The 117,468-nt window shown below is 38.1% G+C and overlaps 3 protein-coding genes and 1 long non-coding RNA gene across 4 annotated transcripts; 1 reads left to right on the plus strand and 3 right to left on the minus strand.

The window, feature by feature from the left end:
- Nucleotides 1–6,555: 6,555 nt before the first annotated feature.
- On the minus strand, nucleotides 6,556–23,434 carry LOC140246907 (uncharacterized). The gene is made up of 6 exons (XM_072326230.1): nucleotides 23,317–23,434; nucleotides 11,026–11,202; nucleotides 9,142–9,423; nucleotides 8,074–8,361; nucleotides 7,511–7,651; nucleotides 6,556–6,787 (listed from the first exon to the last, which is right to left on the minus strand). Exons 1-5 carry the CDS (start codon nucleotides 23,432–23,434, stop codon nucleotides 7,515–7,517), a joined length of 1,002 nt encoding a protein of 333 aa, XP_072182331.1. The 3' UTR covers nucleotides 6,556–6,787; nucleotides 7,511–7,514.
- Nucleotide 23,435: 1 nt separating this feature from the next.
- Nucleotides 23,436–25,115, minus strand: LOC140226614 (uncharacterized). The gene is made up of 3 exons (XR_011900990.1): nucleotides 25,076–25,115; nucleotides 23,918–24,092; nucleotides 23,436–23,631 (listed from the first exon to the last, which is right to left on the minus strand). It is a non-coding gene; the product is annotated as an uncharacterized lncRNA (long non-coding RNA).
- A 15,514-nt stretch (nucleotides 25,116–40,629) lies between these two features.
- Nucleotides 40,630–66,638, plus strand: LOC140246908 (epithelial sodium channel subunit gamma-like). The gene is made up of 7 exons (XM_072326231.1): nucleotides 40,630–40,654; nucleotides 54,112–54,468; nucleotides 55,362–55,761; nucleotides 59,826–59,926; nucleotides 64,335–64,498; nucleotides 65,624–65,822; nucleotides 66,562–66,638. The coding sequence occupies exons 1-7, from the start codon at nucleotides 40,630–40,632 to the stop codon at nucleotides 66,636–66,638; spliced, it is 1,323 nt and encodes a 440-aa protein (XP_072182332.1).
- A 7,612-nt stretch (nucleotides 66,639–74,250) lies between these two features.
- Nucleotides 74,251–102,288, minus strand: LOC140246909 (scavenger receptor cysteine-rich domain-containing protein DMBT1-like). Its single transcript, XM_072326232.1, has 24 exons — nucleotides 102,282–102,288; nucleotides 101,072–101,286; nucleotides 98,943–99,066; nucleotides 97,919–98,284; nucleotides 96,209–96,280; nucleotides 94,645–94,762; nucleotides 93,193–93,383; nucleotides 92,236–92,391; nucleotides 90,785–90,976; nucleotides 89,988–90,214; nucleotides 89,545–89,665; nucleotides 87,428–87,628; nucleotides 86,626–86,838; nucleotides 85,922–86,037; nucleotides 84,461–84,635; nucleotides 83,422–83,628; nucleotides 82,714–82,911; nucleotides 81,536–81,691; nucleotides 80,822–80,963; nucleotides 79,673–79,859; nucleotides 78,112–78,506; nucleotides 76,636–76,732; nucleotides 75,272–75,488; nucleotides 74,251–74,581 (listed from the first exon to the last, which is right to left on the minus strand). Exons 1-24 carry the CDS (start codon nucleotides 102,286–102,288, stop codon nucleotides 74,400–74,402), a joined length of 4,275 nt encoding a protein of 1,424 aa, XP_072182333.1. The 3' UTR covers nucleotides 74,251–74,399.
- Between the last annotated feature and the right edge of the window lie 15,180 nt (nucleotides 102,289–117,468).

The following is a 117,468-nucleotide window of genomic DNA, read 5'->3' on the forward strand; positions in this document are numbered from 1 at the left end:
TTTGCGGGCATGGCTGGAGGTCTTTCCCCATGATCGTTTTCTCGTGGTCGATGGTTACGAACTGGAAACAAACCCTCTGCCCGTCCTTCAAGAGGTCGAATCCTTTCTCGGACTGCCGAGGTATTTCGACGAGTCGAAAATATACTTTAATAAAACCAAAGGCTTCTATTGCAAGCATCACGATGGTGAAGATGTCTGCATGCGTGAAGGTAAAGGGCGCCCTCATCCCTTCGTAGCTGAAGATGTTGAGCGAAAATTGAAGGACTTCTATCACCCACACAATCTCGTCTTTGAACGAATGGTTGGGAAAAATTTTACTTGGGCATAGAAAACAAAATGAAGCAAACACTAAACGTCTTTATGGTAGTCAAAATTAAGACCCTTCTTGATCTATAGTGAAAAATCCATGGGTACTTTGCACTCCCGTTACAACAACACGGTTACAGTGAATTGTGTTAATATAAAGAAGTAAGAGTTCAGGCCCCCAAAATCATCGCCATTTAGTATATGGCACAAATTTTTCGTCAGTATGCTATCTTTTCAAAGTGCCATTGACAAAGAAAAACAAAAGAAATATGCTCCGTTATGACAAAATGCGGGTCGCTTAAAAAAAAAAAAGTAGCGGAAGAAACGAAGAGTTTGTTTGCAAAAACCGATTATAAGTCCGTTTTTGAAGATTTTGAAGTACGGTCTCTGTCATAAAGTACAAAATGATACATTTTAAATGATATATTGGTCACTACATAATAAAGGTACATTTTTGAAGTTATGGTCAAAAGAAGCAAAAATTTTATGAACATTACCAGAGCGTCTGCATGGGCAGACGCTTCAAATCACTCTGCGTGGATTGCGTAATAGTTATACTGTAATTGTTATGTTATAACGAATAACGAAAGAGAAATGCTGGTCCCGAGGATTTCGCTATAACGGGAGTGTACTGTGCCTTCATTACAGAGTGATTCACCGAAGTAACCACTGTTACATTGGACTTTGTGGTGACTGACGAACTGAGGCAGAGTCGACAGCCAATCACACTCCGGTATTTCAACTCGATGTTGCTGTTTTTATGTCTGCATTGTGTGTTGTATTTTTTATCCGTTCCTTGATATCAACAGCTCGTCGATATTATAGCGTTTGATAAAACATCAATCTTGAGCTTAACACATTGTAATCATTGACAGCGACAATCTATGATAATATACGTATTGCGTAAAAGCCGCCTACTCAATCATAGTCAATTATGGCTAATAAAAAAAAAAAAAAAAAAAACTCTTACTGAAAAGATGGTATCAGACTATAGTACTCGCTTGCAGTGTCTGCATTTTATTTCAACATAGGTCAGTATACAAATAATGCATGTTTATGAGTGCAATGGACAAAATATTTGATGAGGTGAAAGATGAAATGATCCATTCAACGAGGCGCAGCCTCGTTGAATGGATCAAAAATTTCATCTTTCACCGAGTGAAATATTCTGTCCATTGCACGAATGAAAAACATTTATTATTTGTTTTATATAACGCCTAGAAGAGATCCTTGTCCTTTCATGTTTTATCAATAATTTAGAAACAAGAGAGAATCTGAGATGGCGAGAATGCTCAGTGGGCGCTTTATACGCTATGTAGCGCGCTGTCGCATGTACATACACTGCAAAACGCATGCAAGCGTACGCGTAGTATGCCGGGCTCTCAGCAGGGAGGTGGAAGAGATTTCCACCTCCCTGCTCTCAGTGAGCGTGCAATGGAGCAAATCGTATGGATCCAAAATTGCACGGTAAATGGAACCACAAGTGCACGGATGATGACGTCATATTGAAATGGGCCGAATAATCAATGTCAAACAACCAATCAAATTACAAGGATCTCTACAGGCGTTAATGTGAAATAAGTTGGATTAAAAGGATCGTATAGTTTCGGTTGAGATCTAACTTCAGGTTTCCAACATTGTGTGTTTGTGTGTGTGTGTGTGTGTGTGTGTGTGTGTGTGTGTGTTTGTGTGTGTGTGTGTGTGTGAGGTAATGAGAAACCTCTTATGAAGTATGAAAGAGCACATAATTCCAGAGGGATTCAACGTTTATTTGATGAAAATTGATTTTTAAATGGCCTTTGTTTTAGTTCTTTTTGATGTCTCAACCATTTAAGAACCAATTTTTATCTAGTAAGCTTTGAGTTCGTCTTAGAATGGTATGCTCTACCTATTAAGTGGATTTCTTGTTATCTCGCAAAAAGTTAAAAGCCCCATCCTCATCTCCACCAATACTATGCCATCCCTTCAAATAACTTAAATTTGATGGATAATGTGGGTCCACCAAGAATTATAAATTGATCTATAGTGGCATGACATGTATTTGACACGTCATCGCAAAACTCGCGGATATTCTGTCGTTAGTATTATCGCATTTTCAGACTTGAAGCTTTTTAATGTACAAGTATTTAACTCATTCTATATTCAATGCATGTTATATGATTACATCCCCCACCCCCCCCCCTCAAAAAAAAAATGAAATAAAAACAAAAAGTACCACAAAATTCATGTTGCTTAACTGGGCCCTAGATTAAATCTGCGTCGGAAAATCGGCTAGGACGTTACAGCGCATGGTTTATAAATTCGTAAATTTAGAATATTAATACACCATCTGCTTTTGATTTTAAACACACTGGCTGAAGTAGATATTCTTGTCTTGGAATATAAGTCAAGTATTTAACGGGAACGTAATGATAATGGTTAATGGTTAACGCATAATGTACAATGATTATGTAAACAAAGACAGAATAAATTGGTTTCTTGAATGGTAAGGTTTAACTTTTGATTTCAGACAAGAGGTAATAAGAGAAAAGAATTCAAAGAGTCCTCGATAGAGCAATGTGGAGAATTATGTAAACAAAGACAGAATAAATTGGTTTCTTGAATGGTAAGGTTTAACTTTTGATTTCAGACAAGAGGGCCATCCATTTCACGTAGATCTTTGTGAACACAAACTACTCTATGGGAGACTATCCGCGCAATATCTAACCCATGTTTTATTATAGTACTGTATACGCATGTGTATAAATGATATACCAACTTCATAATCCGTTTGTGAATACGTCTTGGATACGTGAATGAATCCGTCTTCACACTCTCATAATAATGTATGCATCAATGATACCTACATAGCTACGCACACTGATGATAGATGATACATACATACAACGTTGTACAGTACGTACACTCTAACATAAATTTGATAAAAGCATACATCCATACATACATTTGTACATAGGGGCCTATACGCGCATTGGTTCGTCATGTACGTACAGACTTACATGAATCTCATTGGTAAGAATATACAGTGTACAATACATACAAACATACATCCATACACAGCTACGCACACTTATAAATGGTACATACACACGTAAAGTCTTACATGAATTTCATGAGAAAGGAGTTGCAATCATACATCCATTCATCCATGTATGCATCTAGCTTGATCTCTTTATTCCCCTCTCAAACCATTCATTCATTCTCTGTCGTCAAATTAAACAAAGTTCTGAACACCATCAATACACTCACATCCTAAGACCTGCAACAGTTTGCCTTACACATGAATAGTATTAGCATCCGTCTCTTACTTCACAATTATACACGAAATTACACGGTTTTCACCTACACATGTGCACACAATCATACATACTTACATAATATACACGCATACATACATACAAACACAAGCGTCTCGATGTCACGTCCGTCACTCGCCTATCTTCGTTTTCTGCCTTCAAACCATTGCTCTATTCTTTTAGTTTAAAAGTTAAATTACAGGCGCCTTTGTCGATATCCTTCCCTATACACTTGAATAAACTGTTTATAAATCGTGTAAAATTCGTCACCGTGATTTCTATTCTGCCCTTCTCTTCTCTCTGTCGGACAAATTGAGAATTTAAACAACTTTAATACACACTTCAAATAGAGAAACGAGACAAGTTTGATAGAAATGTGATTGTTCAATCTTCAAAAGAAGTCTTTACTGCGTAAAATGCGTTTACAATGACAATCCTATATACTACCGCATTAAGGCTTAAAGGGTGTGTACAGTTCTGGTCGAGGTGAAGATTTAGCTTTTAACGTTTTGTGAGATATTCAGAAACCACTCTATGAGATGTCAAAGAACATGCAGTTCTAAGGGGTATCAAAAGTTTATTTGATGAAAATCGGTTTTGAAATGGCTGAGATATCCAAAAACAAGGTGAAACAAAGAGATACTAATAAAGTTGGGGCATGTCGCCTTTTATTATTAGCACTTTTTTGGATATCTCAGCCATTTGAAAACCAATTTTCATCAAAGAAACATTGAATCCTCCTTAAAATTACATGCTCTTTCATATTTCATAAGAGGCTTTTCATTATCTCACTTAGGAATGTTCAAAACATGAATCCCTACCTCAACCAGTACTGTACAGTCCCTTTAATTGTAATCATGCAATCCTTTCATCACTCAAGTCTAAACTGATCATGCTTTGATCCAATAAATTGGAAAAAGAAGCAAAGTAATGCCGGGTTTTGAAACCAGTAAACCATACTTGTGAGGGTTTCAAGTAATTGTCCTTATGTCGGGGACTAAACGTCTCTTCCTTCAACTGTCTTTCAGCACTAAGAACAAGGTATGACAACAACAACAACAACAAAAATAGGAAGATGCAAGATCCAATACTCAGAAACATAACTTCTTCTTCTTTTTTTTTTTTTTTTACCTATATCAGTTCATATACAGTCGACATCACTTACGTTATTACAAATATGAGAAATATTTTGGTTTTCTGTTCATCATCAATTCTGTTCATCATCATCAACCTTACTGCTCTTAAATCTCGCATGTTGATGTGAAAGTGTGATTTTTTTTTTCTCCGTGCGGGAACCCAAACTTGAGTTACGATTAATTTGAAAAAAAAATAAATAAAAGAGACCAGTAAATTTATTTTGATTACAGATCACGCCCATTTTAACCCTTACTGTACTGGGCTATTTGGCTCCATGAAAATGCTGGGGGGGGGGGGGGTGCCTGGGAGGCCCCCCCCCCCCCCCCATTGATCTCGGAAACGCAATGGCCGATGAACTTGCATGATGAACTTGAAATTTTCATGCTGATAGATCTTCGCGTGCTGAATCTGATGGTGTAATTTATTTTAATCAATTATGCAATTTTTGGCATAATTAGCTAATTAATTATTCATAATGCATATTTTATGCATTTGGGGGATATTTTCATAATTTCAGCCTAAACAGGTACAAAATTACATGAAAACTGTGTAATAATGAAGAATAATGTTTCCCAAATGTGATATAAATCAATTCTTATCTATTTTTATAATTACAGCAGATTTGCATAAACTATTAATATGCAAATTTAATACTTATGAATTTTTGCATACTTTTGAAATGTATGACGTATTAAAATGAAACTGGAAGTAAAATTATCCTTTTACAGGACCCATGGGCACTACCATACTTTTCAACTGTATTCTAATGTCCCTGATATTGTAAACTTGAAGTTTAATTCATGCAAATTTATGTAAATTGATGATTTTTAAAATAGAAATTAGCTTATAAAATATGTGATTTTGCGTGTAAAATATAAGAAAAATCAATAAATACAAAAAGTATAGAAATGTGAGAAAAATTTAAAAGTTATTTGCCATAATTGAAATTAACTTTACAGAATCATGTTTTTTGTCTCAAAAAGTGAAAATATCACTGTAATTCTTTTGTTTTTCCAATGTTTTGATTTCTTTTGTTTTTACTGTTTACATTTGTTATGTATTTTATTGTTTTCTAAGAGTGCCCAGTAAATCATGTTGAAGGATAAGAGTTATTTGAATCATCTATGTGGATAAAAACTCAATTTCCCCCTCAGAGAGAGAGAAAAAAAAACGAGAAAAAAAAAACAACTTTTTGTTATGTTTTGTATTGTTTTTATTTCTTATGTTTTCTATTGTTTGATATTCCTTATGTATATCATTGTTTCTAAACTTTGCCCAATTTATTTCAGAACAATATAGAAGCATGAACCAAGTGGAAAACCAATTCCTAAGCAAAATTTATAAAGTAATGCAAGCCATGGTCTATTGACAGTATGTAACTGTACACAAATATATGCAGCAATTAGCCGTTTTAATGACATGCGCATACTAATTGGCCCCTAGGTAGGTCCGATATGGACAATCGAGTGGTACCAAAATGTGCGCAAGACTTCAGGGGAAAAAGTCATGAAGCGAGAATCCGAAATTCCCAGCGGTCGCGATGCAATCGCCAAAAGTATGGAGGGGGGGGGGGGGGGCTCCCAGCCCCCCCCCCCCCAGTGCAGTTAGGGTTTAATAAACAAAGTATACCATTATGTAATTCAGGGGCGGATCCAGGAATTTCGTAAAGAGGGGACGTGTTTACAAAAATAAAGGGGGGGGGCGCACGCACCCCTCCCCCCATTTTTTTTCTTTTTATTTCTTTTGTTTCAACAAAAAATAAAGGGGGGGGGGGGCGTGCGCCGGTTGTGGTCCTTCCTAGATCCGCCCCTGTAATTGTAGGACACAATAGTCAAATTCGCTGCATAAGTTCCACCTCTTTGTACATTATGGCTATACGTATTCCGTCCGTTTTAGTGTTTAAATAGTGTAGGATCGATCTTGACTGAAATATGGATCTAAGACTTTATGAACTACACTCCTGTCACATCCGTCAGTGGGGAATTTCCTTTGTCGAATGAAATGGCAAACATGAATATGAGACCACGACTCCAGTTTATGCTCTCCATCTATAAGAAAAATACACAAGATAAGGACAGAAACAATTTGAAGGTTAGGACATTAAACGGACACATCTGAATATAGGAAAATGCCTCTATCATTAAAGCGTTCAGATATACAGGTAAAGCCTCAAGAGGCTATACAAATTAGGTTTTTATGTTTGCATGTGATCATTACTACATCAGCAAACCGCACAAAACGCTTTGAAAAATCGCATTGAAATAGAAAGCTCAGTTATTCTTGGTTATTGTTACAAGGGAATCGTTTCCAAGGCCGTTGTCTCAAAATAGTGTTGCTACTCTACACTTTGATAGAAACCGGTCACGGAGGACGAGTACAAGATGGAGACGTATTTCTCTCATTCACGCGTCGAGTCAGTATTGAATAAAGCTTTCAAATTATAAAACCTGCCGCCCTTAGCTCTCCTTTGCTATTACTTCCATCCATCTTAAGAGTGGCAATAGGGAAACTTCAACAAAGCTAAATATCAAAGATCCGAAGGAGAGGAAGAGGAAGATGCCAACGAGAAATAAGAATGAACTGAATAGGCAAGAAAAGAGTGGGAAGAAGAAGATATAGGCAAAGAGGTAAAAGAGTAAAAAATATTTTGAAGCACTTCAAGGGGGTGTAGGAGGCAGGATAGAAAAAGAGAAAGAAAAAGTACCGGTAAGGAAAAAGAAATGAGAGGAAGAAAATGTAGTAGAAAAGGAAGAAAAGGAAGTCTATAGTACCTCTTCAGAGGATGATAATTTTTCTCCTTTTCATCACCACGATTACATAGGTCATCACCGACATGAACAACGCTGCGAAGAGCAAGGCGTACGTGGTCGACGACTTCTGAAGAGCTCCGCGATGTAGACAAGCAATGGGACCTGTATGGCCAAACCAAAATAATGACCGTAATGTTTTGACAGAGCACAATTAATGGGATAATCGAAGGTAAACGGACAAGGCCCAGACCATTTTGCACACACGTCTTTTCTTACACTTTATCTACGTCGTACATTGTCATTTCAAGAACATATAACCATATTCAAAACAAGAGTGAAAAATGACACAAAGTCTCGAAAGTAAATTGAATTAGTTTGATTAAATTCTTGAGGTATAAATTTGAATATGATAGGAATATTGAAGAAATATATCATCTAGCATGTAGGGATGAAGGTGAGAGTTAAATATTAGACAAAATTGAAGCTATCATCCACATTATGTAGTGTTTCACATTACACATTTTTACGCTTGCTCTATCAAAGTCCAGAGGCGAATGAAATCATTACATCAAAAGTAGATTAACCTCTCTCCAAGCAATACTCGAGACTGGTGTAGGTCCAACCAATCCCGTTCGTCCCCGAGCACGTGACATTGATGCACTTGTTGTGTGGGCGTGGTCTGAAGAGAGCCGAGGCGTTGCTGGACGAGGAGAGCGTGGTGTTGTCGACTGCGATGGTGTAATAGTGAACGTGTGGGGCGGGCTGGTCCTCGGGACTAATGTGACACGTGATAACGAGAATGACCTGGTTTCCTTCTCCATTGATCTCCTGGGTCTCGATGGAGAGGATGTCACTCGCTGGAGGCGCGTGACCTAAGAATTACAAAAACACACACATATACATAATCTGTTTGTTTTGTTATTGATTTTTTTTTATACTGTGTTTTTATTTGTCAGGTACTTCGCATTCTCCCCAAATCATGAACATCCTTGATGAACAAAATCAAGGGGTCAAAGGTGAACAAAGTCCATTGAACGGTTGAAAGAGAATCCTCATTGTATTCCCTTAACGGGTCAGACACTGACGAGTTTGGTTGACGATGCTCATCGAATTATTATGTTTACAAAATTTGCATTGTTTGTCCAAAAACATGTAATTAACACCTTAACACTCCCGGGAAACATTTGAATCTTAAAATTTAAACCTTCCTAGTATAAAAATCAAGTACAACAACCTACTCGACAACCATGGCCCTTGTGTTCACGTGAACAAATTTGCTACTATCAATTGAAAACAGACTAGTTCGGGGTATGAAGAAAGATATTAATATAAGAATATTATAGTGATAAGACCCATAAGCCTACTTGCCTGGATTTCTTTAATCATAGTCATTAGCACTTGCATGAATGGACACAAGTAATGTACAGACTATATAATACTTGTGGATCAACGTGCAATTACCAGCAATAAAGCTAGTACTAACGAGTTTGGTATATTGTCAATGCTTACATAAAAAAAAAAAATGGCTTCATGTCAATTGTATTTGGAGAGAAAAACGTATAATATGAAGTGAAATTGATTTTTCCTTGTACTAATCACAAAAGCTTTGGGATTTAAAAATTACGATATCATGGAACGTTTTATTATCTTACCGTTGCTTCTTGGACAGTAAATCTTTGTAGCGTTCGTCCTTCCGATGTCGTTGATACCGGTGCAGGAGATTTCAACGCATTCACTCGGAATGGACTCAAGGATCAAGGAAGGGGAGCTCGAAGCTGACTCGATGACGTCATTCACTGCAATCTCGTATATTCCCACTGGTGGAAATGGTTGGTCACGTGGGTCGACGTCACATGTGATCCTGAGGCCATTAATTTCTTGTCCGTCCTCGTTGTCAACGATCTTGATCAAGATGATATTGTCTGCTGGACGGTCTGTCGAGACGACGAGAGTTAGAGGTTCACGGATGATAAAACTCATAAAACTCATCCTCATATATATATATATATATATATATATATATATATATATACGTTTTCATTCAACGATGTTGATAGAATTCAGTACATTGCATAATCAAAAAGTATGATCCAATGTTATCTGCTTTTTAAAGTTAATCCCGAAATTATCCATTAAATTGTCATCGGCAAGTATTGATATAGCTTTTAAAGCATGTACATATGTACGTAAAATATGCTCATTATAGGGTGCGTTTATCAACTCCTTTTCTCGGCAAAAACAGGTTTTCCAAACAGCTTTCAAGGAATTTTTACGAGCTGATAAACGCAAAGCTGTTTTGAAAGCCCTTTCGGAAAGCCTTTTCGAAAGGGTGCGTTTATCAACTCTCCTTTTCTCGGCAGAAACAGGTTTTCCAAACAGCTTTCAAGGAAATATTACGAGCTGATAAACGCAAAGTTGTTTTGAAAGCCCTTTCGGAAATCCTTTTCGAAAGGGTGCGTTTATCAACTCTCCTTTTCTCGGCAGAAACAGGTTTTCCAAACAACTTTCAAGGAATTTTTACGAGTTGATAAACGCAAAGCTGTTTTGAAAGCCCTTTCGGAAAGCCTTTTCGAAAGCCGCAAATTTGTGGCTTTCCAAACAGGTTTCCTAAACAGGTTTTCAGAAACCTGTTTGTAAAAGCCTTTTGAAGTTGATAAACGCAAAGGTGTTTTGAAACGGCTTTGTAGTATTGTACTGCAGTTACGAACGATGCGCGCCTTATGTGACCTCTTCTCCTCGGGTCGAATTGCGCAATGCAGCTCTGCAGTGACAGGCCAGTTATCGTGTTCGCGAAGAGAGTTGATAAACGCAACTATTTTGGAAGCCGTTTCTAAAGGGCTTTGGAAAGGGCTTTGGAAAGGGCTTTGGAAAGAGCTTTTGAAACTGGAGCTGCCTCACAGATAGGAAGACAATTGATTCATGTGGCATTGCATCATGACTCGTCACTCTCAAAGGAAACAATGTCTTTATGATGGTACATGTAATTGCTTTTCGCCGTCCCTTCTTAGAAAGCAAGCGTCACATTAATAGTACAGGGCTTTGGAACGGGCTTTGGAAAGGGCTATGGAAAGGGCTTTTGAAAGCCGTTTAAACAGGGGAAAGTTCATAAACACAGCCATAGACACGAACAATCATTTCCCAAAAATCGACAAAGCTTCCATGCATGTTGCCTAACGAACAGGTAATATAATTTTGGCGCCTCGTGTGTCCTGCACTAAATTGCAGCAAGTTCGTTCTGAACACCAACAATCTTTAATTTTACATCATAAAAATAACCATAGGTATTTTTTTTTTTGGGGGGGGGGGGGGGGAGGGCTTGCTACTTAACATTTCTGGGATCAAGGACATTCTTAATAATTGCATCATATGCATATTATTATCTTGTCAGGAAAGTTATGTAATGTCATAATCATCGCATGCCTGGCAACCTGCATAGCTTTCAACAATACTCCGAAAGAACCGAACAAACATGATATCATTTGGATTTGCGCGCAGATCCTAGTAGATCAGATATTGAATTAAATTAAATTACTTACGCTGAACTTCCAAGGTTCGGGACCGTTCACTGCCGATGAGATGACACTGAAGTATGCCCCCATTGTCAGCTGCGGTCGGAGCGAACGTCAGTTCGCTACGAACGTTGTAATATGTAAAACGATTGATACGGTAGGCGAGACCAGAACTAGCAGACTCGTTGACAGCATTATCGCTTCCTTCTAATACATGAGGAACAGAGTGGGAAAGAAACCAACAAACCGAAAAGAATTTTGATAACATTGGAAGATTCACTTTGTATTTGTACATAGATAATCGTCAGAAGATTTGTCAATGCCTATTATCGAGCTTTCGATTAAGGACGAAAGAGAAAGAGGAAGGGAAGCATGGCGTGAAATCATTTTCCGCATTTGCAAAACCATACATTTCTCAATCCTGTTGATTTTTAGGACGGTTTTCGGTGGAAATAGCTTCCGGTCGGAATAATAGAACAGCGCAGCTACCCGCCACACGTTTAGGTTTACAGCAAGTGCGCGTGTATGACAGCTACGCATTCATATTATGTTCGCATTGATTCTCGCCGGATAGTTTAGTTGGTTGTTTTATTGTTCTTTTAGTGATGAACAAATTTTACAATGACACATGCTTCAAGCAAAACAGGTCGAATTTCTGAGGTTCATGCCGTTGAGAAAGCATCACCACGTACGTCGTGAAAGAACAAGTTGTCTTAACAAACTCGTATGAGCCAGGGTAGCTTGGTTTCAAAATGTTATGTACTGGTAGTCGTATTCTGAAAACATTCTTGGTAAGATTTTCTCCCTATTCTAAAATCAGGAATTTTTCAAAAAAAAAAGTACACCGTATTCTGAAAATCTGTCTTACTTTCTTCCTAACCTTTTTTCATAACTTTTATTTCCTATCAAATTTGCCTACAGATATAGGAAGAAATGGGAAAATATTCTAATGAGTATGATATCTAGGAAGAAAATAATTTCTGACCTTGGAGGAAATTGTTATATTCTAGAATGCACTTAATTGGAAATGATTTAAGAAAAGCTATTAGGAGAGCCTTTACCCTGTCCTAAATTCCGTTAATATACTAATTAAAGGAACAGCGAATAGATAAAGGCAAAACATCATGCCAGACCTTTGATTTCGCCGAATAACAAGTTAACGTATTATTCAGTTTTGCTCTCTGGTTATTTCAAATATAAAAACTATTAACTACGTTCATATGAATAAATTGTACAGGTGAATCATCGTTTAAAAGTGTTCCTGTTTATTATTCAATTCATTTTGGTTATTCATTCATTTTTTGTTCAAATGTTCTGGTCATATGATTGTTTGCCACGAAAGTTTTTTCTTTTTCTTTTTCTACTGACAAAACAAATACATGTAGTTACGTATTCGGTTGTGTAGACCGGCAGGTCCCATTCCGTGAATTTGTGTTTAAAATGGTGTTAATGTGTTGGCCAACATGTTTTATGGGCTTTGTTTTTTTTTTTTTTTTATAATTATTCTCAGGCTGCTCAAAATGCATGAACTGAGCTTTGATAAATGCAAGGCAAACAACTCTTTGCTAATGTGTTCTCTAAATCTTAAATGTACAGATCCTTCTTTTTTTATATACATTACTTGATAGCTATACATGAATGTATTTCCTTTAACGGCGCTAGTCGTTAAAAGGGGTTTACACTCGCTCACTGACTTGTTTTCTGCCTTTGAGTGCGTTCGGCGCTAGTCGGAGCCTGAGAGCAGGCGGCATACGCAAAGAGCGTCGCCGAAAACATGAACGAGTGATCTCCTTTGATGGTTCCCGATGGCGCAACCGCATTAGTACGCTTAGCAGTGTGCGTGGGAAAGCTGAACATTTAGCGTGGGAAAGTTTAGCAGTTAATGTGAGAAGGGATCATTCTGTGCGTGGATTTCACGGAGAGAGCATCAATTTTGGGCCCTCGCTTAAATTATTGTATGTGAGCTATTCATTCGGATACAAAATCGTCAACTCTTGCTACGATCAGAGGCAGTGGAATTTCCAAGATGCCAAAACATTCGCAGCGGAAAGCTTCACGGGCTGCAGCATCGGCCAGCGCTCCTCCGGTACCGACAAGAGAAAGGAGGATTGCTCGAAATGCTCCCGCACCCAGTACACGCCGGGAAGGAACGACTACTCCCCCTCCAGTGTCCTCGCGATCCGCGGGGTCGGCGGCCCGAAGCCCAGCAGACGAACATAATACCAGCCGGGGCCCCGGCGCAAGTTCCGCTGTTGGGCAGCTGGACTACAGGGTGCAGACGGAGGACCGTGCTACGGGGCAGGCGGCCGGGAGAGCTCATGTGACGGCCCAGCCTGAGCAGGACATGGGTGGCGCGGTCGGCGATAACGGTGAGTACCCAAGTAATGAAGGGCTTCTAAGTGCCTTGGCCTACGGTGACCGTACATAAGGTTAATGAAATGCCTGTGGTCGAGGACGATGAACAGGGTCAGTCGTCAGACACTGGATTCCCGAAGCCTCCCCTGATGTCGACACCTAGGGAAGAGCTAGGTTCAACGGTTCCCATATCGACCAAAGAAAAGATATGGAAGGGCGAGTTTGTACATTTGGGTTGTTTATTCAAGAATGCCCCGATTCAAAGTGATCAAACCCCTATACTCAGGTGCTGCACTAACTGCGACCAGCCCCAACGTGCAGCGTTGGGGCTGCGCCGTTTTTCGCATTCAGATCGAGGAGTTTTGTACAAAACGGTGCCGTTTCGGCGCTATATTTTCTTAATTTTTCAACAAAAACTACTAGGATTACTTACATGGGTCGATTAAACCTAAATGATTCATTTCGGTGACTGATGCATTTCATTGCTTATGATGCAGAAAATCTTACAAGGCGAATATCTTCAGCTCACTGATGCTCACTAAAACTCACAACCACTTGCACATGCGCACAGCATGCATGCAGTGCAGTGCATTGACAGCTGTATTGCTGGCTACATGTTGCATATCTGATTTCACCTTATATGCACCGTGCGATGGTGCATCATTCCTATCCTTGAGCGTCCGTAACGTTGACGTCATTGTTCACGCATGCGTACATGCGTACTAATGGATATAGCAGCAAGTCTTTCCACGTTGCACTAGGGCAGGCCGCTTATTACTCCTAAGATGTGGAAAATTTTGCAGTTTCTAGATAAATGGTTGAGAAGAACCAAATCGAAAATGTAATGCATATTTCATTTTTTATTGTCACTGTGTTTATGATAGAAATTTAGCCGTGCTTTATTTGTGAAGTCGCCGTGAATGTGGCAATGGAGTTATTCGTGATTTTTGCTCCCGCTCAGCTGCGAGGTAGCCGCCAGGACCGCGCCTTGCGGCGCGGTCTCCGGGGCTAGTGCTGCACTACAACTACAGCCGCAGCGCAAAGTCCCACGAATTACCACCATAGAGCAGTGAACTAGTGCCTTCACTGTATTCGCGCGCATCAGTGTATACCGAGAGACACGGTTCCCGGGCGAGAGAGTTGTTCAAGTATATGGGCGTCGTTAGATCTGCTGCCCGTTTTCCCGGCTATGGCTGGCGCACTAGAGTCGCGTTTCACCTCCCACTCATTCCGAATATGTACTGCCACGGCGGCGGCAGTAGCGGGTTTTGACTCGCAGGTAATCCAGCAGATGGGGCGCTGGGTGACAAATACACATAAACGTTGCATTCGTATAAATTTGGTAGGGGCAGAATAGTCCCTTACGTCATGTTGGGGACAGTTATGTTCGTAGCTTCATGTTGGTATAGTTACCAAAATAGTGGATATGTTTTTGTTATGTTGGTATATACTGTGGTATGCTGAGGAATGAGGGTCTTGCTCGCTATAACATTCAGTTTGAGCACATAAACTTTTGTAAATTAACATGTTAGATTATAGAGCAGTTCAAGTATGATTAACCCAGTTTAGCAGGGTTAACCCAGCTTAGAAATTGTGAATTATGTCGAAAAGTATGGACAATTTTACTATATACAAAGGCTTGGGCACATAGAGCAAATATTTGGTTGAGCTAGACGCTGCCGGGTGATAGTTTTCTTTGTTTTGCAGGCAGGCGAGGCCGGCGTACGATCCTGGCAGTTGGGGACTCGTAGCGTACTGGGCCGGGAGATTCGCAAGTCGAGAGGGAGTCCAAGCAATGAGGCAGCGGGCTCCAGTCCAATGGAGAGGATATAGGGGGCTTCGACTCGGCCAGGTTCATAGCAGGCTGGAATCGATTCTTTCGTCTCAGCACTTCTGCAACTTGTCACACGTCATCATCCACGCGGGTACAAACGACAATGGGTTTTTTCCGAAGAAAGCACGGATGGAGCTGGTCTCAGAGACAATGTTTAAAATAAATTGCAGCAACTTCTTCCAGAAGCAATAATTGTTTAGTCGGAAATCCTGCCAAGGAGGAAATACGCCCGTTTTGCGGATTCCCACCAGAATCGGGCTGATCGTTGCTGATCGTTTTGAGTTCGATAACTCCAATGTTTGGTAGTAAATGTTTTGTAATGTTTTCTGGGGCTAGAGATAGTCATAAAATGCCTTTACTATGGAGGTAAACTAGCTCTTGTTCCGATGTGTGCTTTCTAGATTAACGTTGTGTATAGCAAAACAACAACAAAATATGTGTAACGTGGATATTTATTGCGTCCCCCCTTTTACCCCTGTACCGCTCTCCTGCGCATTGGCGGCGGGCTGTGCCCGTATGGCGGAAATTGTTCATTTCTGGGCCTCTGCGCAGATGTAGTTTATACAGTACATGAAATGTTTTCCACTTGTTATGTCAAACTCGTAGGGAAGGGTGTATTTCGGAATGTTTGTTTTATTAACAATTGTTATTGTGGCCATTTATGCATCAAGAGGCACCGTGAGGAAAGCCGGCGGGTCACGGACGCGCCCGCCTGTGACTAGTGCCGAGCACTTTTCTGATGCAGGGGGCTTTTGTATATGGGTCTGTACGCGCTTGTGGGTTCCGAGTTGAGTGGGCTCGCCTGTCAATCAGAGAAGTCCATTGTAGTTATACTCGATGGGGATACTTCTCGGATTACCATGCAGGGAGTCCTCCGACAAGGGCCTAAGAGGCAAGGCGGGATCCGGGGTGCTTGTCTGTAGGTGGCCCGTACGCAGAGAGCACTGCCATGTATATATGTTGTTGTATTCCACGGTGCAGATGCTCGTCATGAGATGAATACAAATTTGCGGAGAGAAAACCCGGGTCCTTCCAGAGTTAGACATAGCAGTGGCGTGTTTGAAAGCATTTACTACTTGGATAATATTTCTGTTTGTCGGTGTAAAATTACCGAATCCTGAAACCGGAAAGTATAATTGTGTATAACAAGCATTGGTATGATCATGTTTTTACTTTCTCGTCTATAAAGTGTACAACCCTATCATGTTATCATGAGTAACTATGTTATGTAATGTGGTAAGCACTTTTTGTTTTGGTAAACTTGTACTCTCCAATAAATCCACGAACATGCATACTCCACGCCACTCTCGGTTTGTATTTATGTCGGAAGTGCAGTGAGTGTAAGCCTAAACTAAGTATTGATGTGTGTACATATTCTCTGAAAGAATTATCCGCGTAGGTTCAATAGCGTTCGCTTGTTACTGTTCATACGCACAGCAAACAGGCGTAGATGGTAGCGCTGGCCGCCACGCTGCCCTCGGGCGCCGGCCCGCTGGTCGATCGTGTAGCTAACTGGATGTATCCAACCGGCGCGTCAGCTGCCGGTGTCACAGGCGATCCGTTCCGGCCGGTCGATAAGTTCCGCCGGAACTTATCGGCGGCCTTTGGCCAGTATATAAGATCCCCCAGATCCAATCGGCGGGATTTTTGCCTCACCGCCGATAAGATCCCCCCACCGCCGATTCGATCCGGGTCTCTACCGTACAACGTATACAAAGTGGTCATGGGGAAACACCCCTTCAGTAAAATGTACTCTTCCAGTCTCCCTCTACCGCCAATGAACTTCTCCAAACCTCTCTGACCAGCCAACCGAACAAAGTTGCCAATTTGAAACCCGGACTACAAAGCGATTCCTTTTTTCCCCCTCCCTTATCTCTTTCGTCGTCATGGTGGCCATGGCACAGTCACCGGTCACAGAACTCTGCTCTGTAGAGTTCTGCACGATGTGACGTTGATCATGCCAACCTCTCTCTAATTTGAATCATTTTGAACAGAATAACCGAATGGGTTACTGTAATTGGGATGTTCGGCATGCTTCATGTTAACTACTAACTACTAAGTACTTCGATTGGAAATGGAAAAAAAAAACCGGATGTCATTGGAAAGAGGAGATATATGGCTTTATGATGTTGCTACTTACTTTGGAGTAAAGTAAACGCCATCTTCACAAATTCGAAATTAAATCTTGTTGCTTTTTTATACTCACTGTAGCTACACATATCTCAGTAATTTAAAGCTAATTTGTGTAAAACGAACTCTGAATTCCTAAAAGAATTGAATGCTGTTTAGTATTACAGGTTTCTCATTATTTGTTTGTTCTGAACACCATCTTATAGTCAATCTACACCATCCGTTCAATCTTGAATGTCTTCCCTTTTCATGAAAGGGACTGCGGCCCCCGAAAAAAAATGTATATATCTTTATAATATATTATATATCTGTTAAAAGGGGATGGCTAGCAACTGATCATTGGGAATCAGTGGGAATGCTGGGGGATGATTGTTTCAATCCTTGAGGGATTCATTTAAGGGTACATTTTTTTTTTTTTTCTGTGAAAATATTTGCTTCATAATGGTCTCATATTCAAGTAATGTGCAGTTTAATGTTTTCGGGTTAGCATGCCTGTACAGTGACGGGGAATTAAACAACACATTACTGGAATATGAGGCCGTTCTGAAGCAAATAATTTTCATACATATATAGATATATTAATGTACTCTTTAATGAATCCCACTAGAATTGGAACAATCATCTCCGAGCATTCCCACTGATTCCCATTGATCAATTACTAGCCCTCCCCTTGAAAGAAATTAGAGTGCATGCAAAATATGGGGTATCATAAACTCACGTTAATTTTCTGACTTCTAGTGATACCCTAACTTGAATATCCAAACAGGGCACCTATGTCCGAAATCTGGTGTTCAAAAATAAAGTTACATTTTCTCTTCGAAAGCATTAAGTTTCATTTATATATGTACATACATTTTTAATGGAAATCCATATTACATGCACATGTAAAAGGTGTGAATAATAGCCAATAGTGGCGATGGGATAGACAGAAATTGAAAGAGATAAGAAAATGAAAAACAGCTATAATAAACAACATGTAGCATAAATTGACAGGAAAGAGACAGAAATATGGCTTAATGTACCCCAAAATGGAATCTTTATAAATAAAAAATGAAAAGGGTAAAAGAGGAAGGATAACAGAGAGAGAAAAAAAAAACCCATAGAATCAAAATAAAAAAAATAAAGAAGAGATTGAGAGTGCGAAGGAGAAAAATAAGGAGAAAAGAAAACAAAGAAAAGTGTATTTATATCTCAACTTATAATAGCTTTAAATCAACATCTTAAAATAAAGAAATTTTATTCCATAAATTGTTTCATTATGGCATACGGGAGAAGGCATTGGAGTGGTTAAGGAGAACCCAAAAACAATAATTCTCTGAACGAGAATAACTCAAGTTTCAATTTATTAAATGTGGCGTCCCTCAGGGTAATATGAATTAGGTCCTTTGCTTTTTATAGTTTATATAAATGACTTCTGCAAATCATCCGACATATTCTCATTTATGCATTTTGATGATGATTCAAATGTTTTCTTTTCTCATCAAAACCCAGTTACTCTCGTATTATAGACTCTGATTTGAAAAAAAGTAACTCTGTGGATAAGATCTTCATAAAACCTTCAGAAAATTAAGTATGCACTTTTTAGTAAATCCTTATGAATATTAAGCACATAAATTATTTTCATGATACTCGATTAGATCGTATGTATCCAATGTAAAATTTCTTGGTATCAGAGTAGATGAAAAACTTTCGTGGAGGCCTCATGTTATTAAAATAAGTAAAATGATTATGCGTAATATTGGTATCGTATTCCAACGTCTTCTTTGTTAACATTGTATTTTCTTAGATAAAATTACCTTATCTCAAATACGAAATTTTAGCATGGGGCTGCGCCCATCAAATTTTATCACATAGATTATTGTTATTGCAAAAAAGTAGGCCCTACTTCGTATTATCTGTGGGGTTTCGCCACTCGGATTCATTGTTCATCAAAAATATAAGATTAAAAAAATTAAAGATTTGTTCCTTTTTCAACTGGGTCAATAACTTATTCATGTTCATCTACAACACAAATGTTCTCCCCAATAGTTTTAATTCGATGTTTCCACGAAATCAGTGGTTTCATGATCATCCTACTAGGCGGTCTGAGTTTCATCTACCCCTTTTGAGAACCTTTAGTTCAGAATACATTTATATACACCGGCTCTAAATTTTGAAATCCTTAAGTTCTGAAAACAACAAATCTCCATCATTATAAGCGTAAAGATTCATCATCAGTAAAACCCTAACGCAATGAAACAAATCACATTATAAAGTAATGAAATTAGGCATTTCATTTCCATAATTTTTCCACAGCTGCATGCAGTCACCAGTTGCTGTCCGAAATACATCCTCAATCATCAGGCAATAAGTGAGCAAACTGAGGCTGGATAGAACACTGATGGTTCTTTTCTACAATTCCTTTATCCAATCTATTGTCATGTATAAACGATTTGCTTTTATGGCAAGCTTACACAAAAGGACAAGGCTATAGAATCGATAGACCGCGAAAGTGGCAAAATATCATTGGGTTGGAATTGCCAGTGGCACAGGATTTACACGTGGAAAGAATAATGGTCAAGGTAAACAAGATAATGACCGATTTAACACACCGTCTGTACGGTTACTATTGCCTGAACAGATCAGGTATCAGACTCTGTCCTCCTCGCACAAAGCGTACCCGTTTTAGAAGTGCTTTTGTCCAGGATTCCATTCACACGTATAATGCCAGAGTAATTAGATAAGTTGCTATGATTAGTTTTTGGTGTATTTATTATAATCATTATTATCATATAATTATACTCCCGCATATCCAAAGAGTATAAGAAGGTATATATGCATTGTGTGTGGTTGGTCGGGCGGTCGGGCAGTTCGTCGCAAAGTTTACGTCGCGAACTTTTCTACAGCTCTGAATTAATTCTGATGAAATCTGGGGTATGTGGTGATATTGAGTGATTATCTTTATAAGTTGAAGTAATTGAGTTCAAATTTGGTGATGATGAAAGTGAGGTGTAGATTTGTAGGATATAATTATGTTTCTCGTGTGTATTTGATAGAGAAAGCATTGTTCTGGTAATTTCATTTTTTTTTTTTTATTCCCACAGTATTTAAGTTATGTAATTCTAAATTTGGAATATGTAATGATTTACAGGACGGGTGTACATGCAAGACACATTTGGTGTCATTTTGATAAGGCGCTGCCGTGGTAATTATTGTTGTTATTATTATCATTATTATAAACATATATATATATATATGTATATATATATATATATATATATATATTGGATTTTTTTTTTGGAGTGAATTATACAATATATTGGGATATGTAGGTGATATAATTGTTTGGTGTATAATGATGATGTATGAAAGGATATTATCAAATAAATCTATATGAGTGGAATAATTATATGAAAGTGATATACAGCTGTATATTAATAGTTTTTGTATACATGTAGTAGTAAATGTGGGGTTAACGTATTATGTTATTATGGTGCATACATTACTGTATGTTATAATGTGAGTGAGTTTCATTTTGTACTCCATGTCTGATTGTGGTGTACCTGTGATGTATTGAATGTTAATTTTGTTGCGATATCGAAGAATTTCCAGGGGGGACAATTTAAGTAATCAATCACTAAATCTCCTCTTCCGTTTATCATGTTCAGCGTGCAGGCATTCTCTCCCCTCTCCCTCTCTCTCTCTCTCTCTCTCTCTCTCGCTTTCTCTCCATATTCCTTTAATTCTTTTTTTGCTCTAATCCTTTCATTCGTATATTTCCCTTATTTTAGTCATGTCACGTTGTTGTGTCTCTGTTGTTTGTTTCATTTTGTCTTATTTTTTTGCATTATTCATAATTACGTACTTGTAATTATAATAATTATTTTTGAAGATATTTTAGAGTAGTCTAAAATTTACAAGCAATGCTTTTTAGTGGACCTCTTAGTTCTCATTTTTACCCTGCAAACATAACTTTGTAATTCCAGTATGTGAGCATATCTTTATTAGTTTGTTAGTTACCATTGAATGCTATGCTTTGTAATGTATATTTGCTTATGATTGCATTTTTTTATTTACTTTGTGTTATGTTTTGTTGAAAGAAAAATGAGAATAAAATAAATGAATGAAATGAAATCCGCATGCATAGCTCCATTTTAGTACCCTGCATACACATTAACAATTTGTTTGCAGACTATTAGACCAACATTCTTTTTTGTTTTGAAGTAAAGCTGAACAATAATTTACTTATCAGAACAAAGCCGACCCCCCAAAAAAACCACCATGTTTATCCTTGCTGTACCCTACCAGCAAAACCTCCCTCTCTCTTCCTTCCCACTTCAAGCAGTCTCTTATAAATGCAGGACCCATAACTATAGTATTATCATGCTCTTGTTGAACTGTTCTTTGAAGTTTTGTCCATAAATAAAGGCTAATCGCACACTGTCTGTGCAACGGCTCCAAATTATCGACTCGTACGTATTTGTGCATGCTATTTAGCTAATACATTGTAGGCCCTGCAGTAATTCATTTCTTCGCGCCACCTGTACGAGGCTATAGTATGTTTCATTTAAAGGGAAATTATCAGAACGTAAAAATAGGTTTGTCTTTAACATCATTTAAGACAAATGAAGAAATGGCTTTTTAGATTTTTTGGGTTTGGTATAGGCATCCACAATAAACAGATACTATTTTGTTTTTAATGAGACCTACTCGCACAACCCGGATAGGATCGGCGGTTGCGGAACGTTTCTGCGTACTGCCTATTGTGCGGTATATTCGTTCCGCGGAACTAATCGACTGGATTCGGCCAGTATATCGGTTCCCCCGGAACCCGGAACGGATCGACTGTGACACCGGCCACGTACCGTCAATGTACCACACGCGTGTAGCTTATGTATAATACACTGACTATTAAAATTTATTTTTGTAAAAAAAAAAAAAAAAAAAAAAAAAAAAAAAACAACAACAACAACACTCCATAATTTCTGCGATTCTCTTTTAATATTTCTTTCTTTGTAAGTATACATTTTCAAAACTGTATCACGGGTGAATACAAACATGTGTTTTTAACCAGACGTCATAATTTCGTAAGGATGTTATCGCACTGGTTAAATTTGCATAATACCAAACAAAATTTGTAATTTTATTTGCTTTAATATTAGAAAATGCAGTGGGCGGGAATAAGGATGTCCTAATTTTTTCCAGGGAACAATTTCAGAATACCAATTCTGTCTTTCATAGGCACTTCTGAACTGTCTGACTTAGAATTATGGAAAAAAAGAGAAGATTTTCAGAATAGTATAGGTCCTACTATACCCTAGGACTCGTGCCCGACATCGCGCTGGGCCGGGCGATCATTCTTTTACTTGTAAGTAGGACAAGTTGTAGTTTCGTATCGCCTCGTATTGTGATATTTATACATTTACAAACTCGCCCTCAATATTTCACAACCTAAAACAGATTGTCTGAATCTCGTCAAAGTCTGGTAAAAGTTGAATATTTACTGTTAAGACACTTTTACCCATTTCGAAATAACTCGATGGTTTGAATCGGAACTCTGCGCTGCACTCAAACAGTTGGCCGCGGTATGGTAGTGTACACGTACACGGCAGCGTAGTACAGTCATTTCTAAATGAGTCTAAAAGTGAAAAAATTAACAACAAATATTCAACTTTTACCAGATTTTGTAGACTCAGTTGTAGGGACTTTCGTTTCAAATTTGTGTGGCGATGCAAACCACACTACACAATCACTGTGCCTCCCGCTAGATTGTGCATTGATTTAGACGTACAAGCTTGTACATACAACACTGTATGAATTGGCTTAAGATAAAGAGAGAGAGGGAGAGAGAGGGAGAGAGATGAAGAAAGAAGCAAAACTCGATCGAGAGACTTCTTTAATTCAATCTTAAATCATTTTTTTTTTCATCTTAGATTTTTATATTATTATTTTCATTTCTGTAACTTGGCCTGAGTTACTCAGTACATTATGAAATGCGTGAATTAATGAATCAAACTTACGGTCTCCTTCACACCTCACTCCGGCGTCTTGACTGTGAGTACAGCCATACACATTACATTCCCATGGCGTACGAAGGCAATAAACCAGAGAGTTTTCCGTTCCATCACAGTCAGCCATGTAAACCCAGATTGGTCCAGATCCCTGCCCAAAGTGCGCTGACCTATAACTAGCTGAGGCCGATGAGTAGCCGAGATCTCTGCACACCACGTGCGCGTCTCTCATATCCCAGTAAGATTCACACACCGTGCCCCACTGCCCGTTACATGATATCTCAACTCGGCCTTCATTTTGGGTTGATCCACCAACCAGCCTCACTGTAATAACATGAGATAAAAAGATAAATAGATAGATAAATGGTAATGTCAAAATCACATGATTGGCAACCAAAAGGTTGAATTGTAATATGAGTTAAATAAGTCATTGCATGACATGGTTTGATACACACGACTATTTGTAAATAACTACAAATGAACACAACACTCGAAACCAAACAAAACCCTTGACACACACAAAACTTGAATAGGCCCTATATCATTTTACAGCAATCCAATGCAGGCTTAACATATTCATTCATTTGCGAATATCTTCATATTCACACACAATAATCTGAGGTTTGGTGTTCCAAGTGTGTCGTGTGTCTTCAGGTCGATGTTTAGCAGTGACATCTCATAGATCACAAACGACGCCTCTGACACGAACAAACAGAGAGGTCTTCTTGAAAGTACGGCAACACGTCAAAACTCCATGTAGTTAACATTAACATTCTGACACCGTCCTGAAATGAGAATGAATAACGTTAGACATTTAAATTGAAATAACAAAGTGAAATAGTAATCTCTTAATTGTTCTCTTCTCTATAAAACTAACTTTTTACAGACCCAATGTCGTATGAATGATTGTGAGAACTTACCGGTAGGCGGTAGATCTACATTACAATTAAAAGTTTCCTTTACGCCCATGATAAACCCAATAACAATAAATCCTACAAAGGTAATGTTACTGTCTAAAATAATAGTCAAACCACATCCCTTGCAGTAAAGCATGATTTTCGTTTTTGTTTCATTTCGCTTTGATCAAGACACAATGAAATCAACTGAACGTAGTGTTTTGTAACTTGCACATGCTGAGCCTGTAAACAACATAGGGCCTAACGTGTTAGGCCTACTAGAGAACTATTTACGCTATAGATTCTAGTGTACTGGCAACCCCTTACCAAGCAATAATCAACCTTTTAATACACTATCAACAGGGGCTTACTTTACAATCCCCTTATTAGATTTACACGTTTATTTTCTCACGCCTACACCCTCATGATCACGACAGCATTTCAATGAACCTTATACCTTCAATCCCAATAGTTTACACGTTCACTAAACCTCATTATTTTTTCCAAACCTGCCATCAACTTTGGTCTACATTATCCCACCGAAGTTCTTTCGCCCAAGCGTCTTGCAGCCGACATACATACACTACGCGCACAAAACTATGCAACATACGGTACACTGCGCGACGTGTCACTGTGGATGAAATACTACACTAGGCCTAGTGGAAATGCAACTACAATCCCACTATAGGACCCTAGCTGCAGCAGGAGCCGGCAACTGACAGCTAAAATCATATCCTAAAAATAAGCATTGCTTAGCATCATCGCCCTCAAACATTATACAATGAACATACACTGGTAATAATAATCTTAATTGCCATTATAATACCCCGAAATACAGCTTTAAATATCACTTTACAATAGGCTCGACTCACCATCCTGCTAGGATCTGGGCTTAGCTAGCAGCAGCTTCTCTGGCTAGTCTAGCTTCTCATCATCAATGATCATCGTACACTCCATAGATAGATGGCCAACTCTCGGTCGAAAAGTGAAACGCTGGGAGGAGTGCGCCAACTAGCGTTCAGCGGGGATATACTTCAGCGGGTGAAGTTTTCAGGCCATGTACTATGCAGGTGCCTGTATGAGCATGCACTTTCGCGATATGTTTGTATGAGACCAAAGACAGGCTATTGAAGAAAAATTTCTCCAGAAAATTCTTTCTTTATTTAATAAAGAAAGAATTTTCTGGAGATCTAGAGAATCATGAATAAATATAGGAATTGGTGCAGTGCATTAAAGGACAAGTTCACCTTCATAAACATAAGGATTGAGAGAATGTAGCAATATTAGTAGAACACATCATTGAAAGTTTGAGGAAAATCAGGCAATCCGTTCAAAAGTTATGAATTTTTGAAGTTTTTGTGCAGTACCCGCTGGATGAGAAGACTACTGCTGTGTATGAATAACTTAGATGTCACATGCGTACAACAATATAAGGAAAATATAAAAAGAATTTCACAAAATTCCATCTTTTGAAAAAAAGTACACATTACCCTGACTCCTTACCGACACATGTTATAGGTAATATTATTCCCCCTGCCTTTAGAAAGAGACAAGTCAAGTGCTCTTTTATTATGCGAAAAAAGTGAAAATATGTTGAATTTCTTTTACATTTTCTTTATACTGTTGTACGCATAATTATGACTCACAAGCTGTCGTAGTCTCCTCATCCAGCGGTTCCAACACAAAAATTTAAAAAATTCATAACTTTTGCATCGATTGTCCAATTTTCCTCAAACTTTCACTGATGTGTTCTACTAATATTGTTGCATTTTCTCAATCCTTATGTTTATGAAGGTGAACTTGTCCTTTAATCTGCACCAATAGCTACACCAAACCATCAACCATTCATCATTATTTCGATTTACAAGTTTCCAAGTTGGGTTGTATGTATATAGGTTCCTATATAGTAGCACCGACGTAGCCAGGTTAGGGGGAGGGTATTGGAGGAGGATGTTCCCCCCCCCCCCCTAACACACACACACACACACACACACACACACACACACAGAGTGAGAACTTTTTTACACTTTGATGTTGTAAACGGTGCAATTTGATGCATTTTTGCGTGTTTTATCAATTCAAGACGGTCCCACTGGTTTAAGAAGGTAGCAGTATTTTGATATAGATTAGGCCTATTATTGAACAATTTGCCCCCAAAATGTTATCATAAATAAATTTCTTGTATTTAGATGAATATCACGTTCAACCAAAAAAAAAAAAAGAAAAAAAAAGAATGAAAACGAGGGTGTAAGAGAGGGCAACGGCGTAAATCCGTCCTGAGGAGTGGGGGGGATGGTCACCATCACCACGATTACAAGCCCATCGGACCGGCGCAGCCTTGGGGAGGGGGGGGGGGGGGGGGGGGGGGAGAAGCTTGGTGCCCCCCCCCACCCCCCCCCCTCACACTTTATACAGGGATCGGATGTCCCACTCTTTTGCATGAAATATAATGTGGAGGAAAGTGGCAGCAAAAATATGAAGACAAAGTTCTTGTTGCCTTTTTTTTTTTTTTTTTGCTTATCAGATGACTTTCGGCGGAAAATCAGACCTTAAGAGTATGAAAACATTTTTTTTTTTAATATATGTGAGAGGGAGCGGAACGACCGAACGGAGGGAGGGTGTGTATGGGGAGTGGTAGCCTTCTCCCACACGAGGAAGATTTTGCATTTTCAGCCCTGAAATTCAGCGATCTGGTGCACACTTTTGGTACAAAATGTGTTTTCTTTTCTAAAAAAAAAAACAATAAGAAAATGAAATATTCATAATTTATTATTGAATGACTAAATCGTGGTATTTCAGCTCTTGCTCCGCATGTGCGACATCACTATGAAGGCCTTCTAAATAGTGGGGCCTATAATTCACCGGCGTAGACAGGATTTGATCTAAGGAGAGGCGGTTATGTGAGGGAGCGAAGCAAACGAGGGGGGGGGGGGGGGAGGTATGGTAGGGGGGTTTCCCCCTCCCGCGGTGAAATCTTTTTGCATTGAAAATTTTGACATTTTACAGTCCCAAAACTGCCGTTTGTAGCTATATTCTTCGCTTTGGAAATTAAGGGAGGGGCACACCGGGCGCAACTGCTGTCAATCACTAGCAGCAACATCAGGAGAATGGCATAGCGATTAAATGCGAGCGAGCTTGAAAATTTTGACATTTTACAGTCTAAAAACTGCCGTTTGAAGCTATACTTTTTCGATTTGGAAATTAAGGGGGACCGCACCGGGCGCAACTGCTGTCAATCACTGGCAGCAACATCAGGAGAATGGCATAGCGGTTAAATGCGAGCGAGCGGAGCGAGCGAGCTTCAAAATTTTGACATTTTACAGTCCAAAGACTGCCGTTTGTGGCTGTATTTTTTCGCTTTGGAAATTAAGGGGGGGGGGGCACACCGGGCGCAACTGCCGGCAATTACTGGCAGCAATATCAGGAGAGTGGCATAACGATTAAATGCAAGCGAGCGAAGCGAGTGAGCTTGAAAATGTTGATATTTTACAGTCCCCAAAACTGCCGTTTGTAGCTATACTTTTTCGCTTTGGAAATTAAGGGGGCGCACCGGGCGAAAACTGCTGGCAATTACTGGCAGCAAAATCAGGAGAATGGAATAATGATCAAATGCGAGCGAGCGAAGCGAGCGACTTCAAAATTTTGACATTTTACAGTCCAAAGACTGCCGTTTGTGGCTGTATTTTTTCGCTTTGGAAATTAAGGGGGGCACACCGGGCGCAACTGCCGGCAATTACTGGCAGCAATATCAGGAGAGTGGCATAACGATTAAATGCGAGCGAGCGAAGCGAGTGAGCTTGAAAATGTTGATATTTTACAGTCCCCAAAACTGCCGTTTGTAGCTATACTTTTCCGCTTTGGAAATTAAGGGGGCGCACCGGGCGAAAACTGCTGGCAATTACTGGCAGCAAAATCAGGAGAATGGAATAATGATCAAATGCGAGCGAGAGAAGCGAGCGAGCTTCAAAATTTTGACATTTTGCAGTCCAAAGACTGTCGTTTGTCGCTGTATTTTTTTCGCTTTGGAAATTAAGGGGGGCACACCGGGCGCAACTGCCGGCAATTACTGGCAGCAACATCAGGAGAGTGGCATAACGATTAAATGCGAGCGAGCGACCGGTAAGCGAGTGAGCTTGAAAATGTTGATATTTTACAGTCCCCCAAACTGCCGTTTGTAGCTATACTTTTTCGCTTTGGAAATTAAGAGGGCGCACCGGGCGAAAATTGCTGGCAATTACTGGCAGCAAAATCAGGAGAATGGAATAATGCGTATCCGGGCAATTACCCCGAGAGGGCAATTACCCCCCGGCTAAATACTGGTTAGTGGTAAGTTTAGAGAAACGATTAGGGTTAGGGTTAGGGTTAGGGTTAGGAGTTTGAGTTAGGGATAGGATTAGGTTCAGGATTAGGATTAGGATTAGGGCCAGGGGAAGGGTGCGGGGTAATTGCCCAGGGGGTAATTGCCCTAGACCCGGAATAATGATCAAATGCGAGCGAGCGAAGCGAGCGAGCTTCAAAATTTTGACATTTTACAGTCCAAAGACTGCCGTTTGTCGCTGTATTTTTTTCGCTTTGGAAATTAAGGGGAGCACACCGGGCGCAACTGCCGGCAATTACTGGCAGCAACATCAGGAGAATGGCATAACGATTAAATGCGAGCGAGCGAAGCGAGTGAGCTTGAAAATTTTGATATTTTACAGTCCCAAAAAGTGTCCTTTGTGGCTGTATTTTTTCGCTTTGGAAATGAAGGGGGCGCACCGGGCGAAAATTGCTGGCAATTACTGGCAGCAACATCAGGAGAATGGCATAATGATTAAATGCTAGTGAGCGAAGCGAATGAGCTTAAAATTTTGGACATTTTACAGTCCAAAAAAACTGTCGTTTGTGGCTTTTTTTTCGCTTTGGAAATTAAGGGGGCGCACAGGGCGAAAACTACTGGCAATTACTGGCAGCAGCATCAGGAGAATGGCATAATAATTGAATGCGAGCGAGCGAAGCGACCGAGCTTCAAAATTTTGACATTTTACAGTCCCCAAAACTGCCGTTTGTAGCTATATTTTTCGCTTTGGAAATTAAGGGGGGGGGGGCGCACCGCGCGAAAACTGCTGGCAATTATTGGCAGCAAAATCAATAGAATGGAATAAGGATCAAATGCGAGCGAGCGAGGCGAGGGAGCTTCAAAATTTTGACATTTTACAGTCCAAAGACTGCCGTTTGTCGCTGTATTTTTTTCGCTTTGGAAATTAAGGGGCGGGGGGGGGGACACCGGGCGCAACTGCCGGCACTGGCAGCAACATCAGGAGAATGTTATAATGATTTAATGCGAGCGAGCGAAGCGAGTGAGCTTGAAAATTTTTGATATTTTACAGTCCCCAAAACTGTCCTTTATGGCTGTATATATATATACATGTATATATATATATATATATATATGAATATATTCATATATATATATATATATATTTTTTTTTTTTTTGCTTTGGAAATTAAGGGGGGGGGGGGGGCGCACCGGGCGAAAACTGCTGGCAATTACTTGCAGCAAAATCAATAGAATGGAATAATGATCAAATGCAAGCGAGCGAAGCGAGCGAGCTTCAAAATTTTGACATTTTACAGTCCAAAGACTGCCGTTTGTCGCTGTATTTTTTTTTTTCGCTTTGGAAATTAAGTGGGGGGGGGGGGGGACACACCGGGCGAAAACTGCTGGCAATTACTGGCAGCAACATCAGGAAAATGGCATAATGATTAAATGCGAGCGAGCGAAGCGAGTGAACTTAAAAATTTTGGCATTTTACAGTCCCCAAAACTGTCGTTTGTGGCTGTTTTTTTTTTTCCGCTTTGGAAATTAAGGGGGCGCACCGGGCGCAACTGCTGTCAGTCAGTGGCAGCAACATTAGGAGAACGGCATAGCGGTTAAATGCGAGCGAGCGGAGCGAGCGAGCTTTAAGATTTTTACATTTTACACTCAAAAAACTGCCGTTTGTAGCTATATTTTTCGCTTTTGTTTGTCCCACTTTTATGGGGGAACCATTCCCCCCCCCCTCCATCGACGCCTCTGCTAATAAGGGTGCTTTTGTTAAGTGAAAGATCTGCTACACACCCTTTGATAAATTAGGGAAATATTCGTGAATGTCAAAAGTGTACAAAGTTTATCGAAAGGGATCCTGTATAGCGCAGCTTTTGCATGTTTATGATTGCAATGCAACGATCTGGTGCATAGTTCTGGCGATATTTGGACAATTTTCCATTTAGAAAGTTCGAGATTTGTCCATCTCCGGAATTGCTTGGGGGATAAATGATTTGTCTGCCTAAACACTTCCGTAGGGGTGGGGCAAATGCCCCTTTGCCCCCCCCCCCCACCCATAGATTCGACGCCAATGATCTTCCCTGGGTATGCCCATAGATGTATCCTGACTGAGTCATCCGTCACTGTCGTTTCTCAGGAATGATTCAGGAAATGGAAGGGGTTCACCTTTTATATAGTTTTTTTGTTTGTTTTTTTTTTTTTTTCTTTTCGTACATATTTTGCAGATGGTCCCCAGTTACTCGCGTCATAGCATGTTTACATGTAGGCCTATACTATTTGACGTTGTCAACGTCTGAGCCACACCTTACAGTGCATGTCGATTTTACTTTCTTCGCGAGCGAGCGAAGCGAGCGAGCGCTTGAGAAAATTATACATGTTCCTACAAGATAGAATACTGTTCAGCTCTGTTACCTGTCTGAAGGCCGGCGTACAAACGTCATGCAATACGCCAAAATTGACACAATCACATTTCTGCTTCCTCCATTTTTTTCCTCAAAATTCAGGGGGGATAATTGTACAGGCCATCCCCCCCTCCTCCATTTCAGGGGGGGGGGGGGGGGATATATCCCCCCCATCCCCCCCCCCCCGGGATTTACGCCCATGAGAGAGGGGAATATCTTCTCCAACAGGAGGATTTTACATTTTCAGACCTGAAATTCAGCGATCTGGTGCAAATTATAAACCATTGATGAAATACTTACAATTTTTCCCGAAAAAAATTAATAAATGATGCAAGTAAATAAGGTTTTTTCAAGGAAGTGTTAAAAGCTACATCACGAAATTTGGCTTTTATTCCGCGTGTGCATCATCAATGTGTATGTTAAGATCTAGATGGGGGAGGGTGTGGGAAGGGGTGCCCCCTCCCACATATTCCGACGGAGATTTTGCGTTTTAAGAATTGAAATGAAGTGATCTGGGCACATTTTTTTTTTTGTGTGTGTGTGAAAAATTCGGAAATTGCCATGAAGGGGACCAAGCAATGAGTAGGTGGCAAGATACGTCTCCCATATTCGAGGGAGCTTTTTAATTTGAACTGAAAATCAACGATCTGGCGCACACTATTTTGCTGGAATATCTTGAATTGTCAATCAGAGAAGTGTAGCAAGTAGGCCTTTGTGGAAGGAGACAAAGGAGGAGGATGTGGGAAGGGATAAGCCTTATTCCACCTCCTATCAACACGAGGGAGACTAATTGCAGTTAAACGTTCTGATGCACACATTTTGTCGCATTTGGAAAAATCTCAATGTTCAAAGTGTGGCCATATACAGTGGGGGGGGGGGGGATGATTCATGACAGTCACCATCACATACAATCACGATTACAAGCCCATAACCGGACTGGCGCAATTATAGTTGGGGTGGGGGCTTGGGGAGCTTGGTGGGGAGCTGCCCCCCCCCCCCCCCTTTTTTCAGAAGACAAAGGGATTGAATGTTTGCATCCCCGACATTTTTTTTTTTTTTTTGATGGAACATAAGATGGGAGGGTTATCAGCCGACCTTCGGCCGAAAATTGCACGTCAAAAATATCAACACCTTTTTGTTGCTGTTTCGCTCTTCTTTTGTTTTCATTTTGAAAAACGATTTTGACGCCCTCACTTTTTAAAACATAGCCTCGCCCTGCAAAATGCAAAAATAAAATCAATGAAATAGTAATATGGATTTTAATTTCTTTGTATGTAATAATTTCCTTATACCTCCTGCGTTTCTGAATTTTCTTCATTTAAGTCAATTAAAGTAATCATTCCCAGGGGCATCGTTCAGTTTAATTGATGGGAGTGGACAAAAACATTTTAAAAAATCGGCGCGAGAGAGCGGAGTGACCGAGAGGGCGAAGGGAATGGAAGGGACAAGGGAGTCGATCCGTTTTCACGACTGGGGGAGGGGAACTTAGAGTTCTCTACAAGGGTGTGGGAGAGGGGCCTCCCACGCTAGGAAGATTTTGGATTTTTAGACCTGAAATTCAGCGATCTGATGTACACTTTTGGTGAAATTTTGGATTTTTTCTATGAAAAGGAAGAAAAAGAAATATTCACAGATAATTGAATGACTTAATTGTGGGTATCTCGTAATATCTCGTACCGGCCTACTAATGATACGTGGAAGTTGTCAGGGAAAAGGGGACGATGTGGGAATTAAGGGGCAACCCCCTCCCTAACGGAACGTTTGCATTTTACGATTGACATAGAATGATGCGCACTTTTTTTGAATCATTCGGAAAATAATTGTCAATCCCCAAAGTGCTCACAGAGTCTAAATCAATGCATAACCAACAGCGATCGAGCGGGGGAATGGTAAATCAAACGAGGATTAGGGAACTATATATATTTGATAGAATAACTAAACTATTGAAGACATGGATCTAATGCAAACTTCAATAAAACATTTTGGAATCTGTCAATGTAAATGTGCCAGGAAACGGACCGAATTGAAGCGGGGGAGGATGTGAGAGGGGGATACCCCTCCCACGCGGGAGAGATTTTGCTATTTAGAATTGAAATTTAACGATCTGCTGCACACTTTGAGTGAAAACTATAATCTTAATCAGAGGTTGAAAGGGAGCGGCTTATTATATTCATGCACACATGCTTACAGTGGTAGGGCCCTATACACGCAATTTTTCACCCCCCCGCCTTTCAAATCCCCGGTCCAAATCTTTGGGGGGGGGGGGGGGGGAGTGCAACTTTCTCAATCCCCCCCCCCCTTGGCTATACGCCGGTGCTTAGTAGTCAAATAATTCACTCTACTTGTCAAGTATTCAGTTGAATAAAGAACCTAGGAATGTAAAACTCTAAATTAATATTGTGTATTGCCATAATTTCATTGTGGTTGTTTCAATCAAGAAAATCCAAATAAGCGGAATTCCATTTTATATCTAACCCATCTCTCTGTTCTGTAAATGCAGTGTTGAATAGCAGTCACTGTTGTGCATAATTATATGTAGCCTGAATGATCCGGGAAAGTTGTGAAAGCTCTCTTGAGAACTTTTGATTGAATACAAGTATAAAATTATAGTCATGATGACAAGCTGTGATATTATTAGCTGCTAAAGATCTGTTTATTTTGTTCCTGTATATAAATATTTTTCCTTTAAAGAAAATGGCGAAAAATTAAAGTGAACGTGTAATGTGTCTGAGAAACTTTTGTAACTGAATTCGAAATTTTAACCTACAAGAGGTACCCGTAAAAATATGTTTTAAACCCTTTTTTATCAATTCAAACCTTTATTTTTGATTGCTTAAATTCAAAATGTAATAAGCCTTATAAGAATTGTAGCATGATTTTCAAGCGAGGTTATATAGCCATGCTTACTACAAAAATTAAACATTTCAGCGAACATGTCAAGTTGACGGAAATTCTTGCCATTTTCCTAAGGAGAAAAAATACCCTCATAGTTTTAGAGAAAATATGATATAACAGTGGATTCTTTGACTAGTTTTCACTCCAGAAATGTATATTTTCCTTCACATAAAGAGGTAATAATTTGAAAGTAAGAGCGCTGAAAAGGCCTATAATTCTAAAATTCCTAGGTTTACAGAAGCCTGGCAGACGTCTAGTCTGACCAATAGATGGATTTCAGTGCTTCCGACCCAGGTTCGATTATCCCCGCTCACCGCTAGAGGGCGGCAGCCACTTGCGTCTCATCAGCGACCGCGTAAAATCTGGGGTGGTATTCTGTAAGGATCCTAGGACAGCTCTCGCTCCTAAATACGCGATTGGTATTCTGTAACACCGCGCGTAGGAGGAGAAATAGGATAGTGACGTCAGGGATCCTTATTTCTCTCCCAGCTTAGGATAGGGGCGTAACATGATATGTTAATTAGATATAATTAGATGTTAATGAGATCTTAAGATAAGTGGTATTCTGTAAGCAGAAGTAGGATCAAGTTTAGGAGCAAAAATAAGGATAGCCTCTAGGCAATCTTTCTCTGGCGCTTTATGCCGGGCTATTGCGTATATAGGCCATACTGACGACCTACTGTCTCTTATTTTGTATTTTCATGAACAAGAAAATAAATACATGAATCGTATAACAGAGTTATCTGCTCCTCTCATACTGAGGATTCTAAAGCTGCAGTCTATAATGTTCGAAACAATTGTATTCTTTATCTAGCTGGTATGTGTTTATTTGTTTGTTGTTCGCCATTTTCAATTCAATTCAGACTTCATTTTATTCGGCTCAAAATAAATCAAAAGTATATTATGTACACAATAACAACAAAAGCTATCATTATAATCATTAATATTGTAACAATGATAATCATTATTGATATTATCATTATTATTATCATTTTCATTATTATTGTTATTATTATTATTACAATTATAATAATAATAATAATAATTATTATTATTATTATTTTTAATTATTGTCATTATTGTTGTTATCATTATTATTATGCTCAGCGTCGGCCCGAACGTCATGCGGACGCAGTGCAAGTAGCCTACCTTCGCCGCCCACATTACGTGACCCTCGAAGTCGTTGCTATGAAGATCTAGTAACCAAAGAAAAAGAAACGTACGCAGTGCGCTTCTAGGTCGCGTGTAGAATATGAAAAGTACTAGTAACTCAACGATCCATACGCACACATTATTGTTAAGACGTACGTATAGTGTGTGACGCAACCCGGTGACCTAACAGTCTATGTGCATGGGTTAACTTTTTTTTCTTCAAAATCTAGTGAACATACGTGTTTATACAAGGATATCATGGAGCTATAGTAGCTCCATGTTTATATATTTGTTTAATCTATCAGTAGTCTCCTTTATTTATTCTGTTATCATTGCCCAGCATGTAAGTCTATACTACCATAAAGACAGGGGAGAGCAAGCGGGGTGAATTAAGTGGGACAAAAAATTGTGATTTGATGAATTTTCTCGAATAACTTTCTGATATTTAGAATGGGGCACACAAGTTAAATCGGACCCAAAGACTTTTGATGCTAGCCGCATAACGGGTTGCTACGCTATATTCCTGTAAGTGTCGTATTTGTGTTGTCGTTGTTTGTTTGTTTTTCCTGGGAGAAATGGAACATTGGTTTGGTTTAAGTGGGACAAACAGTAACTATAAGCAAGACATTATTATTACAAGCATATCGATCACAGAATAATGTGAGCGCATGTGTGTGTGTGTGTGTGTGCATCTATTATTATTATTATTATTTCTTATATTTAAGAAAATCTTATATATTTTATAATAACTTTGAATTAAGGGCGAAGTTTGGCATGCAGTGATGATATCCCAGTTTACCCCAACATCCTCCAAAAGTTCAAAGTTTGAGCTAATTTCTGCAAAAACTTTCAATGCAAATTAATAAAACTCGTAAGGTGTACATTTATTATGGTGGGCTAAGTGTGTGCTAAAGCTTTGATAATCGAAATTGTATTCTTAACTGTAAAATTAGACTGACAATACATTTTTAACTCCTCGCACAGTAGAGCTGCGTGAAGCGCACTCTTGAGCAATGTAGATCTTGGGCGCGCATTGCGTAAAATTAGCCAGATGATTGGCTTATAGATTCTGCGTCGGGCGTGTCCTGTCTTTCCTCATTAATATTCATTATTCATGAATGACTGTCCTAGGATAGGCTTAGGACAGGCTTACAGAATACCGATTTTGCCTGTCCTAAGGGTATCCTATTTTCTGTCCTACGCGCGCTCCTAGGATCGAAATAAGGATCGCGCTTACAGAATACCACCCCGGGAGAGCAGAGTTGACCAACTTTATGAGTGTACGATCTTTGCTTCTATACTCTGTGCATGCTTGCTGCTAGCTAGCTGCTGCTGCTACTAGCTAGCTAGCTATAGCGAGCATACTAGCATCCGATGCATGCAGAAGGTGATATAGTACCCCCCCTCCCACATTATCTTACAGACCTTCATACAATCATAATACTACAATGTAGTATAAGTCCCAAGTCCATTACAGTCCATCACATTCGAGGGGGGAAAAAAAGAAGTCACACCAATATTCTTATTTATTTTTCAAATGTACTGTGAATATCATCCATGGTGATACACAACTGTAATACAAATCAAAAAAGTATACAGAATTAAATTCTGCAAATTTTGCATGATTGCTACAAGTTTATCATTACACGTAACAAGTGCATGGTTTTCAAAGATTAATGACCACATTATGGCTTGGGTCGTTCTCAAATTCAGGGTTTCATGATGTTGTTAATAACCGCAATGGGAAGACTTGATAGTTGAAATATTATGGAAAAAAGACAAATACGCCTATACGCTACCAACTTAAAATACATAATACATGCATTACATTAATGGAACATTTATTTTACATAATACATAAATATTACATAATTTATACAAACAAGTCCTATAGAGCATATATAGGCCTATAGGTACGAGTATGATAACATTGACAGGTTCATTTACAAAACATTAAACCAGGTATTTCACTTGCGTTACAAATTTGCACAGGTTAGTGAGTGCAAAGTCCCATAAAACGTATACATGCTTGTGTTAGGGTTTATTCTCTGTTGCACAGACAGATGACGTATACCGCAATAGCTATGTGTAGAAAGTCCTAAAGGCGTTCTTTTCAAACTGAGGTTGTCGATGGGTCAAACGAGAAGTTCCATTATGCAGCCTATGCACACATTTTCCAGTTATGATCATAATGTGACCGTGCATCACAACCCCCCTCGCAAAAAAAAAAAAAAAAAATCGCCGCACCCTGATTTTGCGCGTGGACTAAAAAAAAAAAAAAAAAAAAAAAAAAAAAAAAAAAAAAAAATGAAATGAGTGAACTTATAGTCGACCTCCTTTAATATTTTCTGAGAGAGCAATTCTTCTTTGTAATTACTTTAAAGTTTGAGTTTGTAAAACGAATGTGAAACTGTTTTCAGCAGTTTTTACAGAACACTATTTTTTTTTAGAATGCGCAGTAGAGTATATTATTATAGTAGCTGCGCAATATAAATGCCCTTTATTATTATCATTATTATTATTATTATAGACAGTTATGACTTAGACATGTCGAGACCCTTTTTCATTTCATGAAAACCCTTTACTCACCCTTCACTTTCAACTCTGATAACTTTTGAAAGGATAGTGCTACTGTATCTAAAGTTGTAGTATATGCATCCATGAATAGAATGTGCTTAACCAGTGTGGAAAAAATTTCAGCTTAATCTGATATTTCCTTTATTTTAGTTATCAAAGTTTTAGATCCTGTTTTTTTATCTCATTAATTGCACCTCTTGCAAAATGGTGAGATTAGTAAAGCACTAATAGAACATAAACTTCAAAGATTCTTTTCTCAGTAAAGACTTTTCCAAAGTGTGTACTTTCTGTCCATTATCTAGACATCTAGGTCGGAAAGGAGCAGTTTATACATACATCATAGGCGCCGGAAGTGGGGGGGGGGGGGCAGGAGGGGCGGCCGCCCCCCCCCCCCAATCCAAAAAGTGGGGGGCAAAACGCATTTCCCCCCCCCAAAAAAAAAAAAAAAAAAAAGCTCCCCCCCCCAAAAAAAAAAAAAAAAAACCAAACAAACAAACAAACAAACAAACTTGAATAATGATAAAAATAAATGAATAAACAAAGAAAATGATAATAAATATGTATTTTTTCGAATAAAAGGGAAAAAATATGGCTACAAACGGCAGCTTTTGGACTGTAAAATGTCAAAATTTTCAAGCTCGCTCGCTTCGCTCGTTCGCATCCAGCAGTGAGCCCGGTGCGCCTCCCCCTTAATTTCTAAAGTGAAAAACATAGCTACGACGGCAGTTATTGGACTCTAGAATGTCAAAATTTTCAAGGTCGCTCGCTTCGCTCCCTCGCATTGAATCGTTATGCCATTCTCCTAATGTTGCTGACAGTAATTGCCAGTAGTTGCGCCCGATGCCCCCACCCCTTAATTTCCAAAGCGAAAGATAAATATAGCTACAAACGGGAGTTTTGGGACTGTAAAATGTCAAAATGTTCAGGCTCGCTCGCTTCGCTCGCTCGCACTGAATCGTTATGCCACTCTCCTAATGTTGCTGCCAGTAATTGCCAGCAGTTGCGCCCAATGCCCCCCCCCCCTTAATTTCCAAAGCGAAAGGTATAGTTACAAACAGGAGTTTTTGGACTGTAACATGTCAAAATTTTCAAGTTCGCTCGCTTTGCTCGCTCGCATTGAATCGTTATGCCACTCTCCTAACGTTGCTGCCAGTAATTGCCAGCAGTTGCGCCCGATGCCCCCCCCCCTTAATTTCCAAAGCAAAAGATATAGCTACTAAACGGGAGTTTTGGGACTGTAACATGTCAAAATTTTCAAGCTCGCTCGCTTCGCTCGCTCGCATTGAATCGTTATGCCACTCTTCTAACGTTGCTGCCAGTACTTGAATTGCCAGCAGTTGCGCCCGATGCCCCCCCCCCCCTTAATTTCCAAAGCGAAAGATATAACTACAAACGGGAGTTTTTGAACTGTAAAATGTCAAAATTCTCAAGCTCGCTCGCTTTGCTCGCTCGCATTGAATCGTTATGCCATTCTCCTATAAAATGTTGCTGCCAGTAATTGCCAGCAGTTGCGCCCGATGCGCCGCCCCATTAATTTCCAAAGTGAAAGATATAGCTAAAAACCCCAGTTTTGGGACTGTAGAATGTCAACATTTTCAAGCTTGCTCGCTTCTTGCTCGCATTGAATCGTTATGCCATTCTCCTAATGTTGCTGCCAATAATTGCCAGCAGTTGCGCCCGATGCGCCCCCGAAATTTTATTTCCAAAGCGAAATATATAGCTACAATTAAAACTCCAGTTTTGGAACTGTAGAATATCAAATTGTCAAGCTCGCTCTCTTCGCTCGCTCGCATTTTATTGTTATGCCATTCACCTTATGTTGCTGACAGTATATAATTTGTCGATCGTTTCACACCGTCATTCCATAATCCATGTAAGGAAAACTTACAATGTTCCTCAATGACTTTGTTGTTGAATGTATCACATTCCGTATAATGTAAACGTAGTCCCATTATTGCTCACGCACACACGCACTTGTAAGCATACAGACCGTCTAAAATTACTTTATGGTTCCCCCCCCCCCCATGTTTATAGATGTGTGTGCGTGCGTGTGTGTGTGTGTGTGCACGTATGTGTATATTGTGTAACATGCATGGTCTAATCTTGAGCCCCCTCCAATGTTTGCCCCCCAATCCAAAACTGCTTCCGGCGCGCCTGTACATTAGTTATGCATCATTTTGGAGCTCAGAGTCTGCTCTTTCAGAATCTGCCCTTAACTATAATCCACTTTTGGCGACTTTTTTGCTTGTTTGGATGCATGCATGGGTGACAAAGAATGAGATAATAAAAGATGTAACAGGAAAATCACACAAATATGTCTCCTGTATTTCAAAGCATCATCCAACATGATGAAAATACTTCTAACCAATGATCAAAACATTAAAATAATAAAGTCCCCTCAATGCCCCTATTCATTACTTTCAACAAATTACTGGCCTATACTATGCCAGCAAACTGTGGGTATAATAGAGGTATATAGGTAGAAGACAGTACTTCATCATTGCTAACAACAGAGGAACTTGGTCCTTCATGTGTTAAGTGGTGGGGAAAGGCTCACCGTGATAACGGCTCTCTTTAGGGAGAAGAAAAAAGTAAAAGGAAGCAAGGTAAAGCAAAGTAAAATAAAAGAAAACGTTGACAGGGTAGCAACGCAATCCGTGAACCGAATATCAACATAAAGAGCTTGTTAGCAAAAACCGATAAGTCCATTAAAAAAAAAAAATGAAAATCGATGTATAACTGTGATTTAAGTAATTGCATGTGGGACCGATCTGAATAAAGAAATAATTTTGTAACAAAACGTAATATATCACGAGTTATTTCAGTCTATAATCAGTGTTTGGTTGTAAAAACTGATACATTCCATTCCCGTTTACTAGTAGTTGGAAAAGCCGATAAGTCCACTTTAAGCAATCAGCACGTCGCATCATTGTGTCCGATGATTTCAAGCGAGCTGACATTTTAATTCCAAAAAACTGAAATTTAACGATCTGCAGCATACTCTAAACTGCTGAGGACATTCAGACATGTATAGGTCTAATTATATAAATCGTGATATTTCTGTGTGTGAGTCTTTTCACTGCCTACTAAGTTTATGGCGGTGGAACTAGCAGGGGAAGGTGTGGGATGGAGTTCTTCCTCGTTCACGTGGTTTTTGATTTTTTAGAATTGAAATTCTACGATCTGGTTCACTCTTTTGGTGGAATTTTGAGAAAGTTTTCAATCAAAAGAGTGAGCGAAATATTGAGTGATACGGTCACAGAACGGTTGAGTATTAAAGGGACTGTACAGTACTGGTTGAGGTAGGGATTCATGTTTTGAACATTCCTAAGTGAGATAATGAAAAGCCTCTTATGAAATATGAAAGAGCATGTAATTTTAAGAAGGATTCAACGTTTATTTGATGAAAATTGGTTTTCAAATGGCCGAGATATCCAAAAAAGTGCTAATAATAAAAGGCGACATGCCCCAACTTTATTAGTATCTCTTTGTGTCACCTTGTTTTTGGATATCTCAGCCATTTCAAAACCAATTTTCATCGAATAAACTTTTGATACCCCTTAGAACCGCATGCTCTTTGACATCTCATAGAGTGGTTTCTGAATATCTCACAAAACGTTAAAAGCTAAATCTTCACCTCGACCAGAACTGTACACACCCTTTAAAATCATACAGTGCTGATAAAAGTGCAAGCGCTGACGCGCCCTTCAATGACAAAGGCGCTCTCTTATACTGTAGGTGTATATAGTTCCAAGATTACAAGACAACATATTCACTGTGGACGGGCTGATTTTGCTACAACGCGGTTTCCCATAGACACTTGCCGGAGTATACTCGAGACTACAAATTATAATACAAATTATAATGATAACAATAGCAGTAATTTAAGAGTTACGTATTTACCCTATTTAACAAGTTGTATAATAATAATACGTCTCTTGATAAACATTTAGTCACACCGTCCCATCAGAGGCAGAAGAAAATCTTTTTTTAGGGATCAAAAATGTGGAAAGAAGGTGATTTTGACGAAGATTATGATAATAATAATAAGATAATGATAATAATAATTATAATACTAATAATAGTAATGATGAGAAGGAGAAGAAGAAGAAGAAGAAGAGTGGTAATCATAATAAACGAAAAAAAAAAGAATGCCAGTTACCAATGATAAAAAAAAAATACCCGAAAGGTGGGGGAAGGGGGAATGATTATACGTCATGTCATCCCCAACTTTGTGAGCTGCATGGGGGATGCACACACATCCCCCCCCCCCCCGCCTACGCCCCTGACAAAGTGTGTACCAAGCTTCGTAAACATTTTGCTTGAGAAATAAGGAAATTTTCCGATCCCTAACAATTATTTTCCCGATCTATTGCCGTAATATGCCGTCACCACGGCAACGCAGTTTCTGACACATTAAGAAACGTGATTTGCACAACTTTACCCAAGACCAACAACAAGAACACAAACTAATGTATTCCAAACTTTTCAAGAGCACATACATAATGTCTGGTGCCATTTAAACTAATGAAATATGCAAATTGGCTCATTGTGCTAATTATGATTATATCATTTAAGACACTCGTACCATTTTGATATATATATATATATATATATATAAAGTAGCAAAGCTGCAACAAAGTTCATGCTGTATTCACCAACGGTTTATTTCTTCACCCTATTTTGAAGAAATAGGGTGAAGAAATAAACCGTGAAGAAATAAAGAAATAAACCGTTGGTGAATACAGCATGAACTTTGTTGCAGCTTTGCTACTTATCTTTTTATCTTGCCAACACGTGGACTACCTTATCAACATATATATATATATATATATATATATATATATATATATATATATATATATAAATATATAAGATGTTGTTGAATGGGCACCTTGTCGAAGAAACCTAATGAAAAAAAGTACTTTCTTTTTGTTTTCATGCTTCCTGCATTGAGATTGCCAAGATATATGCCTATTACCTAATTATTGCGCTAATTAGGTGAATATGCTATATCTAAGCGTTTTACTGTAATTGCCCTATAGGTTGCCAAGGTGACAACAAAGTTTGATATTATTTAGTGCCCATCTACAATGTAAGACATGAAGCAAAAAAAAAAAAAAAACACACACACACTGTAATATACAACTTTCCAGGCCAAATACATGGTTTTTGGTGTCATCTATTCATTCAATGCAATTCATTTAATTTGTTCATACTTCTCATTTATGAACATTACTACAGAAATCAAACAAGTTCTTTTACCTTGCGCAATGTGCAGAAAACAAACAATATACATGCAGAGACTCCAACTCTCCCGTTTTCGACGGGAGATCTCCCGCCGAAAAACCATTTTTGCAAAATCTCCCGTTCTCCCGTTTGAGATTTAATTTCTCCCGCCCTGGCTCAATGTCTCCCGTTGGAAAGGATTTCTTACTTATCGCTTTCGTATGTTGCAAAAATCAGCCTTAGATAGCACCAGAGAGCATCTATAACACTAGGAACTTCGCGCTTCGCACACATAAACTTGGAGTCTCCCGTTTGCTAGGGGTTTCAGGCGGGAGAATCTCCAGATCAGAAGGTGCTTCGGGTTGGAGTCTCTGTACATGGTGATAACACAGTAATTACATGTAATGATATAACTGGTCAAAATCGAAATCGAAATGGGGTTGATCAAAGAGAAGTATGACGGGACCTACATGAAAGCTAGCTTGTTTGGCTGTGAGCCCCGAGTAATCAGTGTTTGTGAAAAAGAAACGGAGAACGGATAGAAGATAAGACCAGATGATGTAATGGTGCCAAATAAGAAAAGCGGGGAATGCCTATGTGATAAAGAAGAAGAGGAAGAAGAAGAAGAAGAAGAAGAAGAAGAAGAAAAAGAAGAAGAAGAAAAAAATATATACACTAAAATGTGAATCTAGTGCAATCTACTATTGTACATATTTATGCAAATTAGCTCATTACGCTAATTATGCTATTCTAGACACTTGCAACATTTGGAATTGTAAACAGGTGTTATAGATAGATTCCCAAGGTTGGAAAAAATCATGAAAAGTCGTGTTATATCTGTTTTCAGGCTTCCTGTATCAAAATTAGCAATTATATTGCATGTAATGCTGATGACAGTGATTATGCTAATTATAGGCTAAGAAAAAAAAAATGGCAAAGATTGCGAATGTAGCAACCAAACTAAAATACCCTTCTAGAACACGAATTAATAACCTTTAACAACTTTTCAAGGTCATTTACATGTTCTATGCGTCGTCTATTAGACTACGTTTGCATATGTATTGGGGTCGTTTGTATTTTGGAACACATTCAACTAATATAGTACTTAAACCGCATGTACTCACCCGCATATCCGGGACACGTATTTCCACATTTGTCACCGCAGTCTCTATAGCACAGAGTGGTCGTTGTGCTCTAGAGTTCATTCGTCTCACAGCACATACTGCCTCTGGCTATACAAAGTTAGCAATTGACAGAAAATTTCACACCCTCAGGAAATATTACAACCCGGATAAGATCGATAAAGAATCAACACGGTGCTCTATAGCTTTCACAGATTGCCTACTTTAACCGGTGTTAAAATTCTATACCCTTCCCAACTTGCATCACAGTTGGTAAAAGTTGACATCCGATCTCAAACTCCATTACTTTAACGTTTTGTCATCTGTGTTGAATCTCTTTGTCATTAAGCATGTTTCTACGTGTTAAAACTGTTATTGCCTTCTAAATAGTTTCCATAGAAAATCCATGATATATATATTACACACATTTTTCCTTCTAGTCTAGGATTATGTGAGTGTGTGTCTGTGTGTCGGTGTAGAAATCAAATTTGACGTATAGAGACGATGCGTTTGCACGGGGACAAGAATTCTAATTATAACCCTTACAACCACAAGGCAGAAACCTTATGTCTTTTTTCAAGAGTAATTTCCATTTTATATTCGATCTGGTGTGTCCTTAAAGGCATAGCCAGTTTTCGATAGTTATATGCATTAAGGACATACCTGCCACAGGCTCTTTTGTATCTTAATTTGATTTGACTATTTTTAGCGGTCAGCCTAGTAGTTAGAGGGTCCGTTATGAAAGCCTCCAAGTCTGCCATTTGCCTCTCTTGGAAATATTTACCACCGTGCCTCCAAAATATCAAATTTATGAAGATACTCTGTTGAAGTTTGAAAAAGTGGACTGCAGTTCTGCATTGTGATACTTTGAGGGACAGGCTGCTGAGTTAAGTCAACAAAATAGTGTTCGTAACGATGAAAAAACGGCTGGTTTTTGTGTCCTGACTTGATTGTCGGTGAAAGGTCACATCCGATCGAGCTGCTCATAAGGTAGCGAACTCTTTTTTAGTGTTATATGTGGACAGATTGATGAGGAGTGGACATGAACAATATGTTCATAGATTTAGAGCGGCATTTATATTGTCATATACTTTTAGAAGCATTTTATATATTGATTAGCAACAACTACCGACAACTTTTAAGGAATGAACTATTCTTTAAGAGACGCGTTGTAAGTGTTTATTCAAGAATGAAGAGAAAAAGAGAAAAAGTCTCCTGTGAGTTTTAAAGCTGCAAATTGTTTATCAACATTCTATTATGATATAAGAAACTTCACAAGTTGGCAAACCAAGCTCACTGGGCCATTTCAGACGGCAATTTATTGCCTGGTTTTGACTCGGCAGAATATCTTTTGTTATCTGTTTCTAAGAAAAGACGAAAACGTCTGCTCATTTTAACATCGTTTTGGAGCTATTTCTTGGCACCCAGTATAACTATCATCTTTATAATGGCCCAAAACGATTCGATGACCGTTTCTCACGCACTTTCTTGCAGAGAAGCTAAATGACTGAGGGTATACGTTTATGTGACCTTTCTATTCAGAAAAGGTGCACCAATCATCAATTCGGCTGACTTCGCTGGTGGTGGTGAAGCCTTCTGTGATTTGGATGCCGTTCAAAAACCAGGTCAGAGCAGCCGAGCCGTGGATGCTACTTCCGGAGCACACTGCCGTGACTTCACGGCCAGCCCGGAGAGGCGAGGGTATCTCGAGGTTCATTGTCATTGCAACTGAAAAAAATAGAAATAATAACAGAAACAAGGGGATTCGATTCTGAGATCTGATTATAGCGTAATGGGCACACTTTATACACACGCAAATGTATATGCAGGAAATGACAGATGATGGCTCCAGAGTACTCAAGAATCAGTGCACAACAAAAGTTGTGAAAATATTTTCACGCTCAGTCTTGAATCATTACATCCCCTTTGCATCAAAAGCCCCCACCTGTCTCTTCGTTGTCTATAAAGATTTATATCAGTGTATATCGAAAATGAATGATGTCATCATGTAAAATAATAACACGATTACAACGGTGGTACTCCTTACCACTGTGGTGAATATTCAAGAGAAGAGTCCCGACATGAACCAACACTCGGCTGTTAATCATTTTGATGAGATTCCTGGATAACATGAGAATGATGGATAAAGTAAAAGAAGACAAAATTTAATAGACCTGAAAGCTTCCACCATACCACGGTACATCGTATTGAGAAAAGCATACTTGCAAAGAATATTAGTAAAATTGTGAATAATGTCAATAGCATAACAAAATGTTTTCAGGACACACGACCTCACTGTACTCAACGTTTATAGCATAAGTTACGAAACCAGAGAAAATGAAATTCAACATTCTCAGTGTTGTAAACGTGTTGCTACTCACAATGTCACTATATGAAAATCATCAGAAGAAATTTGTTTCCAGACTTCCGGAGATGCTTGTCTATGTCCTTTGATTGAAAGCTGGTTTCAATCCTAATTTACCATCTGGCCTCCAAACTTCCTTGTTTTTATTGAGTCACGGGTATAGGTAGGTGAATGTTAACTTGACAACTCACGTGATTTCAAAGGGAAATTCTTCCGCGCAACAAAATGAGTTATCTGCATGTATATGTTTTGTCGCTATTCAATCTCACACGATGTCCATAATACACACTATGCTAGATTCCTTTGATTTTATAGAGTTCTGTGTTTAATGCTTCTTCACCTTATACCTCTCCTGAGATATATGTTTTTTTCTCATTTTGTGTTTTGACCACACAAAATGTCAAGTATGAACCATATGCTTTTCGTTCAAAAAATATGGGAACAAAATAACTAAGTTTTCAATTCCGTACATCAAATTTTTTACTGAGAGAGCTTACTTTAATGTGCATTCTGCTAACTTTATATCTCGTTTGTCGTTCGGAGAGTAATAGGCAATTTCAAGTAATATTCGGCAATGGTGGCATAATCACCGTAACTATTTTTAGTATATTTGTGACATAATCAGTCATATCGACTAATTTAGTTCTTATAATTTTTACCAAAATAATTTGAAGGTGTTCAGTGTTAATGACTCGTAGATGACCAAAAATATATTCTTGATACAAGCATTTAATGAATCTGACATGAATTCTATTTGATCAAAGTGCTGAAAAAAGAAGGCTCCCGAGATGAATTCAGCGAACGTGACTTATTTAATACAAGGAGGGAAGTGCAACAGCTGTTTGCATAGACCGCTTTCACCTCTACTATTGTATGGTATAAAGAAAGTTGATATGAGATTTTCAATCAGAAGCAACATTCATTTTTGATTCAGGAAAATAAGATATCACAAAGAAATGGAAAAAGATTGGTGATGAACAAAAAGAAAGTTTTTTTTTTTGCAGGTCGTTATACGAGAATTGATAATTAAACATTACAAGAATGGACGAATTCTCAAAATTCACACATTCATTAAAATACCGTCTCTACATTGACTAAAAGTTTGAAATATGACGTTGCTTTAAATATCAGAACTGGTTTGTGTTGCACCAGTACACTGAAGCTCAGCCCCTGTAACTCGATATTGAAAATCAGGTCATATCGCTCTATATATTCAGATTCTCACTTCCCGTTGCTCTTGTTTTCACTGCCTGGCAGACTATCGCAACTTTGTTGATTTTTGTGATCCTACATGTCCTCAATGAAAATAGTCTCGCTGTACTTCCTCTATAGACATTTCGAGGTACTTTATGAATAGAATGGCACACCCAAGGAATATGTGCGTACATTATGTGCTTTGAATTTCACAGTGAGTCATAGCAATCATACACGCATATACAATACTTTGTATGGTGCGTTTGTCAATACACTCTCACACACACACGCACTGCGCAGAGACTCCAACCCAAGGTACCTTCTGATCTGGAGATTCTCCCGACTGAAACCCCGAGCAAACGGGAGACTCAAAGTTGATGTGTGCGAAGGGCGAAATTCCTAGAGTTCTAGATGCTCTCTGGTGCTATCTAAGGCTTATTTTTTCAACACACGATACAAATATGCAAGAAATCCTTTCCAACGGGAGACAAAGAGCCAGGGCGGGAGAAATTAAATCTCAAACGGGAGAACGGGAGATTTTGCAAAAATGGGTTTTCGGCGGGAGATCTCCCGTCGAAAACGGGAGAGTTGGAGTCTCTGACTGCGCAGTTGGAAGCCTGTAATAATTGCGAGCAGAAACAAAACAATTTTTATTAAGAACTTTCAATTCGTCGTTACAATTTAAATCACAGTTCCAATGCCATGTTAATCAATGTTTTAAGTCAATCTCATTGAAACCTGCCAATAAGACTCTAGAAATTTGTGCTTATAAAATTTTAGGCAAACAAAACTTTCTAGTCTGCATGTGTAGTGACTTGATAACAGTATTTTCTTTAATTTTACTGGTGAAGCTTAAGGTATTCAATATATTATTATCCGAATTGACACCTGAAAATGAAATCGGTAAACATTACGTCCTATATAATCTGAAAGCATTATAAGGCAGCAACAAGGTAGATTTCTTCACAATGTTTACGTGTATTCCCTTTGAAGGCACATTTTAACATTGAAATGTAATTTCTTAATGTTAAAAAAGAATGAAGAGTTTTCGAAAATAATGATTATGTCATTTTGCCGTTATGTGTAAAATTACTTCCATTGACATCGGTCGAGATAATATGCTCATTTAGGCATAAACGAAGCTTTAACCAGGTTTCCACGCGATGTGTTGTACTATCATTATGTAAAACAAGCAAGAAAACATACAAAGAGATTAAACGTTGCCGGAAATGACAGCAGTCTTAACTCTCAACGAAAATATGTTTCTTTGAAGTCACGTTTACTTTGTCCTACTGCATCGACCACTAAACCAATTAATTTACCACATCTACACAATGACTCCACTACGGTTAAAATACTCATAATATTCATCGTCGTTAGTAATATTTTCAATAACACATTATATATATATATATATATATATATATATATATATACGTATACATTGAGTAAGCATGGTAATATTTAAACATATCAGTGATGTTTGGAGGAAATCAGGTAATACTTTCAAAAGGTGTGCGATTTTGAATTTCTGGATAAGAAGACTCCAGCATTTCGTGACGTCACGTATAGAAAAACATTTGGTTTTTGTTTCCTCTTTAACTGAATAATGATGTGAGCTTTTTTTCCAGTTTCATACTGTGATGGTCATCATAAGAGGTAACATAACCAGTAATTTGTCTGCAGCATTATAAATGCTTTATTTCTTTTCCTAATCTAAATTTGAGAAGAATGCGCTAGGGCTCCGAGTATTATTGTCTTTTCTTTTTCTTTTATTTCGTTTGGTTCTAAGTTTGTATCCTTATCTTGGTCTCCACACTCGATTTATACGGGGACCGACGCTTCACAAGCTTGCTTTCAATAAGCTTCCATCGTATGATTTTTCTCTAGCATTTTTATTTAGATTCAAATTTTCATTTTGACCACCACGTTCTGTTTGTAACGTTCTTTTGTGCATGCAAGCTGGATATCTCGAATTGTTCTACTTTGATGTATTAGTATTTTTCACTAAAAAATATGGAAATAACTTGATAAGGAATGAAATGAAATGAAGGGTAGAGGTGTGTATAATGTGTAGGTTCCTCTTACGTAACACTTGAGTAGAGAATAATTTTATTTTCAGGTAATGTTTCTTGAGCAATGTCAGTGATACTATCGAAGAATATCAACTGGAAAATCAGATATCAAGCTTAAAGTGAAAAGGAAGTTGAGTAAGGACAAAAGTAACATTTCAACTGAAAGATATATCGATTGTTCAAGACTGTAACAACATTAGCCTATAAACCCTTCAAAAGTTTATCTCCGTACAGCCTAACCCCACAGGACAATGTACATATATACATGACATCCACAATGTCCCCCCCCCCCCCTCTCTCATTATGTATTATATTTATATATTTAAATCTATGTATCTTCCAGTCTCTTTTGCTGTACATCATAAGTGTTGTGAGTGTGTGATTATTAGGTGATCTGATCGTCGTAGGAATTTTATCTCATTTTTATTTCATCTCAACACAATGATCGCAATATTGAAAGCAACTTCCAACAATAATCTTTAACTGAACTTGCCTGGAACTAAGAAAGACTACCATTCAGTCTATATTCGTTATTCAATTCAATTCAATTCAATTCAATTCAATTCAATTTTCAATTCATTTATTTCCATACTTCTCAATTATGGACATTATAACAGAAATCAAACAAGTTCTTTCACCTTGTAAACAATGTGCAAAACACAAACAATATACTGTACATGGTGATAACACAAGAATTATATGTAATAACTGGTCAAAATCGAAATCGAGATGGGTTTGATCAAAGAAAAGTATGACGGGACCTACATGAAAGCAAGCTTGTTTGGCTGTAAGCCCCGAGTAATCAGTGTTTGTGAAAAAGAAACGGAGAACGGATGATAATAACGGATGATGATAATAATGGATGTATATTTATATTTCTACCACAGAAAATTTCACAGTAGTATTCATTTATTGTTCCGGTTGCTAAATGATATTACAATCAATTCATTATCGCCTAAGAAAATCCTCATTCGCCTAAATTTCCATAAGAATGTGTTGAAAGTCACTATATTGTGAAGGACTTGGCGGAAGTGTACTAGTAATGTTTTGCGTAAATGTTGGACCAAATGCATACCATTTATAATCAACGGCATAGGGCACGGCTGTACCCTATACTGAAATTCCAACGCGATCACGTGATGCAATCTAACCAATCACAAGTCATAGTACTTCACCTAAACATACGTGTGTGTGTGTGTGTGTGTGTGTGTTTATGTGTGTGTGTGTCGACTGGGTGAATGTGATAATATCGGATGAACATAATAATAAGTGAAATGATCCTTTTGAGGAAATTCTGACAAACTATTAAAAGAGCTATGAATTGCAAAATTTTCCCTGCTGCCAACGCTGCATTTTACTACAAGAGATAGTAACGGCATACACAGACAGTGTTATAAAAAAAAAAAAAACCCACAAAGAAGGAGCCACAATCAGCAAAATTGTATTACAGGGGAACTCGATATAACGAACATTGCTGTAACGAGATATCGGTTATAACGAGGAAATGTTCCCGGTCCCAAATTTCCTCCACACAAGTCTATGTAAAATGCTACTCTTATAGCGAAATCGGCTATAACGAAGTAACTGCTATAACGAGATAAATTTTGTGACTTGTCTTTTGTGACAAAGAAAAACAAAGCCAATCAAACCTGCTATAGCTTTACTTCGCCTGTGCTATCATCTTCCGAGATTGTAAAGCTTGATGCGCCGAAAACTGTCTTGTACACACATACCAGTAATCATTTTCTTCAGTGCACTCCAGCTAGCACTGTATGTTGTATGTGTAAGTGTGTGTGTGCACGCAGACTAATACATGCAGAAAATGTGGTGGGACGGCCATATGCATACATGACATCATCATGACGTTTAGCAGGTGTGAGGCAATCTGATGCTGTGATTGGCTTGCTACGTAGGAAATTCCCCATCTTCACACACACGCAGTCATAATGTACATACAGAATGTGTCACATACACACACAGCATTAGACCATATTCAAGCTTTCCATACAACACACACCCATACTATAACCACATACCAATCCACAGACGATCTTGCATGATACAATCGCAAGCTATATAAATTTACAAATTCAAACATCTATAATTAATGAGAAACACATTATTGATATTGGATTTCCTTGGCGAAAAACATCTTCTTACCCATAAAGGTGAGTAATTCCCTCACACACAATATAGAGTTATCAGTATTGACTGAAATATGATGGGTAGTCCCACATGTGCAAATTAATGTCTTTATGTTATGCTTTCTATTATGCCTACTGATATAACGAGATATCGGCTATAACGAGGAAAATGACTCGGTCCCGACCATCTCGTTATATCGAGTTTCCACTGTATTATCTAAAAGACACGTTCCTTCTTACTACTGTACTGATGGTAATGGAAATGTAATATCCCCTGAAAGAGGCATCAAGTTTCTCATCAAGTCCTTTCTATTTTCTCAAAGAAAGAAATATAACACGTTAATTCTTATTATACTTTCTTGATATCGTTTCTATGCATGACGTCACGAAATATTACAGTTTTCTCATCCCGTGATGGCGCCACCACCATAAACATCCATGTTAAATTTTTGAACGGATTGTCCTCACTCATATTGTAACCTTCTTATAATATTGGTGGATACACACACAAACACACACGCACATCTCTTCATCTTTCTGGCTTCTCATCCGAGAAGCTTCGCAAAATACCTCGGATGGTGTTCTGTAATCGCATGGCACACACCCCGCAGATAATATTACGATATTACTTCCCGATTCCCTTTCCATCTACTAAACCTGCAAAAAATCAACACGTGAGTGGTTGTATCACGCAGCTGCATGTATTACGAGTGCATGCGAAGAGAATATCATGCCAGGAATAATAATTATTGAAATAATAGACAAGGAATGCGCAGGTACTTCACACTAAAACTGTAATTGGGTTGTGGACTATTCAGCTGGTTATCATCCCTAATTCGGCATAAGGATTGCCAAATACCACAGGACTTGCTAGGTGGCGGTGGATTCTTGATTTCCATTGAATTACAACCCTAGGAAAGCTTAGAGTTTGGTGAGGCTCGGGGATTTGAATTGAGTTGGTGTTTCTGAAGTGGTGAGTTTAATCTCTCGCAGACTTTGCTTCAGCAACGGTTTACACATTGATTGTGTATAGGCACCTGCATGCTTCTTTAAATAGCGCTTAATTTATAGACTATTAAAGCAAATAATGAACTTGACCTTGATTTTCCTTTCAAAAATAGCTCTACCTTATAATTGAAGCCTTTGACACTACAATACAGGCTGTTCACCTCTTGTCCCCTATACAAATGGAGCGTCTAGTTATTTCACTAAATAGTCAACTTACCAACGTCTATCCAAAAAAAAAGTTCCAAAAGATTAATAATTATAGTGAAAAAAACGTAAAATATTAAGACAGAATATAGGAAAATCTATTCCTTACTAATACAGGGGTGGCAAATAGAAGGATATCAGTAACAAAGATTATATTCATACAGTATGATTATTAGTATTCAACTTATTAAAAAAAGTATGTCATGCATGTAATATGTTAATGTACATGTTGTGTACACGCATGTATATGAAATATAATTTATGTACATCATATATGCCTTACAAGGATTATGGATTATGGATTCATGAATATTCACGAAAATATTCATTAATCCGTAATGTAAAGTTGCCCTTGGTGTTACCATAATTGTTCTCTCTTTTACTACACTGAATATCTTGCATCATGTCAATATAATATATTGATGGTCTGGTGGTCCGGGGCCAATAGAAATAGAGGTCGTGCCAACACTTCTTAAAAAAGAAGATATGTTTTGTTGGGCCGATTGGGCCACAAAATTTCATTGTCTGGTCACTAAAAGAAAAAATTAGTGTCGATCGGGCCTTGATTTAATATGATTATGCACTCCACGCATCACTTGGGTTTTTAATATTCATCGATTTATTCATCGAAAAAATTATATCAAAGGCCTATTGATATAGGTTCTATTGATTCAAGTAGACTTTGTAAATTCCTGTTTCGGGCAAAGATGATTTTTTATCTTTTTATTTTTAGGATGTCGTATTTGGACCAAATCGGTCAATATGTAAAGATTAAATGATTTGCGGATGAATCCCTGGAATATACTACGGCCTACTGAAAAGTTTTATTAGGTAGCGCACCAACTAACACTTGAAGGGTTTTATTGGCATATCTATGACTGGCAAAAAGGAAATAATAATAAAGCGTTGTTATCACGTTTCATATTCATGTATACAAATTCAATCTTATGGAAAAACATTAGTTTTAGATTTGGGAAAAGTGTTACGTGGATTGTGACAGCTAGATGTTCTATGCTTGTGCTTTTGCTGGGCCGCTGCCATGGGCCAGCGCCCGAGAACAAAAACTGACATTTGAATGGTCTTTAAATGAAAGTGCATGACCCCTTTTCACGAAACTTGGCATGAATCATTCTTGATAACATGGGATAAGTAAAATGTTCAAAACTTTAGGAAATCAAAGGGAACGGATCAAAGATATCTGTATTTTGTTGTTTCTGTTGATGTACATTCAATGAGAAAATATAGAGAAGGTAATGAAGACACAACGTAAAGACGCAAAAGATGAAGGCAAAATGGATGACTCCGCGTCCCCGATGAGTACCGCCGATGTCATCAAGGACTTCGCTGATAACGCGACCACGCACGGCGTGCCAAGAATCCTGAGATCCGATCGGTCCCATCTTTCCCGTCTCACATGGGCCGTCATCACACTGACCTCCCTGAGCGCCCTGCTCTATCAGGGCTCGAACACCGTCGTCGACTTCTTCCAGAGACCGACGACGTCGAAAATCGCTCTCATCACCAGGAAGGAACTTCACTTCCCGTCCATCACTATTTGCAACCTGAACATGATGAGAAGAAGCAAATTGAACGGTAAAAAAGATAAGCAGGGGAGGAGGACCAATGCGGTTTGAACCATTCCTAAGAAGAATTAGTCTAATATCAAACAATATTGATGTGACCTTGAACCACAAAACGAACAAAAGGAGAGAAACTATAAAGATTGGCTAGGTCGACCCGTTTCGTCTATTTTGAGCCTTCACGTAAAATCAGGGCGCGTAAGTTTTGCCGGTTTTGTAGATGTACGGTCATGAAGGACAACCTTCATAGACATGAGGATTGAGTGAATGCAGCAATATTATTTTATAGAACACATCAGCAAGAGTTTGAAGAAAATCGGCCAATCCGTTTAAAAGTTACGAATTTTTGCAGTTTCTGCTCAGTCACGGCTGGATGAGAAGACTATTACAGCTTGTGATGTCATATGTGTACAACGATATAAAGAACATACTAAAGAAAATTCAAGATATTTTCTTTTTTCTCGCATACTAAACGAACAATTGACTTCCCTCTTTCAGAAGGCAAGGAGGAATAATATCATCCTTAACATACGTCAGTGACGAGTCGAAGAAATGTGCACTTTTTCAAAAAATAAAATTTTGTGAAATCCCCTTTATATTTTGATTATATCGTTGTACGCATGTGACATCATACACTGTAAAGTAGTCTTCTCATCCAGCAGTGACTGTGCAGATACTTTAAAATTTATAGCTTTGAACGGATTATCTGATTTTTCCCCAAACTTTCACTGATGTGTTCTACTAATATTGCTGCATTCACTCAATCCGATGTGTGTGAAAGTGGATTTTGCGGTCAAATTGTTCATTTGTGTATGTATATACTGTAATGCACGTCTGTATAAACAGATAGACATACTCAGATATGACCATATAATATTTAGGTACATCATAATTTGTTTGTTTCAGGAACGCGTTTTGAAGGACTGGTAGATTTAGATGATCAGTATGCTCACCTCCAGAACGAATCTACAGCGCACGATTCCATTGACAGCGGGATGGACATGAAGGACATGATGGACATGGAGTTTGGGGATTCGTCCCCGGAATTTACTGGCCTCGACGGTCCTCAGTTTCCTGCCGACTTGTCTAGTGAATTGACTTCTGTCATGGAAATGGATTATCAGAGCTGGGACGGTATGAAGGACCCTGACGACTGGAAGTGCTTCTACAATCGATCTCAAATGTCGGATTTCAGCGATCTGCAGGCCGTCGTCAAACCCTACCGGAAGGAGCTTGATAAGTACGGACAGCATGGCATGGACTTGATTCGACAGTGTTCCTTCGACACGGAGCCTTGCTCATACAAGTGAGTTCTGACTTTGGCACATTGGCTTACAAGTATGCTTGATCTCTTTGAAATGTTTACTGTAACATGCCTCATTCGTTGCTGATATGATTATATCATATTTGACCCATCAATATCATTGATTGACAAATTCTCATCAAGATTGTATCTCGGGATGTAACAAAGATTGTGAATCCCGTGGCTGAAATGACTTTTCCTTCATTCTTTGTGGTGGAAACTTATCTATCATATCTATTTCATTTATCTCTTGAAGTATGATCGATGAACAGGTGATACAAAGGTTTAAAACAACTGAAACCAAGATGTCCAACACACTTCCTGGCCTTTGACCTGACGGTAAAGGTTCAACTTTATTGCGCGCAGCACAAAACTTCTCACAGTAACCTGTAGTGAAAGAGAACTGTCACGTCTTAGCAGTTCGGAGGACACGAGTTCGAATCCCAGCCTGCCAGTACGGTTACAGCTTGTTATTCCGAAAGTTCGTTATTCCGAAGGTTCTTTGGTCCGAAGGTTCGTTGTTCTGAAGGTTGGTTATTCCGAAGATTCGTTATTTCGAAGGTTCGTTCATCCGAAAATGCGATGAGGTTTGTTATTCCGAAAGTTCGTTAATCCGAAAATGAAACTAAGCTCGTTGATCCGAAGGTTCGTTACGGACCCTATATCACTTCGGATCAACGAACCTTTCGAATGTTCATTTTAACTTAACATTTTAACATGTTCATTTAGACTTCACTGAATTTCTTCCACCAAACTGCGACAAATCCCTTTTCTTTACCCCAACAGATGAGGAAGAAATACTGGAGATTGTTAACAGATTAAAGCCAAGTAGATTTAGTGATGGCCATGATGAAATAAGTGTTTATACACTGAAGAAAATCATCAAACAAATAACCACACCTTTATCTTACATTTTCAATCTTTCACTGTCTTCTGGAATATGCCCAAACTCATTAAAAATTGCGAAAGTAGTTCCAATTTTCAAAAGAAAAGACAACCCTTCTCTTTTAACAGATTATAGACCAATATCGTTATTACCTAGTATTTCTAAAATTCTTGAAAAAATCATTTATGAACGCCTGTACATTTTTCTTCATGTAAATGACCTACTTATACCTAATCAGTTTGGATTTAGAAAGGGCCATTTCACCGATTTAGCTATAATTCAATTGTTAGATAAGATTACTGAATCTTTTGCAAATAAAAAACACTTTATAGGAATTTTCATGGATTTATCAAAGGCTTTTGATAACATAGATCATGATACATTAATTTACAAATTAAAAAGATATGGTATTCGTGGTTTAGCACTTTCTTGGATTATTGATTATTTATCCAACAGAAAGCAATATGTACTATTTAAGTCATCTAAATCTCCGAATTCTAATATTGTATGTGGTGTTCCCCAGGGATCAATTCTTGGCCCCCCTACTGTTCCTTGTATATATCAATGATATAATAAATACATCAAAAACTCTTAAATCTGTACTTTTTGCGGATGACACTAATATTTTTTACTCCCATGAGAACCTCGAAACACTGTTTAATACTCTGAACACGGAAATAGACAAAGTCTCCCAATGGTTTATATGTAATAAATTATACCTTAATGTCACTAAAACAAATTCTATACGTTTCAAATACTGCTTCACAGAGCATTAACAGCAGTTATAATATTAATATTGATGAATTATCCTTAACTGATGTAAGATCTACTAAATTTTTAGGAATCACAATTGACTCGAGTTTAACTTGGAACGATCACATTCATAATATCTACACGTCTGTTTCAAGAACTGTAGGAATTTTATATCGATTGAAAAACTTTATTTCTCAAAATTCCCTGACTATTCTATATAATGCATTGATCTTACCACATATCACATACTGCAATATCGTTTGGGGAAACTGTGGCTCAACTAAAATTAATCCAATTCTTACCCTCCAAAAAACGTGCTGTACGTTTAATTACCGATTCCCGTTACTTATCCCCATCCAATCCCCTATTTCGTCAACTAAAAACATTGAAAATTGAGGATCTTCACACCTTTCAAACTGCTGTTTTTATGTATAAATAAACATTTAATTGTCTTCCCAAATTTTTTGATGGCTTCTTCACTCTAAATTCCACCGTTCATTCATATCCAACACGTCAGTCGTCCGATTACCATCTCGAAAACCCCAGAATTATTTTAGCTCAAAAATCATTAAAATATAATGGACCAGATATTTAGAATTCTTTACCCCCTAATTTAAAACAATGTACGTCGTTGAACATTTTCAAACGAGAACTAAAAACACCCTCATAATCCAGAATACACTCCAACTCAAAGCAACTTCTGATCTGGAGATTCTCCCGCCTGAAACCCCTAGCAAACGGGAGACTCCAACTTGATGTGCGCGAAGCGCGAAGTTCCTTGTGGCCGGGGTCCAGCTCTAAGGTTCTAGATTGTTATCTCGTATTATCTAAGGCTTATTTTTCAACATATGATGACTCTAAGTAAGAAATCATTTCAAGCGGGAGAAATTACATCTCAAGCAGGAGAACAGGAGATTTTGCAAAAATGGGCTTTCGGCGGGAGATCTCCCGTCGAAAGCGGGAGAGTTGGAGTCTCTGCAGTATACTTCTGACACATAAATATTCATACCACCTGGTCAACAAACACCCTAAACAATGAGTTCACGGCCATAACTGACGTAACATTCACCTCATCACACTGATACACAAAATAACAATCAACGTACAAACCAAGATTCACCCCAACACAATGCACACCGCACTGCACCGCACGTCCTTCGCACAGTGGCAAGATTTTCTTCATGTATCTCTTTATTGTGCCCTTCGCACAATTACCCCCCACTCAGTGAGTGGCAAGATTTGTTTTATGTACCTCTTTACCTGGGGCCATCTTCCTCGTCAAGCTTAGCTTATGATGATGGTCCCCTGCATTTCAATTACATTTATATCATTTCCTATTGCTTCCTTTTATATATGATATTCGTTCTTGAAAAAAAGAAAATGTATGTATGATCCAAACGTTACGAATATTAGCTCTGTAAATGACTATGTAAGTATTTTGTTGATTTGTTGATTTGCATTGATTTTGAAATGCAGAAATAAAAACTGAACTGAACTGAACTGAACTGAATAACGAACCCTATTTCATTTTCGGATAAACGAACCTTCGGAACAACGAAACTTATTTCATTTTCAGATAAACCAGCCTTCGGAAGAGCGAAACCTATTTCATTTTCGGATTAACGAATCTTCGGAATAACGAACCTTAGGAATAACGCCACAAATGTTCGGATTAACTATACCTTCCTCATTTTCGGATTAACGAACCTCTAGGTATAGGAAATGTGTGTGTTTCGGATTAACGAACCTTCGGAATAACGAACCTTCGGAATAATGAACCTTCGAAATTACGAACAGTACCCGGAAGTACTGCCCTTTCGCAAGGCACTTTATCGTCATACCCCTCTTTTCTTTTTCGGAGGCCACTCAAAGCCACCGATCCAGTGTAGAGAAGTCAACATTGAGATGAGAAGGTATATAATATATATATCAAGAACCCACTTCACGTATCCTTTCGTAAAGAGTAAGGAGAAATTCTGGTTTAGATGTCAAACACACAATACCAGCTGATAGTTGAGTGGTTAGGTATAGTACACAGATTGCAGTTAATTTAATGGCTAAGATTAAAAAAATAATTGATAATCATGCGCTTGTCAGAACAAATTAGGTATGTGCTATATTCACATAACTCTCTAAACACTTGTTTCTACTGGTATCGCAAGCTTAAATGAATTATTATGAAGTGTCATCGTGGCAACTATAGTACTGAGTACTTATTTTCATGCAAACACGGGACCTATACTGTTTTCAGACCTCGCCAAAGGACTATTGGCAATGAGGATAAATTGCCTTGCTTTAGGCCAGAATCGCTGCTGCAGGGGGACATAGCCAAGGATTGATCTCAGGATAGACAGTCCACCAGTCTTATCTCTTTTTTTTTTCTCGCTCATAATTTTGCGGTGATATTTTGTCTAATTTTGTTCCTTAGAAACTTCACGAAGATTCAAGACATTCGCTACGGGAATTGTTACATTTTTAACCAGTTCAAGAAATCGGCCGTCAAAACAAGAAACACGGGCTCGCAATACGGTAAAATGTGATCAGTGCTTGGCGGAAAAGTTTAGGCGTCCGTCATGTTCGTTTCTTAATTCTTAGCCGCATTTTGGATGCATTCTAAAGAGAGCGACCACACCTTGTCTTTGAGGTGTGTTTTCCCCAATGCGTACTGTACAAAATATGCAAAGCTTATTTATTCAGAGCGCTGATTTTATTTTTGATTACTGCGAGTACATTAAGATTCGCTTTCATTTTTAGCTCACCTGAGCCGAAGTGAACTATTGCCATCATTTCTCGTCCTTCGTCTGTAGTGCGTCATGCGTCGTGCGTCGTACGTAAACTATTATTGTCATCTTCTTCAAAACCCACTGACAGATTTTCATCAAACTTGGAAGTTAGCATCCGTATAGGGGGATAGAATCTCATTTTCTTTTCTTTTCTTTTTTCAAATGGGCACCATGACCCATGCCCCCCCCCCCCTTCTCTCAAACAGCTTCTCCTCCAAAACCTGAAGTGATAAGCTATGGTAGTGCTATAAGCATTACATTATTGTCTGTTAATGGCAGTTCCAGGGTGGGCAGGGGGAGGGGGACCACAACATATTCGTCTTCTTAAGAAAACATAGTTATTAAATTTGTCACCGAACTTGGCAGAAATTATCACTTGAGATAGGGTGATGTTACATGCTATGCAAAGTATTGTTTAAAACCAGATATAATTTGAATAACCTCAGGAGTATAAGTACTTTCAAGGTTATTCACTGTAGATCCAGGGATCCATGGGCGGGGATCGAATTGGCCACTCCTATAATCTTGTTTCTTACATGTTATTGTTTTTTTTTTCTTTCTTTTTTCTTTTTGATTTCATAGTAAAAATTTCTGAAATGCAGCGTACTTGGCAGGTATTTTACAAGTGTAATAGAATGTGCAAATGGACATAATCATTGACCATGCCCCCATGGAAATCCTCAAAGCTACCCCCCCCCCCCCGCCTCAAATTTGTGATGTTCTCAGGTATACCTTGTCTGCACGAATGCATGTAATTTGAACTTGCGATACTCAGGTGAGCGTGGGACCCCTCTGTATCTCTTTTCTTCTTTTTTTTAATGCATTTCTAAATGTTCTAAATGCTGCAGTGAATATGGTAGCTATTTTGACCAGTGTGATGAAATTAGCCGGGAATTTATTATTATTATTACCATAACCATCATTATCATTACTATTATTATTGTTATTATTATTATTATTATTATTATCATTGTTATAATAATTTAACTATTTCTGTTTTACATTTGTGACAGTGCACCTCAAAACAAACAAAAAGTCGCCAGATATGAATTTTTAGTTAAGACCAGATTCTGAAAGACCAGACTTTAAGCTTTAAAATGATGTATAACTCAGATCAAATGGACTCTCCTAACCCATCTAAATATTGGAAAGAAAGCACAAACTCAGGAAAAGTGTGAACTGACAAAAGAGGCTCTGAAGTACAGTGTCTATTCAAGCGCTTAATCTTTACCAAACCGTGCTGGCTGTGCGATGAATGGGACAAAAAAACAGGAAGTAAACCACCAGAGTAACAACAATGAAGGGATTATCAGATTAAACTGAAATTTAGCATGCCTCATTAACACATTCTGTCCATAATTAATGCCAGCTTTGAAAGCAGTAGCACTATCTTTTCAAAAGTTATTAGAGTTGAAAGTGAAGAGTGTGGACAAGGTTTTTCAGAAATGAAAAGGGGATTCGAAAGACGCACCTAATCACACTATTCTGCCAAAAATGTTCGAGATAAACTGCTAAAAAAACACACTTTCCTGCCCGTTTTATGATACCAAATTTTAGCATAATGTAAAAGAAGACCCGCTCTTTCAGAAAATATGAAAAAGTCAAGTTCGGCTAGGTCGACCCATTTCACTTATTTTCAGTCCTCACGCAAAATCAGTGTGTTCGACTTTATGTTCGTTTTGAGGTGCACGGTCACATTTTTAAATTATGTATCACAAGCATAGAGGTTTTTAATTTCTTTTTGTTGGAGACTTGATTATTGTCAGATCATAATATGGATGTTTACTTCTAAACAGCAAAACATTTTGCAGCATAATTTTGAATGCACTTTCATTTCCTTATTAGTTGTGACAGTACCCATGACGCAGGCATGTCTATTGTCAACTGTCATATAAAATAGGTAACGGTTTCATCTTTAAAGTAGCTGTGCTCTGGAAGTATATTTGGAAGGCTACAACAGTTTATGTAATCATGGATACGCATATTCATTGGTTAATATTTTAGGAGGGAAGAATATGATATCAGTCTATTCGAGTATGAATATTCATAGATCTCATAAAATTCAAAGGGAGCGAACATAGAGATAAAAGTTTTTCTTTGAAATGGTAATATATTGTTAGTGTCCTTTATAGTACTCGAAAATTAATTGATTGGTGAAGTACGTTATTTCGAAGGTTCGTTATTCCGAAACACATATATTTCCTATACCTAAATGTCGTTTATCCGCAAATGCTATCCAAAAACGAAAACAGAAACAAAACAAAAGTCAGTCAAAACAGATTGTGCAGACTATCAATGGTTTAGAGAGGAATTCATACTCTACCGATTCTAAGCTGATATTAAATTAAATTTACCAATAGAAGAATAAGAACCTTAACTCCACTTCAACAAGAATACAGCCGACAAATGCTATCCAGTCAAAGTCTTGATAGGATAAATTAAGGATTCGGTTTTTCGAAAAACAGAAAATCAATTTCATGCGAAGTTCAGTGATCTCTTTTCAATCTAAAAAAAAAATGAGAAAAGGAATAATAATAGGGATAATAAATTCAATTTTCAAGTAATTTTTTGAATAGCATCTTATAAAGTGATTCTTTTCCCAAAGGACCTCGAACTTAGGAAAACACGCTAATGATTTACGCTGTAGTAACATTGTCGAATTAATATGATCTTGATAGCAAAATAGGAGGGAAAAAGTCTTCGTTGGTTTCAGAGGTTTTGTTGTTGTTGTTGTTGTAGTTGTTTGTTTGTTTGTTTGTTTTTTGTTGTTCTGTTTTGTTGTGTTCTGCTGTATGGAGCCCGATAGCGACTTCAGCAAAATTATATCTATATGAACAACGTAAGAAGACACTCTGCCAACTAAATGAATGCGGCATTCTGGATGGACCTACTTAACTCCCAGTATATGTGTCCCTGCACCATAAAACCAACAAAAGGTCGCCAGACATGGATTTTTAGTTAAGGGCATATTTTGAAAGAGCAGTCTCTGAGCCTTAAAAAGATGTATTCCTCAATTCAAATGTATTTTCCTAACCAATATAAATATTGGAAAGAAAGTCCACACTCTATTCAATTACTTTTAAAGCCGTGGTAGTACCTGTGCTATGAATGGGACAAAACACAAGGTAAACCACTGTAGCAACAACAATGAAGAGACTATCAGATTAAACTGAAATTGAGCATGCTCTATTAGCACAGTCTGCCCATGATAAATGCCAGCTTTCAAAGCAGTAGTTTCATTCTTTCTAAAGATATTAGACTTGAAAGTGAAGAGTGTGCAAAGGATTTTCAAGAAATGAAAAGGTGCTTCTAAGAAAAACCTGATCACACTACTCCACCAAAAAAGGGTTGTAGAAAAACGGCTGAAAACCCACTTTCCTATTTAAATTTATGATCCCAAACTGGAAAATAATGAAGAAAAGAAAAGGAAGAGCTCTTTCAGAAAAATATTGAAAACTCAAAATTGACTTAGTTGACCCATTTCACCTTTCTTGAGTCCTCACGTAAAATCAAGGGGTGCGACTTTTTGTTTGCTTTATGATGCACGGTAACATATACCACATAAAAAAGCGGAAGCAAAAGAAGATTTAAACACAAGAGGAAGCCCTTGCAAGTTCTGCTGAGAACACTAATCATATGCCTCACTTTATCACAGAACTGATATGGATTCATGCAATGCCTAAGTGACGAATATATAACTTTGATGTCGTAGAAGTTATCCATTTTCGTAAGATCCGATGTCACTATATTTAAGAAGAAAAACTCTAATTTTTACATTGCTTCCGTTGATATCATTGCCTATGCGAGCAAATTGTTTTGCCTTCTTACTATTTATTTTACAACGTGTCAAAACTGACTTGATCTGTGACAAAATGCCATATTGCCTGTATGTTCGTGTGACAAAAATAATACGCAATAAATTAGATACCGCTTTATGCATACTCGTGTTATTTTCTTTAAACTTGCATGCACGTACTCAACTGAATACGTATTGTGTGCAATAAAACAAAATCCTTATATCGTCCCTTGAGAATAAAAAGGGTTTTAAGTTGGCACTTTAACCTGTGGTCGAGGCACTTTAACACCCTTTTCTGTTCAATCTATTATCTATGACTCTTTTCGTAATCTTTTTCTCTCTACATCACAACTTACAGGTCTGCACTTGACTCTATTCGTGGATGAGCCAGAATATATCGGTGTTCTCAGTCCAACGGTAGGAGTTATCGTAACCATCAATCATCCATCCATTTTTCCCTTTCCTGAAGATGATGGCATTCTCGTATCTACCGGACAGGTTGCATCCATTGGACTTAAAAGGGTATGTTGGAATGGACAAAATCAAAGTAAAACGTAGCTTCGCTTGACATTTTGCTCTAAAACGGACACATCACAGTCATGTAGGAGAATTGTGTGAATTAACGCTTTCTAACGAAATTTCAGTTATCTAACGGTAAAAATACGATTTATTAGCCAAGGAAATACGATGATCGTATTAAAATCTCAGAGTAAAGTTGATCATAGTTCACTACGCACTTTCGAAAACTACATGGCGTCATCTACTGTTCTAGGCGTCATTATCATACATTTTCCACGTTTTTAATTGATTTAAAATTGCGATATAGCAGAATTCATTGATCTTCCGAGCAAGAGTGTGATTTTGATTGAGAAATACTTTATCAAATTGAATAATCATAGAAATCAATGTGAAAATATTGATTATTGTATTGTAAGATTTCGCTCCGTTCGTGAAGAAGGAAATAATCTCTTAAATAAAAAAAAAGTGAATCGTTTTCGGTTCTTGAGAAATAGTCGGTGCATTTATAGCAGCAAAGGCTGCAGAGCGCCGTGTAGTCCGACCGGCCGATGGTATCATACGCATACAATGGCGTTGGTCGTGTGCAATGATTGATATGCGTCACAGAAAAGCTTGATTGATCATCACAAAATGTTCACCAATCACTTCTGAACGGGGTGGGAAATAGATCATTATTCTATTCAAAGAAGATTTGCATCAACAACAAGGATTACAATCATGTCCTATGATCTAAACTATCGTTCATTCTTCAAGCAAATCGTGTCAGCAAGGCAAGTCTGTTGGTGTAACTTTTCGATATACAGTTTGTAATATTATTGCAAGCAATTTCAAAATAGTTGAAGATTAATTTTGAGACCTTCCAATGCTTTTTGCTAAACAATAAATCAACAAAAATCTGTTTTTTCGGACTAATTATTTTTGATTTTCATTATTTATGTTGTTATTGATATGATACGAATCAAAGTATTTCATCTACACATAGTATCTGTTAAGAGAGATATGGCGTATCAGGCAACGTTTATATTAGACGTATACAGACACACACACACACACACACACACACACACACACACACAAAATAACGGGAAAACTTATATTATCTTTATCATTTTCATCATTTCCCGCAAGACATACGTCTCTCGTCTCCCAAAGCCATACGGGGACTGCGGGAAAGGCGGGGAGGATTACTACGCTCCGGATAAATACGACTTTTCCCAGCGTTCGTGCTTTAAAATGTGTCTGGAAAGAGAGATGTTGAAGCGGTGCAAGTGTGTCACCAACATCCTCGTCAATGGTACCATATGCTCCCCCATCAACAAGATAGAGCGTAAGCTGGTTACTTTTGTTAATGACCTCTGTTTTTCTTGTATAGTCTTAGAGTAAACTTTCAGTAATCCTACGAGGGACTGGAAATAGGAAGACAATGGTGTACCTCTCAAAGAGGAGAAAAGCCAATTTCAGTTCTGGGTCAGGTTCATGGAAATGGAAGTATGCTATTTTCAAATACAAACACGAGGTCTAATTACAGAAATTGAGAGACTGCCAAACTAAAAGGTTATGGCTGACATATTATCCATAACTTCATACATTACATTATTTTAATGCAAATAAAGTATTACACGTATGACTTTTCTTTCACCACCAAAATGACAAGAGACGAAGATGGAATAAAAAGGTGTGTTTTTTCTGAAATCATTGATTATTGATGATTATTATCTAAATAAAAAGCGAAAACAGACGCAAGTGTATTACCATTTCGAATACATTTATAGTACTGCTTTCAAACACATTGCCTTTTTATCTGAAAAACTAAGAATCGGCAAATCCAGACTGGGAAAAAACGAAGAAAGGCTATTCGAGCAAAAGGAAATAATGATAATAATATGTCCAAAGAAGAATGCAATGCATTTACTGGCTGACACGCCCCTGCGGTGTCATACATATAGATAAGATGTGAAAATTGAACCCCCGAAGTTAGACTCTCCACTTGTTGTGCTTTTAAATGAAATGAGAAGAGAAATTCTTACCGTAATTTTATATCACATATTCCTTTCCTGCAAACGAAGAGAAATGCCGTATAGAAGTCTTCAAAAAGTACATCAGGAATACACTTGGCTGTGATTGCGAAAACCCGTGTGAGTAAGTACAGGTTATTTTCAGCACTTGATAACCAAAATATGAATGAGATCATTTGGTGAAATTTGTCTCGATATTAACATAAGTCAAACATTTTCTTTTAGCATTACCTCCATTGATGAGCTATTGTGACTCTTGTGGCTCAGTCCGTGTGGGTATGAGAACGGACTACCAATTCGATCTCCGTGGTTCGATCCCTTGCGTTGCGGTGGATGTGCCCCTCAAGCAAAGCACGTTTATCCTTCTTGTCCACCAGTCCTTTGGACATGACTCAAAGGAAAATTTAACCAAAATCTTGAGGATTTCAAGAGTGAATGCAGCAATAGTAGTATAACCTATTAGTGCAGTTTGAGGAAAGCCGGAGAATTTTTGAACATGTTGAAAGATGTCGGCCCTGTAGTTGCTTGGTTGCAAGCATCCGTTGCATAATCAACATTTACAATGCTTCGAAGCCACAGTAAAACGAAAATTTAATCATGATTTAATTCAAGTTGCTTAGGAAGGATCTCCAGGAAGAAAATTTAACAAATCATTTTTTTTTTCGTTATAGGTCTGCTTTGACAAAGAAATTAATTTTGAAGAGATTTTCTATATCATAATATGGTATAGACAATCTCTTCAAAATTAATTATTTGAAAAGGTCATTGTTGCGTTGCATTTGATCAAGTTGTTAAAAGACATGAAATAAAATATTAATCCCAACACACACACACACACACCACAACCAACACCACCACCACCAAATCACACTGTTCTAAAATGATCTTTGTTCGTCAGTTAACCACTGTAGGCCCCGTATACCTTTACATCAAGCAGATTTGGAAGTGTGAAGTACATGAAAAATGTAACATGGACTAATAATTGAAGAAACACACACATAAACACACAACTATAATGACAGAAAGATATGAAGCAAATCTCTGCATGCATATTACATGTACTGTGACTATTGATGAGTGTCTTTAAGTGGTTTTATGTTTTATTATCTCTCACAAAGGGAAAACGTCTACAATGCGAGAATCTCAACGGCTCGGTGGCCCAGCGAACGATATGAGGTAAAATTTTTCTCTCACATAAATTATTTTAATAGACACACCACCAGGACGAGGAGAACTAACCAATTTTATCTACAAGCTTCAAAAGTGTAATTCCACACTGTCAAGCAAATTAATAAAGAGTAAAATACGATGAACAGAATGGTAGGGTTGAAGCAAACTAAATTGGACTTAAAACGGGATTATCCCACGAGATCAACACCCACGAGTCATACGGCCCACGAGTTCGACACTGAGAAATGGTTCATCAGTCATACAGCCCACGAGTTATAAGAGCCCAAGAGTCATACAGCTCATGAGCTCGACAATAGCCAGATAAGGCCTGTGTGTTCGACAAAAAGCAAACAAGGCTAACGAGTCCGACACCACCTAAAAAGGGCCCACGGGACCGACACTAGGCAAATAATGTCCACGAGTCCGACAGGATGAACAGCTTCTGTTATATGCCAACTACAAATATGTATTTTTACAGGGTGTAGCATGAATTACATAAGGGGGAAAATGAAATGAGGGGATAGGTCTGTCACACTACCGGAAGCGAGATTGTTACCGATTATTTTCTTTAATTATAACACTGTACTCCTCATGGATCCCTCCCCCCCCCCCTCAAAAAAAGACAAGAAAAAGATGTATGACTTCAAGATCAGTGTAATTTAGTATAATTTTAGAATAATAGAATATTGCAAACATCGAACATGGCCCATGAGTATGACTCGTGGATGTCGAACTCGTGACGTGCATCCATATAAACTGGTTATTTCTAGGTGCATAAAGTGAGATAAAGTAAATGTGTGCAGTGTCAACTGTTGACGGTCTCACAGCAGCGATTTTGCGATTTAAGATTTTGAGATTTAAGGGTTGTAAGGGCGCTGTGGCATAGTGTATAAGACTGCCGACTCCCGATCGGAGGACCTGAGTTCGATTCCCGTCCAGTGCTTACGTCCATGGACAAGATGTTCTTACCCACTATGTCCCCCTCGATCCAGGCGTGTAAATGGGTACCTGGCAACGCTAAGGTAATAATAATAGCAGGGCCCTCTAGTAGAGCAGTGGCATCACTAAAGAGGCTATATACTGGGTAAATAAGACCTTGTTATTATCGTTATTATTATTATTATTACTATTGTTGTTGTTATTATTATTGTTATTATTATCATTATCATTATTACTATTACTACTGTTATTATCAGTATTATCATTATTATTATTATTATTATTATTATTATCATTATTGAATGTTATCATCATTAAAGTATGGTGAACGAGAAAAAAAAAAGAATAAAAATAAACAAGGTGATTTATACATTTCTGGAGGGCTTAAGTCTCGAGGAATATGAAAAATTACTTTTCGGAAGGTAAAAACGTCTCCAGATCGATGGAGAGATAGTGTTTTGAGACCCTTTTTAGACCACCTGAACCCGATTTGACGGTGAAATTTTGGTGACCAAAATTATGACGTCACGAATTGTGCGCTGTGCTACGCACTCCATCCACGCAATGGGCTCCGTCTATGGAGGGCCGTTGCGGATGTGGTTCATACGTGGGGCATACGTATGGAGAGGCAGTTGCATACATTATGCCCGTTTCCATGTATGCCCCAAACGAGTTGTGTCCACAGCGGCCTTCCATATCCGTCGCCTCTCCCTCGCTTCTTCTACCACCCCGACAATATCAGTGTCATTGTCACTATCATCACTCAATTCACTCTCGATGTCAAACTCAAAGTCCTTCCGTAAAATATAAGGTAAAAATTGGACGTTTTAATGTCTCAGCCGAGAAAGCAGATGCGACTAAAGACAGGCCAGATATTGCATCCGCTCACCTAGAAATACGTGCTTTATGAATGGAGGCCTCGATGTCCCGCTGCACTCGTAAAGGGTTTTGTTCATTTCGTGACGTCATATATTAGGGCTCGAAAATGACGGTTCTTCCGGAGCGAATATCGGTGAAGCAAATCAGTCAGTTTTAACTCGCGATTTCCCAATGGCGCAAATATCTTTTGATAAGTCACATTAAAAATCTGATTTAGGAGACATACCCCTGTGCTTTGACACCTTCTTTTATATGATTGTCTCGTTCACCATACTTTAAGGGTTGGCTTGGACCCTAAAGATACCACGAATATCTCATTTCTAGGAGCATCTTTATATGCGGCTCAGCAGTAAGAATGATACAGCTACACGATTTCGTCCATTCAAGGAGCACGTCGGGTAAGATTCAAACAAGCACTTGATTTTTTTTAACCACGAAAACAATATGTACTATGCTGAACTTCAGCCTGCTGAAGTTGAAAATGAATAAGATATCTTATCATAATTTTAGGAATATAAGTACGTCCTGTCATCTCACTTCTGTATGGCATGTCATGAGTTATCGCATAGTGTTAGCTGCTATCCAGTATCTCATAATAGGGCTATACTGTCTAGGGTCTTTCCGGAAGAGCTAGATTCTAACCTGTCCAAGATCCACAAAGAAACACCCTTAAATTGCCGGATGTCATTGCGGTAAAATATTCTATATCGAATTTGCAAGCACAATGAAATCACTGTTTAACCTATTAAAGAGTTTCCGTATAACACGAATAGTACGTACTCATAGCCAACAACAATACTTGCAGCTTGGGTTCATGATGATTTAAGCAATTACTTTGTGGAATCCAATCCACATTTACATGCTCACACACACACACACAAAAAAAAAAACACGCAATGCTTCCATAATTCTGTAAATTCGGCCTCATATCGATTGTTGCAACGATGAATCTCCCAAATGGCCAAAGACGGTTACTCTATTGAATGATCCACATGTTCTCTTTTTTTTTTACTTATCAGCAAAAACCTTGTGCGTCTGAAGATATACTTTGAAGAACTCAACTTTGAGAGGGTGATGGAGACTCCGTTATACACGGTATGACGCAATTCATTTTAATGTCGTCACAGTCATGACGTAGGACAATCTTTAAAACTTTTGAAAGAGATACTAGTAGCCAGCCCGGGTTTCAACTTCGTATCTCTTGATGATATTCGTTCGTCTGTTGTATTCATGTATGTTGCGGAATGTGAAAAGGAATTGTATAAGGCTACTCTTTATGTATGCGTTTGTAGCCTCACCATAAGAATGCATGATTTGGAGCCCAAGGAAGGAGACCAAAGAAGAAGGCATACATTCTTCTATAGGCTATACATAGGTGAACTTGTTAAGCAAGCGTTATTATAATGGAATTATACTGCTACATTTCTGAAAATAATATGTGAGGCTCCTATGTCATCAACACTGTTTAGTGTAATTTATTTGTCAATGAGTTTTTCTATGTTTTTATAGAGTATTGATTTTTCGCCTTAAGGACCACAATAAATTCCACAAATCTATAATGGAGCAGTTGATTTATGATGTAAATGATTATGAATTTATGAAAATCGTTTGGAATGCCCTTTTAACCCTGTTGGAAAGAACCCTGCTGGAAAGAACACAGTGTCCCATAAGGTGAGAATCACAGTATGAGTACAGTGTGAACACATTGTGTACAGAGTGTGAAATCTCTTCACACTGTTAGATTTGGGCATTTTAACAGTGTGAACACAAAGTGAGTGGTCAAATCACAGTGTGAAACAAAGCATTACTATGTGAACACTCTGTGAAAAGCACACCATAGTGTGAAGTCATCTTCACACTGTCACATTCGAGTGTTTTCACAGGGTCGCCTAATATGAACACACTGTGAACACACTGTGACAACACTGTGGGACACTGTCTTCTTTCCAGCAGGGATTGTTACACGAGTTTAACTGTTGCCTTCATTGGCGTTGATTGTACCCGTTCTTGCTGTTGTTTTTCGGTTTGAATAGGTGGCGAGTCTTCTTGGTACTATTGGCGGTCTGATGGGTTTGTACATTGGCATGTCAGTCATCTCCGTTGGTGAAATTTTGCTCCTCATTTTCCAAGTCATCAGATCAACATGTCGCACGAACACTCGTCCAAAGGGTACCATGGCGAAGGGAATACAAATCCCGTGTCAATCCTTTATTTAAGATGTTCACTGTTAAACGCATTCACGGAGATTTTTCAGTAGATCGGCGTGGATCAAGATTAATCATGTGTATATGAAATGTCATGGATAGTATTGTTCAGTAGAATAATCAACTTTAACCTCTGTAATATATATGTCATCGAAAATGGTAAGATCAGTTAGAAGGTCCTGCATTACGAAGAAAACTCTGTTTATTGTTCAAATTCTATCTTTGTCGCCGAAATATATTAGGTTACTTCAGATAGAATGAGTTCAAAGCTACAGAATGAAAAAAAAAATTGTTGTATAATATAGAACATGCGGGTTTGTTGTGAAAAGCCTTGGGCTATCAGGAGTGTCCTGTGTAGAGTTTTGTTGTATTTGACTATAATCATGTTTTGAAACTTGACATTTACTCAGTAAAGAATTTTTGTGGACATTTAAACTATTAGTCTATACACGCATCGTGAATTTAGAAGAGTAGTAGACTGAATTGTGTCATCGAAATTGCTGGTCGATGATTAACTATTATCCTATCAATGATATGAAAACTTGACATTTCTGATCTAAGGAGAAAATTGTATACGCTGATTGAAAAAAAAGACCGACATATAACTGGAAGTTTTTAGACAGTAGAATTAGTCGTATTTTAAACTTGAGATTTGATTTCATCTGATTTATTGAGTCACTGTGTATGGCACCATTTACATCTTTTTAGCAATATAATCAAACATAGTGTAAACGAAATGTTTGTATGTTTATAGTAAAGTACACACACGTGTACACCACCTCCCACCCACAAAAGACACACACACATACATTCAAAAATATCGGCAGCATTTTAAATAGTACAGGTCACGAGTCATTTCCTGAAAAGAAGTGTAAATTTATCAGAGCATATTTAACAACACTGGTTTGATTGAGGAAAATATTCATTTCTTCGTTGGAACCTGAATTCATATTTACGACTCATTTCAGTGTATGTTACTTTTATTTCCAAGCAAACGTAATTATTTTACATCATGGGACAAGATCTGTCATCTGATTGCGTCAGAAAGGTAACTTGTAAGTTTTAGGAGAGGATAAGTCTGTAAGTGTGTTGTATGGGCCTTTACATGTATATTGTGACCTGCAAACATCAACAGTTTTCCTGACATTGCTGCAGCAGCTCTGAATAGATAGCGGTATTACAGAGCTGTCTTTTCATTAGCTTATCATATCGAATACACGTATGATTATATATTCAGTAATGGAGTAGTGCTTGTTAAGAAAAAGAAGCAAACTTTGCTTCTTGATTTAGAGCCATGTTTGTTCAGCCCACTGTGATCCCTTAAAATTCATTTTTGACATGTTCAGTGTATTATTCATTGTTTTTGTACATACAGTTTTACCGCAAACACAGCAAAGTGAGGAATTGAATAAAAACTAGAGTGCAGCGTTCGACTCTGCTGTCTCCAATTTTATTCCTGTTGTGCGGTTAGCTGCCTGGACAGAACATAGCATTCTCTAGAGCGACCCGAGGCCAGCATAATGATTTGGCTGAGGAAATAAAGTTAATTTCTATTCAGGATGGATAGCAACAACTGTACCATATCTACCATTTCGAGCAGTAGTTTAAAAAATGTTCGAGATATCACATTACTTGTTTGATGCATATTATGTGTAGGTCAGTTTTGTCACAATACATCCTACCTCGTAAAAATTCTGCAATAAAGCCTGAACTATAAAGAGGTACCACTATTTTTCTCCCTAAACCATAATTGTAGACGGTTTGGTCTGGACAAACTATTGTTCATATTTTGTATATTTCACAATTAATAACTAACATTAATTGTACTGAATCAAATTTTTACATTGCTTGTTCTAATCCCTAACTCACATTTTGAAACTATTTTGAAGCACTTAAGCTGGGTTTTTGTTTCATCTGCAAATGGTAAATAATGCCTTTAACTAAAATAAGTCGAAGTGTCTTCCCGAATTAGATGGTCCTTTTGGATTCAACTAAGCTGTGTATGTATGTATGTATGTTTGAATGTGTTTGTGTGTGACAGCATTGTTAATATGTGTGTGAAGTTGTCCAATGAAGGCGAAAAAAAAAAGGCAGCAACAACGTCCCAAGCCAATTTAAGTTACAAACATAAAAATGTACAATTTGTATGTGGGTATGTTTTTGTGTGTGCGTGTGTGTGTGTGTATGTGTGTATTAAGAAATTAAGGTATAAAAATACACCAAATACAAACAGTAAATTATCATAAAAATATGAGAATACACGATTTGAATCATTTAATCATTACTGAAAGAAAGTAACAATTGCTTCTATAATCCGATCAAGTTTTCCATAATTTAATAAAATTCATCTTCACCATGTCAACCTTACATTAAATGACAATTGTTTGGGACTTCTGAGAATTTATTTCTTCAAAAGTTGTGTTAAATACAGATGCATGATTGATATTAACCATTAACAAAAACAAAGAAAGAAGGTATAAAAGTGCGTAGAGCATGAAAATTTAAAGGTTTTTTTAAGGTTTTTTAGCCTTTGACAAATTGAGGACTGATATCGTGCATGCCTAATTGGAAACCAACTGATCATTTGCAATCTGTATACACGCTGGCAAGGCATACGCGGATATGGGACATTTCTTTTTTGGATAAAAATAAGCCCTCTAGCGATGGCCTCCAGCAAAGCTGCTTGGTGACGTCATTTTATCCTTCCATGAGAGGGACGGCGGCTTCATCGTCCTTCGTCAACTTCCTCTGAGCAGTGATCGCTGACGTCACCTTTCTAACTCCAAAGATAACTCCGCCAATCAGGACGGCGAGGACGATAACCATGGTAACGGCGGCCAGCATCCAAGGATTGAAATTTGATGCGGGTGTATTGACGTCTGGATGTTTAAAGGAATATAAAATTGATAAGAAAATACGCATTAATTCAAAATATCTATATAGTTCGCTGTTTTCACTCTGATAACGATTTAATGTTTTCTCATGAGAATAAAAGTAACGTAAGCATTAAAAAACTTTTGGTAAGAAAGTTTGGTAAGAAAAAAGAAATACAAGAAGTAATTCTGTGAAATTAGACTAATGTGAGTTGCAAATTAATTCACCCTCGCCTATGAATAATTCAATCTCCTACTTGTCATACAATGAATTGGTAAAGTCGAAGAAATACTATTATTCTTCCCAAGGGGGATGTGAATATCATAAAAGTTTTTGTAAGTAGAAATTCATGTCAGTGGAATAGGTGTCACCGATCCATTAGAGTTCGACTAAGGCCAGGTTATCTGTTTAAATCTGTCACTAGATTGTCGGGATAGATTTTAATCACCACAGCTTTTGATGCTATCATTCTATGTGAAAGGGTCAGAGGAGGTAAACCATGTCCTGTGTGCCTTTATGATATCGATGGAGAAACGAAGACAGGTATCAATAAGTAATTTGAAATCAATAAAAAAGTGCAACTATATAGAGGAAAGAAAATATTACTTAAGAACGTGAATGGATATCATTGATACGAGAAAGGAGATACAAAAAAAAACAGTTGATGTATCATACTATAAGCTGGTATGAAGTACCTTGCAGATCGAGTACGTCATCAATGGCAGCGCTGCGCCTGAATCTGATTGGCCCCCGCGTCATTCGCTTGCGCGCTAATGTGGAGGCTGCGCTGACGTCACGCCGAACGATGCGCCTTTGGCTTCCGGACGGTCCGGCCTGACACGTTATGTTGCTGCATTCCGTCGGTCGCCCCGATGTCGCCTCGCACACCAACAGGTCGCAGTGAATGTACACCTGAGGAATGCAGAAAAAAAAAAGAAAAAGAAAAATCCTTACACAAAGACTACATGACATCCTCTTCAATGTTAGGCCGAACATATCGCATATGCGCACACAAACACACAAACTTGATGGCGTCTGGCTCATTATTACTCTCTAAAAAAATCGAGTGAAAATATTCACTCTTAAAGGAGTGAATTCAAAAAAGAGTGCATTTAGAGTGAAATTGGAGTGAATTTTGGTTGAAAATGTTCATTTTCACTCGTTTTAGAGTGACCTCAGGGATCACTCGAAGATTTTGGAGTAATCCCTGAGGTCACTCCAAAATGAGTGAAAATGAACATTTTCACCCAAAATTCACTCCAATTTCACTCTAAATGCACTCTTTTTTGAATTCACTCCTTTAAGAGTGAATATTCTCACTCGATTTTTTTTTTTTTTTTTAGAGAGTAGATGACACTTAATAACACTGGATAGAAGCAGCCAGACATGGCCCATATCAAATCATTCATTTCATTTGATTTAATCTGATTTGATTCGAGGATTTGGCAATGAATAGGTTGTTAGGGTCTTTCTCATGTCTCTGTAGTCTATTGGGAAAAAGGAACAAAAAAAAAACACGCTTATCTGAACTGAAAGAAAATCAAATTAACTCTAAGACTATTGAAGAATATTTGATTTGCACCAGGCCTGTGACTCGAACCCATTATCGCTTGAATAGGTGTCCCTATATGTCCTCCCAAATCTACGTCTGTACTCTTCATAATCTATGAGTATCTGTAAATTCACAACTGATATCCTAGCTAATCAGTAAGCAATAATCATTTTTTTTGTACTATTGATATGTTTTCGTCATAGTTTACAATTTGGCATTACTTTTCATTCAACAAAGCAAGGCAAGATAGTGAAAATAATACATGTATTACAATACAGTGCACTCCCGTTATCACGAACACGGCTATAACGAAATTCCAGATAAAACGAGGTAAACATTCAGACCGCAATAGTATCCGGTCTATGTATTCTTATTGCTTATTTGTTCGGTTATAATGGAATTTCGATACAATGTCATTTATAACGACAGAAAAGGACTTCGTTGTTACGGGAGTCCACATGACTGTAATGGTTTATTCATTACACGGATCACAATCATGACACGCACCCTGCTTCCGAGTCCCACGAAACGGAACGTTGTCATAGTGACACCGACAAAGTCCAAGTTGTCCGGGTTGATGAGGGTAGATTGCTCCGTAGCGCAACTATAAGAATGTTAGGAAAGGATAGTCGTAGTGAAAAGAGATAATGATATAAACAACATGGACTTCTTGTTGGGGCACTATTGATAATTATTGTCCCGAAGGATTCAACCCTATGCTATCACATGGTGGTCCGAGGAGCTTGCTCCTCTCTAAAATTCAACCAATCACAACCGGGGATTCATCAATGTAATGAGGCAACGAGACAAATTATAAAACACATAGTGTATAAGGTGGAGAAAGAGAACCCGAAAATGTGGGAAAGTAGGATAGACAAAAACCAAGAGAGGGAATATCAGTAACAGAGAGGTGGAAAAGATGAGAGGATATTAACAGCAGGAAAGGATAAGAGTTAACGGGAAATATCATTCAACAGAAAACAATAGGGTGTAAATGAGAAGGTTACAAAAGAAAGTGAGAGTGTGAGTGGGAAAAAAAGGGAGAAAAGCGGATTAAAAATAACATAATTATGCGAAGAAGAATAAGAACATCACGTATTGCCCCGTAGAATCTAAAATCACACTCATTTAGATTCTCCACATAGACCACATTAGACCAGTCAAGGTAACTTATTGATAGTCCTTTAAGTGTTAGCAATCGTGTTTTGCACCGTGGGCATTTCTACCAACTTCAATTTTCTTACTGTTAGTATACAAATGATGCACAGGATAGAGTGCGTTAGTGTTGCACTACATTGTAAATACCCGAGAGTGAGCTGCATCTCCACTAACGCCACGAAATAATCCTGTGCATCATTTGTTTTATAAAATGGGTCGAAAACTAAAAGCATTTTTCACGTACCTTTGCGGGTCAAGATGTTCGTCCCAAACATTTACGCATGTCGCACTCGGAAATCCAGCACATGATATAAGTACTGTACGTATAAGAGTATACGTACGCCACACATGTTATGCACAAGAAAGGCCGGTCGGCCGGCAGCCCGAACTAGAAGTTGTTTACAGGATTGACTGCGCGTATGCATGCAATTCAAAGGAGCCGCCGCGCGCACAGACGATCGGCAATAGGATTTAACACGCAGTGCAGTGGGACTAAAATAACCAAAACACACGTGACTCATTTCAGCGCTTCCTATTGGCTACATTCTTGAACCCATTTTATAAACATAATTATTTAATGGCCATGTGGTCCCTATCAAATTAGCATATTAACGATATTGCCACCTTTGTTGTGTGCCCGTGAGAAAAACGGAAATGCGCGCGAGGCGGTTGTTAGACTTTAAAGAATAGGGTCTCGCCAGCGGTCGCGACGTTCTCGGGGCACACGATGTTGATTATTACATATGTCTTGGAGGCTACGCCCAAGTGGAACACAGGTTTGAGTATCTTAAACAGACCTTTTAGGGTTGACAAAGACAGACTCACCCGTTGTCGATGATGACATACTGGTCATCGTTGTACGAGTCCGAAGGCGTGGCCACACATCGAGTGATCGCCAGATCCAGCGTGCCTCCTTGCGATGGTACGGACGCCCCGAAATACAGCTCCTCGTTCAGTTCCATGTCCACCGGATATTCCTCCTCGCTGTACTTATCAGCGAACTCACCGTCGCGGTAGATGTCGAGTGCGAAGGCGTACTTGCCCGTTGCCTCCTGGCTAGAGTTCACCTTGTAGTTCTGCAGCTCGTACGAGCGCATGCCTACGCGCGCCGAGCGGTTGTACGCGCAAGTGAAGGGGACGAAAACGTCGGACACGCGCGTAACGACGCCATATTCGCGCTCTACAACAGTGTTGCTGTATAGCTCTTGACCGGCAACTTCCTGTAAAATGACAGAAAACCAACAGAATTGCAATAAATAATCACACAGATGCAAAACCATACAGAAGCAAAGCCTCCCAATGAGGCCATCAGCTAAGTCAAGCCACGCTTACGCTGAAGGTCTCTTGCTTCCTTATTGAGTCATAATTGATTTTATGTGCCTGTCTTTTCTGTATGGTACACCTATGCAACTATTACGAAAATTTTTGTTATGCATGTAGTATAAAGTGCGCCTTTGTATTACTCCTTTGTCATTTGGTTATGTTTGTTTAAAATTGTCACACCCGTGTAATTTATTTTGATTTGATTTGATTTGATTTGAGAAGTAAAACAAACAAACAAACAAACAAACAAAGGAAAGAACGAACGAACGAAAACTCTCACAATTCCGGTGAAAATAATATGACGTTACATGACATTACACGTCTATCAAAGTCACCTCGGTGGGGGAAAAGAAACTGTCACTCGAAGCAATTGCGTTGACGTAGGTGCTTAGTCAACAGTTCATCTTAGGAAAAAGAAAAAAAGAGATTCATTGTAATGAACTTAGCAGCTATACATGGAAACCAGTACTATCTTTTTTTCTCTTCCCGGAGACTTTTTTCCACTAGATTTTGCCACACAAGCCATTATACACGGTGGGTCTGATGCTGGTCAGTTGAAGAAATTTGTCCTTATCACAAGCGTAAATTCCGCCATTCTTTTGTCTCTTTTTGCCTCCATGTTCGGTGTTCATCTTTGAAAGTTAAAGCAATTTGACGGCATCAGGTGTTCCAGTATTAAAAGAAAATTACCCTTTAATAGTACCATTCTTCCGGGTCCAACTATACATTTTAATATGACGTATGTATGTATTACATTTTCGAGAGTCTACAGGTGGACGTGAAACAGTACTGTCGTTGATTCACCGTAAATAGGGTATAATGCCAGTCTTTCAGACTAACGACTGTATGCTTTCATTCTCAGACTCTAAAGTGTCAATTAGAGAGTGTTGTTGGTTGTTGTTGTTGTTGTTGTTGTTTTAGCTTGTATGAACAATTCATGTGCATCAATGGTTTAAAAATGCAGTAATAGAATTCACATCAAAAGTTTGCCGAACGAACGAACGAACAAACGAACGAACTAACAAACTAACGAACGAACGAACAAACAAACAAACAAACGAACCTTGATCTCATTGTTGCATCCAGTAAGGTTGGTAGTAATGACAATGGCCTGATCCTCCTGCGACAGAACACCTTGGCAGCGAGGGTCGTTGAGGAGTTCGAGGTCCGAACCGGCCATGGCCCCTCCGAGGCGGCTCAGGGGAATGCTCACCGACATGGTGGTCGCCGAGCAAACGAGCATAATCGGGCTTTCCTCTCCTTTAAAGTGAATAAAAGTGTTTTATAATCTATAATGTAAAATGCATAAAGATCCTCACACTATTTAGCTGCTTCCGTAAACTCTATCTGCAGTTTTTTTTTTTTTGTCATCATTATCTTCTTCTCCTTCTTTTATTTTTCTTGATCTTTCTTTCTTTCTTTCTTTCTTTCTTTTTTTCGTGGAGAATATTATGAATCATTCTTTATGCAGGTACCTCCATGTTTATATCCTGCCCCAGTCTCGCTCGTTGCTAATCATTCACAGAAGAATTCTACATGGACATTTTGAATAAAGAGAGGTCATCTTTGCAGCATTCTTTTCATTGAAAATAAAACAAAATATAATTAGCAAAAAGAACAGAAATGAAAATCATTATTCTCTCATTTTCAGGCTTTTACTGAGGAGAATATAAATATCAATTTGATATTATTGAATTGACTTTTTAAGTTTTCTTTTGTTATCTTAATCATTGTTCTCCTTTATTTCTTGAAAATTTGTGACTAACATAGGCTTGTTACAAGTGGGAATGAGGCATACCGGCTACATTTGCAAAAATATCAAGGACAGAGGAAAAAAGAGAGAGAAACAGACAGAGACAGACAGACGGACAGACAGAAACATATTATGTTACTTCTAGCCTATAGGTGCTTCAAAAAGGAGAGAGAGATCCGTAATAGAAAATATCATATTTGTTTATATTGTTTGTCTTAATTGTCTAATGATATTCAAGAAAGAGAGAGAGAGAGAGAGAGAGAGAGAGGGAGAGAGAGAGAGAACAAGAGGGAGGAGTAATGGGAGGAAAGACAGAAGTCTACCAGGCTTGAACAATTGTATAAAAGATGGCGAGAAAGAGAAAGGAATACGACAATTTTTCCTATTTTTCACCCAATTACATCAAATAGAGAGAGAGGGGGGGGGGGGGGGGGAGAGAAAGGTGTCAATTATGTGGACATACCGAATGTTACCAACACAGGATCGATAGGCGACAGCTCATAGTCCTGCGAGAGAACTGCGTTCACTGTCACGGAATAGGTACTTCCCCTGACTACATCGTCGATGGTGGCGCTGTTCGTGTCTCCCCCATACACAATCACTGTATAGTAATGAGACATAACCCAGATTGAAAGAGTGACTGACACTCTCAAAAGTGCGATGAACTTAGCTTTAGATTTACTTTTCAAAACAATTTTAAACCATTTGCAATCTTCACAATCTTCGTAACTTGGAGAAAGAGAAAAATAATTAATGTTTGTCATGCTCAGCTGCATCGTGGAATTGGCACTGATTGGTGTTGTGGTAGAAAATCACTTTATGCATAAGCTCATTGCATTATCTGAATCCGTTTTTATCTCGTCTCAAACGACTTTCATTTAAACAATAATTGTATCATATTCAGTGAATTGCCAAAGAATGTGAAAGCATTTTAAAGTCATTTTTTTAAATTCATTCATTCATTATGTTCATTTATTTATTCATTCTTTATAACTCATGTAGATTACCTGATGGATGTATGGGTTAATTCATCAAATTATTTCTTAATTAATTTATTTATTCGTTCTTTCGTTTACTCATTCATGCATTCATGCATTCATTCATTCATTCATTCATTCATTCGTTCATTCATCCCCTTTTCCATTCAAACGTTCGTGGCCCCCTACCACTTACCGAAGCTGGTGTCTGCTCCATCCTGAGCCAATCCATAGGTGACCCTGTACCCGACTACATCACAGCTGACGCTTGACACAACCCACGTGACCTCAAGACCGGTTGATGTGCTGGTGGCGGCCAGTCCACTTGGATTTGCTTCCGTCAGGTCAAAACCTACACAGTTAGTGTGTGTGGACATCCAGATTGAGAACGGTCAAATCCAACGTTGTCTCTCTTGTTATATTATCGTGCACGCGTTAAAGGGGATGGCTAGTAACTGATCAGTGGGAATCGGTGGGAATGCTGGGGAATGATTGTTTCAATCCTTGTGGGATTGATATAAGAGAACATTGTTGTGTGAAAATGATTTGCTTCAGAAAATGTGGATTGAGTGAAAGCAGCAACATTAGTACAACATAATATCAGTGAAAGTTTGAGGAAAATCAGACAATATGAAAAATGATATGAATTTTTTAAGTTTTGGTGTTGGACCGCTGCGCTGGAGGAGGAGACTACTGGAGTTATTACGTATATGTGGACCATTATGTAAAGAAAATAAAGGAAATTCCACAAACATTCATTCTTCATGAAAATTACACATTTTCATCAACTTGATACTCACATATTTTAAGGGTATAGCAATAACTATCCCCCCCCCCCCCCTGCTTTTGAAAGCGGTTAGTCAAGTGCTCTTTCGTTATGCTAGGAAAGAGAATTTTTGTGGAGTTTCTTTACATTTTCTATATATTGTTGCCACACATACGTCATAACCTCTAGTAGTCTCCATGTCCAGCGATTACAACACCAAAACTTAAGTAATTCATAACTTTTGCATCGATTGTCCGATTCTCCTCAAACTTTCAATGATGTGCTCTGTTGCTGCTTTCACTCAATCCACATTGCTCTTTGGGTTTGGGTTTCCTTTAATTATCACTTTCAAGATCACAGTACCTCAGAAGCTCTGGCACTTTAGATGCATGACAATGGCCACGATTTTTTTTCTCCGCTTTTTGGTCTCTCTCTCTCTCTCTCTCTCTCTCTCTCTCTGTCCTTTCTCATGTGCGTTATTTTTGTATCATAAAAGATACAATTACTAATCTCTTTGCTGCTCAGTGAAAAAAAAAATAGTCATGCCCTTCAGCGAATAAGTTAATATAGTATAAGTTAAATAGTAAAGCCTTTTATTTTGTTATTACCTTTAGGAGAGATTTCACAGATGTAGCTGAGCGCCAAATCACAGACGAGTGAGGCGACTTCACCGTTTGGCTCCAGCGCGCCGCAATCCTCGCGTCCGTTGCCCGGGTAACCGGGTCCCCAGAGCTCCTCCTGCCACTCTGTAGCAGAACTGCAGTCCACCCAGCGCCAGTCGCCCTCTACGGACTGATCCGAATAACCTGGTCAAATAGCGGAGCGAGAAAGGGATTTACGGAACAAAGTATACAAGTGTGATTTCTTACCACGCAAGATAAAAGGAGGTTTTGATTACAAAGATGGTAGTCGTTACTCCGTTTGTAAAGGCTATTCTGTAGAGATTGTTATTACTTTTAACCGAAACTGCCAACAATTTTATGCCATTATATGTTATTTTGTGCATGACAATAAATTTGAATTTGAATTTGAATCTGAATCTGAATTTGAATCTGAATCTGAATCTGAACATAGCGTGATGAATCGATTTTTGCTGTACTTAACATCTGAAGTCTATCCATGGGCAAGTATTCTATGCAGCAATTGGTTCAGTGTGTGCTATTTGCTTCATAAACTACTGTTTGTGTAGATCTAATAATCGACTGTAACTTTGAAATACGGACCTACGAACGATGGATATGGTCAATATCATTTTCTTCTTTATCAAACCCCTCTTCATGCTTGAATTCTTGTTGTCATTGTGTTCCTTTACCTACCTATCCACCAGGTCATGTTAGAGTTGAGTTCTGTCGTTCTCTGCCGAAGGTAGTCGATTTCCACCTGGTCGTTGATAATGACGAGGTCGGAATCGGCTTCGTTGTCGCAAGTCCGCCTCCCTGTCGACCACCACGAGCCGTAATCCAGAAGTCGGAATCGATAGCAATGACCGGTGGGTCCTTCTTCGTAATTCACTGGACAGGTTGCTGGAGATTGTTAGATAAAGTTATGCATCCATAAATAGAACTTTATCGCTAGATCGAAATTTTATCTTTAATCGATGTGCTGGTTTGTCATTGACCGCGGCTGGTATACAAACTCTAGCAACCGAGTTATACAAAACGAAATACTGCATTTCACTCACAACTACATGTCTTGGATATTAGAGCGTTGTCAACTTTTAATCTTATACTTTAAACGAAACTGATATAAGATAAACAAAATGAAAAGCGTCAGCAATCCGTTTGATCTTCATATTGACATGAATGATGAATTACTTTAAAGTTACAAGACAGTAAGACAACTTTTTGGTCTTTAGAATAAGGATGAAAGTGAGATTACTTTGTCTTGCTTCAAATTATGATTACTATTACTAACGTTCTTTCATTTCTTTCAGAGGTAAAGACTTGTTATTTTTAGACATGACTCAGATCTGTAAAAATTGTTACATTCAATGATCAAAACAAAATAACAGACTTTGAATTGATAATGGCAAAATAAAGAAGCTGAGACATAAGCAGATAGGTACCATTTAGAAGATTGTTTGGGTTTAGTTCAAGCGGTTGGTTATTTACTTCAATGAGTTTTACACTGTTGCCAAATAATTTGTTAGCTCACATGCTTTATTTGAGGCAGGCGTTCTATTTTAATGATCTTAAACAAGAAAAACGTAAGTTCTCGTCAGTGCCTTCCATTATTTTGATTCAGCATAATAATACGTGTAATACGCTATAATAAATTGTGCAAAACATGTCTACATTGACGAATTTTGATTATTCTTCATTTTCATAGAATAAATCTCGGGCTAACAGATCTTACTTGTAGCTAGGACAGAGAGAGCCGTTGAGTAACCATAGCAACCGAATGAGATCGTGCAAGGAATGATCTCAAATAGATACGTGGTAAACGGGTCGAGGTTTGACACCACCACGGAATCGGTAAGGGCGCCATCTATGTACATCTCGACGTAAGAACCGGAAGTGTTGTATCGCATCTGCGTCATGTGTGATGAGAAACGAGATCATTAGAAGAAGAGAAGAGACAGAAAGGTGTGTGTGTGTGTGGGGGGGGGGGAGGATGAACCAAAATGAGTTCGAGAGGCACACAGACCAACTGACAGGCAAATACTGACAAAATACCTGGATTGGTAAGAACTAAGAATATAAGGGAAATATGAGAGACGGGCAAAAAGGAAAAACAAATGTTTATTTGCTTAGTATTATGAGTCAGTACAAGTAGAGGAAACCACAGCACTATCACTATCACTTTCACGAAGTCATATCATCTGAACGCAGATAACTAAAGGAACAAAAAATGACAGCCCATGCTTTGACGAGCGATGGAGACATTCAGTGCATTAATACAGCAAAACACGGTTATAACGAAATTTCCGGTTACAGCAAATTGAATTAGTACATTAGCCGCTCTATGGTTATTACCGTTTTGTTGTTTTTTCGGTTTGAACGAAATTTCGACATAACGAAAGAAAGCTGCCGGCCCATGGGACTTCGATATAACAAGAGGCGACTGAGCAAAATTTGAGGGGGGTGTTTTGTTTATTGCCTGTTCACATATCTCTATATCGGTGACAAGGGCACTGCGTAACCATTGTAACTGTTAGACCACACTTATTTGTTTTTATCATTTTGTAAGACTTTGTTGTATTTATTAATTATTCATACAAGTGAACAGTTGACGTAGAAATAGGTTTCTATTTTTTTTTCCTGGGAATTGTTTTTGAGAAGTGGGGGTCGTTACTCTCTCTCTCTCTCTTTATCTATGTGTCTATCTATTTTTCTATTTATTTATTTATTTATTTATTCAATCATTCATTCATCTATCTATCCATCTATCTATCTATCCATCTATCCATCTATCTATCTATCTATCCATCTATCTATCTATCTATCTATCCATCTATTTATCTATCTATCTATCAATCTATTTCTCTCTGTCATATCTGTCTTCTCATACCATTTGTAAAACGTCTTTAACGGCCCTTTAACGGTGGTGATACCACCATCAAGAGCCAAACCCGGCCCGGGGCCGGCGATCAATTCAGGCACCCATGGTAGAATCCCAGGCAGACTACCTCCGTATCAAACCCACTGACGTTCAACTTCCTACTGTTTAAGAACGAGGCTAGAGACAACAGAAACAGGCAGGTGTGTTAAAGAGAAACTTACATTGTAAATAGCTACGTCACAGAGGTATTGGGAAACGTCGAAAGTCATGGCAACCTCGCAACCTTAACAATCACATGCTTAAAGAGAAACTTACATTGTAACCAGCAACGTCACAGAGGTACGGGGAAAGGTCGAAAGACAGAGCAACCTCGCGGGAATCAACCGACGTGACTCGGAAGTTCGATGGGTAGCAGTCAGAGTCGACGTAGTCTTTGAGAATGACGAAATAAAGAGAGGGGAGTAGACCCATTATGACGTCAATAGAAAGAAGAAAACAGAAGCAGAACAGGGGAAAGGCGGGGGAGAGAAAAGGGAAAATAGAAGTGACCACGAAGAAGAAGTTTACCACAGAGGAAAATATAAGGGAAGAAAATATTAGAGGAAAGATTTAAGGAAAATTAAACAAATTTCGACTGTTCACACATTTTACTCTTTGCTATAGTCACGACATCATTCAAAATCACAGTCAACATCTCATCGTTTGGGAAACAGTCAAATCAAGATTGATCTTAACACTATTTTGATAATGTCCGTTCCAAAATAATATGATAGGACATTATACCATGGCTATCTTGTTTAAGTCATCCAACCCTAACATCATCTCAGCATCGATATAAGATGTTAACCTTTACTGACAAGAAAAAGCATGAGAAACATTTATCGTGATGACAAAGGGATATTGTGCACGATAACGTTTACACTGCTAATTTAAAATTATAGTTATATTTCGTGACATCAGAGTGCCGTACGGCAAAGAAAACGGGTCCGTTTCATCTAAAATCAGTTTTTTTAACTCACTCTTCCTCGTGATTTCGCACACATAAGGCCGCTCCGTCGTCCACACATCGTTTCCATAGAGACCAGTCTCTGTAGACATGTACGCATAATTTCGGCCGTTACTGGATGTGTTGCTCGGCGCAGTACCCAGCTCCCAGCGGGAATTGCCGAAATCCGACGATTCGGCACAATCGACCCACGCCCACTGACCGTAGATGGCAGCATCGTAGAAGCCTTACATGACAGTTATTTATAAAGAAAGAGTAGATAATCAGCCATTTTCCTCTTCCACGTTGCACATACGTTGGAAAATTTCATTTGAAATCAAGCATCTTAGTTCTGCACCCGTGATGTAATAGTAATTCGTAAAATTCATATAATGTATAGTATTAGGTCTTACTAGCGGATGGCTTGATAATCAAGCCTGGTATTTAGCAATAGAATAGAAAAGGGCTGTCAATGAATTACATACAAAACAATGAAATGGATGAACGACGTATTGTCGATTGACAATTCCGTGTATGAACATAAACAACCGAAATTGTAGCATCGAGCAAGTTTATGCATGCACTATTATTATCCTGCTTTGAATACAAGTGAAGTGTTTAACCAACTGTGAAAAAAGGATAAGGTCATTTGTATCAATGTGCACTGTCGACTGTAGAAAAAAAAATAAGAAAAGAAGAAGAAATGCGGAAAAAAAAGGATATTCACAAGCAAAACGAATCTTCCACAGAGTCATTTTTATGGTTTGACCGGTTTCTAAAAGCGACGACTAGCTTAATGCCACGTGTTAGTTATGTCATTACACTGAGTTTCTCACCAATCCAGATACTGTTGTTCTGCAGAGATCGCATCTTATTCATGACGTAATCGTTCTCGGCCTGGTCGTTGATCACGACCAGGTCTCCGTCGGCGACGTTGTCGCAGTCGTAGCGAGCATTGAACCAGGGCGTAGGCGTGGTAACGAACTTGTAGCAGGTCTCGTTCGCGGGATTGTACTCGTATCCCTCGGGACAGGTAACTTTGTTAGCAAAAAAAACAGAAACTTCTCTATTTGGTTTTCGTTTTTTGTTTTTTCTATTTCTTATTAATAATCATTCCCTAATTCGTCATTTTAACAATACACGTTTTCTTTATGTATTCATGGAATTAGTCTTTTGCATCCGTTTATACTGGCAATGTGTTAAAGGGTGCGTACAGTTCTGGTTGAGGTGATGATTTAGTTTTTAATGTTGTGCAAGATATTCAGAAACCACTCTATGAGATGTCTAAGAGCATGCAATTCTAAGTGGTATCAAAAGTTTATTTGATGAAAATTGGTTTTGAAATGGCTGAGATATCCAAAAACAAGGTGAAACAAAGAGATCCTGATAAAAGGCGTGGCCTGTCGCCTTTTATTATTATCACTTTTTTGGATATCTCAGCCATTTGAAAACCAATTTTCATTAAAATAAAATAAACATTGAATCCTTCTTAAAATTACATGCTCTTTCATATTTCACAAGAGGTTTCTCACTTAGGAATGCAATAAACCTGAATCCCCACCTCAACCAGTACTGTACAGTCCCTTTAAAGTAGACCTCCTGATGATTTTCAGATTTTTACATTCAAACAACGATAAATTACTTACACTGGGTACAGAGTTATAGAATAATTCTATAGTGAAAGGGATGAGGAATAAGAATGTTTTCAAAATATATAACAAATTGCAGTGAACAAGGATGATGACATGGCAGCCTCACCATAAGAATGCATAGGTTGGGACTCAAAACAGAGAAAACAGAACAAAAGAAGAAGGTATGCATACATCCTACACAGGTGAACTTGTTAATCAAGCGGTATTGTAACGGAATTACACTGAAATACGTGAGGTTCCTATGCCATCAAGACAGTTCAGTGTAATTTTTAAAGATTTTCAGAGTATTGGTTTCTCTGCTCAAAGACCACTATAAATTCCACAAATCTATACACGGAGCTGTCGATTTATGTACTACACGATGTGAAATAATTATGAAAATCGTCTGGAATGCCCCTTTAAATTGTGTCACCCATTCTACTTACTGCACTAAGTTTGTTTACTTCTTGTGACGTATAGTACCTTGAAGCACTTAGACTATGCCATGCAGAAGGCATGAGTAACTCACTGTGATTGTATATTCATTCATTCATTCCTTTATTCTTATATTTATCCGTAATCATGCATTCCCTCGATCAATATTCTTCTTAGTTCCAATCGTCCCGATTGCAGCCATTAAATGTATCATCCCCCTCCCCCCCAAAAAAAAAAAAAATCTAAAATCAAATCAATAAAAAAATCAAAGTTCATCCAGTGCATTCACAAACTGCCCAAATAAGGAAGAGGAAGGCACAATAATGCGTGCGAAAAATTGAAACATTTAGCTGAAAATGAAAATCACAGCACTGCATAATTCTGTAAGAGATATAACTTATCAAATCACTGTTTTTTTTTTCTTTTTTCTTCACCGCTTGGAGACCTCTGGATTATAGAGTATCCCGGATAAGACGGAGCTGGATAATGGAACTTCTAAAGGGACTGTACAGTTCTGGGTGAGGTGAGGATTAGCTTTTAACGTTTTGCGAGATATTCAGAAACCACTCTATGAGATGTCAAAGAGCGTGCAATTCTAAGGGGTATCAAAAGTTTATTTGATGAAAATCGGTTTTGAAGTGGCCGATATATCAAAAGACAAGGTGAAACAAAGAGATCCTAATAAAAGGCGCGGCCTGTCGCCTTTTATTATTATCACTTCTTTGGATATCTCAGCCATTTGAAAACCAATTCTCATCAAATAAACGTTGAATCCTTCTTAAAATTACATGCTCTTTCATTATCTCACTTAGGAATGTTATGAACCTAAATCCCCACCTCAACCAGTACTGTACAGTCCCAATAAGATGTTTTATAAGCCAACTTACAAAATTCCTCGTAAGTGAGACTGAAGCCCGTCCTCCGCGCTGAACCGTCGCTCACGAACCGCAGGTTGAGTCCGTTGAAGCGGCTAATGACATCATAAGGCATCTCCGATCCGGTGAGAACCTACATTTCAACAGTGGTTAGGAGAACATTGATTACAGCTTTAACCGGTTATCATTACAAAGCCATTGCAGCACCCTTTTGCCTTAAGCCCTTTGCAGCATGATTACAGCTGTTACCTACTGCACAGGACAGTACATGGACTCTAAAATCCTACAGTAAAGTGAAAATGCTCTCTGTTTATTCGTTTAACCATGAGACTGCTACTTGACGGCGCACGTATACAATGTTTTCTACATTAATTAAAAGTTCAGATTATTGAATAATACGTATCTTACACGCCGCCCTGCGCAGGGAGAGAATAGATCTGCTAAGAGGATCTTACCAGGTAGGTGGAGTCAACGTCGTCTTCGTGTGGTGTGGTGCCACCAATCAGAAGGCGATCGTGACCGTACTCGAGATCGAACTCGACGAAGTGGAGACGAACTTGGAAACCACCGCGGACCTGCACGATCCACTGGCAATCGGCGTCATTTGGGTAGAGTCCGCCTTCAAGCATCGGGGACATTATAGTCCCCGACAGGTCTAGAAGTGTCTCGATGCCGCAGGCAGCTGTCAAAGGAAATATCTTATTGCTTAAACACAACTCAATCAAACTATTACATCGTGGGAGAAAGGAATATACAAGCGTAAAATAACCTGAATATGAGGGCTTAGTATGAAAGGTTAATACTGCATTTGCTCCACGTCATGACACATTCCACTGATAAAGCCCCCCCCCCCCCCCAAAAAAAAAAAAAAAAAAACCAAAAAACAAAAACAAACAAACAACAACAACAAAACAAAAGAAAACAAAACACAAAAAAACACAAAAAAAACAAACAGGTTTTATCATGACATGAGTGTCTTGATTTTGTTTCTCAGAAAAATTCTCTAAGAAATGTGATTTGACATAGCTTTTCTGTCGTTTGAAATATCTAAACCATCTCAATTTAGTGCGTATTCTAGGTATTTTCTTGTCACATTGTTTTGTTTCTGAAGACTAAGCAGCAAAGGAACCATCAATGTGTTCTTTTCTCATAATGAGCATTAGAAACATAAATGTATAATTTTCATGTCAAAATGATGTCAGAATTATCATTTTGTAGCACGCGAGTAAAAAAAAGAGGAGACATTTCTAACCGTCATCGAAGGCGAGGTTGATCTCGATGTTGTCGCCAGGCATGGCGTCGGCTGCAGTGAAGGTGATCCAGAGATCGCCTCCGTAAGTCGAGAAGGTCTCATCATCCATATCGCCTGTGATCAGCTTCTGTCTCGACCCGATTGCTGTCGGATCCGATCCCGACCCGATTTCCAGCTTGTCGTACATGCGTTCTGCGGGACCGTTCAAACTTAACATGTTAAAACGAACTCCAAACTCTCGAGGATACTATGATAATACAGGTAATCATACAAATGTATATGCTTTCAATATAGGTTGAGAGTTTAAATAATCTATGTCACTAAAATTGAATCATCCATATCGACCCGATTGCTTTTGGATCCGATCCCGACCTGATTTCCAGCTTGTCGTACATTGTGTTCTGCGGGACCGTTTAAACTTAACGTGTTAAAACGATCTCCAAACTCTCAAGGATACTATTATACTGCAGGTAATCATAAGAATGAAATTGCTTTTATTATAGTTTGAGAGTTTAAACAATCTATGTCACTGAAATTGAATTGTTCTTGTCGCAGAATCATCCAAATCGAGCCGATTGCTGTCGGATCCGATCCCGACCCGATTTCCGGCTTGTCGTACATGCGTTCTGCGGGACCGTTCAAACTTCACAAATCAAAACCATCTCCAAACTCTCAAGGATACTATATACAGGTAATCATACGAATGCAATATTTGCTTTTAATACAGGTTGAGAATTTAAAGAATTTATATCACTAAAATTGAACTTTTCTTTTCGCAGAATACACAATACTGTAGTTTATGCTGTCTTCCCTCAAAATAACATCCCATAGAAGATGAGAATATCTGGTTGACTGTGATTCAGTGACTTGTTGTATCCTGAAGTACAAAGTGTTTGATGTTTAGCTTCAGAGAAGAGTCCAACAAGTTTGATTCAATTCTGGAAATAAATAAACCGCATTCCTTGAATGAAGGCTACGCTTTGCTACGCCTTTATCTCTCAATTCACAACTGAATGACACGCGCCTTAAAAATTAAAATGATAACAACAACAACAATAATAACAACAACAACAACAGGCGTAAATGTCAATCCAGCTGAATTGCCTGCTCCTTAAAAATCAAACCAACAACAAGTACAAATTCAAATTGCGCAAGCTTGTTTGTGTGCATGACGAATTTATGGAGGAACAAAAATTGATTTTTATAGTTTCACATGATATGAAGGCAACGTCAATTGAGAAGTCTCCACATTTATTATAGTGTGGGAAAGTCTTCATCGGGTTAAAGACATGCTATTTGTTTGTTTTGTTTTGTATGGTATTGTTGAATTTCAACGTCATTTTGCCTGGAAAGGACAAAATTATTTCTTTTATGAATTCAACCGTTAGAAGGACAGGGGAGACGGCATTTTTCATGATGTTTAGGTTACTACATCCGGGTAACGGACTGACCTGACACGAGCGAAGCTACGCGCACGTTGACGTTCGTTAGGAATGGCGTCTTGACAAGCCACTGGCAGTAGACCGTGGAAAGATCCGTAAAGTTGCCTAGCTGAATCTCACCGCTGGAGGCGCCATTCAAATCCAGCTCCCCGTTGCAGCTAAAATCTTTTTTGTTGTGTTTTTTTTTTTTAAGTAAGCAATGACAAAAATGAATACAAATTATCAAAATTTATACGCATCTGTTCTTAAAATTCTTTTTTTTTTGGTTTTTTTTTTTGGTTTTTTTGTTCTAGCATTGGTGTCCGCACATCAGTAAGGTGTGTTTGATGGGATATTTTGGGAAACCAAAGCACATGTTCGCTCGAACTCAACACTAGTACTTGAACACAGCGGTGAAAGTTTGAGGAAAATATTCAACGAATTCAAAAATTATGAACTGCCACATTTCATGACGTCGTTATGGACTATATAAGGGAAATATTGAGAGAACCCGACAAAAAGTCTTTTTTTTTTTGTGAAACGTGAACCTACATTTACCATTGTTCTTCATAATCAAATATCATCGGTAATATCGTTTTACTTTCTTTATGAAAGAAGTGAGTCAAGTGTTCTTTCATTTTGCTAGAAAAGTGAATGTATACACTATATCAGGTGTTTTTTTTTGTCTTTCGTATCTTTTATTTTGTTGTCCAAAATGATGTTATGAGGTATTGATAGTAATATCCTTATTAAGTAATGACGTCACAGGCACTTTAAAGAGATTATAACTTATTCCAATAGATTGTCAAATTTTCCGGAAATTTTCACTAATGTGTTCTACTAATAATAATCATTCATGCTTTCACTCAATTCACATCATATTAAAGGTTTGGTTTCCTTTAATCCTCAGTTATACCTCCACATATCAAAAAGAAACAAGAAGACAAAAAAACATGTTTACATCATCAGAATGTGAGTATCACTCACCCTGCACCTGTCGAACAGTGACGTCAAATCTTCTAGGGTATGACGCACTTCCGGTATACAAAACCATCCAGACACCGTCCCCTTCCTCAATGTACACGTGTTCATTGCTCGCCTGTCCCGTCAATCTCCGCCGGTAGTTCCCCCATCCGTCCCCGGGTGATGCATCGTGGAAAACCTCAAAGAAGTCCACACTGGTTTACGGGGAAAACAGCAACTATAAAGTGTGTCAGTTTTACGTGATTTTTTTTTTTTTTCATGTAAGTCTACGTTTATTTTCGAACGATTCTTTCATTAACGGGCAAGGCTTCCACCTAAAATGAAAATATAGTTCTGGTAAATGTTTGAGAACCCGTTTGCACCATTTCATAATTTTTGTTTCAATGATACATTGATTTAAACTGTCAGTCCAAAGGAACAACTCGGCCCTTTCTGTTAACATTGCCAAATACCAGGCTTGCTGGCAGGTGGATGTACTGGCAGGCACCATTTATTAAGGATTCCATGAATAATCATAACATCACAGATGCTTATCTCAGTGAAATTAGTAACCAACCTGTCTCTTGGTACAAATGACCTTTTTCTGCTCATGCTCAAACTGGAACCCCGAACTGGCTTATAGACTTTACGTCAAGTGTGCACGAGTTGCTGACCCAGGGAAGCCGAGCGGCGGCCCGGGGCAAGAGTGGGGGTTTGTGGCCCGTTCTGATCCCTCACGTTCCTGCATTATCCGTAGCTAATATTTGTTGTTGCACATGTTTCTTATTGTCTTTCCCTGTTGTAATACTTTTTATGTTTGCATATTTGTATCTGATTGTTCACAAGTTTATTCTTTATAGATGTGGAATAAACCGAACCGAACAAAATTTACCAATTACGTTATGTCGCATGGGGCAAAAAGAAAAAGGGGATTGAAACAATATACCAGCCATTTCTTCAAGAAATATGAACTTATTTGTCTATAAATTGAAAATGTTCAAATGACATATTCCCACCAGCAGGATCTAAGTTTTGTCATGATTTTCTGTCGTTTTCAAATTGGATAAACAGTCAACCTCGCCCATGTCGGCCCAACCCGAGTGAAAAAATAGGCTAAATCGAAGAAGATATCGATACCCAGGATGTTTTCGCTCCATTGTGTAATTCAACGTTTTTCTCACGGATCATTTGAATTCGACTTCAGTCGAGGTTCACAGTATTTGATTTAAATCTAATACAAGAGCACGGTCGTCAAGAGGTATCACTAAAAACGGGCAGACCAAGCAGTGGCCAATTTGCACCCAAAAAACAAACAAACAAAAAACCAAAAAGAATGAGTCGGAGTGAACGAGTTAAAGAAGAAATCGCATTTCAACATACATGCATTTGATTATGGACCTTGAGTAAAGAGGAAGCAAACTACATAAAAAGGAAAGGTTAATGACATGGATAAAAAAAAAGATAACAGAATCTTACTCCATCTCGAGGTCGAGGTCATTGATCACAACATCAATCCGAGACCCTGTAACATTATTTGTTATCGCCCAAACGCAGATTGGGATGTCGATGTTATCGGTAACTTCCAGTTGCATTTCTGTCAGTTGAAGCACAAACCAAAAGTTGCAAGAGTAAGCCTATTCACATTTAACCCCACACTTTGCCTTCTTCTTCTTGCTTGCATTTATTTCTAATTGAATTATGATACGTTTTATGTAGCTGCTAAGGAAACAAACACTGTTTATTAACAAACAGCCGTAGAATCTACATATGAAGAGTTTGTTTGCAAAAACCGATAAGTCCATATTTGCCAAATGGAGATATTTGCGGTTAAAGGTCAAGAAAAATAAAGAGAATAATAAGAAAATTTTTGCTTCTTTTGACCATAAGTTCAAAAATATACCTTTATTTTTATGTAGTGACCAATATATCATTTAAAAGGTATTATTTTGTACTTTATGACAGAGATCGTACTTCAAAATCTTGAAAAATGGACTTATCGGTTTTTGCAAACAAACCCTTCATATACTTGTATCCTCTCTTAACAATTTGGTTATGAGTTGATAATGAGTTCGTTATGAATCAATGCTGACAGACATTTTCCGTAGAACAACCATTGGCCATACTATATACGCTACCTTTTTTCGTTGATCGGCGAAAGGAATGGTGCTTTGGTATTGTCAAAATCAGTACGTAATTCGGTGTATTTTTGTAAGGTAAGGCACTGTATCTCACACTAAATATAATAGCCATTACTAAACACTACACAAAAGTGCCATTTTGATATCTACTGGTGATTTCTTATAGGCAAAGACTAAAGAGTGCAGCCCAATCAAGCTGGCCTTTCAAAAGCGGTACATCACTGCTTTCAACGTATAGGAAAAAAATGATATGGTGAGGAGAAATAACACACACACACACACACACACACACACACACACACACACACACTCACACACACCCAAACTATTTATCTATCAATCTATATTCATCTATCCGTCTACCTCTCCTTTATCTGTCTGTCAATCTGTCTACCCATACCTGTCTATACTTATTCATGTATCCATCTATTTATCTATCTATCCATCTATGTGTACCCATAATCTACCTATACACCTGTTTATCTACCTATTCATCCGTCTAAATTCATCTATTTTTTCCCATTCTATTGTATAGTAAACTTGTATACCGCTTGTGCCCAGACGTACTACACATGGAAATATATACCAGCCTTGCCTATATATTTCTCTTTGCAATTAATAATAATAATAATAATTGATATGATTTATATAGCGCCAAATCCACTCTGCACAGTGCTCTAGGCGCAGAAGGAAGAGAAAGTGAAGGAGATAAAGACATACAAATATCAAATACATGTAATGAGTAATCAAATTGAGGCTTTAAACAAGTGAGTTTTTAGACTGCTTTTAAAGGAGTCTGATGAAGAACAGTTTTTTTACGGCTGAAGGTAAGAATCAGTGCAAGAACATTGGCCGACCTTTACGTAGGCCTAAACGATACACGCATTGTGCTATAAACTTACCCATGTCTCCCAAGAAAAAGTTTCCTCCACAGTTGATGGTGTCATTTTGACTGAAGATGATGCCATCCACGCCTTGAGAAAGAAAGAAATAGTAACTAATTGTAACCGGCGTAAGCTAGGACGTATTACCTGAACACAGCAAAGATCGTTATAGGTGGATGTAACTTTATTGTCCGCGGTTGTTTCTATTTTCTTATATTTCTGGTCAGTTTCTCTATGTTTACTTTTACTTAACGATAGATGTTCGGCGGAGTCTTTCTTATAAGGGTGGGATTTCACGGAGCACGCGAACGATTTGCGAACGACGCGAATGACAAAATCCAACATTCGGAAAATTTTTTCTCCGAATGTTTTCCGACAATGAAGCCGAAAACTATTCTTGCGCAATTTGTGCGAAGTTTCCACGACGTATGTGCGAATGTCGTGTGTATCATTGCTAAAGTACAGCATGTTGCGTACACGAAGAACACGCGACGGAAATGCGAACAACGAAAAATTTTCAATAATCATGGGAGAAAATGTACCCAAGGAGAGGTGGAAGCTGTCTTGAGTTGAATTTTTTTCTTTCCTCTATTTCTCCTTTCTTTTTCTCTCATTTCTCTATCGTGTGCTTGCCTACATTTTCTTTTCCTAGGACATATCTCCACTAGTAAAGCCTTTGATCTTTTTTTTTTGTAGTTCCTCCACCACATAATCTCTATAGTTCAAATGAAATGTTACATACTTTAGATTAATTTTAAGTGTATTCTACGATTTTTTTGTATATCAAACATTTATTTCTCCTTGCTAGTCTTTAATTTCTTTTGTTACTATAGTTTTGTATAATAGTATATTTGTTTGATGTTTAGATGTATGTTACGATTTTTATTTGTAGAAAACTTATAGGTCATACATCCCCCAAACGTGCGCTAAACGTTCGCAAGAATATCTCAAAAGGTACGCGAACAGTTTGCGATTACGTCGTAAAATGATCGGAAAAACTTCGCACATTTCGCGTAACATACGCGAGACATTCTCCAAAGTTTCGGAGTCTGTTTGGCCCGGGTTTCACGAACATTTTGCGAACATCGCGCGCGTCTTGCGAAGGTCTTGCGCATATGACGAGGCTTTAAAGACACTTTCGAGAACAATTCACGAGCAAATCACGGCCAAGTGTGCGGAAAAGGTTCGCAAAAAAATTCAAACTTTTTTGAAATTCTCGCCGAAGTAAAAACGACATTCGCGAACAATTGACGACGCTTCCGAACCCTCACGTTCGTTTGGCGATCTTTTGCAGACTAAAATACGAATGCTGGATTCTGCTATTCGCGTCCTTCGCAAATCGTTCGCGTGCTCCGTGAAATCCCACCCTTACTCGTTAATTACACAAACACGGTTAAGATCATCCTTGAATAGTGAAGGTGTGGAAAAGATTAGACTTCACCTATGTTGGTGTCAAAAACTCCACGAAATCTTGTGATTGTGTTAGAATTTGAAATAAAAACGAAGACAATTTTGAGTTTTGTCTCGCTTACATTAAAGGGTCATTCCAGACGATTTAAGAATATTAATGTATGCGTTTAAACCACCAAAACAAACAAACAAACAAACAAACAAACGTACATTTCACTACACAGTGAGATTCAGCTGAACATGATTCGGCTAAAGGACTCTTTGTATGTTGGTCTCATCTAACATTATTCATTCGGCTTTTGGTGAGGAAATACTTACCGCTGTCAGATTCGGCCAAAATATGAAAACCACGTCCATTTCTTGAGTAATCCGCTCTGAATTCTACTGTGACGTAAGCAAAATCCTGTACGGAGATCTGCCGTGTCTCCGTGGTACCGGACTCGTGGAAGAGCACCTCTCGTTGGCCATCCGTCTTGTGTGCTGTGATATCCAACCAATCACGCTCCATCTCAGTGTCCATGTCAAGCAAGGTGAATACGACGTAATTGGACACCGATGACGTAACGTTCCACATATAGTAAGTGTCGTCATCATAGAGAGTCGGGTAGTCGTTTGAGTGTAAGTGAAGAGGCTTGCCAGCTTGTAAATCAACCTCGTGCAGAAATGATTTCAGTTGGATTTCCTCTGAGATTTCAAAAAAATAAGAAAAATTAGTTTAAACATTAATAAGTCATCTCTCCTTTTTCCTGTGCTAGGTATAAAATGGAAACCGATATATTGATCTACAAGTAGTTTCCTGTAATATCATTCACACAATGTGTAGAATCGTAGACACACACACACACACACACACACACACATACAGCAACAACAACAGCAACAACAACAAGCACAAAAGTATGAATGATTAATGATGTTCATCACGCAAGCAACACGGCCGACGTATTGTGATTGCTCTCAATATTGTTTATCTTTCATAGTTGTATTTTTGTATGGTTAAACTGCCATAAGATGCACAAACTGAAAGTTGGGTACAGGCCCTACTTTGAGTTTAAATTTAAAAAAAAATAAGAATAAATAATAAAAAAAACAAATAAAAAGAGTACCATGAATTAAGAGTACAACAATTTTGTACGTAATCAAGCACACGAAATTGGGTGCATTTGGAACTTTAAATGGCCAGTCCTTGTTCATTCTTATGAGTACTATGTGACATTTAATGCATCATGCAACGAATATTCACGGTTACCACGTAGCCTACCTACTACCACTTATATGATAATACCACATTTAGGCTTATAGGTTTCAATTATCTGATTACAGCCCGTTATCTCCACCATACCTCGTGGGTACGCATCGTAGGAAAGCGAGAATCCAGTGCCGTTATTGTTGACGCTGTCTGAACTGAACATTATTGAAAACTGACTTCCGATGAAGTCCTTCGGTAGCGTGGTCCCCATGACGGTCTAGGAAAGAGAGACGGAAACAAAACAAAAGGGGGAAAAGTCTTTAAAAGAGACTATCAGAAGCACAAAGGTACACTAGACTATTTCAAGCATGGAAACGTGGTAAAAAAAAATGTTGACATGAAAGTATGATTAGCGGAATCCTCTTAAAAACAAAGCAAAAACAAACTAACAAACTCAGCATGGAAGTGTTGCAATTTTCAAGGTGTTGCAAACAACATTGTCAATCATTAAATCTGCAACATTTTGAAAAGGGTATGAGATTTGCAAATGAGGCAACATCAAAATCCTTTGTATATACCGTCACACAACTTCAGGCATTATAAGAAACAATAAAAATTACACATCTTTCTTTTACAAAGATCCTCATCCGAACATTGCACCAAATCAAGGTTGTTATTTAGTGAACAATATCACTAGTATCATTTCATCTTTCAAAGAAAAAAAAATGACAAAAAACGAAAACATTCAAACTCTAAACCTGTTACTCTTGAACTCTTGTCTGAATTGTTACTGTATATGCTTTCTGAATTGTTGCTGTCTCTGTTTGTTCTTGGTTTTGTTTTGTTCTGAATTTTGTTTTTACAGGGGGTGACAGACCAAATGGGAAGATTGGAGCATGGTCATTTTTTTTTTTTTTTTTGGTCTTGCTGCAGGCGGCATCTGTTATGAAATCACCCCTTCTCCCCGTCACAGTTGGAAACGATTCTGATAAGGGAATTTCTGTTTAAAAAAAAAAAAAAAAAGATTCTTGAAGTGACTTGATGAGGATGACATTTTTCCGTCTTTATTCCTTGTTCCGTGAAGTGTGTCTCGTTCAATCTGGCAAAGCTTTTAAAACCAATAATCAGAAATCATGCAACTTTGCAGGGCATAAATGAAAACCAGACCACATAATTAAAAAAAAAAAAATCCAATCTACTTATCGTACAGCCAATAGGCAAATAGTAATATAGAGTAATATAAAAGAGTAAAATAGCCTACGAGTGATGCAAGTGATGAGTGATGAGTTCGACTCAAGGCAAACTTGGCCGCTTATAATGATTATTGTTTGCTCCGGTCTAATTTTCTCCGAGGACTTAGGGTTAGTGTTTGGAGTGTAGTAGGGTTTTAGGTTTAGTTTGATGTGAGGATTAGGATTAGGGTTAGGTTTGTTTTTGTGGGTAGAATGTTTGGCTTAGGGTGCAAATGAAGAGTTTGTTTGCAAAAACCGATAAGTCCATATTTGCCAAATGGAGATATTTGCGATTAAAGGTCAAGGAAAATACAGAGAATAATAAGAAAAGTTTTGCTTCTTTTGACCATAACTTCAAAAATATACCTGTATATGTAGTGACCAATATATCATTTAAAAGGTATTATTTTTTACTTTATGACAGAGATCGTACTTCAAAATCTTCAAAAATGGACTTATCGGTTTTTGCAAACAAACCCTTCAAATATTTCATTTGAGCAATATGTCGCAGGAGCAAATAATGTCATGGAACCGCTCCAGGGAACAGGGACTACATTCATTCTCATAATTTTATATTATATAGACGGCGAGGTTCTCTAACCAGTTCATGAAACCTTTTTTTTTTTTTTTTTTTTTTGTTCTTCACTTTTTTTCTTTTTTTTTTTTTTTTTTTTTTTACATTTCGATCCTTCTAGGCTGCTCTGCTATCTCTCAGTACAGCGCCATCAACGATTGTGCAAATCTTCCCAGTCTCTTCAGCGATGACGCTATCCGGACGTCTATGCTTGATGACATTGTCAAGCTATAAGACATCAAAATCCCACAGGGTTTTCACTGTTCTCTTTTGAAAATTATCTGTTACCTAACAAACTATACTCTCACATGGAAAGTGTATTTCGGGTGTTTTTTTTTTTTTCTTGCAAAGTATTATTTCATTTATTGTCATTATTAATATTAATATAAATATCATTGTTATTATCGTCATTACCATTGATATTATTATTGTCATTGTCAATATTATCATCACTGTACTCGGTCTTGTCTACACACCGTTTCGATTCCGTCTTGGTTCCTCACCACCACCATATCGCTTCCCTCGCGGAGGTCGACGACATCGAAGCGGAGTCGAAGCCGGCTTCCGGCCGGTGGCTGCAGCACGAGCTCGCAGTTGACGTCGGCTGCATAAGGGGACGGATATCCAGGTGAGGTGATCGATCCACTCAGGTTAGCAATTGGTGAGCCACCTGTACCGCAGACATCAATGGCTGTCGAAGAAATAGGCAAAACATAAAACTGAGATTTAAATCAACAAAATGGGGCTCTGGTGCAGAATTATGACCGCTTTCTATATGATTTCATCGTTCCTGTTCTATGTTCTGTTCACCCACTGACCTCTACCCCAGGTCCATTTGACTCCCTATAGGAGTACCTTGTAGATTATAACAATAAGAGTAACAATAGCAAGATTATAATAACAATAGCAGCGATTCTAATGATTATGCAAATATGACAATACTAATAGTACTGATGATAATGATGGATGGGATGTATGAATACGTCATCTATATAGCATGATATCAATGACAATGTATCAATGTATAGGCAAAAAACTTGTAACAATATTCAACAGTGAAATGAAAGAAATGTATTAAGTTCTAGTTTGAATGATGCTTCATTTCGGGAATTTGGGATATAATGTAGAGAGAGGTAGTATAGCGAGTATATATATATATATATATATATATATATATATATATATATATGTATATTGTATGTATAATTATGCTTCCAAAAGGCGCCAAATCCATTGAAAATCAATGAATTTAGCTCCTTTTGGAAGCAATCTCTTCATAATATATAGATATATATGTATATATGATATACACATAAAATCGACAAACAGACAGGAAAGAATGCAATTTGTAACGTGATTAGTTTTGCCAGGGAACAAAGAATTGAGCTTTTCCAAAATCAAATTTGATGAGAGGTCAAAAGCTATCTCGGCGTAACGGGTAATTAAGATAAAACTGGCCCGGGCGTGTTTGCACAGGACTTTTCACCTCCGGCTTGCTATCGTACAAAAATGCGACGGTGAAACGTTGAAATAAAAAAGACAAGAAGAAGGAGTTGTGCAAACTCATGATCTCGTGCAGTTTGATCATTCCATGCCTTCGTATGATTATAATACATTCTCCCTCAGCATTTCTCGTGGAACCTCTTGCATGTACAATAGCTGTACATGTTAGTTTTTGTGTCTTACTGATCATAATGCTGGCGATAGTAAATGCAACAACAGTTTATAGTGTATATAACAAAGTAGGCTTTATAATTATGCAAATCATGTTGTACTCCGGAAACCAATGATAGCTCGGTCACAGTAATGGTTCACATTTTAGTATTTTTTTCTTCTTCTTGTTCCTTTTTATCCATAGGCGTACCCCGATTTTCTTATTTGGCACCATTACATCATCTGGTCTTATCTTCAATCTGTTCTCCGTTTCTTTTTCACAAACACTGATTACTCGGGGCTTACAGCCAAACAAGCTAGCTTTCATATAGGTCCCGTCATACTTCTCTTTGATCAACCCCATTTCGATTTCGATTTTGATCAGTTATTATTACATGTAATTACTGTGGTATCACCATGTATATTGTTTGTGTTCTGCACATTGTTTACAAGGTAAAAGAACTTGTTTGATTTCTGTTTTAATGTTCATAGATGAGAAGTATGGAAATAAATGAATTGAATTGAATTGAATTGAATTGAATGTAGCGTAAACTGAACCTTTTTCTTTGCTATCAGCCCAACATTTGATGAAAGTGAATGTTTGAATGCATGTTATTTAGGTGGAAATATGATGTGAATGCATGTGGCTATATTTGGAATAATTATGTAATTCATGTGAGATTGTGTAGGAATTTTGTTTGAGTCTGAAATTCCCCTTTCCCCTGTAATTATTAGATTTAAAAAATCCCACTGAGATCGCATCCGGATGATAGAGAGAGATCTGGATAAAGGGAGGCCAGATAGGAGAGGTCGGACTGTATCATCTTTTATGGGAACTCATTCCATCAGTTGGAGATTGATGTAAAAAAAAAAAAAAAGACGGAGAGAGGTGGATAATGAAAGAGAATAGAATGATTTGAATAAAAATCCAAATAAACTAAAGTCGACTACGTGGTTTTCATTATGAGTGACGATTGGCAATAATTTTTTGACATTTTTAGTGCATGCATCCATTACATTGTATGTTTAAATGATAGTAACAATGGTTGCAGAAGCAATAACATAACGATGATTACAATAAAATAGTGATTGCAGCAATATTAATGAAAATATATCATTACTGAGAGCAATTAGTATGATTGTTATTATTATTATTATCATCATCGTTATCATTTTAAATCAAACTTGAGCTATTTTATAGCGTATTTCACCATAGCTGTTGTGCCTTATGCACGATTGAATGCGTAAATTTTCTCAGACATGTACATGAGAGGTCCTACATCTGTATTCAGCAAATGCAGAAGGATTGAGGAAATTCAGACAATTTCTTCTAACTTTCTGACATTTTGTTGAATACCATTTGCCTCTCCCTCTGAAATGGTACTCTGAAGCAACTCAAGAAAAGATGGCACAATCTAACATATCAAAAGAATATTACAACCTTTACTTCTATGAAAAGTACATCATTTCCTTGACCTGTCACTGACAGGCTTAAAGGGATAGTATAGTTTCGGTAGAGATGAGTTTTCAGGTTTTCATTGTTTTGATGATAATTTTTCACTCCTGAGGACGGACAGTCAACTGTCCGAAACGTTGAGTCCCTTTCTAAACTCTTCTATTCTCCTTGGTTCGCAGTCCTTTTCAGGACTACACTCACTCAAGAAAGAATACTCTTACTCAATTTCTTACCTCTTATCCGACCTTTTTTTCTATCTGTCTCCTGTCATTCCAACAGTTTGTCCTTCTAAGGACTATACAAGGTGAACCGCAAACCGAGTGTATCTTATGATAATTTTTATGAGATAATGAGAAACCTCTTACGAAATATGCTAGAGCATATAATTCTAAAAAGGAATTAAAAGCTTATTTAATGAAAATTGGTTTTGACTCTGCTTAGATATCCAAAGCAAGCAATCCTAATAAAAAGTGGGACGATCTTTTATTATGATCTCTATGATTTACCTTGTTTTTGGATATCCCAGTCATTCCAAAACCGATTTTTATCAAATAAACTTTGAATTTCCCTGAGAATTGTATGCTCTTTGATATTTCATAAAGTGGTTTCTAAGTTGTATCCTGCAAAACGTTAAAGGCCTATAAGGATATGTCTTATCATTTAAATGATGCTTTCTTAACACGACAATAGTCACTCTCCTGTTACAATATTTATTACATGCATTTTACAACACAGAGCCCAAATATTTTTGGACCTTAATTCCAGGTGAATTCAAGTTGTACACGATACGTTCATGCACTGAGGAGAAGCTAGAAGTATTGAATAGCAATGCATTAATTAATCATTAATTCAATAGTACAATCTTTGACACATGACAACTAGAAAACAGAAGTTCATATAACCTGAATACCATACCAAAAACATACAAAGAGAGTCTTTATGATTTCGTGCATATCACGAGTTTTTGAAGGTAGATCAGATATGAAAATTTGACAACTTAATCTAAAACACTTCTTTCAAGCAAAATTTTCTACCTCGTCATTTGCCTTGAATTTAGGTAGATTTTGAAATGGTTCACGATTTGTGTGACACTAATTTGGCCCTGACATCATATTAGCTTAAAAGGTGACAACGCAACATTAACATTAACATGCGCTTTTATTTGAATTCCGTTCATACTTGTACTTTTGCCAAAATGTACTTTGATCAAAAATACACTGTCTTAAAGAATACTGTTGCTAAGAAAGTGAGAGTGACCCTCCCCCCCCCCCCACAAAAAAAAAAATACCATAGAGTTATCTAATCAAAATGAAAATATAAAGCATAACGCCTACCTTCCGTATGTGATAACGACAACCAGAGAAGAAATGTGACGATACCATATTTCACCGCCATTCTTGGTGGTGCAAAGTGCTGTCCTAAAAAGAAAAACGTTTTATATGCCTTTCCTCCTCAAGACAGCAACAACGACAAGTGCTTCTCCAAAGCCGGGGTCGAGTCAAGGAACTGAAATTCCGCACTGGAGAAAACAGAGCACGATTTCAAGGTAAAATCTTCAAGAAGGGAGTTTGGTAATAAGGTTGGTGATGGTACGTAACTATCTTCTCCGCCCGCTTGGTAAACTCCCAAATTGCCACTGATTTTAGTAATCAGATTAGGACTACTTTGATTATTGGTCTTTGATCAATAAGATGGGACTCACGCAACCTCTCTTAGACGAATTGGGACGGGGATTAACTGCGCATGCGTTAATATAGACTGTAGTGATCTAAATGTTTATGGCAAACAGTTGTAACTGTTACTGCCGCTGTCTATTAACCAAATATGTGCTGGATTGATTAATCAGTTAATTGATTTATTGATTGGACGATAAATTGATCAAAATTTAATGATTGATGGATTGATTGATTGAGTCATTAATTCTTGGCAAATTCATTCTCTTATTCTTTCATCGCTCTTTTTTGTGCACATTTTCTGAATTTGATTCTCAGTTACATAGAAATAGATGACTTAAAAAGTTGAATTCAATAATTACTACTAAACAACTAGTCTTTTGTCACTTCATCGGCCAAAGGAAAGTGATTTAGCATGACATCCTTTCACCGGATAAGACACCTATTTGGCAGGATGGCAGAAGTAACTTCAACATCTTCCATTCTTTTTAACAAAAACAAAACGGCCACTGTAGTAATGTCCAAGCAAATTATATTTTGTGAAAATTATTGTGTTGATGAAACAAAACTCCAAAGCTCTATAATCGATAATGGTATAATAAAAAGGGTGTTGCCAATTGAATGTGTCATTTCACAGCTTTCTAATTTGGCATGTGAACATGTATATTCATTTCAACTGAATCGGGCTGATTATGTCAAATTGTTCATGAGATCAAATCCAGAATTGGGTAAATTATTTTGGACAGCCTGTGGTGTTTAGAATTTGTCTACCCTCCAACTCCTCCACCTTGTATTTTCTTTCTCTCTCTCTCTCTCTTTACTTCTCTATCACTCTCTGCATGTCTGTTCATCTCTCTTTCCCTCCATCTCTGTCTGTTTATATCTATCTCTCTCTCTCGCTATCTATCTATATAGTATATCTGATCATAATCTATCTCTTTATCTCTGCCTATTATCTATCTATCCATATCTATATCCATCTATCTATCTATCTTTCTATCTATATATCTATCTATTTATCTATCTATCTATCTATCTATCTATCTATCTATCTATCTATCTATTCATCTATCTCTCTATCTTTTTATCTATCTCTATAATCATCTACCCATATCAGTTTTTGATATGGCATTCGTTTCATCAATTTATATCTAGGAACAACAACACCAAAAACAAAAGCGTGTCGTGCATGATTGAAGAGATACGGTTTATGAAATAGAGTGTGTGGCTCTAACCACTAAGCAGACTCAGTAATTAACCCAAAGGGCAAAGATACGAACTATGTACTATAAAAGTGTTTATTCTGAGTATAATATGAAAGTTTGTTTGCAAAAACAGATAAGTCCATTTCTGAAGATTTTGAAGTACGGTATCTGTCATAAAATACAAAATAATACCTATTAAATGATAAATTGGTCACTACACATAAAGGTACATTTTTAAAGTTATGGTCAAAAGAAGCAAAAATTTTCTTATTATTCTCTTTATTTTTCTTGACCTTTAATCGCAAATATCTCCATTTGACAAATATGGACTTATCGCTTTTTGCAAACAAACTCTTCATATGTTATATCAGTGTAGCAGTATCTGTTGTTGATGTCTTTTTTCCATATCACCATTTTTCTTTTGTCTTTATCAATGTGTCAGGTGCATGGGGTGGGGGAGCTAAAAGGTATAGAGAAGCACTCAGAATCTTCAAACAAGATAGGTATGTGTTAAAGGGGTGTAATTACCAACCATTCTCATGGTGTCATTAAGGGGTAATTACCCATTTATTTCCTTCCGTCCAAAGTCTAAGAGGGCGTGTGTAGAAATAGCAGAACCAGGTATCTTTCTTTTTGCTCCAGGGGTCCCTACGCACTGGCATATTACCAAGGCGGGGGGGGGGGGGGGAACCCGCTACCCGGTTCAGACATAGTGCAGTCTTACCACTAGCAGTCGCTGTCTCCGCGTAAAGTGGCCTAGATGAATAATAATTTGTATTACCTATAGAGACACCTTCTAGTCTGTCGTACAATGGGCAGTTAAATGGGCAATTAAAAATATTTTCGGAAACGGATTATGAAGTTCACCACACGCCACTTTTTCATGCGCGCATATACCATAGTAAATCACTGTTCCCTATAATAGAATAACCTGTAAAAAAAAAACAAACAAAAAAAAAAAAACCACACACACACACATCAGTTATTATCCGTATTCATTCTACCTTTTCATGCACACATATCAGATTTTCTCTTGAGTTGTTGTTGCTATTTTTTCTTTGATGTCTATGAAAATGAAATATTATGACCTTATGACTGCTTAGTTGTTTGTTCTTTTGTTTCCTTTTTTTTACATGATTTCATAGTTGTTGTGTGTTTTTCTCGTGATGTGGGTGGAAGAGTGTTTTTTCCCACCTGACCCCCCCCCCCTTGACCTATGGTTTTGCTTATTGCTTCATAACTTGTTGTCAAAATACGTTTTGTTATTATTAAGCCATTGTTATAAATCACATGAAAAGTTTATCATTGCGGGCTATGAAAAAGAATTCAGTCCGATTTTACTGCCCATTACTGATCACGCTCTCCTTTTTACGCAGCATTGATACACTATATATATCATATAGTAAAGCAGGGAGGTGTTTTTTGAGTTGAGTTCATTTCTGCTTTGTTCATGTTTACATCTGAAATAAACAATTGATAAAACAAGTTATGTACACAAATCTGATATTTTTCATTTAGCTTCCAGGATGAAATAGCATAATCGATGTGTGTTGTTTTAGAACTTAGTTCTTATACTCAGTAGTTTGTACAGTAATGTCAATATATGAAGAAAACAAGAACAGAGGGTGGTTGAAACAAAAAGAAAACAATATTAATAAAGCATAATGAATGTAAAAAGTAGGATACACTGACAATCAAACAAGAAGAAGAAAAAGAATGGATCTGAAATCTGGCTTTTTTTTTTTTTTTTTTGGACGACATGGACTTTTCAGTGTGGCTGAATGATATACGAGATAAAAAAAAAAGAAAAGATAGTTGGAATAATTGATTGTGGGATGTAAAAACATGATATATTCGCGGCATGAATTTTTCGCGAATTTGAGCCGACAGCCTTTTTTGCGGCACGAAATTTTCGCGAACTGCCACTGGCATTCAATGCATATAGTGCAGGAAAGAAATTTCGCGTGCATCTTAATTTCGCGAATCTTTGCGCTCGCGAAATTCGCGAAATTAAAATGCACGCGAACATTCCTCGTTTTACAGTAAGTCTATGCACATCGAGCTGCTGAAATCACCGAACTTACTCAACCTCTTCCAGACTGCATTCTGAAATCCCCATAGATTTACACAGGCCACCAGGTTCCCGGGTTAGTATGGCTGCAGACAAATTTTTGTCACGTAATATTGTTTACAGTGTTTATCGTACAGCACGCCACTGATTCTAAACACGATTTAAAGAGATAAAAATGCAACGTTTATCGGCAACCGCACCTCTCATACACAATGTATTATGATTGCTAGCTATCTGGCAAATGGGTTAGGGAAATGAATAGCTCCTAGGGAGGGGAGTATGAATCATGACTTTTGTATGACAATTTTTCGAAAATATCTATTTTTGCATGGCATGGGAATCAAGAAAAGAAAAAAATATATATATATATGAAGAGCTTGTATCCAGAAGGCGCTAAATCCATCATTTTCAATGGATTTAGCGCCCTTTGGAAGCAAGAAGCTCTTCATGATATACATACAATGTATTATATATAATTTCATAAATAAAATGTATCCCTTTTGTACGTAAACCATGTCGAAGTGAACCTTTCAGTAAGTGCCTAAAAATGTCTAAAATCAGTTTGTACAGCTCTTTGTCATGATATGCCATTCGTACCATTTTTGATTTTAGGAAAATGTGTCAAATTAATGTCGCAAGGAATTTTGATGCAGACCATGCCAGTTTATTTGACCCATTTCATCCTGCAAAGAGAACTCGTTTGTAAACGTGTTTAGAGACATGTTTTACACTGTCCGAAATAATGCCGCTATCTCTTTTGGGGTCTGAAATCCAGCTCAGTGGGTGACGTCATGCGAGACGAGCCTTCTGGCAGACTGTTCAGTGGGGTCTTTCCGGGCGCTGATTGGACCGACTTTAGAATAGCGAATATGAAGTAACAAAACATTTTTTTTCTCTCTTGATACAATGACTTAAAACCTTCATTACACAATGAAATCCCCATATTGCAAGTTGTGTTGTACTAAATTCCTTTGAATGTCTACTTTAACCCGCTGATTTTGCTACAACACGCATCTCTCATAGACACCTGCCCGAGTACACTCAGGAATCGTTTTCTACGGTCAAAGGGGATGGCTAGTAACTGATCAGTGGGAATCAGTGGGTATGCTGGGGGATGATTGTTTCAATCCTTGTGGGATTCATTTAAGAGTATATCATTATATCTAGTGTTGTGTGGAAATTGAAGACCTGAATATAAGAACGACCCAAGTCCAATTTTTGGCCAAATTCAGTTTGACATGGGAAATGTATAACTTATGCATGGACTCATCTTGTGTATGAATGATTAATCCTAATTACCCCCGGAAGTGCCTGAAATGAATGAGTTAAATCTTATATGAATGTAAGAATGAAGGACTTGGGTCATTCTTACATTCTTATTATAGCGCCCTCTCTCATCCTTCTCTCATCTCTATAGCAGAATATCGTGTATATGATTCAAAGAACGACCCAAGTCCATCACACAAAATGGCCTCTCCACAATTAATGTAAATGTTAATTGTCATAATATTATATGTTCTAATTTGTATATACAATGTTGCCTTCCCATCACAGTTGAATAGAATAATTGTTGGACAAATAAAAAAGATATGAAGTTGTTTTTTCAAGTTTACTCGAAATGGTCTTCTGTGGACTTGGGTCGTTCTTATTTAGATACTCAATTATTTGCCTCAGAATGGTCTCATATTCAAGTAATGTGCAGTTTAATGTTTCCAGGTTAGCATGCTCCACCTTGTTTGGGGTGAGAGGTGGCCTTCATCGTAAGGACCAACTGACAGATGTGGTTTTTTTCAAGGCCGCCTCTGCACTCTAGTAAGGAACAGCAGTCTGCTTGGACAGAAAATCTCCAAGGTTAAGAACAAAAAGACGAAACATACTTTGCAACGTCCAAACTGTCGTGGGCTGTGCTGATGTGATTATCATTGACATGATAATGACACGAAAGCGTTTTTTTTTTTTTTTTAAATTGTCAATTCATGGAAATATACATAGAGTCTAAATGTAACTACAGGTATACAAACACCATTTTCCAAGCTTTCAAAACAAGGTCAGAGTATTGAGCAATATTTCTTTTTTCGGTAGATTTAATCTCAAATATATCAAATTTATAAACTCTTCATATACCATAATTATATTATATCCCCTCACATAACGAAGTCCTCGGGACCGGCAATTTCTTTCGTTATATGGAAATTGCATTATAACCGAATGAATAAACAATAAAAATACATAGAGTTGATAATGTTGCAGCCCTAAATTTTACTTCGTTGTTATCGGAATTTCGTTACAACGGACCGTCGCTGACCAATCTCATGAATAGTGCAAATCATCTTCCTTGGTATACGCAATACCCAAAAATACTATCATTGCTTGCAGGCTATGCAATCGTCAAATGAATGGTTTCCCACCCAACTTATATAAAATGAAGTGAATGACACTTGAACAAAATAAAAAGCCAGATCTCCTCCCCCAACAACAACAACAACAACATAAATGAAATCATTTTCGCACATGTATATGTTTTATAATATGTCCCTGGAAGGATATGTTGGAAAAAGAGGTGAAAATATAGAATGAGGTATAAACAGCCATTGTGAAAATAATATAAAGATATAGAAAGAAAAACTTCGATTTAAAAAAAAAAAAGAGAATGAGAGAGAAATATATATATAATATGTATACATACACATATATATATATACATATTTGTATATAATTCCTATGTAACATAAACACATATGCATTTTATCAAAAAAAAATATGCAACGCACATGTACTCTGATTATAGGGGGAAGAGAGATCAGAGAGACAGAGGGAGAGAAAGAGAGAGAGAGATAGAAAGAGAGATAGAGGGAGATTCGGGAGGACATCGAGGTGGTGGAGAGTCGGAGGAAGTTTTGATGCATAAGGAGAGAAATGATGATGGAGAAAGTGGTATACAGTGTATAGTGATCAGGAGGATAAGGGGAAGCATTGTGTATTTACACACCTTCATAAGAAAGCGTAAACGCCATTCGTCGGTGGGAAATTTCCGATGCATTATCTGACCAATTGCAGAATAGAACAGAAGTGGCGTCGCTTTCATTGTTTATCCCGTTTCCAATACACACCGCGTTCGCTGTGACTGCTTCATCTGTACAAGCGGTTACCACACCGAGATAATGGGGCTCTCTGTTCTCTCCCAGAGTGAAATGAAAAAAGCACATCACCACTTTCCTTGATCAATACCGCATAGGACTGAAGGCCGCCGCCATAACCATTATGCATATCAATAGCACTTTGGCGGACACAATTCTATAGAGTGGTAATCGCATGTAGGGTCCCTGCAGGTAGGATCCTGTGTGTATTGAAAGCGTGTGTGGGCGTACATTACATACATCCAAACGTGTTGTAACACTTGGGGTAGCAGCCGTACTATGGTATAAAGACGGATATGAAATTCCGGGAATTGTTCTCAGCATTGCTTTTCTTACAATCAACTCACTTTCCGGTTGTATTTCACCTCACAATGTATGCAATGGACATCATTTTATCTTCGAGATTTTATCATGAACGTGTTTATATTTTCACCCGTCGTTTATAATCCATTGGAATCAAGAAAGTTTCATGATTATGATAATAGCGTGCTGACGTTTAAGCGATTGACATTGGTCAGGTAGGTACAATATTGTTGTAAATACTAGTCACGTAATGTTTAGAAAATATTAGGTTATATTTTGTTATCCTACATCATCTTGTATGACATTGGTCTTTTAGTGCAGATATAATTCTTTAGTGTAATTTACACTAAAGATAGATTCCTTTACGGAAAAATGGCAGTGTGACCCCGCCTTTCGTGAAGTGGGATCGCGTTATTATAGATTTATATCAGTCCATGAAAATGGCACTTTCATGTACTAAATGACGGATAACAAGAATATTACTCCTTTACTATGAATCAAGGTGGTGAATGTACTTGCAACACTGCCGCAGACTGTCTTTATAACACAAGCCAGGACTATAATAGAGGCGTATGAATTTAGTATGCCCGTGTGACACGTGAACAAATCGTATCTAAAATTATCTGACGCCCCCCCCCCCCAAAAAAAAAAAAAATCCTGTGCCAAATGACAGAGAATGCTTAAAGAGAATTGATGGGTTGTCGATGTCCATTCACGCACAGCCATTAGAAATATGGGCTAAGACTGACATTGTCTATGATAATGTACACCGAAATTTCATCCGAACCTTGAATAATATTGATATTTTATTGCACAGCCTGGGAGGGGGTGCAGGAATAGCTCGGGGAATCTTTCTTTCGCTCTCTCTTTCTTCCTCTCCTTCGCTCTCTGTCTATGCGTGCAATACTTAAAGAACTGTATAGTCAATATTATGTCATGTTTTATAATGATTATAATTATGCATGTATTATGCTGAAGAACTGTAATCAAAATACACGTATAAAACTATTCTTATATCGGTCATTAAAGTACGGGTCACTAATTGACGGAACAATGATGCGATAATGGGCAATTCGTAATGTTCTCCCACTGGCAGTCAATTCTCAGGAATTTTCCCCGGTAAAAAAAAAAACATTTTTCATTAAACCATGGTAAACGAGGGGAAAAAGAGCGCAATATAAACAAAGTGTGCTAGAATGGTCAGCATCACTGTGTGCAGAAGGCACGAAGAAGGTACTGTTCCTAAACTAACCAGTTCTTGGCTTCTTGGTGATGGAGAAAATATTGTCATCAGTAAAGCAACTTTTCCTTTTGGAAGTTAACTCAGTGTTCCAACTTCAGGGTTTGAATGCTGTTTTTAGATGTTAAAATTCCTTCAGTATTGATCGTCACATATAATTTTCGATATATATACTGTATATTGGTAGATATCCGAACGTCCCCATCCACAACACACATAATTATCTTTTGCGTGTTTATAACTGCGTTTGTCTGAGATGACACACATCAGTATAAATGGAATCTCACTTTTGATCATCTTTTTTTCGATGTTCGTATATGCCTGTTTTACAGAAGAGTAGACATATAAACAGCAGGAAGGCCAACTACTACATTTCGCATCAAAATGGACACGGAAGCGGTTTTCCACCCCCGTACAACGCCCCCACCGACCACAAATAATCACGTGACCCCAGCACCACCGTCATTATCGCCTTCGCCCCCAGAGTACTCACAATTTGACCCAGAGGCCAAAGGTCATGAACTCCCGCCGCCGTACGCGAGTGTTGTGAATGAGAATTCGGCCAATACCGTTCCCGGTCTCTTCATTCCACGATATCACGGCAGTCACTTCGAAGGTCAAGGTCAAGGTCAAGGTCAAGAGCTATGTCAAGGACACTGTCACTGTCCTCATGCACGCCAGGCGTGGACAGCTGACGTATCAAGGAATACAATAACGCATGCGCATTGCGGTCACTACACACATAGTATATCAACAACAGTGAGTGTTCCTTTTTTGCTGATGATTACGAAAACATGTCAAATGTGAAAATGAAAAATTTAAAGCTGGATGACTTTTGTTTTAAAATCCATCTCGATCAGTCAGTTCTTTGAGTGCCATAGATATCTAGTGAAGCAACATAAAACAAGAAGATTATATATGTGGCCTCTTTTTAACCGCCGTTCCCAACTAAATAGTTTTATTTAGTTTTATAATATAAGTTAGGGATAAAAACGACCAAGGTAAAAAAAAACCCAATATAATCGATGTTCAGTATTGCTAAATATACAAAATGTGAACAAAAGTTATACTTACATTGTTTTTGGAATATGCCGTCTACGGTTATGCTTATTCGGAAAAATAGTAATATCACATTATATTTTAGGTCTTTTTGCGAAATTTTTACATGGTAGGATGTTTTGTGACACAAACTAACCTACGCATATACGTCAAATTTGTTTACTATACATCTTTTTAATCACTGCTCCCAAAGAATGGTAAACAATACCCTTTGAGAGATATTGTTTACCATTAGGAGCAGTGATTTTAAAAGTGTTCGAAAAATCACATTTGAGGCGTATGTGTAAGTCAGTTCTATCACAAAACATCATGATTTATCATGTAAACATTAAAGTGTTTTCTCAACAAAGACTATAGGCCTAATATAAGGAGATGTCACTATTTTTCTCACTAAATCTTGACTGTAGACGGTTTAATTAGTCTATATATACTGGTTCAATTTTTTTTTTTGAAATGGTCGTTTCCATCCTAACTCATAGTTTAGAACTTTTTTGAAACACCAAAGCTGACTTTTTGTTTTATCTGCAAAATGGTAAATTATGCCTTTAAACATACGGGCCATCTCATATACGTTATATCTCCCTGGAACGAGTGAAGTATACCTAAGCAACTGAAAAGAAAGAGAGGTCATTTTAGTAAATGCGCACTTGAGCTGATTACTAATGGTCTATAAAATAAAACAAATGAGGAGCAGTTTATATTCTTATTCTACCGCAATCTTGCGTCCTCAGACGGGATATCCATCACATCGGTCGATTCCGCGAGACAGCCAGTTCCTGGACCAGCCCCACCACGACTACATCATGTGTCTCTCCGTCTTCGTTCTTCTCTGCTGCTGCGTCCCCTTTGGAATGGTGGCCGTCGTGAAGTCGATGGAGGTGAGGGCGTGTCCTCATAATTGGGAGCGTATAGGGGGCGGGGCGTCATGTACTATTGGGCGTGTACGCTTCCATGAGGCATGTTCTTTTAGGGGGTTGTCCGGGAAGCGTTTTTTTTTTTTTTTTTTTTTTTTTAAGACGGCACAGATTGGGGCATGGCGCGTGTTAAACCTATGGGAAAAACGTTGGGTTAGGGTTTTTGGTTATGGTTATGGTTAGGGTTAGGGTTAGGATTGGGGTTAGGGTTAGGGTTAGGGTTTGATGGTTAGGGTTAGGATTAGGATTAGGGTTAGGTTTAGTGATAGGGTCCCCGATAGATTTTTAGTTTCCCCAATCTGTGCCGTCTAAAAAAAACACGCGTCCGGGAAAGAGGTTATAATATTTCGTAGAAGGTCGTTTTGACGTCGAGAATGAATGAATGGGGAAAGGTGGGAGGAGAGGGAAAAAAGCAACCAAACGGTTCTTTCCTGGCAGTCGAGTATAGACCTATAGTGGCTGCAACTATTGTTTACAGTAGGCCTAAGTGTAAAACTGCTCTGTACTTGGCCCAGGGGGATCCATTTTTTTCATGAAATCCAAGTATTCTCTCCTTATAGTCTCTGCTCGGTTTCGACCATTATCATTTGACATTACGGTCCGCAGACAAGAGGAACTGTTAACAGCAGCTGGGGCAAGATGGCAATAACATTAAGAGTGTCAACGGTAGTACATGTACAAGGGTTGTAAATCGAAGAATATAATAGGCATCATATACTAATTCCTCAATTATGAACAGCGTTAGAACTTTTGCTCGTGTGTGTGTGTGTGAGGCCACGGGTGCCTATGTGGAAATTGGCCATTTAGGTAATGATAAGTGATTATTTTAATGGCAGCAGTTATTGGATATGCCTACAGAATTATTAATACTTGAAATGCTCTGTCAGTGACAGAAAACAGTTGCTGGTTTGATGCATATGAGTAATTATTGTAAAACTGGAAAATGCCGTATTCTTTGCTATAATTCTCTTGAATTGATGTTTTTGCTTTGTTGTTGTTGTTTTTTTAATCTAGATGAAGGCAAGGCACAGGGCGGGCGACACTGTGGGAGAGCGCAATGCGGCCACGGCGGCGCGCATGTGGGCCGGGTCGGGAATCCTCGTGGGATCCCTCATGCAGTTCTCCATCATTGTCTGGGTTGTCTACTCACGAGCGGTCATAGACCAAAGCGGGAAAGGATAGCCCTGGGATAAGTTAGGCCTACGTCACCTTGGACTACACTACATGTCATCTCTGTAGATACATTTCATGATGTCCAGTAAGGGACTACGTTATATGGTAGCTCCGCCTTCCCTAACGTGGCATTAATGTAACTAGACATTCCTGTTTCTCTAGAAGGCGACCATTAGTGGACTATGTCTGGACCATTAGTGGACTATGTCTGGACCAGCAACAGCGTGACCTCCACCGAGACAGCGTAGATATGAGCCTAGGCTAGCCCTGGCCCCGACGTTGCACCTTCCTGGACCCGTTTGTCTTGCCTGGCCCCTCAACACCTTGATGGCATAGATGAAAAATACGGAAAAGGACATGGCACTTTAATACAATGAACTAATTTTACCTTGTGTGTCCTATGCATGGGAATAAGAAACAATAATGATTACTGTAGTTACTTGGTAACTATGTGGCATTTGCGATACCGTTCAAACGGCACATCACACACGTCTAATATGAAGTCATGGTTGATTGTTTTAATTTTCTTTGATGGTTTTCTTGTTAAAGGAGACATCACACTGTTCCAAAATTCACACACGATGGATATGGAATTTTCAATTTTGTACTTAGTTCTTTTTTTTCATGAAAAAAATTTTGACACCGCTCAAAACTCAACTGAGAAACTTCACAAACTGTAGGCCTATTTTAATGGCCTGAAGATGTACTCCCCCCCCCCCCCACCACGAATGTCCAAATTACAGGCATAATTTGCCAATTGGAGAAGAAAGAAATCCTCAGCATTAGTGCTTTAAAATAGTTCTAAAATGTGAGTTTGAGGTAGAAACAACCACTGCAAAAATTTGAATCCGTATAATCGATGTTAAGTATTGTTAGATACAGAAAATGTTAATAGTTATGATAAAAATGTTTCCAGACTAAACCATCTACAGTTATCTACTTATATTTTTGGCTTTATTGCAGACATTTTATATGGTAGGATCTTTTGT

This window comes from Diadema setosum, chromosome 3 (assembly GCF_964275005.1).
Source record: "Diadema setosum chromosome 3, eeDiaSeto1, whole genome shotgun sequence".
Taxonomy (NCBI): domain Eukaryota; kingdom Metazoa; phylum Echinodermata; class Echinoidea; order Diadematoida; family Diadematidae; genus Diadema; species Diadema setosum.

Bases quoted from the DNA above. Each gene is read 5' to 3' on its own strand.
- LOC140246907 (XM_072326230.1), bottom strand. From the start codon at position 23,434: ATGGCTGACTGTGATGGAACGGAAAACTCTCTGGTTTATTGCCTTCGT. The intron at 11,203-23,316 runs GTAAGTTTGATT...ATGTATTAGAAG, and splicing joins AGTGAGGTGTGAAGGAGACC to GAAGCGATAATGCTGTCAAC. The intron at 9,424-11,025 runs GTAAGTAATTTA...TCGTCTCGACAG, and splicing joins CCGAACCTTGGAAGTTCAGC to ACCGTCCAGCAGACAATATC.
- LOC140246908 (XM_072326231.1), top strand. From the start codon at position 40,630: ATGGCGGTGGAACTAGCAGGGGAAG. The intron at 55,762-59,825 runs GTGAGTTCTGAC...TTTGTTCCTTAG, and splicing joins ACGGAGCCTTGCTCATACAA to AAACTTCACGAAGATTCAAG. The intron at 65,823-66,561 runs GTAAGCTGGTTA...CTGCAAACGAAG, and splicing joins CCCCATCAACAAGATAGAGC to AGAAATGCCGTATAGAAGTC.
- LOC140246909 (XM_072326232.1), bottom strand. The intron at 96,281-97,918 runs GTAAGTATTTCC...TTCTTTCTCAAG, and splicing joins TTTGGCCGAATCTGACAGCG to GCGTGGATGGCATCATCTTC. The intron at 93,384-94,644 runs GTAAGATTCTGT...CCCGTAAACCAG, and splicing joins GACCTCGACCTCGAGATGGA to TGTGGACTTCTTTGAGGTTT.